The 120,371-nt window shown below is 49.1% G+C and overlaps 2 protein-coding genes across 2 annotated transcripts; one reads left to right on the top strand and one right to left on the bottom strand.

Annotated features, from left to right (window-relative positions):
• Positions 1-5,156: 5,156 nt before the first annotated feature.
• Positions 5,157-27,765, top strand: RTRAF (RNA transcription, translation and transport factor). Its single transcript, XM_048852178.2, has 8 exons — positions 5,157-5,319; positions 9,400-9,524; positions 11,642-11,741; positions 12,718-12,804; positions 16,155-16,243; positions 20,273-20,341; positions 26,516-26,564; positions 27,425-27,765. The coding sequence occupies exons 1-8, from the start codon at positions 5,259-5,261 to the stop codon at positions 27,577-27,579; spliced, it is 735 nt and encodes a 244-aa protein (XP_048708135.1). The 5' UTR covers positions 5,157-5,258; the 3' UTR covers positions 27,580-27,765.
• A 188-nt stretch (positions 27,766-27,953) lies between these two features.
• Positions 27,954-82,139, bottom strand: NID2 (nidogen 2). Its single transcript, XM_048852152.2, has 21 exons — positions 81,813-82,139; positions 80,530-80,841; positions 64,395-64,627; positions 60,379-61,094; positions 57,951-58,100; positions 57,615-57,860; positions 56,089-56,289; positions 54,639-54,869; positions 49,143-49,286; positions 45,566-45,694; positions 42,591-42,734; positions 40,543-40,662; positions 38,735-38,977; positions 36,854-37,075; positions 36,042-36,211; positions 34,146-34,275; positions 33,254-33,425; positions 32,116-32,273; positions 29,809-29,932; positions 28,783-28,895; positions 27,954-28,686 (listed from the first exon to the last, which is right to left on the bottom strand). The coding sequence occupies exons 1-21, from the start codon at positions 82,014-82,016 to the stop codon at positions 28,676-28,678; spliced, it is 4,173 nt and encodes a 1,390-aa protein (XP_048708109.2). The 5' UTR covers positions 82,017-82,139; the 3' UTR covers positions 27,954-28,675.
• Positions 82,140-120,371: the final 38,232 nt, after the last annotated feature.

The following is a 120,371-nucleotide window of genomic DNA, read 5'->3' as shown; positions in this document are numbered from 1 at the left end:
AAACTACGCTATTTATTATTTGTATTGTGGTGTTGCCTAGAGACTCCAGTCCCATCATGTTGGGCACTGCAGAATCATGTAACAAAGAGATGGTCCTGTGACACAGGCCCAGTGGTGGTTCACTACGCTATGTAAGTGACTTTTATTCAGGCCAGACATACTCACTCCATCTAACACACTGTTGTCATAATCTATAACCAAAACGTGGCATGTAATGTATCATTGGAAAACTAATAACTCACTGATCATTAATATTCTTGCATGATGCATGCATGGCAAACCCACAACGGACTTTATAGATATATGCCCGAAATAGGTGATTAAATTGTGTTTAAACCAGGTACGTCGGGGGGAAGTTGATAAACCGGTTTTCTCTAAAGGAAAGATGCCAGCACCTGAAACCAGGTGTGACCAAATTCAGTGGGCTATTCCTTTGTATTGGAGGTTGCAGGAAGAGATCATTTGCATTGTGAAAATTACCAGTGGGAAGAAGACAGCGTGGTGTTCGCACCCAGCAGGGAAAAGGAACTCTATCTGGGGATACATTTCAAAAGAATACATTTCAAAGAGCGGGGGAGTGAACCCCTACATTATCCTTCACATAAGGAGACAAGGAAAAGCAGCACCTTGGACACTGTGGGGCGACTAAGAGCTAGTCAGCCACTGCTGGAAAAGGAAAATTGGTGAAGAAACCACCTTGAACAAAGACAGCAGCTTAAGTTAGGTCATAGCCATTAGCAAGAGTAGTTTTACTTTGTTTGTTTGTAACCCTTTCTATCTCTATCCCTTACACGTGAACTCCCTTAAAACCTGTTTTACTTTTATCTGAACCAATCCAATGCTTTGATTGAACTGATTTTTAGCTCCAGTCAAGATAACAAGTTGCTCTTTAAAGGAGCAGGGTATTTCATTACTTCTGTGAGTGTCCAAGGGCTGGATGTCGCAGGGAGACAATTTTGGGGAAATTCAAGACTGGGTGGTATTGGAGTCACTCTGAAAATAGCAACTGGACAGTGGAAGCCAGGGTGTGATCTGCATGCATGTATGCCAGCTGTTGGTGTCTGGGCTGTGAGCACCTTGGGCTGCAGGGCAAATGGTGACACAACCCCTCACTAGTCTGGGATGAACCCCAAAACATCACGGGTCCTACCCCAAATAGTTTACAATCTAAGTACAAAATGATAGCCAACAGGTGATGGGGGAGCACAAGGAAACAGTAAGAACAAAACTCTTACAGTTACTTGGCTTCTGCTCTCTAAAGGCAGTGGGAGAAGTGCCCATCTTTCCTAAATGTGAGCTGGCTAGGGACTGAAGATCTAAAGTGATTATCTTTACATGAATAATTTAATAATGCCAGCCACATACAGTGTGTGCTTACAGAAGGGAGTTTCCCTGGACATTTTAGTTATCCTACAATCATAACTATCGTTTTAGCTTAAATGCAAAGTGTGAGTGTAGATAATGGACTCGGTAACTTTCTTAATATTAAATGAGTGATATTTGACTCCTACACAGTTGCTGCCTTAAATGTTAAATTACTGTAATTTAGACTTCATATTTGAGGAGGAAGTCCATCCGTCTCTGACGGAAGCAGTCCTCCTAAAATGAATATTTAGAATAAGGTCAAATCTTGTCTTAAAGAATGTGTCCAAAATAAGGCTTCAGTATTGTAGTAGCATATGCTGCGACAAACCCTGCACTGTGCCATGTTCCATTAACTTCAGCAGCACAGAGGTGATCCTGGGGAGCCTACAACAGGGCGTAAAATCTGACTTTATAACAATTATAAGTCATCTTAAGGTGGCATTGGGCTTGGTTACTCAGTTGCCATCTATGGGAAAGCTCTGCCATGGCCTTCTAGTTCATGAAATGGATTTTTCTACAACCATGTAAAAAACAGAGGCTTGACTAAAGGTTTCAGAGTCGCAGCCGTGTTAGTCTGCATCTGCAAAAAGAAAAGGAGGACTTGTGGTACCTTCGAGACTAACACATTTATTTGAGCATAAGCTTTCGTGAGCTACAGCTCACTTCATTGGATGCATTCAGAGGCTTGACTGTCTTTGTTTTAAAAGGAATCTTAATTTTGCCTCTAACTTTTCATTCATATTTCATCAACTGCATATGCATGCCTAGCACTCTTCCAGCGTTTCACCACATTAGAAGCAAATGGACTTGGTCCAGTTATGGCAGGAGTAAAAGCAGATGGACTGGCTTGAAGCCTGTATACTCGCTGACAGGTGTAGAGAAGTTGCTGGCAGATGAAATGGAAGAAGAGAGTAATAGGGTGTACACAAGATCTGTAGAGCCATTTGGTGGATGGGAATGACTAGGCCCAGGCAGATGGAGAAGAAGGGACTACCCAGATGGAGACAAACACAGAGCAGAAAGGCAGGGTCCTGTTGACAAATCCTCAGATGACCCTGATTTTTAGTTCACTGTTTTCCTTTTTGTTTTGGACTCGATCACTGCGGAAGAAGTAGGACTCTAGAGTGCCTTCGCCAGAAGGCTAAGGCACTATGGCACTAGATTGGTGGGGGGTAACACCCAACAGTTGGGGACCCACAGCGGTGAAGTCATGCCTGATCATAGAATATCAGGGTTGGAAGGGACCTCTGGAGGTCATCTACTCCAACCCCCTGCTCAAAGCAGGACCAATCCCCAACTAAACCATCCCAGCCAGGGCTTTGTCAAGCCAGGCCTTAAAAACTTCAAAGGAAGGAGATTCCACCACCTCCCTAGGTAACGCATTCCAGTGTTTCACCAGCCTCCTAGTGAAAAAGTTTTTCCTAATATCCAACCTAAAGCTCCCCCACTGCAACTTGAGACCATTACTCCTTGTTCTGTCATCTGCTACCACTGAGAACAGTCTAGATCCATCCTCTTTGGAACCCCCTTTCAGGTAGTTGAAAGCAGCTATCAAATCCCGACTCATTCTTCTCTTCCGCAGACTAAACAAGCCCAGTTCCCTCAGCCTCTCCTCATAATTCATGTGTTCCAGTCCCCTAATCATTTTTTGTTGCCCTCCACTGGACGCTTTCCAAATTTTTCACATCCTTCTTCTAATGTGGGGCCCAAAACTGGACACAGTACTCCAGATGAGGCCTCACCAATGTTGAACAGAGGGGAATGATCACGTCCCTCTATCTGCTGTCAATGCCCCTACTTATACATCCCAAAATGCCATTGGCCTTCTTGGCAACAAGGGCACACTGTTGACTCATATCCAGTTTCTCGTCCACCGTAACCCCTAGGTCCTTTTCTGTAGAACTGCTGCCTAGCTATTCGGTCCCCAGCCTGTAGCGGTGCATGGGATTCTTCCATCCTAAGTGCAGGACTCTGCACTTGTCCTTGTTGAACCGCATCAGATTTCTTTTGGCCCAATCATCCAATTTGTCTAAGTCCTTCTGAATTCTATCCCTACCCTCCAGCGTATCTACCTCTTCTCCCAGTTTAGTGTCATCTGCAAACTTGCTGAGGGTGCAATCCATGCCATCCTCCAGATCATTAATGAAGATATTGAACAAAACCGGCCCCAGGACCGACCCCTGGGGCACTCCACTTGATACCAGCTGCCAACTAAACATGGAGCCATTGATCACTACCCGTTGAGCCCGACAATCCAGCCAGCTTTCTATCCACCTTATAGTCCATTCATCCAGCCCATACTTCTGGAGGGGCCACAAGGGGGCACAACCGTACAAACTTGGTGGAGAATGTGGACATTGATCTAGCCGCTGGAGAAGGGAGCAGGTCAGGACTTTAAACAAAAAACAAAACATAAGAAATGCATCCCCAGCAGCAGGTACATGGATCAACTGCTGTAACAGATGGCAGAGCAGAATGCCCAAAACCAACAACACCTCCAGCAGATGGTTACACCGCAGCAGCAGCTGATCCAGGATTTAGCTGCCCGGCAGCAACCGCAACAACAGCTAGTGCAACAAGTCACGAACAGATTGTGATCTCCCACAGTGGCAGGGCCTTGCCTTTCTGATCCTATCAGACCAACAATGATGTGACCTGAGGATGATTCAGAGGGTCTTTCTCAAAATGTTTGAAAGGGCGGCAGTGGCAGCATGATGGCAACCTGAGCCATGGGTAATCTTTTTGGTCCTGTACTGGACCAGGATGGCGCAAACAGCCTCGTATAAGTTACCTCTAGTAACATCCTGAGTTTATGCGGGACTCATATTTTGGACCCCTTGGGTATCTTGGAGGAAACATTCCACCAGCAATTTCAGGAGTGGTATCCTCCAGGGGCCTGACCCTACATTGTGGCACAGAAATTGTGAGATCTGTGAAGGCGGTGGACAGGGGTCCAAGTACCAGCAATGATTCTGCTGGAACAATTTATGTAGATACCCCTCATCATGTGAGAAGACTGAGTCTTATACCACTGATCCAAGTCAACAGCTGAAGCCTTCCAGCTAATGAAGAATGATATAATGGCTAGGACAGCTATAGTGACATCCCGATAGGGACCCTTAGGGCCAACGGATGGGCTCTGGTGAATGGGAACCTGCCTGGGAGGCTCCTAGGCCCAGTTGATCCTGCCTTACTAAACCTACAGCCAATGTCAGGTGTGGAGAGGGGAGTTAAAAGAAGGTGACCTAGACCAGTTGAGGGCTGACCAGCAAGGACAGCAGAGCTCTGCTACTTCCTCAGTGAGCCAGCCCCCACCCCATACCTCTTCCCCAGCCACCTCCCCCCCCCCTCTATCTGTACCCCTCCCCAGCCACCTCCCCTCCCCCTCTATCTGTACCCCTCCCCAGCCACCTCCCCTCCCCCTCTATCTGTACCCCTCCCGCAGCCACCTCCCTTCCCCCTCCATCTGTAGCCCTCCCGCAGCCACCTCCTCTCCCCCTCCCTCCCCATCTGTGCCTCTCCCTGTGCCCTAATTGCCCTTCTCCCTCCCTAAGCCCCGCCCACAGCCCCCACCCCCTCTCTCGGCCCCGCCCCCCGCCATCTATCCCTCTGCCCCGCCCCTCCGCTGCCTGCCCGTGTCCGCCTGCGGCGCTGTCAATAAAGTTGGTTGAACGCGAGACCCCTCTGCCGGCCTGCCTCCCCGCTGGCGTCGTCCCTCGCGCTCGCTCCGCGGGCAGCCGATTGGTCGCGGCCGCTGCCGCTCTCGGCCTTGGGCCAGTGGGCGGCCTAGGCCGCCCCTTTCTCCCCGCCCCTCTCCTGCTGCCCGGCGCTGCGAGCGAGCGAGCGAGCGGCTGCTGCGCGGAGGCTGAGGCGCTGCGGCCCGCGGAGGGACCATGTTCCGCCGAAAGCTGACGGCGCTGGATTACCACAACCCCGCCGGCTTCAACTGCAGAGGTGCGGGGCCGGGCGCCGCGAGCGAGGGGACGAGGCCGCGGGCCCCTCTCCCCGGGCGGGCTCCGCCTCCCGCAAGCTGCTCCGGGCCCTTCTCACCGTCCGCGGGCCACCCTGAGCCATGCCCCCGCCCCCGCCGCCTCCAAAGAGCTGACCCGCCCCCTCCCCCGCGGCCCTTCCCCCTCCGGCCTGCTATGCCCCCTCCCGCCTGCTATGCCCCGCCCCCCCGCGGCCCTTTCCCCTCAGGCCTGCTCTGCCCCCTCCCCCCCGCCGCCGCCCCGCCCCTTCCCCTATCAGGCCTGGTCTGCCCCCTCCCAAGAGCTGACCTGCCCCCTTCCCTCCCCCGCGGCCCTTCCCCCTCCGGCCTGCTATGCCCCCTCCCGCCTGCTATGCCCCGCCCCCCCGCGGCCCTTTCCCCTCAGGCCTGCTCTGCCCCCTCCCCCCCGCCGCCGCCTATCAGGCCTGGTCTGCCCCCTCCCAAGAGCTGACCTGCCCCCTTCCCTCCCCCGCGGCCCTTCCCCCTCCGGCCTGCTATGCCCCCTTCCCCCCCCGCCGCCCCGCCCCTTCTCCTCTCAGGCCTGGTCTGCCCCCCCCCCCCCCAAAAAAAGAACTGACCTGCCCCTTCCCTCTCAGGCCTACTCTGCCCCCTCCCGCGCCTCGCTCCTTCCCCCTCTGGCCTGTTCTGCCCCCCCCCCCAAAAGCTGACCTGTCCCTTCCCCCTCAGGCCTGCTCTCCCGCCCCCCCTCCGCTCTGGTGGCCCCTAGGGCACCCTGTTCTCCTCTGCTTTGGTAGCCCCCCTATCGTCATCCCTAGCTTTGGCCTTAGAGCGCCCCTCCCCTCCGGCTCCTGCAGAGCTCCAGGGCTGCTCCCAAATGCGCTACGGACCCTTTGGCTTCCTCCCGCCAATAAAAACGCTTGCCGCCTCTGGCCCCATATGCCCAGCTGCTGGTTGGCAGCTGCTCCAGCCTTTATTGCTGGCTTCATGCACACAGGGTTGCGTGGCCCGGCGTCCTGTCCTCCCCTCCCCTCCCCTCGGAAAGAAAAGTGTGTGTTTGGGGTGGGTGGATTCCCCACTGTGGGCTTGCCTGGACTGGGGAAAGGCAGCGTTAGGAATGGTGTTAACTAACAATCCATGCAGACTAACACAGCTGCTACTCTGAAATCCATGCTTTGTCCTTCCTGGCAATCAGGCTATGAAAGAGATGTTCCTGGACAATGTACGATAAGGCTGTTTCTGGTCAAAATCTGTGTTTTTATTTTTTAATTCATTTTAAATTTAATTCATGAAGGTGGTGAAGTGACACTGTAAAAAGTTAGCAAATGCCAGAATTCAAGTTGCCTGTGCAACCTTACTTCAGCTGGGTGTGTGCATTGTTTTATAGTGTGTAATTACCTGATCATATTCAATTTTTTTTCCACAGGCTGCTGTCTCTGTGCATAGGATTTGCTTAGTTAATGAGCAGCTATTCTATATTTTGTTTCATCTTCATTGTTAAGGATGTGGCCCTAGACCTACCTTACCGCACACTATTTAAACGCTTCCCTGATCACAGAATTATTTCCCCATGAGTGTTTCCATGGTGTTTATCACAACAGTACCTGAGTGCTTCCCAAAGAGTAATGAATTTATTTTCACAAGACTTCTGGGGGCTAAGGTGGTGATATTATATACCCATGTTTGCAGTTATCGACCGGAGGAGGCACAGATGTCCAGTTTGAGATGCTTAGTAACTGATTTTTCAGAGTGCTTTCCATTATATATTGCTTTATGTGTTCAGACGCAGCTTGGATTGATTGACTTCGGTTGCAACTGTGAGTGCTCAGCACTTTTGTAGTTCAGATCCCAGGATCTCAAGTTGGGCACCTAAAAAAATGAACACACAGTTTAGTTGCTACCTGTGAAAAGTCTGGTTTTAAGTAACCTACCAAGCCTGCTGTAGGAGCTCTGTGCCAGAGGCAGGGATAAAACCCAGTTCTGCAGTGCACCGTTCGGCTGACTTTTTACCATGAGACCATCCTTTCTCTTCCTGCAATCCCTACCTTGTTCACTACACACCTTCCAACATCAACAACCAAGGAGGTACAGTTGTCCTGCAGACAGGTCTCATTCACACATAGCCCTGATTCATTCCCCAGAGCAGGTCCAACCTTCACTGAATCAGGTGGTGTTCCTATGGAAAAAATAGTACCTGATCATGTAATTATAGACTGTATCATAATGCATGTGCACAGGCATCCCTACTTCTGGCACTTCCTGACTTTTCAGCGCTTGATTTTTGCAGCCTTAATGTTCTTTTACTGTAGTCTTTTGGGAGATAGACATACATAGATCGATAGATGTGTAGTTTGGCTTGTGTGTTCAGTTTTAAGCTTCAGGTGGTTTGTTGTCTTTTTCCATGGTGGCTCCTTCAGAAAGTGGAAAAGAGATGTTCTTGCATACTGACATCTGCCATCGTTGCTTGTCTAAAGTGCTTTGTGGTGCACCTTGATCACTGTTGAGTCTACCTTATCAAATCTATCTTGTCAGGCAGTTCCACTTCATTTAGGTTGGGAGCACATCTCTTTTTTGTTTTTTCCCTTCTGCTTTCAACAGGATTAGGGTACATTATTCTGCCAAAACATTTTTTCAGGCATTGGGAATATCGATTTCCACCCCTTCTGAAAGAATGGCTCACTGCAAGGATTGAAAATTAACCCTCGTCCGAGGTCCAGGAGTAGAATTTGCTACAGGATATTAAGCACTGAACCAATGCAAAATAGCCCTGCTGCTTTGAGGGGCCAATGTGAGATACTATAGCTTAAAAACATCCATCAACTTGTGTGTAGAAATTAACGTGTTATATCACTGAAGAGCAGGTTTTTGTTTTCCGGATCTCATGGCCAAAGAGAGAACCATCTTGCACCCCTCCCTCCATCCCCAGACTTCAATTCATCTAATTTAGTGATTGTTCTGTAGGACCTGTTAGATTTGAAATAAGCATTTTACATTGAATGAGAGCCAGGAAACCCAGGACTACATTCGCCAAGGGGCTTAGGTGCTTAATTGCCATGTTAAGTGCCTAAATCCCAGAATCAAACCCCACTGGGATTCACAAAACCCCTGCTTATCTGCTCTGTACCCTGTAGGTGCCTGAACTCACTCAGTGCTTAAGTTTTTGCAAAAAAAGTTTCCTAGGCATATGTTTTTTGCGTCTGAGCATGCACAGTGCTTCGTCACTCAAGACATCCAGATGCCTAAGCTCTAGTGTGATGGTACGCTAGCTTGGGACACTAGCCTCTGAGAAACTAGACTGTCAGGAAATTTTGAAAAGTGAAATAACACCCATACTCTAAGCACTGAAATTTTGCATTCTGACTAAGAATGCTTTCACAGATCGATACAGATACTGCTGGGGCCATTATGTGTTTCTGATTTAATGTAATTTAGCACAGTATCTTAATTATCTCACCCTAAGAATCTGCATGGACAGTTTTTAATATTTTAAGTTTGTTCATGTCAGTCCTGGATCACTGATCAGGAACAAAATTCTTTCTGCAGTGCCTCATGAGGGGGTAGAGGGGCGTGTACATGTATCATATATATGAATGTTGTCTTTACAAGACAGTGTTGATGCACATTACAAAATGTAGCATCCTTGTTTCAGTGACCTGCTAGCCAATCCGTCTTGTAACCTGTGACTTGATAGAGTATTGAATTGCAATTTTTTCCTATCATTGCTTTGTTCTCCTTTCTCTTCATACTTTGCTTAGTTGTAATTATAACTACATTTTCTGACAAAAATCTGTTCTTGTTGTTGACTGATTAGAAGTTTAAGCCCATTTTTTAACATGATTAAACACTCAAGTAAATTCTCACCAAGAGACCACATGGTGAAAGATTATAAATTAAGGTGTATTATTGGAATCACTGGACAATAGAATTTAAAAAGAAAATTAATTGGCTGGGGACACAGGTATTTAAATTACCTCCATGCAGTGGATCAGAATTTAAGGGCCTGCTTCTTCCCTCATTGACTTCTGTTTCTAAGAAAACATTACTTTATTCTGATTTATTTCTTAGCTTATTTTTATTTCTGGCTTTAGATGAAACAGAATTTAGAAACTTTATTGTCTGGCTCGAAGACCAGAAAATCAGACACTACAAGATTGAAGACCGAGGAAATCTAAGAAACATACACAATGACGAATGGCCTAAAGCCTTTGAAAAGGTAACTTTGTACCTGAAATAGTAGAACACATTATAGCCTATGTGTGGTGGTGGTTTTTGGTGATAAACCATTTCTCTTTTTACTCAATTTATATGTTACAACAAATATATTTGAGAGAAAAGGTGGGTGAGGGAATATTTTTTTTATTGGACCAATTTTTGTTGGTGTGTGACACAAGTTTTTCTGCTTACACAAAGCTGAAGAAGAGACCAACAGAAGTTGGTCCAATCTAAGATATTCCCTCAACCATACTGTCTAATATCCTGGGGCCAAGGTGGCTATAACAGCACTGCATACAACAAATATGTATGAAAGGGGGAAAATGATGAATTCGAAATTTGCTAGAAATCTAAATATTTTACAGAAACCAAAATGCAGGGGTGATTGAACGCTTTAATTTGTTGTACATAATTTCCACTTTAATCTAAACACTATATCAGTTTTTGCAATATTTGGTATCTTTACCTCTTTCCTTACTGGATAAGGTATTTCTGCCTTTGATGCAGAAGGAAAGGGACTAAAAATAGTCAGTTTTTCTCTAAATGAAACTATACATCAAGGTGGAAACTGACTAGGATCAGATAATCCTAGTTTTAGCAGCATATAAAGGTCTACTGTAGCCAACTCCATCTGTTGCTACTTCTGATGGATGATTGTCCACTGTGTGCAGAAAGCATGGTAGACAGCCATCTATTTGTGGCAGACCTGCTGTGCATGAACACTTTGACACTCTCCTCACTGTCTGTGTGTGACATCCACATTCCTTTCTATCTGAAGGCACAATCCTGCAAGGTGCTGAACACTCTCTGGATCTGATGCTGCAAAGCCATTAGTCTTTCAGCACATTTATTTCAGTGGGACTACTTGCATGCTTCAGTGTCTTGAGGGATGAGGCTAAAGTGCTCAGGACTTTGTAGAATTGAGCCCTAAAGCACTGGAGGTGTAGTTCTTCAGTTTTTCTGACCTGTCCTTTGCTTTCCCTGCTTGTGTTGTTGGAAGAAATGTGGGGGCTCAGGGTGATGGCATAAAATCTAAATTTAATTAGAATGTTTTAGAGTGTCTTAAATCTCTTGTGTATAATATTATAAGGAAAACATCAATTATTCACTAGCTCAGAAGCAGATATGATTCCAGTAAAAGCTGTGTTATCCGGCCCTATACCAACTGGAAAGCTCTATAAACCGGCATTTCTAATCTTCATAGAAAGTCCAGTGTATAGTCCAGTTGGCATGGGGCCAGCAAGGCTGGCTCCGTGTGGCTCTCTGGAAGCTGCTCCTAGTGTGGGAGAGGGTGCGGGGCTGGGGGTTGGGGTCCAGAAGGGGGTGTGGGGTGTAGGCTCTGGAGGGAGTTTGGGTGCAGGAGGGGGCTTGGGGTGTGGGAGGGGTTTTGGGATCTGGGGGTAGGGCACTCACCTCAGGCAGCTCCCCGCAAGCCGCGACCTGTCCCAGCTGCTCCTAGGCGGCAGCTGTATGCTGCCTCTACCTGCACGCACCACCCCCTCAGCTGCCATTGGCTGCGGTTCCCAGCCAATGGGAGCTGCGGAGCTAGTGATCAAGGCGGGGTGAGGGCAGCACACAGAGCCACTTCCTGCACCTCTGCCTAGGAACAGCCGGGACAGGTTGCCACTTGCAGGGAGCTTCTTGAGATGAGTGCCCCCCCTCCAATCCAGCACCCCAAAACCCCTCCCACAGCCCAAGCTGCTGCCTCAAGCTCCCTCCCAGAGCCCATACCCCCTCCCGTGACCCAGCCCCCTGCCCCCTCTCACACCCAAAGTCACTCCCTCTTAGTTAACCGGCATTTTTCACTCACTCATCGACATTCCCCCAACAAGCCGGATAAAAAAGCTTTTACTGTACTAAGCTGAGAGACATGGATGAATTGTGGCATGGGAAGCACTGAAATGCCTCAGAGGAACCACAGTGGGAATATAACGAATTTCAGGATGACATCATTCATTAATACTAGCCTTCTGATAATACAGAGCTTGGTAGAAGAGGTGATTGTCCATAATGCTTATTTATCAAAGCAGTTCTGCCCTGTTGACTCGTTCGTGGATATGTTCTCTCCCAACCAGCCATGATGATGGATGCGTTTTCCCTTTTTTTTCTCCTCTACAGTATCTGAAAGATGTTAACTGTCCCTTCAAGATACAAGAACGACAGGAAACAATTGATTGGCTTCTTGGGTTAGCTGTTAGGCTTGAGTATGGAGATAATGGTATGGTTGATTTTTTAAATACCTTTACTTAAAGGTGGTAGGGAAATGGTTTTGAATGATTTTTGTTAATATTTTACAGGATTTTTCAAACTGAGGCAAAGAGAACACACAGAAAGTTTGTTTATTAAAAAGGTGTAATTTACTTTCAGCGTTTTATATGAATTCTTATTTTTATTTTGTAACATTCAAAATAAGAGTTTTTTCTCCTTTCCAGAGCAACTTCTCTGGGTTGATTTTTAACAGCAAACTCAAAATTGGTTTCCTAGTTTGTTGGCAGAGGAAGGATTGAAGTAATACACAGAGTTGACTTCACTATGGGATCAATGTGAGGCACGGAGGTGCAGAAAAGACATCTTTGTCTGTCTTCAGCATATCTTTGATCTTCAGAAATAACAAGTCACATGTTCTTAGCAAGATATACTTAATTTTTTTCCCCAATATGAAAGCAAATGGCAATATTCCTATCATGTTATCTAATAGGAATGGTGTCAGTTGTATAGTAAAGTGTCATACTCATCCATCCAATGTCCAAGGATCAGGGTCAACTGAAATGTGTGACTAATGGTCCCATCTAGAGTGATTACTGAATGTCACCTTCATTAATATTGAAGCAGCTCTAACTTGGAAAGCTAGTTGACAACCTTTTTTTATAGTAGTTCTTAACTCTACAAGAATCAATTGAATTGTTCCTTTGAGCTAGTACGTAGGCAGTAGTAACAACTCCTACTTGAGTAAGGTTTATTAGAATCTTACTCTTCTGGCGTTTCAGTAGTGGGGAAACAACTGAAACTTCTACAAACTGATTTGGCTGCCAGTCTTCCACCGTGTGGTGAAAATGCAGCTGGCCCAATTGCAGCTAACAATGTGCATTAATAATGCTTTTTTCTATGCTTTTGAGCTCTATTAATTTTTAACTAATTATTAGCTCTCACTTGAATTTTACATTCATGAAGCAAAACTGTTTTTATTTTGGCAGCTGATAAGTATAAGGACTCCACGCCTGACAGTGCTAAAAATACTGATAATGCAGCAAAAAATGCAGAGCCACTGATAAACTTGGATGGTAAGTATGCGGTAACTTTATCTTTTTGATCTCTAGAAAAACGTTTTTGTTGTTACATCTTCCTTCAATCTGTTCCACTTAAATCTACAACCTCTATGTATATTTTAAGCGAGAACCTGAAAGTCAATATTTTAGCATTTTGGATACCAGATAAATTGAGAAAATCATCTTCTGAGTTTTTGAAATTTGTGGGTTCTGATATTCTAATCCTGTACTGAAAATACCTATCTCAGGGCATGCTGTGTCTTTTGATGTTCGTTTTGAAAGCTTTATTTCCCAAGATTCTGCATTTATACTGAAGGAGAGACGAGTGCTAGTGTTTTGCTCCAGAATAGCTACTCCATATTAATTTCAGTCTTTTTGAATTGGATTGATGAAGAGCTTGTTTTGGTGGGAGAATCTTTTTCCTGTAGAGCAAAATACCTAGAGTTTTATTCGGGCATGAGGAGGAAGGAACGCAAGCCAGAAGAAGGGGGGTGGGGGGAAAGAGAATATTCTAAATAATAGTCTAGTCTAGATGTAGTGTAGTCGGCAGGGCCTGATGAAATGCACCGTAAGTACTTAAGGAACTAGCTGAAGCAATGTCGGAATGATTAGTGTTCTCTTTGAGAACTCAAGGAGGATGGGTTATGTCCCAGAGGACTGGAGAAGGGCAAACAATAGTACGTATCTGTAAAAAGATGACCTGGGTAATTACACTATAATTTTGATCCCTAGAAAGATATTGGAACAAATTATTAAGTGACCAATTTGTAAGCACCTAGTGGATAATAAGTTGATAAGTAATAGCCAACATGAATGTCAAGAACAAATCATGCCAAACCAATCTAATTTCCTTCTTTGACAGGGTTACTGGACTAGTGGATGGGGGAGAGCAATCAACATGCTATGTCTTGATTTTTATTAATGCTTTTAACGCAGTCCCATGTGACATTCCCAGAAGCAAACTGGTAAACACACTTTACCAAGTAATCCAGATCCCTGTCCTCTTCATTATTTACCATTTCCCCAATCTCTGCGTTGTCTGCAAACTTGATCAGTGATGATTTCATGTTTGCTTTCAGATTATTCATAAAAAGCTTAAATAGCATAGGGCCAAGAACTGATTCTTGTGGGATCCCACTGGAAACATACCCGGTTGATGATGATTTTACAGTTACATTTTGAGACCTATCAGTTAGCCAGTTTTTAATCCATTTTATACGAGCTACGTTAATTTTATTTAGTTCTATTTTTTTTAATCAAAATGTCATGTGGTACCAAGTCAAATGACTTACAGAAGTCTAAGGATGTTATGTCAACACCACATTTATCAACCAAACTTGTAATTTAATGAAAAATATCAGGTTAGTTCGATAGGATCTATTTTCTAAAAACATGTTGACTTGCATTAATTACTTTACCCTCCTTTAAGTATTTGAGTCCCAGGATCGATGTCAAGCTGACAGGCCTAAAATTAAGGCTCTGATTTTGTCATGGATATTTTTAGTAAAAGCCATGGACAGGTCATGGGCAATAAACAAAAAGTCACGTCCCTGACTTTTACTAAAAACATCCCTGACAAAATGGGGAGAGAGGAGGGTCCAGCACCTGGCCCCGCCGCATGCAGCGGCTGAGAGCTGCGGCCTCCCACCACTGGCCAGTGGCTGGGAGTTGTGTGTGGGGGGGGTGTCCCCCACTGCTCTTGGTAACTAGGAGCTGTGGGGCGGGGTGCTGCCTGTGGGGGCTGGGAGCTGCAGGGGTCCACACCGCCGGTAGCACCTGGGGAGCTCTGGGGTCCCTCTGCTGCCCATGGGGCTGGGAGGGATCCCTCACTGCCCTACAGGGCTGGGCAGCTTCTGGCTCCCCCTTCACCCCTGCCTGTGGCAGCTGCTGGGAAGCTGCCTGGTCCTCCCAACAGCAGCTGGGCAGCTGTGGTGCCCCAGTGTCTCGGAGGTCTCTGGAAGTCATGGATTCCGTGACTTCTGCGACCTCCGTGACGTAATCTTAGCCTTACCTATAATTACCTGGATCATGCCATTGAGCCTTTTTAAAAATTGGCAAAAGATTAGCTTTCCTCCAGTTTTCTGTAACTGGTCCAGTGTACTCCTCAGCCAGCTCTTTGAAAATTCTTGGATGCAACTTACCTGGACCTTCTGATTTTAAAATGTTTTACTTTAGTTGCTTCTGTTTATCTTGCTCTGGAGATACTAGCAGAATGGAAAAAGTGGTTATCACCATAGGATGAGATTTTATCATCTGTCTCCCCCTCACCCATAGAAAAGACAATTTGATTGAACACTTCTGCCTTTTCTGCATTATTATGATGATTCTACCATTTCCATCTAGTAATGTACCAGTACCATTGTTAGGGTTCTTTTTGTTCCTTGTATATTTAAAAAACTCCCTCTTATTCTCTCTAACTCTGCTGCCCATAGATTTCTCCTTGTGTCCCTTTGCTTCGTTTGTCCTAAAATTCTTAAATTCTGATTTATATTCATTATTGGGATGTAAATATTTTTAAAATTACCCATTGAATCTGTTAAAATTATATCTGTTTACTAATATTTTACATCCCTAGTTGCTACCCCGTCAACACCCCCTCCTGCATACTGTCATGGCAATGGGGGGTGCATCACATGATCTGGGAGTGTTGTGGTGGTGGGGAGAACCTGTCATGTGACCGGGAGGTGTCATGGCGACATCAGCCTCCCCATCACATGACCCAGTCTCCCTCGGTACCTTGTGGGACTTTGGCAGTTGCCCGTACAATAGGAGTATGGATGATGTCCAGGGGCCCGGTGGAGTCCCCGGAGGGGGGGGGGGGCAAGGGGTATTCCGGGGGCCGGGGCAGTGGCTGCTCCCCAGGCAAGGGGCCCGTGTCTGTGGGGGAGGGGATGTGCCTGGCCACGGTCCCTGTGCTGGCTCCTGGAGGGGAGCAAGACACCCAGCCCTGGGAGCTGGTGCTGATCGCCCAAGAGCACAATGCATTCTGACTGCCTCTGGTCCCTGCTGTTCCGGACTGGCCTTCTGCTTCTTAAGACATTTCCATGTATTTAACATGCATACTGGGTTGAAAATAATGCTAATTACACTTTATTGCCATTTTTATATAATCAGTTTTCAGAATACAGCTTCACTTTAATTGCTCAGCAGTTCTCAGGGTTTGCTTGCTTTATAAAATGAAATGTAGATTAAACAAACATATTGCCAGATTGTGAATCCCTTACTCACCTATGTAGTCTTGTGGGATTACTCATGCAAGTTACTGTGAACCCCTTATTCAAATTTGTGATCAGTCTGATACATGCAGAGCTAGAAATCTGACCTGCATTTTAGAACCAAATATAATGACAGTATTTATCTTGCAGTGAATAATCCTGACTTTAAGGCTGGAGTGATGGCTTTGGCTAACCTTCTTCAAATCCAGCGACATGACGACTATTTGGTAATGCTTAAGGTGAGGTTCACATCTTTAGTTTTTCATCTTTTGGGAATCTGGTCTGAGCAACTATTATCTACCAGGAAACAAACTCACCCATAACATGGTGTGTGAAGACAGTAACTTTTGATTTTATAGGTGCAAATAAAAGTTTGTCTGCTAATACATTTTGTACTTAATTTCTGGTTGGAGTAAAAGAAAAATGATCTTCCAAATTGAAGATATGGGCATTCAAAGATTTTCAACAAATGGTGGTAGAATTCCTGAAGTCGTTATCTGAGAATTCGTGTTCAGTACTTGGAATGCTTCTGAGCCATCTAAAGCTACTGCTTTGCACTTATTTCATGCCTTTTATTCCAGCATCTCTGAATGCTTTAAAAATGTTAATGAATGTAAACCTCACAACACACCTGTGAGATAAATAATGGTATTCTATTCTAGAGATGGGAGAAACTTAAAGACAGAGGCTAGGTGATATGTCCAGAGTCTCTTAAAAAATCTGTGGCAGAGCCAGAATTAGAACCTGTTTCTCCTGATTTCCAGTCCTGTACTTTTTCCACATGACTGTCATTCCACTTTGCCTTAACTAAAGCAGATTTTATTTTATCCTGTAAATTAATCAGACTTTCTAGTGGCCAGATAAAGCAAATTGGCTGATTAATTTTGTAATTTATGCTCCGATCCCAAGTACTAATTGAAAGGCACAGAAGATCTGTGGTTCAGTGATGGAACTCTGGAAGTCTTCTATGAATCTCAGTTCAAAACTGTTTTCTTACATAATTGTACTGGATTGGAGCAAACTAATAAAATCATTTCCACATTTTATTATAAGCTTTGTTTTGTTCAGCAACCAAAAACCTGCTAGGTATTTCAGACAAATAAAAGGATAAGGTCCCTGCCCTGCAGAGTCTACAATCTAGTGTAAATTTGTTTTGGAGATAGTGTGGATTTAGAAGTTTGTAATGCCTTCTTATGAAGTATATGGAAACCTGTAATAGCTATGTTAAAAATGTAGCTTTTACATTTTCACTATATCCAGTGCTAGACAGCAATAATTGCTATATTTTAGGGCTGTCAGGCAATTTAAAAAATTAATCGCAATGTTAAACAAGAATAGAATAACATGTTTTTGGATGTAGTCTACACTTTCAAATGTAATTGAAATCAGTATAACACAAAATACAAAGTGTACAGTGTTCCCTTTATATTTATTTTTGATTACAAATATTTCCACTGTAAAAAACAAAATAGTACTTTTCAATTGCACTACAGTACTTGTATTAGGTTAATCTCATTATCATGAAAGTTCAATTTAAAAATGTAGAATTATGTACAAAAAGTAACTCCATTGCAAAAATAAAACCATGTAAAACTTTAGAGCCTATAAGTCCACTCAGTCCTACTTCTTGTTCAGCCAATGACCAAGACAAACAAGTTTGTTTACATTTGCAGGAGATAAGCCTGCCCGCTTCTTGTTTACAGTGTCACCTGAAAGTGAGAACAGGTGTTCAACATGGCACGGTTGTAGCTGGTGTCGCAAGATATTTATGTGCTAGATGCTCTAAAGATTCTTGTGTCCCTTCATGCTTAACCACCATTCCAGAAGACTTGCGTCCATGCTGATGGGTTCTGCTCGATAATGAGCCAAAACAGTGCAGACCAGTGCATGTTCATTTTCATCATCTGAGTCGGATGCCACCAGCAGAAAGTTGATTTTCTTTTTTGGTGGTTTGGGTTCTGTAGTTTCCGCATCGGAGTGTTCTTTTAAGACTTCTGAAAGCATGCTCCACACCCCATCCCGATCAGATTTTGGAAGGCGTTTCAGATGCTTAAACCTCGCGTTGAATGCTGTAGCTATCTTTAGAAATTTCACATTGGTACCTTCTTTGCTTTTTTTCAAATCTGCAGTGAAAGTGTTCTTAAAACCAACAACATGTGTTAGGTCATCATCTGAGACTGCCATAACATGAAATATATGCAGGAGACCTACAATTCTTCCCCAAGGAGTTCAGTCACATTTAATTAATACATTATTTTTTTAACGAGTGTCATCAGCATGGAAGCATGTCCTCTGGAATGGAGGCCAATGCATGAAGGGGCGTCCTAATGTTTAGCATATCTGGCACATAAATACCTTGCAATGCTGGCTACAAAAGTGCTGTGCGAACACCTGTTCTCACTGTCAGGGGACATTGTAAATAAGAAGCAGGCAGCATTATCTCCCGTAAGTGTAAACAAACTTGTTTGTCTTAGTGATTGGCTGGACAAGAAATAGGACTGAGTGGACTTGTAGGCTCTAAAGTTTTACATTGTTTTGTTTTTGAGTGCAGTTATGTAACACACGAAAAAGTGTATTTGTAAGTTGTACTTTCATGATAAAGACATTGCACTACAGTACTTGTATGAGGTGAATTGTAAAATACTATTTCTTTATCATTTTTACTGTGCAAATATTTGTAATGAATAATATAAAGTGAGCATTGTACACTTTGTATTCAGTGTTGTAATTGAAATCAATATATTTGAAAATGTAGAAAACATCCAAAATATTTAACAAATTTCAATTGGTATTCTATTGTTTAACAGTGAGATTAAAACTGCGATTAACTCAAATTAATCTTGATTTAAAATATTAATCACAATTCATCGTGAGTTAACTGCGATTAATTGACAGCCCTACTATATTTGTACTATGTTCTTCTATGTAAATGTGTTTGGGGAAAAAAAAAATTGAGAGAAAAGCAGTGAATAGGACCAGAAATGTGGAGAGGATGACAAAACAAATCAGGCAAGAGGAGAGTATGGCAAAGAACATCCTGAGAGAGCTCTTTTGCTCTTAACTGGGTTAAGACTAAAATTCCATGTTGGCAGTTCTGGCTACATAAACCACCCTAATTTTGTTCTCGTGGCTTGATATTGCTAGAATGTGTCGGTGGAATTGCGGTTTGTGCACAATTTTGTGATACATAATATCTGTATGTGAACAATGTGATAATCTAAATTAATACTTGGATGTTATACAATGGCTGCTTTAGAAAAACCTAAGAGAGAACGAGTTCCAGCTAAAATTTACTAAACCTTAGTAGCTAGTAAAGCAAAAATTCCTTTATGTTCTCTTTGCCCAACTAACATTTTGAGAAGTTGGCCGGGGAGAACATCTTCCTCACAGGTACCAACTGTGCTAAAATAATTTTCTTTTTGCTACGTCTCATTATTTTGATGATCATCCGAGATGTAATGATTTCATGAGATATACTAAACAAATTCATATTCTTAGTCAAATTAATCTCTCTCAATGCTAGCTCCCCTGGTTTGAAAGAAAATTCTGTATTGCCGTAGATCAATTTGTAATGTCACATGTCAACTTTAATCATATGCCAAGCAACAGGAGAAATAGAAAGTGAAGTGATGCATGAAGTAATTTTGAGTGCTTTTGTCAAACTTAGATAACTCAGCAAGGAAATGGTGAGAGAAACCGCTGTAATGAGCAGGCTTTTTGCTTTGTTATGGTCGAATTCTGGCTCGCTCATATCCCTTGTTATTTTTAGAGGCCTTTATACAGACGTGTATCAATATGAATAGTCCTGGAGTGGTGCAAGTTGCCAAGTGCAGGAGCCAGTAAATTAATCAGATGGGCAGAAGGATTCTAAGATATCCAAGATCAAGGCTGGACTTTTTTCCTCCATTTTTAAATATTACAGGTCCTTTTGATTTCACATTTTATAAACAATTCAATAGCCAGGTTTACTTCAGATTCTGTGCGCGTGGATGAGGGCTTAGATCATCGCAAAGGACTCCCAGCTACAGAAAGCACATTCAATGGAAAGGTTCCAGTAGTGCAAAATTTTGGGGGCCTTGCAGCTGACAGCATAGCCTCAAAAGTAGGTACTGCTGACTTGGGAGGGGACCATGGCTAGTTCATCCTGGGGATGAGCTAGCCTCTGGTAGAGGTTAAAGCTGCTTCAAGCTGTTTGACTTCCTTGGAGTACTGGAGAGACATGCATCAACATGGAATTCTTATGTTGGTCTTCAAATTTTGTTTCCTAGGCAATTCGCATTTTGGTTCAAGAGCGCTTGACTCAGGACGCCATAGGAAAGGCAAATCAATCAAAGGAGGTATGTGCATGTAACACAAGTCCACCTGATGTAATGAGTCTTTACAGTGTTCAGTCAAGTACATTTAAATATAGAAATGTTATTTGTGTGTGGTAGCATTCAGGTTGGAGAAGTAGAAGATGATTTATCCACTTCATACAGCAAACCTGAATCTGAAAGAGCAAAGGAAGTCACAAAGCATAATCAAATGCATGTGATTTTTCATATTACAAATATAGCTATATTTGTAAATGATAGTTATTTAAACAAAAGTTTACTGCTTAATGGAGTGTAATCACAATCCTCTAACATTACAGTAATGTACACTACGACAGGTTTCAGTATCATTTCAGTGAAATTGGCAGAGAGGTCCTGGGCTGACTCTTGTTTCCAAGTAGTAGTGGTGGCTAAATAAACAAGTGGAAGTATTTTATTTTCTTCTCTGTAGTGTAGAATATGCTGTTTCTAGCTTCTCATGTGACTTTTGTGGGAGTTTGGGAGGGAATCTAGGCTTCTTTCCCCCCCATCCAAGAGAAATGACGGAGATGTATAATTCCGTAATTAAAGAATTGCATGAATAATATATCTGTGCAAATACGGCTACAGAGCCATTTTGAATACTAATAGGTTTGTAAGGCATTCAGAATGCTTTTGGACAAACATCGCAGAAGGAATGTTCACAGGGAATAATTCTGGTTTATCAGTCGTTTCTTAAACATTCTGGCCATTCATTCCATTACTTGCAGTACGAGCTGCTGGTGTGGTGTACTGAGTTCAGGTCGTAAAGGCAACTTGTACACGTTTAGGGCAAAGCATCGTCCAGAACTGTTCCTAAAAAGCATCTATATGTGCTCAAGAGTAGCAGGTCCCTTCATTCCTCATAATACCTACATCACAGCAACACATACTGTATGATAAATAGATGGCACTTCTTGTACTTGTTAACTGGTGACTACAAATGAGTCTTGAGTTATAACCCACATTGACTTAGTAAGCAGTGGTGCAATAAACAAAGGCCGTAAATGTACATGTGATGGGTTCCCCAGTTCCAGGTGGCACCTTGGGTGGTTCCACTGAGCCCTCTGACCCACCAGCCTGGGCTCCCTCTCACACTGTGCTGCTGGGACAAGCTGTAGACTGCTCCCAGTTCTACACTCCCACCAGCATTCACGCGGGCAGGGACACACTGAGCTACCGTTACGTGCCAGCTGTCCAGCCACTGCATGAACCAACAATAGAGAGGCTACAGCCAAGATACCCCCAGCTTCCCAGCCTAGGACCCCAGAGCTGTACCGCTCTGCCCTGGTCGAAACTCCAACCGGTATGAATTTATTTTCCGGTTCACCTCGCCCTCAACATGGAGAGAAATATGCAACAAACTCATGTTAACCAAGTTGAGATTTTTTTTTCCCCAGATACTTCACTTAAAGGCAAACAGGTTTAGGGCAAAACATAAAACAAGTTTATAAACTAAAAAAAGATAGATTTTAAGTGATAGCAAACAGATCAAAGCAGATTACCTAGTAAATACACAACACCACAAACTAAACCTAAGATATTAGAAAGATTGGGTGTGAATTAGCTATTTCTCACCCTGACTGATGATACAAGAAGGCTTGCAGATTCTCAAGGCACAAGCTGCACTTGCTTTGCAGTTGGGCTCCCTGCTGCCATTCCAAGTCCTTTTCTTTTAGAGCTTCTTTCAGGTGTTCAGTTGTGGAGGAGTGAAGAACAGATGATGTCACTCCCTGCCTCTTATAGCTTTTCCATATAGTGGGAACCCTTTGTTTCAAACTTGGTTCCCAGACCAGTTTGTGGAAAAAATACAGGTACCCGAAATGGAGTGTAGAGTCATGTGGTCTGGTCAGATGCCCTTGAGTCATAGCAGCCATTACTGACAGGCTGTCTGGAGTTCTCAGGAAGGCTCACCAGGTGGGGGATAAGCTTCTCCTAAGGCTTATTGTTTTTCCTAATGGCCCATTATCCTGAATAGGCCCTTCACCACCAGCTGTCTAGGCTGGAAGCATTTTGCCTAGTGGGTGTTACCCAGGTGTAACCACATTTGAAATACAGATACATATATATATATATATATATATATATAGTCAATATTCATAACTTCAGATACAAAAATGATACATGCATACAAATAGGATAATCATATTTAGCAAATCATAACTTTTCCAATGACTTCTTACATGACCCATCCTGTATGAAATGCATCATTATTATGCCATAATCCTATCATCATAATATTACTATGACCAATATGAGGTGCACTGTCACAGTACCTTAGTGGTTGAATTAGATTTTAAAACTATTACCAGAAGAGAAATGTGAACAGCTGAGATTACGATATCAATTTCAGTTATAGGATGTTAAGCTTGTAAAATTGAAAGCTAACCCTCTGCTGCTGTGACTTGCGTCACTACGGTGTTGGAGTAGGAAAAGAGAAGTTTGATTTCTCCCCGCCCTGCCCCCCCACTAGTAACTGCTATGAGAAAACATAACCCTATTCTTTGTTTGGGAGAGGGTAGAATTCCATTTTGTTCTCTACTTTCGGCAATCAGGGTTATCTGTTAATATTTTGTAGTTCCCAGAGGTGTGTTTGGCTCTTCACAGAAGGCATAGAACGAGCCAGTAACTAGCCCAGAGTTCTTATGGACTAAATTTTTAGAGTGATGCAGTAAGTGACCAAGACAAATAGTAAGGAGGAAATCGGTTTGTGAGAGGATGAGTGTTTTGGTAACATAACCACTCACATACTTAGTTAATGAATGTACACAACTTGGTGGTGCTGCATAGAGTTGGGAAATCAGATTAGCAGAATAAATAGATTATATAATGAACTACTGGATCTTCCACAACACACCTTCTAGGAGGAAGAAAGACCAAAGGTGCCAAATTGATCAAAATGTCTTTTAATAAGTTAAATCATTAGGAATTTAATGGGATAGAGAGGGTAACAAACTTTTCAGACTTTGCCCAACTTTGGACACTACCAACCTGAGCTGTGTGATGGCTATTAAATAACTGCTTTCAGTGAAGCTATGGTCTCTTTCCTGTGCCCCTTGGACAAGACTCTGCATAAAAATTGTCGTACTGACATTCTTGGCAGCCTCAACACAATGGCTAAGGATTAAATGGATGTAGAAATGGAACTCCTAGAGATGATTTCTCCAACTGAAGGATGAGGCATGCTGCCAGGACTCTGTGGGGAGACTTGCACAACCCCACCTGTTTTTTACCAGCTCTGTGAATAAACTGAAAACTTAAGTTGGTTAGGACTCTCAAAAACTACATCTTTTAAGGTCAGTAGATTTACTTACTTAAATAGGGACTAGGATTTTTTTTAACTGACACTTTATAGCTCTAGGTCAATATTTAATCAGAGTCTAGACTAAGATTCTGATTATACTTTTAGCTGAAGAGAAACTTTTATCACTGACTTGAATATGAACACTTTCCAATTCCTGTAATGTACCTTAGGTATATTTGAAATATGAAAACAAATTCCGTCTATAAACATAAGAAACTTTCAGTACAAGATCATTTTATCTGTATTACAGTATTTAAAGGTTTGCAATCGGTGTCCATACTGTAAAGTCTTTACAGTAGACACAAGGGAGAGGAAGTAGTTACATTAATTATTTTGGTGTCTTGCCACAAGACCACATTCTCATCCCTTCATAAAGCCTCTTTATGGCACAAAGGGGATATAAAGCTGCCTTAAGACAGCATCTGATTCCTGGGGTTTTTCTGACATAGGGAGTGTCAGAGGTAGGAAGGGGTAGGTCAAGTCCAATGTGCTCCAGTGAACCTGGCCAACAGAGTGGCCCTTTGAGAGGGCCATTAACGGTCAGCACGAGTTAACGAATACCCCAGGGGCTGGTTCAGGAGCTCAAGCGTAAAACGGACAAGGGCATTTTTACCACCATATTGTCTAGACCTTGCTGTACAGTGCACATGATTCAATGCTTACTTCATCTGGTATAAATGTATACTAGAGTCACTGGAAAACAATAACTGTCTTGTGTAACAAATTGTATAATGGCATCCCTCAGTGCTTCTAAAGAAAAGATAGCCCTCTATTTTAAGGGACTAGTATTTAAAATTTTAGTGACACTTCCATGCTGGATAAAACGTGCATGGAATGGCTAGTCTTGAAGCAAAGGTTTTGCACAGCCTGAAATCAGGCAGGCTTTCATTTTATTTGCACTGGATTGCAAAAACGATAGGTGACTTCAATTATTTTTGGTCACACAAAATTGAAATTGGTTGCTTATTAAATTTGATTCTTCCTGGACATGAGTCTGTAAAGTGAATTAGTGTAGTAGATGGAGGGGATTTTAAATGACCACTTGTTTCCTTTTCTTTATGTATTGTAGTCAGGGCCTAATGTCAGGTTGCCAGCTCACCATTAGAGAACTAAAAATCACTTTGGGCAAAAAGCCTGGAGCCACCGGGGGAATAAGAGCACACCCACTATTGCTCCCACAGCTCCTTGCCTGCCCCAATAACAGATACCACATATCCAGGAAGAGAATGACTTCCCTGCTGCTTTGCCAGGATGAACAGCTGCTATGAGAGCCATAGATCACTGTGTATCACCAAAAGGACTCTCTGTTCCAGGGACAGAGAGCTGACACCATGTCCATGTGGGAAGGAGGCATTACCAAATAGTATTTCTCATCAGAAAAGTAACATTAGTGGCCTCAGTCCTCCAACACACTTTAAAACTAACAAGTCACCAATTTACAACTGGTTGTTGTCATGTTTACGTTGTAGAAATATTTTTTTTCGCTTTCTTCTGAAACAAAGAATTTCACATGGATTATCTGGCCCCTGGAAGCTAGGGGCTTTCATATGTGGGTAACAGCTTTCTGAGTAGTAGCTTCAAAGCCTGCTGTAGATCTTGCATGAGTAGTTCCTAAACACCGAATTTGCATTGAAACATTGGGCCATGACTGTTTTGAAAGTGTGTCCATGCTCATTCAAGACTGAAGATGCTAGTTGTAGCTTTGTGGGGTTTCTTTGTATGTGGGAACCAGTCCACAAGGAACTGACTGAGTTCACTTACGTCCACAGGCCTCTAAGGCCCCATAAGGGGTCAACTTAGGTCCCAATGAGGGTCAACTTAGGTCCCAAGTTTGGGTTTTTTTTAAATGCATGTTTATAGAAAACATCTATAGTGGTTCACAAATTTTAAAAATTGTTTCCATTGAAATTTAACGTTCTTCTGGAGCGTTTGCAATACAAACATAGCATCCTGTGAATGTACAGTATGATACTGATTAGAGAAAATTGTTTTCATCGTATCAGATGAATGTAGTAGAAGAGGTAAACAGAATAAATTGTGGGAAATAACACTTTAGATGATTACAAGTAAAGACTTAAAAAATCTAAGAGGTAGGAAATTTGAACTGCCTTAGTAATTGGATTGTTCCCTCTTGTGTTTAAGTAGTCTTGTATTATCCTTGTCCATGGACTTCTGTCTCCCAGCCAGTAAAATCTCAGCTGAAACTATTAGGCCTGGTCTGCACCTAAAACTAAATTTTAATCTAGCCACATCACTCAGGGCATGCAAATTTTTCATAGCCCTGAATACCATAGTTAGGTAGACCTAATCCCTGGTGTAGATGCGTGTAGGCCTTCAGAAACCTTCTTCCATTGATGTACCTACCACTTCTCAGCAATGTAGATTATCTACGTTGAGGGGAAAAAACCCTTTTTGTCAATGTAGGAAGTGTCTAAACTGGGGCTCTACAGTGGCGTGGCTGCGTCCCTGCAGTGTAGACGTAACCTTACAGTGGTGCCACTGTGAGATTGTCTTGGCATTTCTATTAGCAACGCTGTAGAAATAGGACTTAGAAACTTGGCTACTGCAATCTGCTCGAAAGCTGGAAGGTGATCCAAAGTGTGCACTCTGTGCTCTACGAGCAGGCAAGAGAATGAATGAATGTAGGGAATGGTGTTAAGGATGAAACTTTCCCTTTGATGTACAGCTAGATTACACATTGCACTAAACTGGGTCAAATGCTGTCCTTGTGAGGAACATGGTACTCAGGTGGGTTCAACCGGAATGATCACATTTGTGTTTTAGTTGGGCAAAATTATGGTCCATTTTATTCCAAAGTTTAGTCTAATTTTTTCCCAAGCATTTCTAATGGCATTTTAATTTTTTTTTCCTTTAAGGGTTTGCCTGTTGCTTTAGAAAAGCACATTCTTGGTTTTGACACAGGAGGTAAGAGATTTTATTCTTTATATGCTGTTTTAAACATGATGCTGCATTGGACTAAGTACATAGTTAATCTCTAGAAGTACATGACATGTACAGTAAAAAGGCATAATTTTTCCAGAAGCTGATAGAAGCCAAAAAGGGATGGTTTTTCTTACTTGCAGGAATTTGTTTACAAAAGTTCTTCCATCTTCTGCTGGAGCATAAAAGTAGAAGACTACTGGTATATTGATAGAGTAGAATATGTCTCAGGATAATGTTTACATGTTGCTGCCATATAAAGACTGACATAGTTTATTGCAGGAGGGATTTATCCTTTTGAAAGTGTCTTGTTTATAAAACCTTGTTTCTCCTGGCAGAGGACTTCTGTTGATTTAATGGTTGCCAAAGGAACCAGTGTTGATCTGCTGTGTTTTGATTATTGGTTTGCAGGTAGCATACTTGAGCCAGACATAATAGTACAAACTGATGTGCTCTGTTTGAGTGAATAATGGTTAACTGTCTACAGTCTAGTATACTCTGACTGCCACAGATATCGTTTTTACCCTTAAACTACTACTCAAAACTAATTCATTTTCAGGTCTGCTGCAGCTCACTTAATCCTGGGCAGCTTCAGATTTGGAGTACCACAGAGGTTGTGTAAAGCCAACTTAGGTCTTGCACAGAACACGCTGGCCAGGCTTGAGAATCAGGCCCATTATTACAAAAGGGTTCATGGCAAATTTGGAATACTTTAGTTTTTGCTCTGAGCTTTTCATACAACTGTGAATTGTTCTAGAAATTATTCTTGTCTGAGTGTCTCCATGTTTTAAAAGGGAAAGTGCTTATTAGCTATTAATCCATTTCTCCTTTTGCCAATGAACTAGATGCTGTTCTTAATGAAGCTGCCCAGATTCTTCGATTGCTGCATATAGAGGAACTCCGAGAGCTGCAAACAAAAATTAATGAAGCCATCGTAGCAGTTCAGGCAATTATTGCTGATCCAAAGACAGACCACAGACTGGGGAAAGTTGGAAGATGAGCAAGTGAAGACTATAGGCTCCTGTGTACTTAGTACAGTTAGGAGCTATGTACAACTCTGGCATGCATTTTGAAGTGGATATTCCACTCTTTTGAAAGAAAGCAGAGGAAATGGAATCCTGACTGGTCTAGTGAACTACCATCATTTTTCTTTTAAATAAAGTTGGGGAAATGCTAAACAGAACAATGTGTATCTATAAGTTGCCAAGTATAGTAGTCATTCTTATTCCTTGCTTTGTTTTTGTGTTTGCAAATCTTTATATAACATGCCCTTTTAGAGTTCTGTGTTGCTATATTCTGCATTATGAAATCCTAGTTTTGGTACAGTTACTACTACTCTGAACTCTGCTACGCAACAAAAACCTAGATCATATGGAAAATTCAAAACATACTTTATTTAATTACTGAAATAACCTAGAAAAAGTGAGAAGTTACATTTCAACAGATATTTACGAACATGGATTGGTCAATAATGGGTAGGTCTCTGGAGGCACTTAAGGACCATAAAGTTAGCATATTCTTCTAATATAAATACTAAAAGACATGCATTGAGGCAGAGGGAAAGATATCTAGAACTGTGTGTTGGAAAATCTTTAATGCATTTGCCATTTCCCAGCACAGTTTCTAAAATACACACGATCAGGGCTGTAGATTAATTGACCCAGGTAAGACACTGCATTAAAATCTTTCCATTCACATTTAAGTTTTTGGTTAAAAAGAACCTATGGGTCAGATTGTCGATTTGTTTTAATTTCCTCCCATAAAATACTGGATTAAGAAAGTTACACTAAATTTTTTTTAAATTGCTTACATAAGCAAAAATTAGAGTAATGGCATAGTATTCCCAGAGCCATTATATTTTCTTGTAATATATCAAAATGTCATCTTAAAAAAATACAGTAGTAAAGATTGAGGTATAACTTAAAAAATACTTGATAATCTTTTGCATTAAACTAGATCACTTCATTGCCTTCAGTAAATATCAATGGCCTTTTTTGTAGTTTCTTCCCCTCAGTGGTGTGCAGTGATAATTTTCTGGGTCTGGAATTCTTCCTCCCGGTGTAAAGATTGAACTTTTTTTCACTTGAAGTAGCAGATTATTTTCTTGCTGCAGAGGGAGAGGAAATAGATGGAAGTTCATGTTAAGATAGTGAAATTTACATATTGGCAGTAGCTGGTCTACACTAAACAAGATGGACTTTACCTCCTGGGCAGTATGGGTAAACTGCAGTTATTCCATAGAGATGTGATCTCTGCTCTGGAAGATACTCATCGGTAAGGAAGCCATTGTCTTTATTCACAGCTATAACACCATCCCTATGAACAAAAGTGAGAAATCCTTTAGTCTCCCAATCTTCAGAATAAATTATAATGGTTCCTTGTGTCTTAAATTCTATGACCACCTGCATAACACAGGCCAGAGAACCTCACCCAGTAACTCTGCATCAAGCTGCTTTGTTGTGCTAATGTTATTTTCATCAGCACAGGGCAGAATCACTAAGGGAACTTTCAAAGGCAGTGGTATTACCTCCCAAATGTCTGTCATTAAAAATTTGGAAAGGACACACAGGTTTAAATTGAAAATAATGGAATGAAGTTGGGAGTGGTTCTTTGTTGCCACTACTGTCACTATAAGGGTTTTTTGGAGTGGGTGGAAGAAACAGGAAGAGGACCTTAGTTATGGGGCATGTTTCCCATTTGGAAATGGGAGTCTCAAGATTTTTCCTAACACCAAGAATGTTTTATAAAAATGTAGCTGTGCCCCTATTCATACTTTTTTTGCATTGATAATGTGAAAGCTGGGGTAGGTTCTTTTAAAATCATCATATACCTATGTACACTGCTTTTAAATACAAAGCACATATTCCATTTGGGCCTCCATTGAAAGGACTACTAAGCCAAACTGGCTTGAAGAATATGGGGTTGATTTTGCAGTCTGTCTGACACAAATGGTTAATATACTAACTTGTATATTAGTTAAAATTCAGTTGAAAACCCCTGCCTATAGTACCAAGGCAACTTGGAAAACAAGAACCTGATATTCTAGTGAGTTAACATCATTCAGTGTAGGCTGAACAATTGCGATGGAACAGAAACTTCCCAAACCATGCCATAACTGTTACTAATACAACTCTCAGAATAGGCTGGCTTGCTGCTTAATATGACATGCTGGCATTTTGCCTTTTAAATAGTTAGGTGACCATCCAGGGTGTAATAGTTACTAGCCTACCTTCTCCAGTCAGTGTGATAAAAGTGATTGGCATAACTAGCAATGCTGAAGGGGTAGTTGAGGTTATTCTGAATGACACGCCTTCGTGTTCCATCTGGTAACGTGCACTCCAGCTTTTTAGTACCTTTTACAAATAAAACATTTAATCAGGCAAGAAATAGTGTATTTTCCATGGAATTTTACTCAAGCTAGAAGTTGATAATAATCAGAACAGTCCTGATCAGTAAACTTGTATCCTAGGTCCCTTCCTTCTAAATAATGTGAAAATCCACATAATTCAGAAGGACTAGAATTTTGGTTTTTAGGGTGTTTTCTTTACCCTAGAGGAATTAGAATCATAGAATATCAGGGTTGGAAGGGACCTCAGGAGGTCATCTAGTCCAACCCCCTGCTCAAAAGCAGGACCGATCCCCAAAATTAAATCATCCCAGCCAGGCCTTTGTCAAGCCTGACCTTCTCTAAGGAAGGAGATTCCACCACCTCCCTAGGTTACGCATTCCAGTGTTTCACCACCCTCCTAGTGAAAAAGTTTGTCCTGATATCCAACTTAAATCTCCCCCACTGCAACTTGAGACCATTAATCCTTGTCCTGTCATCCACTACCACTGAGAATAGTTTAGATCCATCCTCTTTAGAACCCCCTTTCAGGTAGTTGAAAGCAGCTATCAAACCCCCCCTCATTCTTCTCTTCCACAGACTAAACAATCCCAGTTCCCTCAGCCTCTCCTCATAAGTCATGTGTTCCAGTCCCCTAATCATTTTTGTTGCCCTCCGCTGGACTCTCTCCAATTTTTCCACATCCTTCTTGTAGTGTGGGGCCCAAAACTGGGCACAGTACTCCAGACGAGGCCTCACCAATGTCGAATTGATTCTATACTGGGAGTATAGTGACAAATGGCATTCCCACTTTGACTGGGTACATACGCATGCACCTCTACTCAATCCACTATAGGGATGTAAAGGAAAGCATTTACCATATATACTTGTTCATAAGCTGAATTTTTTTGGTTAAAAAGTGAAGCATTAAAGAGAAGGGGTTGGCTTATTGATGGGTCTACACCAAAATTTGACGATTTTAAGCTCTATTGAATATCTAATACATTGTTGTTTTGCTTACCTGGAGCGTTCACAGGCACAGAGCCCCTCAGCTCCCAGTGGCCGCGGTTCGTTGTTCCCAGCCCATAGGAGTTGTGGGATATGGTGGCCAGCATGTTCCTCGGCCCGCGCCACTTCCCGCAGCTCCCATTGGCTGGGAATGGCAAACCGGGGCCACTGGGAGCTGAGGGGCTCCGTGCCTGCGAATGTTCGAGGTAAACAAGATGTCCTGACCCAGTAGCAGCTTACCCTGATGGGCCGGGAGCGAAAGTTTGCCAACCCCTGAAATGAAAGGTTCATATAGTTTTTGCCATTTTTACCTATCCATCTTGGGGGGGGTCGGCTTATAAACAAACGGGCTAATGAACAAGTATATAGGGTACTTTATTTTTATCTGTGCGCCTGTGTACAGAGGCTCAGTTCTTCAATCTGTGCCATATATACAGTATTCACTGAAAGACCCATGTAGACTCTAAACTCGGTCCTGAAACATATCTCAGTTCAAAATGCATCTACACATGCATTCTCCTTAGATGCTGTATAGGTACAGAAAATGTCCATCTGTGTATAGCAGCCAATACACCCTTGTGATGAAGTACGAGCTGTTGTGTGTTAAATGTTACAATTCCACATTAATATTCATGACAGTCAAAACAGCATGCAAAAGAACAGTGGAGAAATCCAAACAAGGAACGCTTTTGTAGAAACTATAAAGGGGCATCCCAATTTTAGAAGTTAAATTATTTCACCTTTCCTTTAAAAATAAAAATCTCCTATCTACGTTGAGTTTCTACATTCTACTGCTTGAAGTTGGAAGCCTTTGTTCTGTATACAGCCCTCTGCCGGTGGCTCTAAAGCTGGTCTGCCCTACGCTCACTTAAAGTGTGGATGTCTTCACAGGTTATTCACATACATAATCCTAATTCGCGGTAGAGGAATATCGTCCACAATCCTTTAGCTGACAGAGGCCAGCTAACACACTTACACAGCCTCAGCAAGACCATATTATTCAGTAGGACATTTTCAGAAGTCAGTAAAGTATTTTTTGCCTTTTCAATCTAAAATTTGTCATGTTTAGACAGGCAACGTGTGAAAAAAGTCTACTGTGTTTGTTTGTTATGGGGGGATGATGGGAGGTGAGGAAGCGTAAGGAGAATTTTTATAGCTGTGCTTTGTTTCCAGTATGTTTCAATCTGTATTAGCTTAAGTTACCTGCGTCTGCCCAGCAAATCAGTTTGGAGAACGGGTCAAAAGTCAAGCCATTTGGTAAGCCGATGTCCTTATTCACCAGAATCCTCCTGTTAGCTCCATCTACGGTTGAGGTTTCAATTTTAGGTGCTTCACGATTCCAGTCAGTCCAGTAAAGGTTGCTGTGAGGGAACCAATTAAAAAACCTCAGTAAGGATGCACAGTGGGTGAACCAATTTAAAAAAAACACAAAAACAGAATTTGCAATAACTATCAGAAAAGTCCCAGACCTCTCAGTCTGCTTTCTGGAACAGATCATTAGCCGATTTGAAAGTCCATAAAAGGAAAGCTGAACAAGCTCCAGAATGTTTTTTTACAACCAATCATTTGCAATGATTAGATTAAAGATATTCTTCCGTGATTAGGGCCAGTCCCATTAACTTTCTAGATAGCAACTGTACATACATGGGGGGTTATAACAATCGTCATAAAACCTGTGTTCCAAATTTGCACAAGATTCAAACCTTTCAATAATATTTTAAATCTGAACACAGAATATAATTGGCAAATTTAGCCAAATACTAGATTAGTAAATAAAAGGGGACAATGCATAGGGCAAAAGTGTTTCACGCTCTGACTGTTGCGATTTTGAGAGCTTCCTTCCTACACACCCTTAAGGAAATAACTAGCTGGAGCGTGTGCACATGAGAGAAATGTCTATCATGCCAGACAGTACCACTATTACTTGATTTGCAGCTAGGTAGCATTTACTCATTATTTAGAGCACAGAGAGTTTTGTCTCAGGCCAATGACTGATTAATAAATTACTGTAGGGGGCAGCATGTACATGAGGAAAATTCAGATTACTTAGCTACTGGTGCTTTTCCAGCAGGGTAGCCAGGAGGCCAATGTATTTACTAGCAGGTTTCTCTAACCCTGTTCTGAGACTTGTCTACACTACAGCTTCCACTATTGCAGCGGTGCTAGAGGTGAATTGTGGGTCTGACTTTTAACACTGAAAATGCGGCTCCTAGGTCCAGCATTGTAGTCAGTGGCCCTGTAGGTGAATCTCATTTCATTCCAACCCACCCTACGAACATACTGACACAAAGGTCTGAGAAGACAGCCTTTTCCAAAGCATGGGTGCTGTGCTGCCATTTACCCTCTGATTGCATCCACAGCGATTGCACGAGGATTCACAAGGTCTGCATCAAACAGAACTCGGCGCTCAGAACCATCCAATCTTGCACGCTCAATTTTGTCCAGGCCGCTATCTGTCCAAAACATGGTTCTGCGGAAGTGGTCGATGGCGAGTCCTTCGGGACTCATCAGGCCTGGAAGGATATGCAAAGAGGAGCATGGTCAGTATATGTGCAAGGGAGTATTTCATGCTCATACTTGGTATTTATGTACAGAAGAACATCAGGGTTACAAACACCTCAAGAATGGAGGTTGTTCGTAACTCTGAACAAAACGTTCTGGTTCTTTCAAAAATTTACAGCGGAACATGGACTTAATACAGCTTTGAAACGTTACTTTGCGGAAGAAAAATGCTGCTTTCCCTTGATTTTTTTTAGTAGTTTACATTTAACACAGCACTGTACTGTATTTGCTTTTCTTTTTTCTTCCCCCCCGTCTCTGCTGCTGTCTGATTGCATACTTCTCCTTCCAAACGAGGTGTGTGGTTGACTGGTCACTTTGTAACTCTGGTGTTGGTAACCCAGGTTCTACTGTAATACATTATATTACAAAATTTAAAGTAATTAATCCTCCCTGTACCCCTGTCTGGCGGTTTACTATTATCCCTGTTGTTCCATCTTGCTTGGTAATCATAGTTCTCCTCCCCAGAATCTATCATAATTTGTGATGCCTAATTGGGAAAGCCAGGCAGATAATGGCTTGCCAAAGGTTATAGAGAGTGACCGCGTCAAAGCTGGGATTAGAGCTCAAAAATTCCTCATTCCCAGCCCCACTGTGATTCTGCTATGTGGACAACAGCTTCAGTGTCTGTGTTCAAACCCGCCATATTCAATCCCAAGGAAATGGTGATTTACCCGAGTTAATAATGGTTTCAGGTTCAGCCCCTGGTTCTAAACTTGCTCGGTTAACTGTCCGACCAGCAACGTCTGTCCAATAGACCATTTTTTCTCGACAATCATAATCTAGTCCAACCACTATGGAACCCTGTAGGGATAAATATATCTATAAATTATTTTTACTTATTCTTCTCCACTGCAAAGGTCTTTACGTGGCTGCAGCTGATGGGAGGCAGAGCTGACGCAGGCAATCCTGCATGCCTGGCTCGGCGTTCTTGCCGTAGCTTGAGGTTTGTCACTTTAGTTCTGCTGGGTACAATTTGGTTAAAATGAGCAACCTTTCTGTGTGCGGGAATAAGATTGTAAGACATCAAAGTTCAAAATGGGTGGTTATATTTTAATTCAACCAGCGGGGCCAAATTCTGTGCTGCTGTAAGTGGCTGCAGCTCTACCAACTTGAGTTGCGTTTCAGCCAGCAGAGAATTTGAACCGCTCTATTTGTCTGACTTTTGTTTGGTTTGAGAGACTCGGGCTGGAAGAATGTAGAAGTGCTTCCTTCTACGCTGAAGCACTGGTGTGTTACTGTCCAGGTTTTGTTAGTTGCACGGCCTAAGGGTTTGTACTGAAATCTTTGGGAATTCTTATTTAAGACAGATGTCCAAGCCACATGTCTGTCTCCAGCTGGGCTTTAAAAAAACCTCCGGGATCAAGCAGAGACTTGTACAAGATTGTAGCCAACACATGTAATGCCCTTCAAGCTTTCAGGAGGGAATATTTCACAAGTATATTTTCCACCAAGATACAGATTTGATGGTCATGCCCCAATTCTTAGTGTCTGTCTGCCTGTTTAACCCCTTTTGAGATATGTGTGACTAAGTGGCTTGTCTCTAATGGGGGGAAGGGGAGGAGGAGGAGGAGGAGGGAGAAAATATATAAAAAGAGAAGGGGCTGGGGAAAGGTTCAAATACTTTCTCAACGGAGTATCTGAAGCAAAAGCTCAAATGGACGTTACACCTTGGAATCATTTGTATAGTTGAGAGCAATCTCTTATTTGGCCTGAAAAGAGATATTTACAGAGTGACGACGTGGATAGTGTCTTAAAAACAGACTGGGGCAGAGGAGAGCAAAAAGGTCGCTCAGGAACGTTGAGAGGAGGGAGACGAATGCTGCCCATGTTGCTGGGGCAGTGGAGGCAAGTGACTGGGAAAGAGGAGGGGCTGTCTTTCATACAGTAGGGATGACTGACCGGTTTTGCCTCCTGTTTTCTGGTCGTTGGAACCTCACCACCTCAGAGTCCGGTTTTATTTTATTGGATGGAGAAAGAGGAGAGAGACGACAAAACTGAAAATATTATCTTGATACACAAGCCAGGCCCACTGGGTGAGGGGCTTTGTGTCCTCTAGTGGTGGCCATGGCACAGCAAGGTCGATGAGTCTACTACAGCCTTGTCTCCAAGACCTGGGTCTTGCAGTTCAGGAAGCAGAAGCACATACATTCAGAGCCGGAGGTTCAGTCCCCGGCTCTGACAACACACGCGGGGCATGGCAATACAAGTGGTGGCCTGTACAGAGAACTCAACTGGGAAACCTCAAGTTCAAGCTGGCCAGGTGGAATGCGTAAGCCATGTCCGCTTGGCGTAGTGATCGGTCTCCTTCTGGTGGGGGCTAGGCCGCATTGCGATTGATTAGCCTGCTCCAGTTTGGGCAAGAGAGTTGGGTTTGTTTTTAACTTAGTCAGACAATTCCCATCACCCGGCCCCTCTCCCCGGGGTACTGGTGTTACATACATATACATTACTTATACAGACAGCTCATCTCCCGAGGCAAAGATTCTGTATCGACTTGTCACGACAGAATACGCATCCTTTAAAGCCTGAGCTGCTGGACTCAACGCATTCTGAAGAAGATACTTTACATGCAATGAGAGCAGGGTCTTTGCCATCTCTTTCTGAAGCCTTGTGCCGTTCAGCGGTAAATAGCCTATTTGCTGTCCCTGAGCATACAGCAGGAAGGTGCCTGCAGCGGGCAGAGTCACATCAGGACGAGGAGAGGGCTGGACCGTGGGAGGAGCAAGGCTGGGGAGACCTGTCAGTCAAACACAAAGATTACATTCCTGCTTGACCTCACACAGAGAGACTTTAAGGATGCAGTGACCTCTGGAAGGGGAAGATCAGCTGTTCTGAGCAGAGTTCAAGTTGGAGACGTGTGCGTGTGTGTGTGGGGGAGAGGGGGGGAACACTCTCGTTTGCTCCTCGCTCCACCACCATTTTCTTTGTCAAAACTTTGTTTTGATGGGAATTTTCCACCCAGCTCTAAGACTGTGTGTGGGCAAGTGCACGCACACACAGAGACAATGTGGGTGAGGTCATATCTTTTATCGGACCCCCTTCTCTTGGTGGGAGAGAGACCAGCTTTCAAGCTACACCGAGTTCCACACTTCTGAAATCTACCACACTGGAATCATTGCTAGATGGATGACAGTTCAGCTTCCTGATGATTGATTTAGGGCCTGATCCTGCACTTGGAGCGGCACAGACATCTGGATCCCATTGCAGCATCAGGACCTTAATCAGTTATATCCTCTGATCTGCAATGTCTATAGACCCTTGGCTGTGACCCAAGTGAATCTACGAGCATTAGACTAGCAGCAGTGTGACTGTTTTCCTTGCCCCAACAAGCCTTTTGTTTCATATACCATTCCCCCCCAGCAAATCATTGCGTACTCACACGGAGGGGGAATGCCAGGTTGCGATCTCGTTCCTTGAACCTCTCTGCCGCTTTCATCCACGCACCAACAATACCCACTGTTGCCATGACACTGCAGCGGGTTAAAGTTGCCCAGAGTATCACACTGGGGTACGTACTGGTCTTCACGTGGCCTGCCACCATAGTGCTCAAGAAGGCTTTGCCTCCAGCGTTCACACATCGTCTGCGGTCTCTGGGTGGGCTCTACAGCGAAGGGTAAGAGGTTCGGATGGGAGCAGGGCCAGACTCTCCTTACAACACACACAAGCCCTACGCACAGGCTCCACCTTGCCAGGCTCACCGGCGTTCCTGCACCAGGCCCATCAATGACGCTAAAAAAAGTTTAGCGCCCAAAATAATTAAAAGTGACTCGAGCTTAATGGAAAATGTGCAGTCATCTGAAGTATTTTCAGGCTGGTTTATAATAGCTTTCAATGGGACGGCGTCCCTTTAAGGACTTACTCATCGCTCCCAACCCAGGTCATTCTAACCCGTACAATGCCAGCCTTGGCAATCGGTATCCATGAAAAGAGACAGTGGCATTTACTACAGTAAAGAGAAGATACATTTTGAGGACCGAAGCAGGGTCAAGTACAGGAATTGACACTTTGACTCTGGGCTCTGGAAACCGTCTGAGCCAATGATAAGCCCTGGAGAGCAGCCGACTGGTTTATACAGAACACAGCGGGAACTCTTGCTTAACCTCTAAATACTTTCCTAAGCAAAGGCTATAGCCTTACGGCTAAAGAAGGGGGGTGGTTTCTGTTTGAATTATTTTCTGAACAGCTTTTAGCACCGGTTACACAACCCACTGAGCTGAGTGCAATTTGGAAATGGGGGGTGCTGATCGTAAGCTGGGCCATCCCCGATCGCGTGCCCAGAAGGGCAAAATATAACCAGCCAGCGAGGACAGTGATGGGATGGGAATGGAAGGGAGAATGGAGAAATCCCTTTTGTACCAATGCAGCTCTGACCCCAGGTGTGAGCACTGGGCATCTCACAACCTCCCTAGGAAGGGCCTTTGCCTTTAGCTCAGGAACGGTACGAGAAAAGGCTCCGATTTGTGGGGCTGGGATCTCAAAGGGGAGCTGAAAACAGAAAAGGTCACATTGATTTGGGAAGCTCCCCAGTGACCTTCTTCCTCCCCCAAAGCAGCAGGGGGCTGAGGCTCAGCACCTCAAAGGGATTTAGGTGCTTAACTTCCAGAGATTTCAATGGGAGTCAGGTGCCACAATATCCTTAAGCATCTGGGCCCGAGTGGCTTCAGCCTGCTTGGACTTCACCGGGGGCAGGGGGGGCTTGTTCCATCATGGGACAAGCCCTGCTCCACGTACTTTGCCTTACTCAGCAGACAGATTAGTAACCCTCTCTGTTCACTCTCATCAGAGGGACCTTAATACACCTGCTGCTCAGAGGTGTGGTGCACCCACAGCTCCAGTATATTATGACAATAGCTAGTGTGCTAGGTGCTGTACAAATACCTAGGGAGGGACCGTCCCTGCCCCAGAGAGCTTCCAATCGAAAGCGGTAAAGTGAGTTACGCAAGCTCAGTGGCAGAGCTGGAAATAGACCCTCTGGCACCTGGAGCCCAATCCAGTGCCCGGGCCCCACTGCCAGCCAATATGTGTGGAGGAGCAGGAGGGAACAGGGCTCAAAGCCTCAACATCAGCCCCTAAGCCAGGGCTCATAGATCTACAGCGCCACCTCCCCCATTGCCACCCCGTGCCCAGGGCTGGGGCTGTGTAGTACTCAGGAACGCAGGTGCATTTTGGCTGTGCACGCTGAAAAGCAGGCGTCCTTGGTACCGGTGTTACGGCCCCTGGCAGTTCCCACGGTGGCCTCAGGAGGGCGGGGCTCACTCACCCCATGTCCTGCAGCGCGGCGGGGCGGTGCCCGGTGGGCGTCTGCTCCCAGCGATCTCCTGCCCAGCGCCGTCCACACACCAGCAAGAGCCAGTGCTACCGTGGCACTGTAGCGGCCTGTAGCGCCCCTCGGCGTCGCACTGGGGTCTGTGGAGCCCCGGGCCGGCGGAAATCCCCCCAAGCCCACCGGCGGGCTTTGGATAGAGGCGCTCCTGCTCACACGGCGTCAGGCGCTGGGCGGCTTCTGCCCGCAGGCATGCAACAGCGAGCAACCGACACAGCAACGAAAGAGGGGTGAGGCCGAGGTAAAAATCAAACACTCGTGGACAGCCCCGGATAGCCGGGGCCAGGGGAGGCTAAGTCTCCCCAAACAGTCCGGGTGACCCCGCCCATGCTCCACCGCAAGACCCCCCTCCTGCCTCCCGCTCTTCCCCTGTGGGCCCAGACCAGGCTGCTCCTCTGCCCACCCTTGCTCAGTCTCTCCCCCGAAGCGGGCAGAGGCTAGGGTGGGCCGGCAGCCTGGACTCAGGGTGGCTGGGGCCAGTGCTTGGGCTGGCCGGTTGGGGCCAGGGCTGGCCAGCACTCCGGACTGGCTGGTGGGCTGGGACTCAGGGCTCCTCTGGTCGTGGTGGGGGGCTTGGGGCTCTGGCGGGGGAGGGGGAGAAGGGTGGGGCTTCAGTCTGAAGGGACGGGGCTGGGGACTAGTCCCACCGCCCATGGGGACAGTCGTTCCCCCCGGCCTCTCTGAGCTTGTTCCGGGCAGTGCTCCAGCCTTAGGAACCTTTGCATGGGAAGCAAATAGTACAATCCCCTTTCTATTGGTAAACTGAGACACAGAGAGGTCGGGTGATCAGCCAAGGCCACACAGCACGTCACTGGCAGAGTCAGGACTAGACCCCATGAGTCGCAACTGCTTCTCCCTTGCTCTAACCACTTGACACCCCCCCCCTCCCCACCTTGCAATCCAGCTTCCTTTACTTGCCCAGATTTTGGGTATTTGTTTTCATATTGCCCCCCATGGCGAACATTGGCCAAACCAGACAGATAAGCTTTGGCCACGTACATACTCACGCTGTACATACACCAGTGAATGGTGCTATAAATTACAATCCGCCCGTTAAAGTACTCATTACTTGTTCTGCCCAGCATCAGCAGGGTTTGACCCTGGGCCCTTCAGCAGGGCCTCTACCATTTGAGCGAATGGCACACCTCTGGTAGCAGTAGTAGGCAATTATCCTCTAGCAGTGCAGTCAATAGAAAGGGGAGCATGGTATACACGTTGCCAGTGTGCTCAGCTAAAGAGAACTAGGCTCATGTGTTCAGTGACTTTTGTCCAGCCTTGGGCAAGAACACACGAAACAGGCCGCACGAGGGAAGCCAATACAAGGCTAGCAGTCAGAGTCGGTGGGTATAAGAGGCCAGGGGAGGCTAAGCCTCCCCAAACAGCCGGCCCCACGGCCTTTGGTATGCGCCACCACCAAAATAGTGGGTGCTTTGGCTGCGGCCCCGCCATCACACCCCGCTCCAGCTCGTCCTCCTCCCCTGAGGGGCGAGCGGCGGACGGGGTGGTCAAGGGTGGGGGCCTTGAGGAGGGGGCCGAGCAGGGCCGGTGATGGAGTGTGGGTGGGGCTTTGAGGGGAGGAGGCTGAATGGGGGTGGGGCCACAGTCTGAGCACGCACCGCCTCCCCCCCCCCCAACGGAGCAGTCACACGCCTTCCACGCGAGCAGTGTTTATATGATGCTCAGCAGACGCATGGGCCAGTCCTGACGTTCGTACTGCATCAGGCCTTCAGCCCGTGAGCCCTTACCAGGTGTGCAGTGGAAGCCGTCCCCTTGGTAGCCTGGTTTACAGCGGCACGAAAAGGAGCCGGGCGTGTTGTAGCACGCGGCGGCTTGGTGACATCTGCCTTCGGCGCATTCATCCACATCTGCAGTAGAGTCAGAATCTCAGGGTTGGAAGGGACCTCAGGAGGGCATCTAGTCCAACCCCCTGCTCAAAGCAGGCCCGATCCCCAATTTTTGCCCCCGATCCCTAAATGGCCCCCTCAAGGATTGAACTCACGACCCTGGGTTTAGCAGGCCAGTGCTCCAACCCCTGAGCTATCCCAGGTAGTAGTTTACAGCTGGTCTATACCACCGTGTTTAACCCTCCCCTGTCCCACCCCAGGTGCAGGCTCAGCGGTGCCATGGTAGAGCCCGGGTTGTCGGTTTCGCACTCACCCACCCGGGGGATGCAGCAAGCGAGGGCGTAGTCCTGCTTATTCCCAGACCCAGGCTCCAGGTTGCCGGCGCAGGAGCGTGAGTGGGGGACTGACTCCCTTGCACGTCACCCTTGACCCCACAGAGCGCAACCCGCATTGAAGACCCGATTGAAACTGACCAACCCTGTTGCTATCGATTGTCCCCAGCCCAGAGCTCTGTGTCGGGAAGCAGGCCAGCGTCCCATCCCATCGGTTTCCACGGCGGCTAGGAATATAGCTACAGCCTACGGCCTGCTTCATTGATACGTTTCCCTAGTCGTGTTAGGGCAGTACACCGGGATCAGGAAAGTGCAAGGCACGTGTGAGTGTTTGGGTTCCTGCACGCGGTCATTCTGCCCATCCCTTCCGGCGAGCCCAGGGCGCGCCCGTCGGCACTGCTCTCGCGGCCCGGCTGCCGCAGCGACACCTCCAGCTGCAGAAAGGCAGCGAATGTATTGGGCACGGTAAATACAGATGTGGAGCAGGACAGAGCCTAAGGGGAGGGAAGGAAAAGCCCCCCGGCAGAAGAATGTTCAGGGCCTCCGCCAAGACGCTGGCTTTCCCCCTTCTGCAGGGAGCGGGTTGGCTGTCCACGGCCCCGGCTGCGGGCATCCCCCGAGCCTCGAGGGGTGGACTCGATCAACGGGTTGCAAACCCTCCATGCTGCAGAAACTGATGCCCTCGACAGCTGGCTGTGGTGATGCGTACCACGGCAGCCCTTGCTGAGCCCAGTTGTACCGGACTCTCGGGCCATGGTCTGCAGGGGCTTGTGGAGAGGAATGCAGCGAGTTCAGACCCTGGACTATGCATCTGTGTAAGAGAATAAAATCCCTCCTTACGCTGGATCTCCAGTCCTTGGGCAAGGGACTAAACCGGACTAAGAATCCTTTTGCTCCATCCCTGAAGCACGGGGATGGGGCGTGGGCAGGGCCTTGGCTCGTCCCACCCACTCACCAACCAGCACAGCTGAGTTGGCACGGGGGTTGGGATTGCCATAATTTACTCCTGGTCCAAGCCAGCAACAAGTCACTACCCCATTCCCACGCCTCTCCCCAGAGGGCAATGAGGAGGCAGAAGAGGATTCTGGGTCTAAAGTCACAACCCAGTCCTGAGGCTAAAGGAGGATCCAGTCCTGCTGAAGACACTGGCCCAATGCCCACTGGCATCAATGAACATAGGACCTGGATCCTGGGCGAGGTGCCCGCTTGCGAGGAAAATCCAACAGGCATAAGGCTCGCAGTAACCCTGCCTCCTCCTGCCCAGGCTGTACGTTCTGTTGCCCAACAAGGGCCAGGACACGCCTGGGGATAAGTTAATGTACAGATGGGCCCAGAACAGCCCCTCAGCTCCAAAGGACCCCGTCCTTTAGGAGTGTTCACAGTCTGAACCCAGAAACGTGGCTGAATTTTGCAAATGGCCTCTCTCTTTGGAATGGGGCCATGCCAACATCCCCTGAATGTTGAGTCCAGATCCGGATTTTGCAGCGTGTTATCACCAACCCAAACTGGCATCTCCCCCTGACGGTCCAAGTAGAGAACAGTGGTCCTGACAGGGGAGCACTCCAGAGGGAAAGAGGTAGGTGGGGAACCCAGCAAGGCCAGTCTGAGTGAACATACCAGAGCAATTATGCCCGTTGCCCGTATAACCCGAGAGACACACGCAGCTGAATGAGCCGCCTCCGTGGTGAACACAGCGGGCCCGGTCTGCCGAAGCACAGGTGTGGCTGCCGTCTTCGCAGGGGTTGGACGGCGGGGGGATTGCTGGAAAGGGAACAACATGATATGAGGATTGTGAGTGGCCTGGGGCTGCCTGCTCTCTCGGACTCCTAGACTTTAAGGCCAAAAGGGACCATCGTGATCATCTAGTCTGACCATGGAACCTCACCCACTCCTGGAATAGACCCCTAACCTCTGACTGAGTTACTGACGTCCTTGAATCATGGTTTAAAGACTTTGAGTTACAGAGAATCCACCATTTACACTAGTTTAAACCTGCAAGTGACCCAGGTCCCACGCTGCAAGAGAAGGTGAAAAAGCCCCAGGGTCTCTGCCAATCTGACCTGGGGGAAATTCCTTCCTGACCCAAAATCTGGCAATCAGTTAGACCAGGGGTGGATAAACTTTTTGGCCCAAGGGCCACATCTGGGAGGGGAAATTGCATGCAGAGCTGGGGCAGGGGGTTGGGGTGCGGGAAGGAGTGCAGTGTGTGGGAGGTGATGTAGTGTGCAGGAAGGGGCTCAGGGCAAGGGGTAGGGGTGCAGGAGGGGTGCAGCAGGGGGCTCAAAGCAGGGGGCTAGGGGTCTCAGGGCAGGGGGTTGGGGTGCAGGAGGGGCATGGGGTGTGGGAGGGGGCTCAGGTCTCAGGGTTGGGGTGCAGGGTGCACGAGGGGTTCAACATTCACACTCCGGCCTGACGCCACTTACCTTGAGTGACTCCGGGATGGCAGCAGCATGCAGTGGGGCTAAGGCAGGCTCCCTGCCTCCCCTGGCCCCGCGTTGCTCCCGGAAGTGCCCAGCGTGTCCAGCAGTGGCTCCTGAGGGTTGGGTGGGGCAAGCGCTTCTGCCCCACGCTGCCCTTGCCTGCGGGTCCCAGCCCCAAGCTCCCATTGGCCACAGTTCCCCGTTCCCGGCCAATGGGAGCTGAGGGGGCAGTGCCTGGAGGTGAGGGCAGCACACGGAGCCCTCCGCCCCCCCCACTCCAAGGGCCACAGGGACATTGTGCCGGCCACTTCTGGGAGCGGCACGGGGCCAGGGCAGGCAGGGCGCCTGCCTTAGCCCTGCAGCGCCATGGGGTTGGCAATCCCGTGGGCCAGATTGTAAGCCCTGACGGGCCGGATCCGGCTCGAGCCCTAGTTTGCCCTCCCCTGAGTTAGGCCCTGAGCCTGTGGGTGAGATCCCCCAGCCAGGCACCTGGGAAAGAATTCTCTGTAGTCGCTCAGAGCCCTCCCCATCTAGTGTCCCATCATCGGCCGTTGCAGATATTTGCTGCTGGCAGTGGCAGATCGGCTACGCGCCATTGTAGGCAGGCTCACCAGAGCGCTGGGTACAGCAGCGAGAGGGCCCAGCCCTGGCCCGTCTGCCATTCAAAGGAATAGGCCCAACAAGAGCCCCTACAAGGAAAGCATCTTCCCCTGTGGGAGTGGGTTTTACATTGTCACATAAATGACCAGCAGCCAGCCAGCCCTCTCCATCCCACCGCACTGTCACAGGGCAAATGGGTCAGGCCCTGGCACAGCATCGCCATCTCTATGCTTCCACTCCCATAGCACAGAAGGGCCTGGCAGGGCTGCGGGGGGAGTGGAAGGGCCTGGCAGGGCTGCGGGGGGCCAGAGTGTGCTGAGCTCTGGTGATGCCCACTGGCTTTACAGCCCTCGAGGGGGCATTACAAGCCATTACAGCCCTCAGGCTGCTTTAACTTGTGCTGTTGGCCTGCGCCAGGCTGAAAGATGGTGGAAGGCCACCTTTGCCCCATCCCACCTCCCTGGGCCTGGGTTATTGCAGGGTTAGCCTGGGGAGTTGCACCCGGGTCCGAGCTCCAAGTAAGCCTCGCCCAGGTGCGAGCAGCCACCCTACAAAGCCCTGCCTGCGTGACTGGGTCCTCACTGGTGCTGTGGTCCCCCGTGCGTGTCGGCAGGGTTTCTGGGGAGGGGCGCACCCCGTGGCGCGCAGGGTGCTGAGCCGCAGTGAGTGGCGGGAGAATGTGTCTGTCCTTCTGGGTGCACAGGGGGCATTGTGGGAAGGCGATGGAGGACGAGCAGCACTCGGGTGAGCTATCTGCATGAAAGCAGCCCCCGAGCTCAGGGGAGAGGGCTCTGTGTGCGGGCCAACACCTTGGCAAGCGCCAGCCCTAACTCCACCACCCCTGAGCACGGTAATTAACAAATGCTCACCAGGGTGGTCCCCTGGCAATCAACGGGGGCAGCTCACGGGAGTGCAGCGCTGATCAGGGTGAATACGGGTGGCCCAGCTAGGCCCCAACTCAGGGGTGGCCAACCTGAGCCTGAGAAGGAGCCAGAATCTACCGATGTACATTGCCAAAGAGCCACAGTAATATATCAGCAGCCCCCAACCCCATCAGCTCCCCCGCCCCCCACGCCTCCCGCCCACCAGCAGCCCCGCCAATCAGCGCCTCCCCGCACCTCCTAATCAGGTGTTTCGTGGCGTGCAGGAGGCTCTGGGGGGAAGAGGGGAGGAGCAAGGACATGGCAGGCTCAGGGGAGGCGGCGGGAAGGGGTGGAGTGGGGGCAGAGCCAGGGGTTGAGCGGTGAGCGCCCCCCGGCACATTGGAAAGTTGGCGCCTGTAGGTCCAGCCCCGGAGTCGGTGACTAGACAAGGAGCCGCATGTTAACTTCCGAAGAGCCGAGCGTGGCTCTGGAGACGGTGGTTGGCCACCCCGCCCCAACTGAACGGGCCCCGGCGAGTGCTTGGGGCCAACTCTCGATTAACTGCCAGGCGATGGCAAAGCTCCCTCTGACTCCAGTGGGAGCAGGATCCTGGGAAAGACGCCTTTGACCCGTGCTATAGCATGCAGGGAATGTACAGCTGGGGTCGCGGGGAGGGGGAGGAAGACTCGCAAATGGGCTTGACACTTACGCACGCAGGTGTGTCTGTCAACAGCCAGCTGGTACCCGCCGGGGCACTCGCACCGGTAGCTGCCTGGAGAGTTGATGCACATGGAGCGGTGGCCGCATCTGCTGAGGCTCTCCGCACACTCGTCGACGTCTGAGCAGGAAGAGAAGAATCCGGTTACACAGACGGATGGGGAAAACATATGCTTTTAACACTTCCCGGGGGCCTCAGCGCAGGGGTCTCCGTTTAAACCGGCTGATCAGGAGCGTAAACGTTTCCTTCCTAAGCACTGGTTTGGCTCTCTTTCAGCGGGAACATTTCGCCCCCCTCCACTAGAGCCAACACAGAGGGAGAGAAATGTCTGCAGATGTTTTTAAGGGGAAGCAGATCTATGAGCTCCTTCCTGTACTAACAAACATCAGCTCAGTCTGAGAAAAACACCAACTCGGCTCAAACGCACAGAGCCCGAGCCGGACCTCGCTTACACCAGTGTAACCCCACCGACGTCAGTGAAGCTGCTCCCAAATTCCATGACAGTCACTGAGGGCAGAATCAGGCTCCGAATATCCCACTTCCCCCCAAACATGTGTCTATAATTTCCTCCCTTCCAGCAAAGTTCTTGGAAGACTTTTTTCCCTCCCCCACTAAAAATGTTCAACATAATTAGAGCATAATTAGATGACGGGGCTACACCCTGGAGCTGGGCCAAAACCCGCAACCAAGCTCCCGGAAACTTTGGATTCCAGTTCAGCAGGTAGGCCCAGCACTACTAGACTTCAGGGAATCTATTCCCGCCTCTGTCACAGGCCCACAAAGGAGGCAGCATGGTCCAGGGGATAGAGCGCAGGCCTGAGCGTCAGGAGACCTACGGTCTATTGGCCTGAAGAGTCACCATGGGCAAGTCATTGTGCCTCCCTGCCTCAGTTTCCCCGTTTGTACAATGTGGGTACTGCTGCTGCTGACCTTCTTTCGTAAAGCGCTTGGGGCTGCATGGACGAAGGATGCTACCTACTAGGTAAGTATTATTCTATTACGACGTGGCTTTTGGCAAGTCGCCGGCCCAGATCCTCCAAGGCACATAGGCGTCGCTCGGCAGCATTGCAACACCTCCCCCCTCGGCGGCCTGAGGCATTCTCTTCCCCAAGCGAGGCACCCGTGCTCTCTGTACAACGCATGGGGCGAGTGAGGCTCCTCCGACAAGGATCCTCAGAAGCCAGCACGCTGCAGGGGGTGCTGCCAAAGCTAGCCAGGAGGGAAATGCCAAGGAGCGGGGCAGGGAAGGAGCAGGACTCAAGACGCCTAGGCCGTGGCTTGGTGTTCCAGGCTGATGCGCCAGAGATGGGCACCTTCCTCTGCCACAAACCTGCTCCTGGAGACAGGCCCCTGAGCCAGGTCAGTCGTTGAGGCAGTTGATACCAGTCAGCTCTGTGTTCTTGGGGAACCAGGGTGCAGTATCCAGCCTGTCGGACTCATGAAAGACACCCCCTCCCCTCGTTTAAACCAAAATCCATCAGAGGAAAAAACTTGCAGAGAGCAGGGAAGGGTGTTGGGAGACACACTTAGACCCCTCCTGACAAGGGTGACGAGATTAACACATCTCCATTAGCATACAGAATGAAGAACAGAAACAACTCCCCTAGCCTCATCTGCATGAGAGATGGGACAGGGAGACATCTCAATTTGCATACAGAATGGAGACTGGAGAACCACACTGAACTCTGGGACCAGAAAAGCAGGGACGCACTGCATCATGGGAATCTCTGCTCCAGATGTTAATGAACCTACACCGGCCCACACCCAGCTCAGCAGTTATCAGACCAATTCTAGTAATAAATCCTTGACTGATAGTCCAAAATACTGACAGGTTTCAGAGGAACAGCCGTGTTAGTCTGTATTCGCAAAAAGAAAAGGAGTACTTGTGGCACCTTAGAGACTAACCACTTTATCTGAGCATTTCCGAAATACTGAAGCAGCCTAGTTGCACTGTGAGCTCCCTGGAAGAAAACACCGCCAAGAGTGATCGGCTTCTATTGTCTAGCCTAAAGAAAACCCTTGAGTCATCAGTTTATCTATAAACAAATCTAGTGTTCGCCCTTGAACCATTGTATTTTCTCTGTAAATACCCCTACCTATGCCCAAGTAAGTGTTCTGATGCTTAGATCCAAACTTTGCATCAGTTCCACTGGGAATCCATCTTCTCCTGACTGATCGTGCTGGGGGCTCTGCCTGTCTCCAGCCCTCAGCACCCTGAGCTACCCCCATCATCTGGGAACCCCGACCAGTTCAAGCCTCCTGGAGTGGGTGAGATCCCCCTCTTTCTCTCAGTTTTCCTTTCTACCTCAGGTATTAACCTTTAACCATGTACGTTATGTTGGTTTAGCCCTCCTTGTGTAGTGATCACTATTATTCAGTAAATAACTGTTATGGTTAAGCAGGTTGCTTCTCTCTCTGAACTTTACTCTTTTGTGTTTTTAGCTTCCCCCATGCTAGATCCCTGTAGTGCCCCAGAATACTGTGGGGTTTGCTCATCAAGTGCTACCATCAGTACAATTGTGAGGTGAAAGTGGGAGAGGGACGTGTTAAACCGGTGGCCTTGACAGTGCTGCTCAATCCAGCCCATTAGTACGGGGACAGATAAGGGGATCAGCTGGAGAGTGCTGATTGACCCGGTCAGACTTGCTCTGTTAGTGCGCGTGCCCATCTAGTTCTAGGGCTGGAGGAACCCAGCCCCGGGGAACCTGGGGCCTGCAGGAGAGCTCCATTGGGAGGGGACTTGCAGAAGGAAGGAGTAGAGCTCCATACGAAGACACAAGTGACATAAGCAGTACATTAATAGAATTACAGAATCCCCCCCGCCCAGAAGAGTAACCCTAATAAATGAGCATACCCCAAAGTAACGGGCACACCTGGTAACACAGCCCAGGCCCTAGCAGTCTGCTGCTCACAGTCTCCCGCCCACCCTACATTTCCATGGGCACTGGCGGTCTTTGTGTGGGTGCTGTGAGCACCCCCTAGTATCAGCAGCCTGCTTCCAGCCCTCCTCCTGACAGGTGTCAGGCCTGAGGCAGACTCAGAACATGCCTCTGGGGTCAGGCCCTGCTGGTGAGACAGGATCCCTGCCTGGTTTGAGAATCCTCCGGGCCCACAAGGCTTCAGCTTGAGCGGGGCTCAGAGCAGCTTGTTAGCTGGGAGGTGGCATCGGCGGGGAGGCTGCTTTGCAGAAACTTAGGAGCCTGGGGGATTTAGGCACCTCCTGGGTTAGGCGGCAGCTGAACAGTGGCTTTGGAAATGCCAGTAGCACCTAAATGGCGGATTTGGGCACCTAAAGAGGCGGATAGGTACCTAAATACCTGTGCGGATCGGGGCCATACCTGCTGGGTGCCTCAGTTTCCCCATGACCATGATACTGACCCTACTTTGAACTCATCCGGTGAAAAGTGCTGGGTACACTCCCACTAAGCAAGTATTATAAATCTCCCTTCGGCCGTTCAGTAAGGACATACGGAGACAGGCAAGATGGTGGACTGTAGATCACGACGCCTGACCCGCAGAATTGAGCCTGCGATCGGGCGAGCAGCCGCTAGCGGGGTTCTCCACTTACCCACACAGTCTCTGCCATCTCCCCGATAGCCGGCCGTGCACTCACAGGTGTAATCCAGACCGGTGCCCGGCTGGCACCGTGCTGTCGTGTCACACGCATGGGTGCCGTCATAACAGGGGTTCACTGTGCTCAGGTCGGCGCCACCTAGATTGGCCAGAAAGCAAAAGGCAAAGCTGGATGAGGAGCCTCGGGACGGGTATTTATATTACAGGAGAAGCCAGAAGCCCCCACTGAGCTCAGAACCCCGTTGTACTAGGCACAGACACCTAGCAAGAGTCTCCCTGCCCCAAAGTGAAGGAAGGAAAACAGAAATGAGGTGACTTGCCCAAGGTCACCCAGCAGGGCAGTGGCAGAGCTCAGAACAGAACCCAGCTCTCCCGACTCCCAGTCCAGGGCCTTACCCACTGGACCACACTGCCTCCCCAGGGCACACAGCTGTACGGCATGGGCTAGGCAATGAAGATGCCGTGGTGCCACAACAGCTTGCCCCTTGGCCACCGTATCACTCGCACACAGAGCAGAAGGGCGAAGTTCTCTAACCCACCAGGCAAACCTGGCCTGTGGCATTCTGCTCCCCTTACATGCGTCGGATGCAGAGAGGGGGAAGAACATCCCAGTGCCGTGCAGATCGGGAGGATAATGGTGTCCTAGAGGTGCAGAAAGACCCAGGCACGCAGTGGTGAGTGAATGCACCTTGCCTGCTGGCACTTTCTAAAGCTAAACCAAGCACAGCTGGTCACCCAAAATAAAGGAAGAACCACAGTACATGCTGCTGGGGATGCAGCTATTGGCTAATTTGGGGCTGGACGCTGCTCTGTCCTGCATCCCATATAGACCATAAGGAGGTGGAAGGCACCCCCTTAATCCGCTAGACGGGCTCCCCATAGATAGGCTCCTCCTGCACGTGCAAGGATGGGAAACGGTGCAGCTTTGGCTCGAGCCTGCCAACACAACAGCCAACGCACCTGTGCCAGGGTGCGTCCCCCACGGAGCAGGGGGAAACCAGGACGCAGAGTGCAACTCCGAAACAATCTGCCCCCAGTCTGTTCCTATGTGCTGCCCCCTGCACGGTGCCCGGGCAAAGCCAGAACTGGCTCTTGAAGTTCCTTGTTTAGGGAAGTCAGGGAGAGATTGAATTCGGCTTTGGACTTTGTCTCTAGGTTACCTCTTAATTCACTGGCAAGATCAGTTCATAATGGAGAGGAGCCTGACCCAACACCCAGTGGAGTCCAAGGGGGTCTTTCCCATGGAGTCTGCATGGCTTCAATGGGTGCTGGATTGGGCCCTTGAGTAGAAATTTCAAAAGCCCCTGAGTGATTCAGGATTCTAATTCCCATTTTCAATAGCACCTAGGTGGCTTAGGAGCCTAAGTCTCAGGGAAGTCATTGATTTCAATGGGAGTTAGATGCCTGAATGCCTTTGAGGATCTGGGCCTAGGTGACATAGGTGCTTTTGAAAATGTTTCCCCTGACCAGTTGCAAGTTTGCGAGGAAATCGAGAACTGCTGGTTAAGGTCTCCTAGAAACAACCCTGAAAAACTCAACGAAAGGACTTTCCAGGATGGTAAAGTTCCACCAGCTTTAAATAAATACAGACCAGTGAGGACCAAACCCTGAAGTCTATATTCAGTTCTTACACAAGCAAAACTCCTGTTGACCTCACCTTACGAAGTGAGTAAAGACTCGCCAGCTTTCAACCAAGCTCGTAATTCACATGATTTAGCCTCTGCTTCTGCGTTTTCCTGATGGAAACTGGCATGATCTACATTGGCCCATCTAAAAACCAGCTGGAAGAACACCCTGATTTATAGTGTTATCATCTCGACTCTAGAGGGAGCAGGTGTGATCTACTGTACATTTGGACAGGTCCCAGAATACCCCTCTGGGTAACGAATGCAAACCACAAAATCATTCCAATGGCTGGAAGTTGAGACCAGATAAATTCAGACTGGAAATAAGGTGTACATTTTTAAGGGTGAGTGTAATTAACCAGGGGAACAATTTGCCAAGAGTCGTGGTGGATTCTCCATCGGTGACTTTTAAATCAAGGTTGGCTGTTTTTCCAAAAGCCCTGTGGCAGGAATTATCCAGGGGCAGTTCTCTGGCCTGGGCTATGCAGGCAGTCAGATTGGACGATCACAATGGTCCCGTCTGGCCTTGGACTCCATGAATCGGATTCCATAGGGCTGGACTGTGTTTTCACCAGAAGCCCTGAGTAAGGGACTGGGTGTAGCTGTGCTGGCCAATGCACGGGGGCTGGGACTTCCCCCACTCCCCATCAACCTGCACAGGGACCAGGGGCTTGCAAGGGCTGCTCTCCTACCAGGCTGTGATGTGTGATCCAGGAAGCCCAGCCGGGGGAGCACTCAGGCATTTTACAGCTCCTTACTCACCAGGGCACATGCTCTGGGCCAGAGACAAGCTGCCCGGCCCAGCGTAGATTCAGCCCAGCACGCAGGAGCGGCTTTAGCAGCAGAACTCCCACTAGCGTGGGACTAACGTGACTCCGGCAGCTCCAGCCAGAAGCGTACTGCTGAGAATGCATCGGACCGGCACTGGGAACGTTCCAGCCCAAGGCCCCCGGGCACACACTGCCTGGCTTTCGGGAGGCTGCCGGGGCTTCTGCTGGCTGTGGCCGGAGCACAGCCCCACCTACAAATCGCAGCTGCTAACTCCAGCCCCAGCCCCAGCCTTCCCGCGGACCCGGTTTTGCTTTGCCCCTTTACACCGAGAAGGGCTGGCTGCGGAGCAGCCTGCGGATCTGAATCTCCCCCAAGTTCTGGGGGTGCTGGGACCTGGGTTCTCATGCCCATCTCTGCGATCAGCCCAGGTGGGCGCTACGCAGCCTTGGCCGTGATCCTGGTGTAATTCGTTTGCTACAAGCCCCCGACACGGAGACGTCCCTGAGTTGCAGACTCTGAATCCCTCTCACATTCGGTCCTGGTTGTGCTCTCAAAAGCTTCCTCCTCTATCTCATTATTGCACTTGGCTAGCCAACAGGAGCATCCCCCTTTGGATCCTTTACGGCCTCTATTAAATGGCTTGACTTCCTGACCCCAAGAGCTGGAGCTAATTTACTTGCTTGGAGTAGGAGGCTGGGGAGGCTTTTGTCCAAGGAGTGGCTCCTTAAGCAGAGCACATCCACCCTGCACGCTCCCTATCTCTTCACCCTGTAGGGGGAAGAGCTCTCCACTCCCAGGTGATTGCCCCCGCGAGAGTCAACTGTGCCCTTTAAATTCCACACAGTCAGGAAGGGAAGAGGAGGGTCAATAGCTCTGGCTCCCAATTACTGATTCAGGAAGGACACGGCCCTTTGACTCCATCCTCCTGGAAACAATGAGGCTCCCAGAAAGCGCAGACAGCTGTGTTGTCCTACACGCATTCCAATTAGATAACAGCTCCCTGGGGACCAACAGGGAGATTGGGTTTCAGGCTCCACTCAGAGGAAGACCCCTCTTCGGAGGGATTACCAGCTTTCTACTCTGAGGGCAGCAGCGGGAGACAGAGAAGAGCCAGCGTCCCCCACCTAACCAACCAGACGGTGGCTAGCACCCACCCACCTGGCCTTAATCAGCTCTCTCCCATGGTATATCCACACTTCAGGCCTTCCGGCTTCTCTGTCTTTTCGCCACCGATGGTGATATGCAACTCAACAGGTAACGATGCAGACACAGCCAGGGCCTGATCCAGCGCCCATGGAGTCTTTACACTGCTGCCAGACGCACCCAGAACAATGCCCACTGCACACATGGTACTACGAAATACACTCGGCACCACCTCTGATCACCCCACTCCCACTCCGGGAAATAAAAGGAATACAGCATCTGGCTCCAAATCTGGTCCTGTACAGACATAGAGAGAGCTTTTCTTTTATCTTTTCTTGAGCAACTCCTGGGCCAGTAGATTAGACAGAGATTACTTACACACACACACACACACCCCTGTACACAGAACTCCCAGTAAGGTTTAATGTAGAATCTGCTTTGGCTGGAGAGCAAAAATAATGAAGCAGCAATGTGGAATTTCCACCCCACTCTGCAAACGGGCTGTCCTGATGCTGTGCAAGAAGGGATGGAAATGGCTAGATGGGTAACACGTGGATGTCCCGGTGCATTTTTGAATGAGGAGACACCAAGTCCGTTTATAGCTGTGTTACCAACCTAGCTATTTCGTTCTCCTCTAACACAGGACACCACCACAGTAGAGTTGGGTGGAAAAAATCCCCATTTTTGCTACTTTACTTTTGTCTTAGAGCCAAAGCGGAATCGCGTGAAAGTTCACAAAGCCGGGGTAAATGGTACCACTTTCTTGACTAAAGTTTTGAAGTTGTAGGAAGCAGCAGTGGCTGCTGGGAAAAGGGGTTCATTGTATTTCAAACTATGGGCCACCATATCATCACTGGCTATGCCAGCCTGGAGACAGACCTCTGCCAAGAGAAGGCAGGAGGAGATGGGGGTGGGAAGGGTACTTGCTTTCCACCTGGCCTGTCACTACGTTTTTTCATGGCTGGGGAGGGTTTGCAAGTCCAACAAACCAACCAGACCCCAGAGTTCTGCCTTTCAACACTGAGAATAAAACTCAGCACAAAGCAACACTGCGGGGCGATTCCGGACCAGCTCTGTCCGCAGCATGGATAGCTTTGTACCCAGCCGTGCAGCAGAGTTTACAGCAGGGAAAAAGCTGCCTACAAACAACGTGTCTCAAAGCACAGCATAGGCCTGCCAGCAAAACCCTCGCTGGTACCCCAGGCACTCAAACTAACAGCTTTTGTTGTGGGGCGAATCCTGAGCAGATGAAGTCCTGCAGGGATCTATCATCATGGCAGGTGCTTAGCAGGACAAAAAATCCAATCCCTTCATAGTCATCTAACAGCTGTGGGGAAACTCCACCTGGGTGAAAACAGGGCAAAGCCAGAGAGGTCAGCGGCATTTGGCCCCTGTGCACACGGCCTACAGGAGCTCCACAGATATTTTCTACAGGGAAAATTGGAGCGTGTACAAGCCTGGGTGTGCTCACAGGAACTGTATCATTCCACCAGCAGTTACACTCAGGGCCAGACTGCCACATGGACCATGTGTCTGTGCAGAGGAGGAAAAATTCACCTTGCCCTCGCGCATGGGCTCCCGAGACTTTTGGTCTGGGGCCACTGGAGTCAGCCGGTCACTCCTCCTAGAGCAGATGAACAGAGAGCTCTGACTCTATCCTGTCCACCCCCTGCCCAGCCCCACTGAGCACTGCAGGGGGTGGTGCAATTTACTGCTAGGAAATCACAACCCCCAGGGACCAAGGGGAAGCAGGGGAGGGTTGTGACTCAGTGGCACAAGAACCCCCAGGTCTAGTCCCGGTGATGTAGTCACGGTAGACTGACACCGATCTTCCTTCTCCATGCCGCCTGCTGTTTTAGGCCACGCTGAAAGTGGGGGCGTTGCACCGGCAGGGAATTCGGCCCTTGCTTTCAACAGGCCGACGGAGTCGGGGATGACTCGGCAGAGCTCACCTTCGCTGGAGCCAATCTGGTTGGTGACGGCGTAGCGCAGGACCCGTTCCTCGTCGTTGTACAAAGCGAAGATCCGATCCACGCTCAGCTGCTGAACGGCAGGAACGACCCTGTGGTGGCGGGCGGGCAGGCAGTCCTGGAAGGTAATGTTCTGGTGCAGTTGGTAGGCAAAGGTCTGGTTGATACTCCCAAAGGTGAGGAAATACTGCCGGTAAGCTGTGGAAGTCACGGCTGCAAAACAGCGTAAAGGACCCTGGTCACACAAGCACGCGGTAGCAGTGCCTAGAGGCTCCCATCAGGGATGCAGGCCCTGCTGGGCTGGGCACTTGCCAAACATGGAGTCCCTGCTCCAAGGAGTAATGCAACAACTGGTGGATAAGCCCAAGCAATGGAGAAGGGGTGGGGGAGAAGACGAAGAAAGGAATAAATACAACCGTGTTTTCACAGACTAATTCTGTGCACTGATGACTATGATACTTTCGCTCTCTGGAGATGTGAGCACTGGGCTTGGGCCAATGGCCTTTGGTTAGCCCTGAGCATTGCCATGCAGGAAATAGGGTGGCCAGATTGAAAAGCAGACCTGATAGCGTCCAGTCAGATCTACTGACTGGACAACCAAAGTCCGGTTACTGCGGGTGGGGGAGGCTCTGGGTCATCACCCACGCCGGCCCCTACTCAGCCAGAGCTGCTTCCTACCTGCATCGGGCGGCTGCAGCTCCCACCCCAGCTCCGCAGGAGAGTCCCTCCTGAACCAGGCTGCGGGGGGGAAGCCATGAAGAGCAGCGAGCGACAGGGGGAGGGGGAATGAGGAGCAAATGGGGGCAGGGCAGGAGAGATTCCATTTTTAAATATTACGAAGTTGGCAACCCTAGCAGGAAACGTAGTGATTTCACGATGAGCAAGCATGCACAGCACAGGGTGGGGGAGGAAGATGATGGGAGGGAGGCGGTCCATCGCTCAAACATGACTCCTGCAGCCACGTTACAATGGCAGCCATGCCAATCTGAGATTACAAAATCCGAGTCAGGGCTCAGCTCTGGATTCCAAACACCCCAATATTCCGGACTGTTCAGTTCCTGGCTTTCGGCTGATCCCTTCAGCGAGGCAGAGCCCATCTGCCAAATTCAGGGGAGGATTTTGATCTGGGATTAGGACTCCATCTCTGCAGTCCAGCCCTTTTCGGCTGGGAGAATGTTATAGGAGACCCGGAAATGCACTGAGTCCTTCTGCCTAGAAAAGGGAGAGCGTGAGTGCTGCAAGGAAGCAGTTTCTCAGCAGATAATGGTGGAAAAAAATTAAAAATGACCATTGGTTACTTGAAAAAACCCTGCAGAACACTGTGGAATTCCAGTGTGTATAACAAGCTGTGGGCAGCCTGGCTAAGAGCAGGCTAACAACATTTGCTCTGCAAAACAAAAACACACAATGAATGAGAGTCCTTCAGTCATACCTGAGTGAGAGTAGTGGTAAAGCTCCTTGTACGGTGCAATGTGGACAGTAAAGTTCTCCGGAATAAAAGGCACCTGGCCCTGAATATTTGTCTTAAGGCTTAGGTAATTTTCTGGACCCAGGCCATCAGCTGTTTGAGTGATATGGACCTTCTCCTCTCCTGGGTAGAAAGTGACTTCCAAACTGTGGGTGAATTTAGCACCTACAATGAACAGGGAAGAAAACCAAGCTCTGCTACAGCCGTTTTAATGGATAAACGAACAATCTTTTTACCCAATTCTTAGAGTATATTTGAGACAGATAACACAAACCGATCATTAGCACAGAGCGGCACCAGAAAATACCAGTCAATAATACCGACCTTTTCTGAAGCCTTTTGATTCAAGAGGCTGTTTTAAAGATCTGCATGTGCTAATATCACACACTGCCTGCATCTACAAAGGGGAGACTAATCGGTTACACATCCAAGTCGTTACCCAGCCCGGAATAGGTCAACGCTGCTAGTCACTTGGAGTCCAAACCCGAGTTCGCACTACGCGTTCAGAAGTTTTTTGGCAATAACGTTTTCGGTGTAAAGGCTGGGCCAACACTGGTGTAATGGGATCACAGGGAGATGGAGATTCTGCTTGGTGCTTTAGCTTCCAAGTCTGTGGGGTCTGGGAGCACCCAGAGACAGCACACTTAAGCCCCAGTCCTCGGAGGTATTGCGGCACCTACCTCCCACTGGCTATGGGCCTTAGTCCCGGGGGGAGGGAAATGCCTCTTGCCCCTGTAGTGAACCCTCTGGCCACTCCAGGAGAGCTCCAGAGAAGACCAGCCAGAGGACAGGGAGTGTCACATAAGGGGAATAAAAAGGAGGAATGGGGGTTAGGGCGCTCAAGGTTGAAAGACATCAGGTGTGAGGAGAGGAGGAGAAATTTAAGGAAGTATATAACCATTACACAAGACAACTTAATACCCCTGTCCCAGAGGCCCGAGGTCTAGCCAGGCCTGATTACAAAGGAGCCACACCTGGGTTGGATCAGGTGGTCCCACCAGAAGGCTCCCACCGAGACGGCGGTCTGGAGAGTTGCTGAGGGGCAGGGTCAGAGCCTCAGCCCAGCAGGGGAATAGTTACGGTGTCAAACGTAGCTCTGGTTTGCCGTATGGGGAAAAGGAAATAAAGGCCTGGCCAGGAGGGCCTGGGAGAGCCCTGAAGAGGGGAGAAATTGTTAGCAGGGCACCATGGAAGCATGCCTGGCTGGGGGGGAGGGTGTGCATGGCAGGCAGCTAACCCTGCCACAATTCCCCAGAATAACTAGTTTCCTCCATCAGTAGAACCAGCCCCAAACTTTGGAGATTCAGAAGGAGAAAACAAGCAGCAGCTCAGAAGACACTGGGCGTTCCTGACGATTAGCTGTTCCATGCCACCCCTCTCACTCCTTGAGAGCCCCCCAAAGTCAACGGGAGATGCTCCCCTGGGGAGCAATGGGCCCCAGCCCATGCCCTGTTTGCACTGCGTAGTCAAACGTGACGCACTCCACTTACCAGTGACACTAAAGCCGTTCTCGTAGCCTGGTTTTTCCAGAGCAAAAAGCCACCCGAAGAGACCTCCGATTGGAGTCAGCGGCATGAGCGCACGAGCTGCCGGCTGAGGTATATGGCTAATGGCGGTGTAGGCTCTCCCATCGTTTCCAACTATGTAGGCATGCAAGTCAACGGCACTAAACCGCACGGGCGTTTGTCCCACCAGGAGATTCCCACTTACTTTACCGTTGAGACGGTGAGCGGCCCCTGGGAAGAAGACACGATGCCTTGGATCAGTCTCAAAGAACAAGTCAGTGCCAGAAGCTTTGAAGCCTGCAAACACCCGTTACAATTTACCTTCTGGCAAGCAGTGTCTGCCGTTCCCATAGAACTTGGGCTGGCAGTGGCAGCAGAAGCCGGTGGCATAGTCCGTGCAGAAGGCATGCTGGGAACACAGGCTGTGGTTCCACTGACAGGTTTCCTTGCTGGCGGTATTGTACGTGAACCCTACACGCAAAGCACAGGTTAGCACGTAGTAAGGAACCATGCCTTAGCACATCGCCAGTTGCACAGCAGTCTACTAGCAAAGCTGTACAAAGAAGGACAAAACCTTCAGATCTTAAAGGAAACCTGACAACATCTGCCATCTCGCGGTCGTTGTTTGGAGTTGGACAGTCAGCTGTCCCTTCAAGGTGGGTGGGATTCTGCACAGACAAAGCTCTCGCTGACCCCAAAGGGAGTTTAGCCTGCAGCAGGACTGAAGGATCGGGGCCTGCAAACACCCGCTACAACTGAAAACACGATAGGTGTTCCACTGGTGAACAAGACAATAGGTGCCTTATAAATGCCCTAGAGACAGCCAGTGGTTTCCACCATTCCCCAGTTCCACCCAGGTGCCAGGCATGTAGTAATGGAAAAATCCTTCCCAAGGAGAATTGCAGAGGTACAGGAAACCTGCAAACTCTATTCCATCATGGGGTCTGCAGCCAGCCAGTGTCCCCATCCGCAGGGGTGAATTCCCCCCTGCCACAGACTGGGGTGGGATGGGTGACTATGTGAATGATGAAACCCAACACCTCCACTGGCCATTCTCAAGGGTGTACATGGGGAGATGTTCTTAATTACCGCCCTGTACTGTAGGAAAGGACAGTTGTAAAATTCATGTAGGCTGGGAGGTTCGAAGGGGCTTAGGGAGTTAGGCACCCAACCGCAACTGAAGATCAATGGGATTTTAGCACCTAACTCCTTAGCCCCAAGTGAAAACTCCAGCCTGCATCCCTCCTAGATACTGAGAGACACGATCACCATTGCACGGGCCCAGGGCAGACCGTGACCCCATTTCGTATGCCACGATTCACTAGAGCGAAGTGGCTTACAAAGCTGCAGCCTTCGTGGGCATCACCGTAAAAGAGCCGAGGTCCTTGAGTTCAGTGCAATCACACCTGGGACGAGTTTGGCCCAGCGTACGTCAAACTTCACACACAACTACAGCCGGCCTTGGTGCTCTCGAGCATTTGCCTTGGTAAGGGCCAGTTCTCAACTGCCCGTCGTTGCAATGGCTGAAAGGTTCAATTTCTGGAATTTCTTGCTTTTCACCTTCCTGGCCAACTTTTTCTCATGCAGCTTGTAATTCTCACCCAACAGCCAGGCTACGTCCTTTATCTGGCAGCTGTTAATCATCATGCCTCATCCTTCAGAAGGGCTGGAATCCCCAAACCCGCTCTCTCTGCACATCAATAACAACAACTCCTTACTCTCCTTCCCTGTCAGCTCACTCAGGAGGACATCTGGCAGAGCTCCCTCCGGCTTGTGCCAGCTGTCATAGGGACAGACAAGCACAATGAGCCAGCCAATGCAAGCTTCTCACACAAAGACGCTACCTCCCACCGAGACGGTTCCGCTGTTGGGGACTCATTACCTTCTCCCACATTCCTGCCCCCCCCATCCCCGGTGTAGGGCCAAGGGATCTGGCCCCATTACCATGTCCTTAAAAAGTCTCCAAAAAACTCTCAGACAATCTCGTCACCTCCACCTGGTCCTTGTGGAGTATGAAGCTTGGAGTAAGCTTGGAGTTCGCTCTGTTCTGGATCATCCAATCCCCCTAAGAGTTCACGTAGCTCCCCTGCCTTTTGGGAGCCGGGGCAGCCCCTCATACCCTTGTTACAGGAAGTTAAAAAATAAGATTTCTAAATATTAGAAGCATTTGTCAAATGTGTTATCTCGGCAGTTAGTTCCCTGCGGTGGAGAAATCTCTCTCACCCAAAGCCAGTGTAGGGTTATACAGTGACCCCCTCCCAACAATGCCCAAAATAACAATGCTCCTGCCACTGTATTATCTGTACTTCCACACTCCGAACCTTAAGCTAAATCTCCCTTCCCTTTGATGTAGCTGAATTCCCGCTCTAGGTAAGGGTATCAGAATCTGGCCTTGTATAACTCTGCTTTCAGTTCACACTGCTGGGGTGAAGGTCATTTACTGCTCAGTGGATATGATATTCAAAGTTCTGCGGGACATCGCCAAGTTAAATCGCTCACGATGGGCCACATCCTGAGCTGGTGTGAATCGGCGTCGCGCCCCGGACTTCAGTGGAAGTCAACTCCTAAGTCCAGCTGGCTTCAATGCAGTCGATGCCAGTTTACGCTAGGGAAGGTTCTGGCTCGGTGGATCTTAATTTCACTCATTTCCTGATCAACAAACAGGTCTTTTTGGTGAAAACGTTGTTAGCTACAAAGAAACCCAACAGCTGGAAATCAGTTACAGACACTTTGGATTCACATCACTTACCCTCCCGGTTAAAGCTGCCGTCTTCGTCCACACCAACTACCTGCCTCCCACGATTAAAGGGAGGGGAGTTCTCTGGGTAGCCCTGAAGCATGACCTCCCCCTGTGGGTAGACTGAAAAGATGTCCGTCTCGGACGGTACAGTTCCAATGTCTGGGTAGGGCTGGGAATTGTCCTGTTCAGGGTTTGCTGGCAGCCCCTGGGTCGTTAGCTCCAGCAGGCTGTCCTCGGTCTCTAGTGAGGATGGGTTTTTGATTCCGGTTTCTTGGGAGGACTCCACTTCATCTTCCAACGCAGGAGGCAGCTGGGATGGGCCTTCCTTCATCCCGGGCACTTCAGGATAGGCCGGGCGACGGCTGGACACCGGATACGGCAATGTGGATTCCAGCTCCGAATCCAGCCTGGCACCGGAGTGTCTTGGCTCGCTGTACAAAACATCAAGTCTCGTGTAAACATCAGGCACCAGCTCGGTCGGGTACTCAATGTCGTCTTCTTCGTTCTCATCGTAAAAGGGCTCGGCATAGTCTATGTTCTCATCGGGGTAGTCAGCGTCCAGGATGTTCTGCTCCAAGGTGGCACCGCTGAGCGTGCTCTCCGGAGTTTGCTGGGAATGCCCCTCAGAAGGCTTTTCACCAACTCGAGCTGGCATGACATTGTCCAGCGGGGAGGTGCTGCCAATGTGGAAGGCCCATACGCCAGGAATCCCTGAGTTGCTTGTTCTAGAGACAAATTACAAACAGTTACATGCCACTGCTATTTACAGCTGCTTACAAATCACAGAGCGTCCCATCCAGCAACTCCTGCTCAGACAAAATCTCCCACTGTGCTCCATGGGAGATCTGCCTGAGAAAAGACTGTACAACTGGAGCTATGGGTCAAAACGGTCAGAAATGGCGAGTAATTTGGGGGGGCAAACACCTGAAACACCTTAAAGGGGCCTGATTTTCAGAAAGTGCTAACTACTCACCCTCTCAATAAACAGACCCCTTTAATAATACCTAGCCCCTGTCATCGGTAGATCTCCAAGTGCTTTACAAAGGAGGACCAGCATCATTATCTCCATTTTACAGATGGGGAAACTGAGGCACAAAGCAGGGCAGTGACTTGCCCAAGGTCACCCAACAAGCCAATGGCCAAGCCAGGTCTCCTGAGTGCAGTATTCTCTCCACTACACTGCCTCCCTTAAGGGGCCTCAAATTGGCCCCCCTTAATTTGGAATCACTCGTCCCATTTGAAAATTTCGGCAATGATCTTTCTGGCACAGGAGAGGGTCACTATTTTATTAGGTCAGGAGGAAAAATCAAAAGTTTATTTCTTATAAAATCCCATTCCATATGTTTTCACAGCTGTTTTTTAATTCAATTTGATCAGCTCTAACCAGCCTGCGATTTGAGCTGCACCCGGCCTTAAAAGGCACTAGTGCCTTGTGGGAAAAAACGTTTCTTTAGAAACAGTTGTGCTTTTATGTCACATTTTCTGTATTTTTTTTCCCTTTTTCTTCCCTTGTTCTTTACGGCTGAGGTCAGCTGTGTGCAGAACAGCTGGTCCTTGAGAACAGTGTTAATGTACAGAACGGCTGCCATTTCACAAACTCAACGGCTCCCATTGTTTGGATGAAATCCCCCCTCTGTGCAGAAGGCCAATACAAGGCCTATAGGACACTTCAGGATCATATAAGCCCAGCTTTGACGGCTTCACCGGTGTTCTGCCTCTCTGTACGTGGGCGAGTTTCAGCCCTACTGAAGTCTGTAACGGGTTGGTGACATCACAATCGCTTCCACAGCAACCGATTCTGATGTCTCCGGCTCTAACTTTCTCAGAATTCATACACTCCTAGACACCTAGGGCTAAAAGGGAGCTCCAGAGGTCATCTAGTCCATCCTGTGTGCTGATGCAGAAGTAAGTACACCTCAACAAGCCCTGACAGGTACTTGTCTAACCTGTTCTTCAAAACCTCCAATGACGGGGTTTCCACAACCGGCCTTGGTAACCTATTCTAGTGCTTAACTATCCTTAGAGTTAGAAAGTTTTTTCCTAATATCTAACTTCAGTCTCCCTGGCTGCAACATAAACTGATCACTTCTTGTCCTACCCTTGGTGGACATGGAGAACAACTGATCACCTAAGTTCCCTGTAAGCCGTGTGGCCATGCAGCCACCTATTTAGTGCCGCTCAGGCACTCAGGGAACCCGGCCAGATCTGCTGCTACGGGGCACCCCTCTTCCAACCCCAACTTAGCCTGCGGCCCGGACCTGCTGCGGCTGGGGCGGCATGGCCAGATCGGGCCCAGACGCAGCCAGGGAGGTGTGGCGCGGCCCAGCCCGAGCCCGGAGTGGCCTGGCCCAGACCCAGGCATGGCAGGGGCGGCCCTCCCCCAGCCTGGAGCTGCTGGGGTGGGCTGCCCCTACCATGCCTGGAGGGACCCCTATCCTTTAGCCCCAGCTCCAGAGCTGCTGTGGCAGGGAGAGTGCGGGGGGGTGGGAGGGGGAGAAGAAGAGCCCTCTCTCCCCACCGTAGCCTGATCACCCTCCTGCACCCCAAACCCCTCATTCCTGGTCCCACTCCAGAGCCCGCAACCCCCCCAGCGCCCAATCCTCTGCCCCAGCCCTGAGCCCCTCATCCCTGGGCCCATGCCAGAGCCTGCACCCCCAGCCAGAGCCTTCACACCCCTGCACTCCAACCCTCTTCCCCAGCCCTGAGCCCCAGCCCCATCCCAGCCACATGGATGTTGTTATGTGCACCACTATGGAGGTGATGTGTCAGAAATATTGATGCACATAACAAAATTCATTCTGCATATGGGTGGGAAAAATTAGAGGGACCACTGCTGATCACCCTCCTCTTTATAACCACCTTTGACACACCTGAAAACAGCGAGCATGTTGCTATAACAATAGCCTGTTCCACAAAACTTGGACTATGTTCTACCTCATCAAAAGCACCGAGGAGCATTGGCAAGAACAGGTGAAATTCTGGAGCTGCTGAAGTCAACGGCAAACCTCTCATTGACTTCCGTGGAGCCGGGGCTTCACCCAACATATGGGCTTGACCAATGTCAATACACAACCCATCCAGCCTGCTTGTTTCCATATTTTCTATGTCTTAATAGCACCTATTATGACCTCCAAGCCAGCCAGCTCATCAAGTGATCCATCCCCTGTTGCCCAGTTCCAGCTTCTGGCAAACAGAGACTAGGGACACCATCCCTGCCCAATCGCCATTGATGGACCTATCCTCCAGGAACTTGTCTAGGTCTTTTTTGAACCCCTGTTATAGTCTTGGCCTTCTCTAGCAAGGAGTTCCACAGGTTGACTGTGCGTTTTACGAAGAAATACGTCCTTTTGTTTTAAACCTGCTGCCTATTAATTTCATTTGGTGACCCCCTAGTTCTTGTGTTATGAGAAGGAGTAAATAACACTGATTCAGCTAGTCCAGTGGTCCCCAAACTTTTTAGCTCACGACCCCCAAAGCCCTGTCCGCACCCTCCCCCACAGGGCCAGGAGCGGGGTCACGGCTCCGGGAGGAGGGGTAAGGGTGTCAAGGCTGGGGCCGCAGCTGGGGCGGGGGCAGCGCTTCGGCCAGGGCCAAGGCCGACAGTTGGGACCCCAATTGTGGGGCAGGCAGCCAGGACCAGCAGCCGGAGTCGGGGCCAGGAGCAGAACTGGGTGGCGCTTGCTCCCTCCCTGCCCCGCAAGGGGGCTGGCCTGGGCCCCAGACATGCCCCCCGAATGTTCTTCTAGACCCCCATAGGGGGACCTCTGAGCTAGTCATTACCTAAGTGCAATAACAGGGGTAAGTAAACAGTAGGAAACCAGCAATCAAGGCAACATGATCAGTATGCATTTCTGCGTAACAGGATCCCAAAGCAGAAGACTGTTTCCAAAGGGGATGTTTTCCCTGAGGCAGCCTCTGCTTTTAGTTCTGACAGATCCAGCATTTCAGCAGCCTGGGGTTTTAACTGATGAAAGAGCCGCGTTATACAGACACGCCGTTCAACGTGCTCCCATCGCGCTACTTACTGGTAGAGATTTTTCACAGATTGCTCGCTGCTGGTGACAGTGTAATACGGCCCTTCTCTCTTTACGTAATCCGTTTCGCCTCTGCTGAAACCCACTCTGGCTGGCAGCTCCAGTTGGACGTTGTAAGACTCCTTAGGCCGAGTCCCAAAGAACTGAAGGCCGTCATCGGGATAAAGGAAAAGGGCGTAGGTGTCGGAGTCATCATAGGCTAAGACTGCCTGGAAGGTATTCAGCTGCAGAAGAAAGCATCATCACAAACGTATGGGAGACTTGTTAAAGGCCTGGATGCGTGAGAGAAAGCCCTGGAATGAGGGACACAAACTGACCTCAGCTACATGGGACTTTGGTTTTGATGCAATTAGTTTACAGCAGTGGTTCCCAAATTTTAACAACCTGTGTACCCCTTTCACTAAAATGCCAAGTCTCGCAAACCCCCTCCTAAAAATGAATATTTCCAGGGATTTTCTCCTTTACCTGAGTATAAATGATAAAAGCAGTGATCTTGGAAATATAAAATTTGTTTTTATGACATGCTTATTACACACTATTATTAATTCTTATTTATCATTACAGTATTTTTATCACATTATGAAAATGGCAACACTCTTCCAAGATCTCACTTTCGTAGCCTACATCACTTTGAATAAGCCTGTTATAAGACAAGGCTCCTATGGTTCGTCAAGGAGTATCCGATGTGAGAAAGCATGACAGTATTTAAGAAGCCAACTCAAAGAGTTCCTCCTACACACGCAGTCAGGTCTTGAGCAGTCCAGGCAAACGATGCACGTTACAACAAAGCTTAAACTTGTTCTTCATAATAATTTTAGAAAACAAGACTAGCTGCCTGTTTAATTTTAAAAACAGCAAAAAATATCTACCTCCCTTTCCATTTCTTATAAGGAGTCTTGAAGTTTAAATCTCCTCAATGTGACAGATACGCTTGCTTTGATCTGCTTAGTTCTTGGAAGTCCAGGGGCTCCGTGCTGCTGGCCCCGTGCTGCCCGGGGTCCCAAGCGACAGCTCTGTGCACCATTAGGGAATTTTTTCCCCTGAGAACCCCCTGTAACATTTCACGAACCACCAGGGGTTCACAAACCCCAGTTTGGGAACCACTGGTTTACAGCAATTAAAAATAAGGGTGCTTCAAAGGGGCTTGGGACTTTGGGACCAGACTGGATAACATCTCCTGTGATGAAAACTTGAGAGGTAGGGACAACGGCTATGTTAGGGTTGCCTCCCCACTCTGAACTCTAGGGTACAGATGTGGAGACCTGCATGAAAGACCCCCTAAGCTTATTTTAACCAGCTTAGGTTAAAAACTTCCCCAAGGCACAAATTCTTCCTTGTCCTTGGAACGGTATCGCTGCCACCACCAAGTGAGTTAGACAAAGCTTTAGGAAAAGGACCACTTGGAGTTCCTGTTTCCTCAAAAAAAATATCCCCCAAAGCCCTTCAACCCCTTTCCTGGGGAGGCTTGAGAGTAAACAAGGTGAGCACAGACCAGACCCTTGGGTTTATAGGACACTACAAACCCCAATCAGGTTCTTAAAAGCAGAACTTTATTATAAAGAAAAAGTAAAAGAAGCACCTCTGTAAAATCAGGATGGAAGGTAATTTTACAGGGTAATCAGATTCAAAACACAGAGGATGCCCCTCTAGGCAAAACTTTAAAGTTACCAAAAAAAAAACAGGAATAAACCTCCCTCTTAGCCTAGGGAAAATTCACAAGTTAAAACAAAAGATAATCTAACACATTTCCTTCCTATTACTTGCCATTTGTAATCTTAGATGTTTAGTTCAGGTATGGCTTTAGGAGCTGTATTTTCCCTGCCCTGATTCCTCGCTGACCCGGAGAGAACACAAAGAAACACAAAACAAAAACCTTCCCCCACAGATTTGAAAGTATCTTCTCCCCTTATTGGTCCTTTTGGTCAGCTGCCAACCAGGTTATCTGAGGTTCTTAACCCTTTACAGGTAAAGGAGGGATTTTATGCTACCCTTAGCTGTATGTTTATGACAGACTAGGATTTCACAGGAGAGTTATGCCTCTCTGAAATTCTCTGGGAACTGGGAATCTCATTCCCTTGGAAAATCCCACTCAACGTGCTTAACCAGAAAAATGTGTCAATAGCAGTGTGTCTCTTTCCCCCTTCCCCATGTATGACCAGCATTAGAATTATTACAAACCCCCATGTCTCTTTCATTGAGGAGCGAATTATTACAATCATCGCCTTTTGAATCTAGGAAAATAATTTAGTGTCACAATCTTACATGTGTTACAAAATGATCCGTAAGTGTGATCTGTTCTGGGTGTTTAAAACAGGAAAGGGGGGAAATTGTCTCCAACACACAGAGACAGAGAGAGAGCGCGCTGGCATTCAAGAGAAGAGAATGAGGGCCCAGAATATTAGCTGGAACTACAAGAAATGTGCAATCTGGGGCTTTAACCCTGAAGAGAGACCTCCTAGCATATCATAGGGAACGCCATGCAAAAAAATTGAGTCTGGAATGTGCTAATAGAACTGCTGTTACCAACCCCAGCACTGTACAGAGGAACAAATGCAGTGTGTGCCTGCCACTTTTCATGTGATTTGTGTTTGACTGAATGCTAACATTGAATTCTTGCCTCAGCTCACACAGGAAAGCAGCCAGAGATCAATAGCGGCTCAGGAAGAACCAAAACCATACCACATTCAGCATTCGTTATTTTGTATGAGAGAGAGATGGCTCATTGGCTCAACAGGATGTGGTTTAAATTTGGCTTAATGAGATTTTTTGTGGAATTGGTGCAAATGGTCCACTTCAAACAAGGAGAGAATGATCAGTTCACACCACAATGATCCCATCATAAGGAGTTTCCACTGTTTGGAAATCCAGGCATAAACTTCTACAGTACTGCCCACCAGCCAGTCAGACCACGAGACTCACCATCTGTCCATAGATTAGTCCTCAGTCTCCAGACATGTTACATGTGAAACAAATTTTGCTGGCCCCAGTCACAGTCCCTAGGGAGCAAGACAACCCAGATGGCAACCTCTGGTCAGGACAGCAGAGGACCAAACAAGGGCAGGAGAACAGGGCTGCGGTCAGGAACAGAGATCATTCACCAGACTGTGTGGGGACTATGGTTTCCAAAGCTCTTCCTCCCATTACTCACCTGCCTTTCACGCTGATCTGATGTTCAGACATAAACAACCCTCCCAAGACTGTCAGCGTCCCTTGTTACATAAACAGGGGGCTGTGTAGGAATTAGCGATGACGAACACAGCACCCTAGCTCACCCCCACCAAGTGGTGATGCCTCAAGCTTCTGTCCAACTGAGACAGGGGCAAGAGAGACACCTGAATTTGCCACTGTGAGCCAGGAAATGCCCCTGTGAAGTGTTTTTGAGCATCCTCCGGCTACAGGAAGACACATTATTAACAACGTGAGGCTAGATTCTGTTCTCACTTATACCTGGAGTCCCTATCTCTAGTTTCTATCTCTCTAGTCATAGAATCATAGAAATGTAGGGCTGGAAGGGATCTCAAAAGGGGGCCAGCACCACATGATGAGGCAGAGTTAAATATACCTAGTCCAGGGGTTCTCAAGACAAAATTTTTGGTGGCTTCAGATTGCGGCCATCAATTCTTGCTGGTGGCCACTCTCACACTTTTTCCTACAATACTTCATTAGCTTTAGGAAAAACAAACAAATATGCACATAGACACGTCCAAATCATTGTAGTTTGTTTATTGCTAGCTAGTAAGACTGCTGTGAAAAGTGATATTAACAAACATACAAGTATCACTTTTCACAGCAGACTTACTCAGCCCAGGCAAGCCTGGGGACAAATTCAACCCTGGGTAAGGGTCAGGGGAGGCAGTGAGGGTGGGTGGGTGGCCAGGGGAGGTTGGAGCACGAAGCCCTGTGGTCAGATCCCAAAGCCCCACGGCTGGGGAATGGGGCCCGGGGACAGAGCCCGAAGCTCTGTGGCCGGAGCCCAGGGCTGGAACCTGGACCCCCGTGGCCAGAGCCTGCCGCCTCCCCAGGGCTAATGCCCAAAGCCTGAGCTTCACCACCTCTGGGATGGTGGGGAATTCACTGGCTGCCTGCTCCTCCAGTTTTGTGTCCCAGATGTCCCCAGACCCAACCCCTGCTGACAGCCCCAGCAACAGCCACCAACACCAAGGCAGTACATCCAGCAGCAACAAGGAGTGGCCTCTACTTTCCCTCTTCCCCACCCATCACAGCCCAGGAGATTGTGGCGTCAAGAAAAGCCCCTTGGTGGCTGCATGCGGCCACATTTGAGAAACGCTGACCTAGACCAGCCCTGACAGGACTTTGTCCAACCTGACCTTAAAATCCTCTATGGATGGAGATTCCACAACCTCCCTAGGTAGCCTCTTCCTGTGCTTAGCTACCCTTAGCGTCAGTAAGCCTTTCCAAACATCTAACCTCAATCTTCCTGGCTGCAGATTAAGCCACTTCTTGTCCTTGTCATGGAGAACAACCGATCACCGTCCTCTTTATAACAACCTTGGACATATTTGAGGGCTGAGATCGTTTCCCCCCTCAGCCTTCTCTTCTCTAGATAAACATGCCCAGTTCTTTCAACCTTTCCGCAGAGGTCAGGTTCTGTTAACCTCCTCTCCTTTCTGCTGCTCTCCGCTGGACTCTCTCCAATTTGTTTGCAGTCTTTCTTCAAGCGTGTTGTCCAAAACTGGATGCGGAACTCCAGCGGTGGCCTCACCAGGGGTGAGTAGAGGGCAACCATTAACTCCCGCGTTGTCCATGCAACGCTATTGACTTCAGTGGAGCTACTCCAAATACACAACTGGATCAGAGGAGATCAGAATCTGTTCCAAAATCCTGAGACTGTCAGTTTACGACTACTTAGGCTATGTCTGTGTAACCCACACACCTCCTGGGTGTGGTGTTCTGCCCCACCTAGTGGTACTGAGACCACGTGGAGGTTAATGAGTCTGCTCTACAGCCTTAGAGAAGTGCCACAAGGCTTTTGGCTCATGCACTAAGCTCCAGAGGTCCCAGGTTCAATCCCACCCGCTGATGACCAGGGCCTGTCGGCGTTACATCTACACTAGAAGTGCTTGACCAGCATACTATACTCCCAGTGTGGACGCAGCTATGCTAGCAAAGCCGCAGTTCGTATGAGTGTCGTAAAACAACTACACTGGTAAAAGGGCAGGTTTGCGGCTATATCTACATTGTGCTGGCACGGCTCAGTCGGTCAGGGATCACACCTCTTTGCACCCCGACTGACACAGCTACACCTGCAGAAGGTTGTAGTGTAGACGTGGCTGTAGCCCTTGTCTACACACAGGTTTTGTACTGTTATCAATGTGAATTTTTTCCCCAACATAGTTTTACTGGTACAACCCTACATGTGGACATAATTATATCAGTATAAAGGTGCCTTCTACCAGTGTAGCTTATTCCTCTTCCCAGTCACTGTATGATATCCCAGTATAAACACATTTATACCGGCATAACTGTCCCAACACTAGTGGCTTGGTGCAACTTGTGTGTGGAGACAAGGCCCAATGCACTGGAAGGAAGCTGCTAATTCCTCAGAAGGTGACTCAGTATATCACAGGTCTCCTTGGAGGAGATGTACCTTGTAACCAACACTGGGCCATGTAAATGGCATCGCCCCAGTGAAGCTAGTAGACCTGTGCTGATTTACACTGGCCTTGTCTAAAAACTAGTTATAAGCAGGAATTTTTAGACTGATCAAGGAGCGGCTCCAGTTAGCGAAGCTCATAGGACGTCCCAAAATTAAAATAGGTCCCTGGTCCATTGTCCTTGGGTGAAATTCACCCTGGGCAGCCACCCAGCACATCTATCTGAGAACTTCACCAACACAATTTGATTTCATCCCCAGTCCCCACCTGAGCTATGGCAGTGCTATTAGCCCCATGGGAAACTGACGCTCGGGGAAGATTAAATGACTTGCCCAAGGTCACACAGGAATTCTGTGACTCAGCCAGGAACTGAGTCCAAGTCCAGTGCCCTATCCCCATCCTTCCTCCTGAAAAGAAGTGCTGAGCAGGTCTCGTACTGGTCCTCTGTCCAGGGCTGAATTCCATCACCTGAGGGGAGATCAGCCACATAACAAGCACTGCATTGTGACACTTGCATGGCTCCAGGGTGAGACATTCATATGCTTCAACGCCATCCTAAACAAATTCCACTTCCCTCCCTTCCTCCCCACAGGCTCCCAGTGAGTTATTACCAGGACGTTCTATTCCCCTGCAATGGGGCTCTTCCATCATTTTCTCTACTTTATCTTCCGGGCTCTTAACCCCAGCTCTTCTTTTCCTGAGCACACAAGAAACTCCTCCACAACATCTGATTTTTCCTTCACAACCAGGAGACTTTTATCCTTCTGCCGTCACCTAATCTCCTAAACTCTCTCTCCAAACTGAGCCCCAAGGCCTGGCTTCACATCAACACCCTTCGTCAGAACATTGGGAGAATGCAGAGAAAACACATCGCTGGCCACGTTCTGGACTCCGGTACATTGCTAGCTCAGAAGTTGACCCCCTAGTACAAGATCATCAGGACCTGCATAAAACTGCTGTCTCTGTTACCACAGTGCGCTGCTACCAGGTGGGCATTTCGAGGTCCTGAAAATTTGGGGTGAAATCCTGGCACCAGCGCAATCAATGGGAGTTCTGTCACTGACTTCGGCAAAGCCAGGAGGTTATCCTCAATCAGGTGCATGTTTCCCCTGAATGTTCCGCGGAGTGTTCATGAGCAGCGGGCACCCACAGCTAGCCCCTTGCAGAGTAACTAGTCCTAACTCATCCTGAGCGAGCTACCTTGCAGGACAACCCACACCTCTGATATGCTGAACTCCTTTGGACTTGCCTTTGAACCTTGCCTCTAGGTTTAAAGGAACCTTTGTACTGCATTCTGAGTGATCCTGAAACACGATTCTCCTGTATCTCACATCAGCCCTCTCATGGCTGTAACCCCATTGGCTGCTTTGGAGTTACTCCTTCTTTGCACCAGCGGGAGAAGAATCCGTCCCCCAGTCTCTACGAAAACATTTTTTCCCCCCTGAGTTTTGGGCTCCCTGATTTAATGAGGCTGAATCTCTGTGTCCATCAATTCCCCAGCTGGAAATTGCATGATAATACTTCCTTTCTCACCGTCTTTGTCTTGTCCTTTTATACCAGCAGGGACTGTCTCCTACTATGTGTATGTACCACGTGCCTAGTGTAACACCAACAGACCCCAGCTGTTGGTGGGTGGGATCGAACCTAGGATCTCTGGAGCTAAACACATGAGCCTCTACTGCATGGGCTAAAAGCCACCTGGCTCTTAGCCAACGCTGTAGCAGACTCGTTAATCTCTTGGTGGTCTAGGTACCACTAGAGGGGACAGCGCGTCACACCAAGCAGGCATGGGTTATGTACTTCCCCTAGCCGAGGAAGCAGACCCCAAGCTTCTGAGACTTCCCAGTTGATAGCCCAGACGAGGCCCCACTTGTAACACTGTCGGCAGGTGGGATCAAACCTGCGACCTCTGAAACTTACTGCATAAGCCTCTACTGCATGAGCTAAAAGCCACATGGCTCTTTGGTGGCTGTAGCAATCTCATTCACTCTAAGTGGTCTAGGTGCCACTAGAGAGGGACAGGGCCCCACACCCAGCAGGCATGGGTTACATTAGCACAAAGGGGCCCTGCTCTCAAATCGGGTCCTTTAAGGGCTACTGAAACATAAGTACAGAATGAGAGTGAGCTGCTAGTGTTTTATCTGGGGGGAAGGAAGGAATTGAAATGATGTTTTAAAGCCTTTTCAGAGAAATGATGGAAAATAAAATCCTACTAATGATCCAATTCTAAGTGTGACGATGCGGGTAAAGTCACGGAAAGATGCCCTCCCACGTCAGTTAGCCTTTGGCTTGACAGACACTCAGCAGCATGGACTTTTCTCATTACAGTAATTTCAGCAGCCAAAAAGGGGCCCCAGCTCTATTTGTAGAGTTTCTTAGCATTTCCACAAGGCAGTCATCATCCCTCCTATATAAAGGGAGTTTGTTGTGAAGGACGCACACCCACACTCACAACCCCAGGCATTTAGGACTATGCCCCAGTGACAGCAGTTCAGCAACACAAACAAAGCTACACTAAAAAAGATCTGGGGTGGGACGGGGGACACAAACACATTACAAAGCTGGGCAATCAGAGACTGCACCAAATCCATCCCTGGTGCAACCTCACTGCAGTCAACAGAGTTTACTCTGGAGCTTGATTCTGCCCACTAAGTCCTCACTGAACAAACTGAGGATAATCAGATGGGAATCGCTGCTAAAGTTTGCCAGAAGGGTTAGAGAGAAATCGGACAGATAAGAGGGATGGATGGAGTGTAAAGGACAGAGGTCAAAGAGCAAACGGTTAGCTCAGAGCTTGTTACTAGGCTGATCTCAATGGAGTTTGGCCGTTTAACACTTGTTAAAAGAGCCATAGAAGGCAAATTCCACCTCAGTGCAGCTTCCCAGAGCTCCAGCTAAGGGTAAGCCAGATTTCAACTCGCTTCACTGTGCAGGCTGCCAGAGACCATACTGCTCACAAACACTGTTGCTGTTTTCAGTTACTCGATCAAGAGAGTGTGCCATTGTATAAAAAACACCATGGAGAAATGTCTGCAAAATGCCGTCCCTAAACAAACTCAGTAGCAGCATTGTCAGCAACAGTATATTGATCCAGCATTGCTACATCTTGCGGTTTTATCGCAAGTCTCATTCGGTGTCTATTTTAAAGCTCCTGCTCTTGGAGTCATGTGATTATGTGAGAATCTCAAATTTTTTTTTTAAATGCAAGTAAGGTACTAACTCATGCATGCAGAGAAAAGCTTGAAAATGTGACCCCAAAGGTTCAAAACCTAGAAGGCAAACAGAACCCCCCTTTTTTTTAAAAAAAAGCCTCATGATTTTTAAGTCACTCATGATTTTTTTTGAGTTGGAGGGACAGATTTTTGAACACTTGAGTTCAACAAAATTGTTGCTCCTTGAGTGATCGATGCTTGGCATGTCACAAGTAGCAGATATTTTAATTAGTGATTGTACGATTCTTTTCCCTGATGCATATAGCAACTTCCTCCTTCAAAAAGAACATTTTTCTTCACTCCCATTTGGTACCAGGTTAGGAAGTCCTGAAATGCTGTCACTCCATTTCTCTCTTGCTCTTTCCCAAACCGGCCATAAAAACCCTCAGCACAAACCCCACCGGTGACCCTCACTTCCTATGTCAGACCAACATCCTGCAACGGAGATGCACTGGCATGGCCCCAAAACCCACAACTGGGCCAGGCGGCTCCAGCGACAGCAACCCTGCTAAGCAGTGGACTTTTTAAGAAGATGTGTTGAGGGGAGGACTGCACTCCTGTTCGCTGCTTGGCACGGCATGGGATTTTTCTTCCAGTCAATCAGCCAACCTCCAGGAGACCCACTGGGTCCACAGAGGAAGGCGGTGGACGATACTGCTCCACTTGGGAATGGGAGATGCATTGCCAAAGGAAAAGAGGCACTTTGACAGCTTGAAAGGCAACTTGACATTCAGCCAGACTGTTCATCACAAGCATGGAGAGGCAGCAGAAAGGGCTGATAAACAACCTAATAAGAGCCCATGGGAAGAGAGAAAGAGAGTCTATTTGTAAGGTTCTTGAAGCAAAGAGGCCAGGGGCCAGTGCTTTGGAGATTTCTCGGTCCTAAAACAGGCTGTTCCACATCCCATGCTTGACCTGAAGGAGGAGCTGCAGAAAGACATTCATGGGGAAGCAACACTAGCCTATATGCTGGATGGATGAGGAGAGTAAAGGTCAAAGGAGACCTCGTTTTCTGAAGACACCCTTGACCGTTGCAACCTCTTAATACTATAGTACAAGTAAGTGCAGAATAGTGAAATTCTCTCACCACATGGCAATGCTGGGCCACATTATCTCCACCACAGGATCAGGCTCTTCTATTTGCCTTCTCATCATCATACAAAAACAAGAGGATGGCAGCAAATTTAAAACTTGATTAAAGGAAATATTTTGCATATACAACATGTGGCTGGTTAGCCGGCGGAACTCATTGCCACAAGGTACCAGCGAGGTCCAGGGTTTAGCAGGATGCAAAAAAGGATAGGGCACTTGTATAGACAACTGGATAATGAGAACAGTCAGCGTTACATTACAGTAGAACCTCAAAGATATGAACACCAGAGTTCCGGACTTATTGGTCAACCAGACACCCTCTGGAACAAGAAGTAATCAGGCAGCCGCGGAGACAGACAGACAGACAGACACACAAAGCAAATACTTTATTGCCTCTGGGCTTTAGCTTGCTCCGGGCAGGGTCAGAGCTTCTGACCCTCGGGAGCACTGGGCTCAGGATTTTAGACCTGGGGGAGTGCTGGGGCTTGTGGCTTCAGCCCCATGGCTCCGTTCCCAGTTTCAGTCCTGTGGGGGGCACTGGGGCTTGGGGCTTTAGCTATGAGGGGAGCGCTGGTTTCAGCCCCAGCACTCCCCCTATAGCTAAAGGCCAGGCACCCCTCCCCTCACTCAAACCAAGAGCAGAGCCGTGGAGAGTCCCGAGCCCCGGTGTCCCCCAGGGCAAAAGCCAGGAATGGAGCTGCAGGGCTGAAGCCCTGAGCCCTGGTGCCCCCCGCAAGGCTGAAACTGGGAGAAGAGCTGTGGGGCTGAAGCCCCGAGCTCCTCCCAGATCTAAAGCCCAGAGCTCTGGTGCTCCCGAGGGTCAGAGGCCCTGACCCCGGCCACAGCCCTAACACATACCCCCACCCGTGGCTGCAGCCCCAACCCTCCATCTCCCTCCCCATGGATGACGGCTGTAATGTCTTGTTCGGAGTTAAGGACATTTCAGAGTTATGGATAACCTCCATTTCCGAGGTGTTCGTAACTCTGCGATTCTACTGTAATATTTTTTTGAAAAGTCGGGTGGGGGGGGGAGAGAAATATATGCAGCCTAGATGTAGCCATGATATAAATATCATGTGTATATATAAATAATCATATAAATATTCATGCTTCAGGGTACAAACCAGCTCCTAACTGATAGGGTTGGGAAGAAAATTCCCTACTGCAATTTATTCAATAATTGCCCATCTCTGAAGCATCTGGTACTAGTCACCGTCAGAGACAGGGATGCTGGATTAGATGGAGCACTAGGCTGACCTGGGATGACAACTGCTATGTTCCTATCATGTTGCAACATGATGTTAGCATGTCATCAGCAAGCTGCACGCAGGTAGCTCAGAACAGCAAATCAACGGTATTTTTCAAGAAGTTTTTTCTCTGCAACCCAAAAGAATTCCAGATTTAAAAAACAAAAACAAAACAAAAACTACAGCCAGGCTTTCAGGGCACATGAGAGATGTGCAAACAGCACTATAAAAGTCAAGGAGCGGGGCAATGACAACACTAGGAGCTCCCTACCCCCTCAGTAAGGAATCAGACCAGTGAACAGCGTTCATCATGACAGCAATTTCCGCCTTCATGGGCCAGAGCCATGAAATGACTTGGGAATCCAAGTGCTGTGAATCTGAAAGCGTTTCAGTCTATTCATGAGTGTTATCAGTTCGTGTCCCTGAAAAGCATGCATCACTGCAGGAAGTTCTTGAGACCCGATCTAAGTGGTGCCTACTTTCCACATCAACCCACAGTGGAAATTCTGAAAGCTATTCCCCACAGACATTTGTTAACGAGTAGCTTGGAAAACAAACCCCCAGAAAAGGAGAATAGGAGCCCAAATCTTTAACAAAATGTTTGGAGTGCTTAAAAAATATTTTTTTAAAAATCAAATCACAAATCCTGGGCCAAACCCTACCTGATATACTCACAAGTATCAGTCCCTCTGAGCCAGATTCGGATCTCAGTTACACCATTGTAAATCCAGAGCAACTGTATTGAAGGTACATTTGCAGCTGAACCTTTCAGCAAAGGCCAGTGGGGGATTTCTGCACCACCTCTAGCTAATACCATCACCCGGAGCATTCTAAGCGCCTGCTTGGCTCTCTCTTTGTCTATACTTAAGCCCCTTCATTTTTGGTTTAAACCAATTTTTACAAAAAAACCCAACAACCCCAGGTTTTACAAAAAGAATTGTTTCTTTTCTGATTTTCAACCTACTTTTGTATCATTCCAATATATTTTAAAAAAATCAATCGTTTTATTAGGGAAATACATCTCTCTCATGCAATGGATTGTTGTACAATAATACATTTTAGTCTGTGTGTATATGCAAAGCTGTCTGTTGAAATAAGGCTATGTATTAGGCTAGACGATACACACAACAAACAGGCATGCACACAACTCTGAAGTGCGTGCGCATCTGAATGTACTGATGAATATTACGCCCGCCCCGCACACATTTCAAGCTGTTAGCAGATAACGGTTTAAAGATCTGATACACTAACATGGGAAGAAAATGAAAATCTGTCTCAGAATACGTTTCAGAACACAAGGAAGTATTTAAAATTAAAAAAAAAACAGGCGAAAAGGATGAAGTCGAGTGTATGCGCTGCAAATGATGTGGCCCAATTATTAAATGTAAATATTTATAGGCTAATAGTTCTAAGTCTACAACAGTAAACTGTTTATTCAAATGAAAAGATTCATCAGGGGGATGAGAGATGTACTGTTTTCTTAAACTCAGAGGTGACACTTTGTTTTCAGTTCTGTTTTAGTTCTGCAGCAAACCACATTGAATTCCACTCATCAAAGCTACTGGAGACTTTTTCCCCCAAGCTGCCATCCACCAAAATAAACCCCGATATTTACCCAGAAAAATTATTAATTGTTTTTTCCACCTGTTTTCGTTGTTGTAGTAATAAACACCGATAAATTCCCAGGAAAATTAAATATAATAAAAACTGAAAACAAAAGGCCCTATCTGTACTGTACTGCAAGGTCTTTGCAGCAGAGACCACCAGAGTCTTTGTATATGTTGAGTGGATGCTGTTAGTAGTCAAATTATAATAGCTCATGACCGTTGATTTCCACCACTGGTGTTTGCAAGAGAGATCGTGAATCCCTTGTGAGAAGTGAGTGACAAGAGTAGCCCAGCTGACTTCAGCACGACTCCTTGGAGTCAGGGTCTCACAATCGGTCCTTAAGGGGTTTGTGAATGGTATTCTAGCCTCACCAAGAGAGATCCAAGCTGCGCTGCCCTCAGCTGTTCAATTGTAGTCCCTCTAGACCACGGAGTTTGGGCTGTGACTCCACGTCTGAGCTCTGGCTCAGCTGATGCTCCATGAGATGTTCGAGAGCACGTGAGTGAACAGGTCTTAGGGTATGTCTACCATGGGCGCCAATTTCTCCTGGTGCCAGTGGGTGCTCGTGCCCCCTCACCTCTGGCCCCGCCCCAACTCCATCCCCCTTCCCCAAAGTCCCCACCCCGGCCCCGCCTCTTCCCCACCTCCCCCCCTGAGTGGGCTATATCCTCGCTACTCCCCCCTCCCTCCCATAGCTGTTTCACAGCAGCAAGCACTGGGAGGAGAAGTGGGGAGGGCGCGCTCAGGGGAGGAGACGGAGGCGAGGCGGGGAGCTGCCGGTAGGTGCAGAGCACCCACCAATTTTTCCCTGTGGGTGCTCCAGCCCCGGAGCACCCAGGGAGTCGGACCCTAGGATGTCTACACTGCACAGTTAAGCCAGAGGCACTTTAAGCCCAGGCTAGCCAACCCAGCCGGGGGTATGGGTTAGAGCCTGAACTCCACTTTAACTCAGGTTGAAAGCCAACCATTTTGCAGTCAAGATAAGGGCTAAATCACTCAAGTGCTGATTGTCCTCTGGGGGGAGTTGTGGGAAGGGCATTGGAGGACTGACAAGTTCTTCAGTAACTGACATAACTTACAGGGAAGGAATCCTAGAGTGTCTCATCACAGACAGCCCTCCTGCAATCTGCCCCCCCCCCCCCCCCCCACACACACACACGGGTGAGGGTAGAAACACTGGGGACACAGTAATGCAGGTAGTACTTTGTGTAACCCACACACCTCCTGGGTGTGGTGTTCCGTCCCATCTAGTGGCACGGAGACCACTTAGCGAGAGATTAATGAGTCTGCTCTACAGACTTAGCTAAGGGCTATATGGCTTTTAGCTCATGCGGTAGAGGCTCATGCACTAAGCTTCAGAGGTACCAGGTTCAATCTTGCCCACCAACAACCAGGGACTGTCGGTGTTACAAGCAGGGGCTCATCCGGGATTTCAACTGGGAAGTGTCTGAACATGGACTTCCACGTAGGGGAAGTATGTAACCCACACACCTCCTGGGTGTGGTGTTTTGACCACTTTAGTGGTACCGAGACCACTTAGAGAGAGAGAGAGAATAATAAGTTTACAGCCTTAGCTAAGAGCCATGTGGCTTTTGGCTCATGCACTAAGCTTCAGCGGTCCCAGGTTCGATCCCACCCGACAACGACCGGGGTCTGTCATTCTTACATTTGCAGTGGGCATGCTCACACCTGAGTAAGGCTAACCAGGGTGCTCAGACCCTGGTGCCAGTCACCTGGGATAACTGTGCAGTGTAGATATAACCTTAGTCTGGAAAACTGGTACAGATGCTCAAAAACAGGGGCCATTGACGTGGGTAATATTTGCACCATGCATTTCTGGTTAGAAACCTTTTCCCAGCCACATCTCTCTCTGGAATTACACTGTTTCTTCAGATCCCAATGGGATCACAGCAGCTAACATTAACATTGGCAGGTTTCAGAGTAGCAGCCATGTTAGTCTGTATCACCAAAAGTATAGTACACCAGTATACCAAAAGTATATACACCAAAAGGAGTACTTGTGGCACCATAGAGACTAACAAATTTATTTGAGCATAAGCTTTCATGGGCTACCGCCCACTTCATTGGATGCATAGAATGGAACATATAGTAAGAAGATATTTATACAGGTGATTTATAGCAGGTGAACACGCCCCGGATGGTGTGGCTGATGTGATTAGGTCCTAGAGTGGTGTTCCCTGAATATGGGGACAGAGTTGGCATCGGGCTTGGTTGCCAGAATAGTTTCCTGGGTTAGTGTTTTTGCACTCTCACAGATCTTGGGAGACAGGCCAGTCCTCGCTTACAGACAGCCCCCCAACCTGAAGCAAATACTCACCAGCAACCACACACCACACAACAAAACCACTAACCCAGGAATCTATCCTGGCAACAAAGCCCAATGCCAACTCTGTTCACATATCTATTCAGGGAACACCATCATAGGTGTGTGTGTATATAAAGTCTGCTGCAGTTTCCACGATATACATCTGATGAAGTGAGCTGTAGCTCACGAAAGCTCATGCTCAAATAAATTGGTTAGTCTCTAAGGTGCCACAAGTACTCCTTTTCTTTTTGCGAATACAGACTAACACGGCTGTTCCTCTGAAACCTGTCATCATAGGACCTAATCACATCAGCCACACCATCCAGGGTTTGTTCACCTGTACATCTACCGATGTGATATATGCTGGCACATGATGGCAATGCCCCTCTGCCATGTACATTGGCCAAACTGGACAGTCTCTATGGAAAAGAATAAACAGACACAAATCTGACATCAGGAATCGTAACATTCAAAAACCAGTAGGAGAACATTTCAACCTCTCTAATCACTAGTGACAGACTTAAAGGTGGCAATTTTGCAACAGAAAAGCTTCAAAAGCTTCGGCTGCTGCAGGACGGGGACGACGAGACCTCATGTCAGACTCCAATGAGAAGCTGCTGAACTTGAGTTAATATGAAAACTAGATACCATTAACTTAGGTTTGAACAGAGACTGGGAATGTCTCGGTCATTATACTAACTGAATCTACTTCCCCATGTTAAGTATCCTCACACCTTCATGTCAACTGTCCGAAACGGGCCATCTTGATTATCACTTCAAAAGTTTCTGCCCCCCCTTCCCCCCCCGCTGATAATAGCTCCTCTTAATTAATTCACCTCTTACAGTTGGTATGGGTACTTCCACCTTTTCATGTTCTCTGTATGTATAAACATCTTCTTACTATATGTTCCATTCTATGCATCCGATGAAGTGGACTGTAGCCCACGAAAGCTTACGCTCAGATAAATTGGTTAGTCTCTAAGGTGCCACAGGTACTCCTGTTCTTTTTATTAACACTGGCCTTACCTTCTTGGAGGGCTCCGAGTTTCGAGACACTTCCTCATAGGCACCCACGTTCTCCCAGGTGGCGACGAAGGCATGGGTGGGAGCGAAGGCAGCTGCAGCTGCACTAGGAAATCCAGCATGGATAAGGCGAGCGGCCTGGCCCAGCACCTCGGTGGACTCATCCTCCCGGTAATAGATCTTCCCCCTCCCGCCGCTGGTGTCAATATCGGACATGAAGGGGGCGATCGCTGGGAAGTCAGTGGGGAAGTCATCGTCCACATACTGGGTTTCTCTGGGGAAATCCTGGGTGGAGATGATCCCATTGGTTCCTACCTACAAGAGACAGCAAACAACTCTGCTCAAAGCCCTCTCCACCATCTCGTCCACCCACACAGGACTCCTGTCAACAGGCAGCAACAGCTGCAGCGCAGAAAGATCCCATTCAGTGCAACACTCCCACCCTTCCTCTGCATCACCAGTTCCTCCCTCCGAGCCAAGTCCTTCCACCCACCCCATCCAGGGGCTTTCAGTCCAGCCGGGGCCCAGACACAAGGGACCTCACTTACCCAACATTACAGGGGGGGCAGGGGGGAAGGAGGGGGGACGACGACAAAGACTCAGCTTCCTCTCTTTCCTCTCCACCCATGTAAGCTCCATCCCCAGCTGGAGGCTCACTCCAGGCAACCCCCCACGCCAGGGGAAGCAGCTGGGCACAATGTTTTCCAGCACCATTAGCTAGACAGAGGGGTAGGAATAGCTAGGTGAAAGGGGAGCATGTAGGACAATCTACGGATGCACCAAGTTCTTAGCAACTTCTGAGACCAGGGCTGGACAAACTACGGCCAACGTCCAGCCCATCAGACCCTTTAATCTGGCCCTCAAGCTCCTGCTGGGGAGCGGGGTCGGGGGCTTGCCCTGCTCCATGCGTGCCGTGGCTCCGTGCAGCTACCGGGAAGCAGCAGCATCTCCCCCCTGTCTGGCTCCTATGTGTAGGGGAAGCCAGGGGGCTCCACACACTGCCCCTGCCCCAAGCGCCGGCTCTGCCGTTCCCATTGGCCAGGATCCACGGCCAATGGGAGGGACGGGGCGGCCCGCCATGCCATTTCCATACCCAGATGTGGCCCTCGGGCCAAAAAGTTTGCCCAGTCCCGGACCAATAACCCCGCTGCGGGCTGTTATTGGCCCTTCAGCTTTAGTTCTAGCCGCCGGGGGGGCTGTAGCCTGGGCGTGCCCGGGAGCCCCGGGGCGAGCGGCCGCGGGTTCGAGCCCGGGCCCGGGCGCTCAGCCCCGCGGCGGGCACTCACGTAGAGGTGGCTGAAGCGCGTCTCGTAGAAGAGCAGCGGCTTCCCGAGCGTCACCACGGCCGAGGTCTCGTCGTCCCCGTCCTGCAGCAGCCGATCGCCCCGGGGCGCCCCGAAGGGGAGCAGCTCCCGCCGGGGAAGCGCGACCGCCCAGCCCAGCAGCAGGCAGGGAACGAGCAGCGGCGGCAGCAGCGCGGGGAGCCCCATGCTGGGCCCTGGCGGGGCGGCGGCAGCGGCGGCCCGGGGCTGGCTCCCCTCCCGGGCGGCGGCAGGGGCAGGAATCTCCAGCCCAGGAGCCGCTTCCACCACGTCCGACCTGCGCTCCCGGCGCTGGCCGGGGCGGGGTCTCGGCTCTGCCCCAGCGCCGCCATTGGGCGCCCCGAGCCCGGCCAGCGGCCAATCGCGCCCGGCCCCAGAAACCGGAGCGGCGCCGCGGCTGGTTCTTGTGAAGCCCGGCGGTGCCCTGGGGTCCCCCCGCCCCGGCAGGAGCCTAGCGCCCCCCAGCCCCGCGTGTGGGGGACGCGGGGCCCCCGTTTGCCGGGGCTGGAGAAGCAGAACCCGGCCCCGCTGGTGCGCTGCACACTCCGGATTATGGGGGGGGAAAGGTCGGGGTTACGATCAACCCCTCTGTGTATGAGACCCCCCCCAGCTGTGGGGTGGTGGAGGGACTGAATCAGCCCCCTGGGGTGCTAAGGGCTGGACTGCTCACACCCCCGCCAGGGAGGGTGACCAGATGTCCCGATGTTATAGCGACAGTCCCGATATTTGGGGCTTTTTCTTATATAGGCTCCTATTACAACCCCCCACCCTCTGTCCCGATTTTTCACACTTGCTCTCTGGTCACCCTACTGCCACGGCCAGCCATGCACTGAGGGGCTGGTGTGCCAACGTGGCTCTGGTGTGGGGAGCCCTCTGGGCTGCTTTGGCCCCCCTGCGTTGACTGCCGGTGAGGTTCACTTTACTCCATCTCCCCCCAGGGGCAAGGCAATCCGAAGCTGCAAGGCTTGGAGGAAGGCTGGGCTGGTCTCTTGGCCAGCTGACGACAAGGAAACACACACACACGACTGTGAGTCCGTGGAGATTTTACGCTGGCGTTTTGCAAACCTACAGCATGCAGCTGGTTGCCCTTCCTTAGACCCCGCTCCGGCCCATCCCAACGGGGGTGCAGAAAGCCAGGGAAGCCACATCACTCAATCAAATGTTAGACAGCCAAGAGTTTCACCAGGGATGAGTCCTTCTGGGGGGGCCTCCATTTTTGGGTACCCAAGTTGATCCCCCATAAAGGAGATTTGCCAAAGGAGGAGTGCTCGGCACTCTCCAAGACACAGGCCCCTCTAAGGTGTCTCAACTTGGGCCCCCCAAAATGGAGGCAGCCAGTAGCGCCAGCCGCTTTTGAAAATCTTGGCCTGATTCTTTACCGGGCATGTTGTAAACCTTGATCTTCTCCAGCTAATAATCTGACTATACCTTTCACATTCCCTACTCATGCCCCTTTGGCCTGAAACATTGTATTATCTATGCACAAGCACCTACTGACATCCCTTTGGACCGAGCGGAGCTGGCATCCGGGGGGAGCAAGCGGAGTGGCTGGTGGGGCACAGAGCCAGCAGCTGGCACAGCAGCAAGAGGCTGAAGGAGTGACCAAGATGCCTTCTCCACCCCCTTGCCACCCCCCAAGGTGAACTCACACTAATGCCCTTCTGAAATCTGGGTCTTCACTGACCGAGGACAACAGCTGTGAGTGGGGTGCGGTAGAGGGAGAAGGGAGGGGCACATTAAAGAAACTTTTGGTTGTTGGACTTAAGAACCCGTGGCAAAAGACACTGCCCAGTGGATGGACTCTGGGTTGTGGGTTTTGTATTTCCAATAGCTAACACCGCAATCTTTGTCTGCTGGGCTTTAATTGTTTTAATAGTTCCGTCTTAACAAAGAGACATGCTTATTATCAACCACGTGTGTTCCTTTTGTTTGGTCCTGAAAAGTAGAAACAGATCGGGCTGTCTTTTTTTTCAAAGGTAATAATATGGAATACATTTGTGTACAAAGAAGATTTTTAACAGCCATGAAAGCATACAGGAGGGCAGTTATCAAGTCTAACATCCTCCGCCTTCTAAAGCTGTACGCTGGGTAGAAACAGGCCGAACACCGTGCTGATTCATCACTGCTGTGTCTGGCCATCACTTGGACTGTCCCCATTCAGCTCGTAATTTGCCGCTTTGAGTGGCCACATAATTGACACTTTCCCACCTGCTGATTTGCAGTGGGTAAAACCCACAAATGATCAGCCCCTTTTTCATGCCATTCTACAAGCATCATTAAATACAGTTTGAGAGGGAGGGGTTGGTTTATTTCATCAATGGGTTATTCCGGATAGTTCGTACCTAATCCCATAGTCCGTTATATTATCCGCCACTTGTAAAGCCACACACCTTGGTGGCCACTGGTGTCTTACAAATGCTTAGCTAGCTACTTCCTTAGCAGCCTTCCCCCCACTCTGTCTGTTATCTCAGGCTGCACTGTGACTCCATATCTGCATAGCTCCCAGCAGGGCCCCATTGCCATACCATGCAAGGGCCTAAATTAACACCTCCTCACACCTTTCCCCTAGAGAGATTAAGCGACTTGCCCAAGATAAAACAGGAAGAGGATTGAACCCAGCTCTCCTGAGTCCCACTCCAGTGCTGTAACCTCAAGCCCCATGGTTCTTAACGCCGCAGCCTGCAGTAAGGGGCAGTGTGCCCCACTGGGAACTTCTGGAATAGGAATGGAGCCGGAGTTAGGGGCAGGCAACCTAGGCGACCACCTGGGGTGCCGGGTTTGGGGGGCGCCACGCTCGGGGTGCTGTATTAAGGTAATAAGGTATTCAAAAGCTTAACAAATGGAAGGGGGAGGTGCCAAAGATGCTCCTCGCCTGGGGCACTATTTGGTCTAGGGCGGGCCCTGCATAGGAACATGGCTGGTGTGCCATTTTCAAGCAGGGTGCAGCGTACACTCCCCCCCCAAAGCAGAGATGGGCATGGCCCTCGCCCCCTTTGGAGAGCTAGCAGCACTGGGCTGGAGCACACTCAGAGGAACACAAGGACGGAGACTATGCCTGGAATGAAAAGGGAGGTCGGGTGCAAAAATGCCTTCCCCCTTCTTCCCCACCCCAAACACACACGCTATACACCCAGACATGACCAGACACAATCAAGTCTTTATACTGCATGCTACTCTGGACAGGGACCTCAGTTTGTACCCGTCTGCAAAGTGCCATCTGCACCGATGAGGCCTGATAGTCAACAATATTTACCCACACACCCTGGACCCACGGAGGAAAAACTACAGCTAGACTCGACACTGGAGAGCATGTGAGAGTTTGTGGGGCTGCAGCATGGACAGGAAATCCCCACAGCCCTTGGAGAGTTGATTAGAAATTGCACCAGGGGAAGCTAAGAAACTAAACAGGAAATGCTAATTTCTCCTGGGACGTTTTGAAGACAAAAACGGATTCCAAGTGATGTTGTCATTGTGCTTCTATTTGAGGTCGTCATGTTACGGCGTAAGGACCATGCGGAGAACAGGCTGGTTTGGGTTATGTTTTGATTCTACAAGGATCAGAACAGGAGCAAAGGATTTTTTGTAATAGTGTGGGGGGGCACCAGGCCCCGCCCCTGCCCCTCTTCCCCCGAGGCCCTGCCCCCCCGGGCAAGCGGGAAGCTGGAGCTGGGTCCCCACAGCTGCCTGGGCTTCCTTGCCCACCCTTACTTGAGCCAGGCTCCTGCTTCCAGCCTGGTCGGGATGAGGGGGCAGGGCCTCAGGGAAGAGGAGGGGCAGAGGGCCAGGACCATGGCGAAAAGGCCTGTCCACTTTCAGAAGCGGAAGGGTCATGGCCCCTTCCCCCCGTTCCAGCACCCTTGAATCAGAACAGAAACAACGTTGAGTTCTTAAACCTAACCTCAAAGCCTAATCATCTTCATCTGTCTGCCTTAGGGTATGCACTGGGTGCCCATTAATTGTTGTTATTAATTTGTATTACTACAGGAGCCCTACTCATGGACCAGGAGCCCATTGTGCTAGGCGCTGTACAAATGCTGAACAAAAGACAGTCCCTGCCCCCAAGAGCTTCCAATCTAGGTAGAAGACGAGAGCTACAAATGGATTCAGACAAAAGGGAGAGCACAAAGAAACAGCGAGATGAAATCGGTCAGCCTGATCGGCTGCGGTCTCAGCACACTGGCAGTCTAACCGCTGTTGCAGCACAGCAAAGGAGCGTTTGGAGCAGGGATTTGAAGGGAAATATGGAGGTATTTCATACCTCCGTTTACGGGGAGCTCCTCCCAAGCAGGAGGGCCAGCATAGGAGAAAGCAGGAAGGTGTCTGTTTGAAAACATAGCAAGTTTTTCAGTGCCTCCTAAATTAACAGATCGGCAGCACGAGGTTGCTAGTGTATTTCATGTAGTCTCCTCCCCTCATCTGCTTCCCTGGTTAGAGGAAGCTCTGCCTGGGGTTGATTTCTTTGAAGGGGAGGGCTGTGGTTACTGCTTTAAATGTTCTTCTGGTCTTGGTGGAAAAGCTTTGCTCAAAGAGGAAGGGCTTGCTGTTAAGTGTTTGGACTCTGGCATGGGGTTAGTTTCACTGGTACTATTTGTGTCCACATTTGGTCTCGGTTTTGTATGGGTGTGGATTTAAATGCCACCACATGGTGCTCACTTTTGAGGTCAAGACATAGAGACAGTGAACACAGCCATCCTGCTTCACGTTCACAGGGATTTTTTAAAAACGTTTGCAGGGATATAAACCCTCTGGCCTCAAGTCATAACCCAAGCGCTGGGAGTAGGAAGAAACAGGAGATCTCAAAGCACTCTACAAAGGAGAGATGGGGAAACTGAGGCAGAGGGAGGTTAAAGTGACCTGCCAAAGGGCACCTAGTGGGCCAGGGACAGAGAAAAGAACAGAACCCAGATCTTATGAGTCCCAGTCCAGTGTGTTACCCACTAAGGGAACACTATGCTCCTAAAACAGCTGGACTGAATTTATGGATGGGAAAGCAAAAATTAGTTCAATACTTCTGTGCTCAGTAAAGCTGAGCTTGATCCAGTATTAAACCCAGAGGGTGAACTCCTAGTCCCACTGAGATGAGTGGGAGTTTTGCCTTTAGTGGGACCAGGATTCCCCCCCTAACACAGGCATTCAGCCTGACCCGATACCTGCAGTAGCTCTTATCAACGCTTTGACAGAGTGCAGGCAACTGTTGCTTCTGTTAACCCGGCAAATATTGTACACACACAACATGCAGCCCCGGGTCGGTTCGCAATCTGTGCTGATGTCATCCGGGAAGGAAAGGGAATGTTTGTCTGAAGCATGTCAATTCCAAGAGGGCTTAGCAGACGTCCCTGGGGTGACATACCGTGAGAGCTTCACACTCCCATGCACGGCTCTAACTTCGCTGGTAAGGAGCAAGGCCGGGAGCATTTTTTAAAGGGGGAAAAGCATTAAGATGCTTAAACAGCAGGAGACCGCACCACATGGCAGAGGCGCTCAGGAGGGGAGAGAGGAAATGTACGAGACGGATGGGGGGTATTTCCTCCCTTTCCCCTCTTCATATTACTAATCTTTTGGCTTTTGAGCGAATCTCTTACAGCTGCTCGATCTTGCGTCTTGGCCAAGGACCCTTTGTTCGTCCGATCTGCACCCACATATGTCTTTGCACACAAAGTCCGCAGCTTTGGGAGTAATAGATGCTGTCACCTCCAGGCCTGAGCAGCACAGAACCGCTGCAGGATTCCTTTGCCAGCAAGTGAAGCACACATGGGCCCGTTTCCTCACCCTTAGAGCTAAGGGTGAAATCCTGGCTCCACTGAACTCTGTGCGAGTTTGGCCACTGAAGCCAGGATTTCACTCTAGATTTTCAAAATGGTGCCCAGCCCCCAGATACGTATAGATGGCACTTGTGTGCACACGGACACGGATGATGTAGCTGAACGACTTCTCCAATGTGTCTTTCTCTCTATTTCACCTCGTCAGATACATAGGCCCTGATTCAGAAAAGCATGCCAATCCGGGAGAGCATTACGCACACGCTTACGTTCCACTGGCTAAAATAACACCCAGTGGTTTAGCACATTCTTAAGTGCTTTCCCCTGAAGCCTTAGTTGTATGCTCTGGGGCACGGTCTGTTTTTTGTTGTGTGTACAGGGCCTGGCACAATAGACCCTGACCCCTAAGTCAGGACCCCTGGGTGGTACCACAGTATAAATAGTAAATAATGTGCAACCAAGACCAGATGACAACTAGCTGAGTCAGACTCACTCTTGTTAAGGCAGAGGTCATGGCTGGAGCTGTGGGGAGCAACTGGAATCAAAAGCAGAGATGCTTTATTCTACCACATTTCTAGGGAAGACGTCCACTATTTGTTTGCCAGGATCATGCCCCGGGTGGGGGGAGGTTGGGTGGATTTCTAGAGTGATGGTGTTTTTGTGATGTGCACAACAGACCCATTCCTTGGATAAATGCTTTGGGCCAGAGCAATAATTTTCTCTGTGTTGTACAGTCCCAACTGGCTGAGACGTTTGGCAGTCATAAAATAACAGAATACGACCAACAACTCCTTTCATGTTGGGTAGATCACTAAATAGCTATCAAATGACAACAACTTGGAGTCATGATTGATATCAGAGAGCCTACATTTAGTCCATTTGGCCTACTTCATAGCACTGAACTTTTCTTGTGGCGAATTTGGCTACCACTCCAAATCCAGAACTCCACAATATCTTCTACAAAATAGGGCAGCAGCTGCTGATTTATCTTTAGTAATGATTGCAGCTGATTGCGTCCCTTTTTCTTTTTTAAGTGAATGTTTTTGCCTTCTTTTTGTTGTTGTTCTTTTCAGTGAGAAGTCGATGATTGTCTACTACAAAGATACATGCTAAGCAAAGCCACGGGTCTGCAGGATTTATAGCTTGTCTGAGTCAACATTCACAGGAGAAATTTTCTTCACTCTTGTCCAACTAGTCCTTCCTCAGCATTCCCAAAAGCTGGCAGTACCCACTGGGTTCTGCAGTCATTATTATATCATGGTACCTAGGAGCCCCAGTCATGGACCAAGATCCCATTATGCTAGGCGCTGTACAAACACAGACCAAAAAGAGAAGTCCCTGCCCCAAAGAGCTTATGATCTAAGTATTGGGAAAGAGACAACAGACGGATACAGACAGGTTCTCACTGCTCTATATGGTAGCGCACACTAAACACTACAGTGTAACTAAGTCACGCTATAGGCCACCCACTGATCTCAGTGACACCCAGTGAGTGGGGGTTACATGGTGATATCTACAATCAGGATTTGGCTCAGTGTTTCTGCACAAGGAGATAATTTACTGAGGCCTTCACAAATGGTCACTATTTTCTGGGTGCCTCACTGTCCAACTTGTGACCCCTGAGCTTTGATTTTAAGAGTTGCCGAGCACTTGCAGCTTCAGTACCCCCATTGACTGCAATTCTAGCTATACTGGGGACTTATCTGTAGCATCTGAGCACCTCACCGTCTTTAATGGATTTATTCTCACAACCCCCCAGGAGATGGGGAAGTGCTATCACTTGTGGAATGGAGGCTCAGAGAGAGACTTAAGTGACTTGCTCAAGGTCACACGAGAAGTCTGTGGCCAAACAAGGACCCACACAGGAACCTGGGTCTCCTAAGTCCAAGACTAGTGCCCTAATCACTGGCCCATCCTCCCACCTCTGGATTTATGGGTGCAAAACATTTCTGAAAACCCAGCTCCCAAGTGTCAAAAACGGAGGTGTTGAAAATGTCCTTAGCTTTGTTTGTTGGCCAACTGAACGGCTGCTGTGATTTAACCACAGAGATCCCCGAAAGAAAGGTACAGTACGTGTTCTATAGCCAACTGGTAGTTTAGGTCTTTCACCAGGGCAAATGAAGTGCAGCAATGGGAAACGCTTCTCTTAAACCGGTTCACTCTGCTCCTTGCTCATCACCCATTGCAATTAGGGTCTGATTTTGCAAACTTGAGTCAACAGGAGTTGTGCCAAGACGCAGTCGCAGGTCATGTGCTGACAATTTTCTCAATGGGATTTCCTGTTTCCCGGATATTGAAAACTCCACGGAAGTTACTAGGAAATTCTTTGATCAGGGCGCTTTGCTAATCAAGCTGAGCGTGATGCTCAGCACATTCTCACCACGTATCCCTGAGTCACGCTAAAGGCTAATGCTGGCCTCTCAACCAAAGTGCTGTTATCTAGCGGCAAATAAACACTGCTCATAGTCTTCGGAAGGGAAAATTAGTTTCTTCTCCATCCCACTCGTTTTCCATGTGATCGTGGCAGCTGCAGTAAGAATGGCTGATGTTCCTCCAAAAATGAACGATTCTCCTTGCTGCTGCAACTCCCACAGGTCAGAGTGAGTGGAAGTGCGGGAGCCTATCTGGAGAAATGATAGATGCAATCTAAAGCTATTAGCCATTTTGTGTCTGAAACAGATGGATCTAATTATAGTCAAACGGGCCCATTGGCTGGATGCTCAGATTTCTTTACTTAATTGATCCAAGCTGCCGAACCATGAATATTAAAAGCTTGATCACAAATCAACAACATTCTCTCACACAAATCGCTACAGGCAAGAAGGAGATTGGTTCACTTTGGCCCAGATCCTCAACGGTATTTAGGCTCCTAACTTCCACTGAAATCAATAGACATAGGAGCCTGTGAGGATCTGGGCCTTTGTGCCTACTTCTGCCCTGACCTAGGAACAGCCAAACTGAGCCAGACCAGTGGTCTTTCTAGCATCTACTCTGTGACAATGGCCAGTACCAGCTGCTTCTGGGGCAGACAACTCTGGATTAAACTGCCGATGGGTGATGTTTCCTCCTGACCCCCACTGGGTAGTAGTTATTGCTATTGCACAAAATGTAAAGAAGAGCAGGATTTGGTCCTTTGTATTTTTCTGTATCCCAACACATTAGGAATGGCTCTGCTTGAGCTTTGGTAATGTGGATCTTAGAATCATAGGACTGGAAGGGACCTCGAGAGGTCATCTAGTCCAGTCCCCTGCACTCAAGGCAGGGCTAAGTATTATCTAGACCATCACTGAGACGTGTTTGTCCAACTTGCTCTGAAAAATCTCCAATGATGGAGATTCCACAACCTCCCTAGGCAAGTTATGCCAGTGCTTAACCACCCTGACAGGAAGTTTTTCCTAATGTCCAACCTAAACCTCCCTTGCTGCAATTTAAGCCCATTGCTTCTTGTCCTATCCTCAGAGGTTAAGAACAACAATTTTTCTCCCTCCTCCTTGTAACAACCTTTTACGTACTTGAAAACTGTTATGTCCCCACTCAGTCTTCTCTTCTCCAGACTAAACAAACCCAATTTTTTCAATCTTCCCTCATAGGTCATGTTTTCTAGACCTTTGTGCCCTGGCCTTTTGGACTTTAACTCATTTCCATCTGAAATGTTGCACAGAACCATCTGGGTCTGCATTTACCTCCATAGTGAGTCCAGGGGAAGCCCTTTTTGGGTTCCTCCAGCAGCTTGGAAGTCAATGGGGCTATGCTGATTTTCATCAGCTGAGCAACTGGCCCTGTGTCTCCAGAGCCTCATTAGTATTTCCCTTTTTGGGACAAGATTTCATTTAATTTGTATATCTCTTCTTTAGAGCAGAAAGTGACTTCTGCTGACTCATCTCCTTCTTGGACTCTCCCACTGCTCAGATGGGGAAGGGAAGGGGGCATCTATCCATGCCGGTGTCCACTCTGGGTCTGAGCAACGTGGGGCCCAGCTGTCGTTCCCCCAATAATCCCTGAGATTAGCACAGTGAAAGGTTTGATTGATGATGTCGATAAGAGAGGCCTCCACACAGAGAGATGGAGCCAAATTTATCCCAGCGGTAACTCCAGCCGAGCTCGGCTGTGGAAAGGTGCCTTTACGTGTGGAGGAGAAAAAATGTGGACCTGTTACTTTGAAAGGCCAGCTACTGAAGCTGATTTATTCCTGGTTCTCCCAGCCAGAGATGTAGCAAGGCTGAGAATTTCTAAGTCAACCAAGGGATCTGAGTTCCTTGTCCTTGTTCGAGGAGAACAGGATTGGGGTTTCAAATCCTATAGGCAGGTTTGGAAAATCTCAGCTCAACTGGCTAATGCAAATCCTTAAAAATGTATTTAAGAGGCAAAGTTTGAAAAGAAAAAGGAATTGTATCTGTTGTACCCCTTTCTTCCTTATCAATAGCTTGACCTTTCTTTGCCACCGCATGTCAGGAGATGACCATTAAATGATGAGAATGAAACACGGCCCCAGCTCCTTGGCTGTTGTAAGTCAGCATAGCTCCATTGACTTCAGTCGTGGTGTCTGTCCGGCCCTTCCCCCACTGGAAAGTGAGATGGCATCTGTAACTACCTCTGGCAGGTTTCAGAGTAGCAGCCGTGTTAGTCTGTATTCGCAAAAAGAAAAGGAGGACTTGTGGCAGTCACTAAGGTGCCACAAGTACTCCTTTTCTTTTTACATCTGGCAGTGATTGATTTTCTTAGTGACAGTCTCACTTTGGGACAAAGCCAGAAGTCCTTACTTGGTTCTTATTCATGCAAAACTCTTCCTGATGTAAAGGGTTTCATTCAATTCAATTATGGAGAAACACAAGACGCTCTTGTTTAATATCAGCTCATATTGCATAAGTGTTTTGCATTTCCAATACAGAGCCATCATTTTCCCATGTGCTGAAACTGTGCTTTCTTCTTACTGCCATATAGAAATATTTTCAGGCGTCTTAAAGTGCTGATCTTTACAGAAGGAACCTTTTGTTGTATATTTCCCCAAACAACTCTCAGGTTTCCGCAATGCTCATTGAGACACACGTATCCTGATGCCTGTCCCTGCTTCCTGGCTTTTCACTGTGTAGAAGTTCCTTCTGCTACAGTTCGTTGCTCAAAGGCAAAAATCAAATGTTTTAGGTAATTCGGCACCAGCAAAGAGGGGATTAAATGCAGAGCAACCATCTTTCGCTGTGGAAGCCGGTGGCAAGTGTGGGACAGTGGTAGCGATAAGTATTACATTGTTCATTGTGAGACACAGAGGTATCTCCTGGCCAGGCAAGGATCGATGAATGAGGGGAGTGGCATTTTGTATCTTTTGACAGGACAATCAGAAATTCCAAACCCTGCTCAAACACATAACAGAGGTCAGAGCGAGACCCACCCACGGGCATCCTAAAAGAGGGGAATTTTAAAAAGAGGATATGTTTAGGGTGACGTGACCATATTTCCCAAAGGGAAAATGGGACACCATGCAAGGCAGCCCCTCCCCCTTCCCATCGTGGGGCTGGCCCAAGCCACTTGCCAAGCCCCCATCCCCATGCAGGGGGCAGGCAGGATTCAGGCAGGATTCAGGCGAGCAGCGACACACATATTAAATAGGGTGACCATATTTCCAAAAGACTGGGGCTGGCATCGCTGCTCACCCGAGCCTTGCTTGCCACCCGCATGAGACTGCTGGCTTGAGCCCTGCCTGCCCCCCCCCCCCCCACTGGAGCTCTGCCTCTCCCTTCTCCCCCTGCGCGGGGCTGGCATCACCACTCCCCCCTCACATGTTCCACTGCACCCCATTTCCCCCCCCCAAAGTGGGCATTTGTCCCGTTTGCTTTGTTTCACATTGGACAAATGCCCACTTTTGCCATAAAAAAGCCAGGACAGCTAGGACAGGCTTAAAAAAGGGACTGGCCCAGCCAAAATTGGATGTACGGCCTCCCTAGGTATGTTTGAAATGCAGCACGGTACCTCGTCTGCGCCATAAGTCACACTGCCGATACGCAGTGCGTAGGTCCCCTCTTCTCCAAAGCAGGCAACAGTTAGTGCTCTGAGAACATGCGGCTTGAAAGCCCTCTGTGTCGTTGGCCCTGGGGCCTCATATTTGACACAGCCCTTTTGGCCCGGCAGTGAACGAGCAGCAGCATTCTTTGAATTTTTATGCAGACGATGTTGCACAGGACAGGCGCTGCAGCAGGAGCATATGAGGAAATCCCTAACGACTGCTCAGATGGAAAGTTCTTCAACCGATGCTGCAGGAAGCTGACACCACCGGGAGATTTTTTGATGCTCTGGACTGTAGGAAGCCCAGATCCCGTTACTATATTAACGCAAGACAGACATTTGCTGACTCCATCCTAGTTAGGCTTTGTATACAGGTGTGGGAGCCTATAAATAAGCTGGAAAAGGAACTCTTTGGCTGGAAAAGGCCGGCCTTTTCCAACAGGGAATAGATTTCCATTGTTAGCTCTTCCGCATCCTTTCCACAATAAGGGCTTCATCCAAAGCCCATTGAAAACAATGGAAAGACTCCCACTGATTTCAATGGGCTTTGCATCAGGCCTTGGTGCTAGAGGGTCAATGGGCAGATGTAGCTCCACTGAAGTCAATGATCTGCACCATTTGAGGATCTGGCCCAGGTGATCATTTCTATTCCTGTTTCTCCTCTCACAATTGTGCTTTAATATATTGGAGATGGACCCCGATAGCCTTCCTCCTGCTAACTAGTGTCTTGTTCCATGAGTAGTCTCGTTGAAATCTAAGAGTAAGGTGCTACTCAGCATAATCTGGCCCTCTACAGCCTGTGGAATAGGCTGTTAATGCCACTCTGAGAAACTTCCCAAGGTCATCCGCAGACTCCTGAGCATTTAAATCAATAACCCAGAGAGACAGTAACATGAAGTTACCCTTAGTCGCAGACAGAGCCGAGGAAGGACAGAGTCCATGCTGAAGAGTAAGGTACTTTGACTGCTGGAAGGTTGTTGTCTTTGATCTATTCTTAAGGATTCGCATAGGAATCTCCATTTGCGTGGCAGCACTTCTCCACCTCAGAACTCAATAGCAGTGCCTCTAATAGAAATGTTCAGACCCTTCCCTGAGTCTGGTGCTTGCTCTGCTCATCTCACCCCAAGCGGGATTCCACCATTGATTTTCCAGATCCTAAATATGTCACTGGAGCTGATTTTTAGTGGCACGCTGCTGCCAGCCGGGGTCCCGGCTGCTGTCCCCGCTCAGCCTGCTGCCAGCCTGGATGGATGGAACCCCGGGCCAGCAGCCGGAACCCCAGACCGGCAGCGGGCTGAGCCGCTCAGCCTGCTGCCGGTCTGGGGTTCTGTCTGCCAGCCCCTGCCAGCCGGGGTCCCGGCCGCCGGCACTGCTCAGCCCACTGCCAGTCTGGGGTTCCGTCGGGGGGCCCCTCTAAATGTAAAATTTATTACTGGGATGCAAAACCTTAAATTAATGAAGACTTGGCACACCACTTCTCAAAGGTTGCCGACCCCTGAGCTAGATCTCTAAATTTAGGATTTTGGGGGGATAAACAATGCAAACTTATGGGTGTTTCACAGGAAGGGTCTTTTAGGCAGGAGTGATCCTCTTAGAATGTAGAGCAGGTTGGGAAAAAATTGAAAATCTAAATTTCTATGAGAAATCACAAAACATATTGGCAGCAATTACACCAAAATTTCCTCCATCTTTCAGCCAACGCCAATTAGTCAAAATAGTCTAGAGGGGAAAATCCCTAAGACTTTGGAAGGGATCTAACCCCTCATACTTGACCGCTTAAGCCAGTTTCTAATTAAACCCTTGTTTACCCAAGAAAATTGCACTGGTTTAATTTAAATCACTTTTCAAATTGGTGCAAATGGTGGGCAGTTATTCTGATTTAAGAGTCATTTATTCCAATTTAGCTTAAACAATTCCTATTCGATTTAAACTAACCAAAAGAAACCAGTGTTAGACCTAAATAAGGGCATCCATGGGGGAGTGGGGATTGAACCCATTTAACTAAATTGCTAGAAATTCACATCTGATGTTAAACTGATTGAACTTCCTTGTGTAGACATGGCCTAATGGGGGTTGGAAAGAAACTCTCCCTGGGGTCAGGTTACCCCATAACTACCTTCTGCAGAGTTTCTTTTGCTGAAGCAGCTAGTGCTGGCCATACTAGAGAAAGGATACTGGACAAGATGGACCCCCGGGCAACTCCTATTCAAATGAAAGGTCTGGCTCGAACATCATGCCGCAATAAGGATTAGATGAGCATGAAGATTTGTCAAACAACATTAAACTCCACTGTGGAGCCATATGAAAGCAAATGCAATTGTAGCCTAATGATAGTCAGATACTTACAAATCATTTCCGAGAGCACAGACCGAATGAATACATCCCTGGGGAGAGGATGAGAGGGAGAAACAAACCAGACAGGACAGATGCTAGTCACGACTCTCGATGCACAATGAGAAGCGGTGCAACTACTCCGGTAAGGAGGGGAGAATCAGAACCTGACTCAGATAGAATCATGTTTGAGGTGGCAGGGACTCTTCCCCCTCACGCTGTGCCCCAGCTAACTGCTGTGTTCCCCACCTCTGCAGGACGACGGTTGATACATCCTCATAGATGCAGACCCACCTCTTCACCAGTCTGCCGCTAAACCCACCAGCAGACCTTGCACGGCTGGTGCGCTCTGAATTCTGTTCCCTTTCTGAGTAGTGGAACCACAACTCTGCTCTGCCCAGTGCCTTCCCAGTGCGGGTCAGGACTTGCTTCTTTCGTGTTTAATAAATGAGGGGTTACTGAGGTTTTTTTTTTTACCATGCAATGGCAGTAATGCATTGCAGAGGGGAAGATCTTCTCCGCTTCTGGCTGCTTTGCTCCCTGGTATTTTCCACATTATGTACTAGGCAGATTTTAAAAGAAAAAAAAGAAAAAAACAAGAAGTGGGTACAAAACTTGATGAAGCTTTCAGGGCCTTTTCCATGCAGGGCAGCGAAGGTGAGAATTTGTAATGACAATTGCACCCTCTGTTGTGTAAAGTGGAAAAGACACCCTCCTAGTAGTCTGTATCAGCAAAAAGAACAAGGAGTCATTGTGGCACCTTAGAGACTAACAAATTTATTTGAGCATAAGCTTTTATGGGCTACAGCCCACTTCATCGGATGCATAGAATGGAACATATAGTAAGAAGATATTTATACATATAGAGAACATGCAAAGGTGGAAGTACCCATACCAACTGTAAGAGGCTAATTAATTAAGAGGCGCTATTATCAGCAGTGGAAAATACAATAGGAAGATAGATAGATAGATATACACACACATTCAGAGAACATGAAAAAATGGGTGTTGCCATACACACTATAACGAGAGTGATCAATTAAGGTGAGCTATTATCAGCAGGAGAAAAAAACCTTTTGTAGTGATCATCAGGATGGCCCATTCCAACAGTTGACAAGAAGGCGTGAGTAACAGTGGGGAGGGAAATAAGCATTGGGAAATAATTTTGCTTTGTGTAATGACCCATCTACTCCCAGTCTTTAATCAAGCCTAATTTAATGGTGTCCAGTTTGCAAATTAATTCCAATTCAGCAGTCTCTTGTTGGAGTCTGTTTTTGAAGTTTTTTTGTTGTAATATTGTGACTTTTAGGTCTGTAATTCAGTGACCGGGGAGATTGAAGTGTTCTCCGACTGGTTTTTGAATGTTATAATTCTTGACGTCTGATTTGTGTCCATTTATTCTTTTACGTAGAGACTGTCCAGTTTGGGCAATGTATATGGCAGAGGGGCATTGCTGGCACATGATGGCATATATCACATTGGTAGATGTGCAGGTGAACAAGCCTCTGATAGTGTAGCTGATGTGATCAGGTCCTATGATGATATCCTCTGAATAGATATGTGGACACAGTTGGCAAAGGGCTTTGTTGCAAGGATAGGTTCCTGGGTTAGTGTTTTTGTTGTGTGGTGTGTGGTTGCTAGTGAGTATTTGCTTCAGATTGGGGGGGCTTTCTGTAAGCAAGGACTGGCCTGTCTCCCAAGATCTGTGAGAGCGAGGGGCTGTCCTTCAGGATAGGTTGTAGATCCTTGATGATGCGCTGGAGAGGTTTTAGCTGGAGGCTGAAGGTGATGGCTAGTGGCGTTCTGTTATTTTCTTTGTTGGGCCAGTCCTGTAGTAGGTGACTTCTGGGTACTCTTCTGGCTCTGTCAATTTGTTTCTTCACTTCAGCAGGTGGGTACTGTAGTTGTAAGAATGCTTGATAGAGATCTTGTAGGTGTTTGTCTCTGTCTGAGGGGTTGGAGCAAATGCAGTTGTATCGTAGAGCTTGGCTGTAGACAATGGATTGTGTGGTGTGGTCTGGATGAAAGCTGGAGGCATGTAAAAGTACAGCGGTCAGTAGGCTTCTGATATAGGGTGGTGTTTATGTGACCATCGCTTATTAGCACTGTAGTGTCCAGGAAGTGGATCTCTTGTGTGGACTGGTCCAGGCTGAGGTTGATGGTGGGATGGAAATTGTTGAAATCATGGTGGAATTCCTCAAGGGCTTCTGTTCCATGGGTCCAGATGATGAAGATGTCATCAATGTAGTGCAAGTAGAGTAGGGGCTTTAGGGGACGAGAGCTGAGGAAGCGTTGTTCTAAGTCAGCCATAAAAATGTTGGCATACTGTGGGGCCATGCGGGTACCCATAGCAGTGCCGCTGATTTGAAGGTATACATAGTCCCCAAATGTGAAATAGTTATGGGTGAGGACAAAGTCAAAGTTCAGTCACCAGGTTAGCCGTGACATTATCAGGGATACTGTTCCTGACGGCTTGTAGTCCATCTTTGTGTGGAATGTTGGTGTAGAGGACTTCTACATCCATAGTGGCCAGGATGGTGTTTTCAGGAAGATCATCGATGGATTGTAGTTTCCTCAGGAAGTTAGTGGTGTCTCGAAGATAGCTGGGAGTGCTGGTAGCGTAGGGCCTGAGGAGGGAGTCTACATAGCCAGACACTCCTGCTGTCAGGGTGCCAATGCCTGAGATGATGGGGCATCCAGGATTTCCAGGTTTATGGATCTTGGGTAGCAGATAGAATACCCCAGGTCAGGGTTCTAAGCATGTGTCTGCACAGATCTGTTCCTGTGCTTTGTCAGGGAGTTTCTTGAGCAGATGGTGCAGTTTCTTTTGGTAACCCTCAGTGGGATCAGAGGGTAATGGCTTGTAGAAAGTGGTGTTGGAGAGCTGCCTAGCAGCCTCTTGTTTCTATTCCGACCTATTCATGATGACGACATGACGACTTTTTTCTCCTGTTGATAATAGCTCACCTGAATTAATCACTCTCGTTATAGTGGGCATGGCAACACCCATTGTTTCATGTTCTCTATGTATATATATATCTTCCGTTGTCTTGCTCACTCTTGCTCTCTCTGGGACTCAGCTTGCTCCCGCTGACTTGCTCTTCATGGCTTGGCCCTCCAGCTAGGTCCTTCCCTTCTGGGGTTATCACAGCCCCATTGGACAGCTGTCTCAGCCAATCTTCTGGTCCACTGTCCACGCTGTGCCACTTCCCCAGTGGCTGGTAGGGGAACATGGTCCTGTTCACTATTCCGGGTTCCAATCCAGGGACTACAACCAGCAGCCAACATCTCACTGCCCCAAACCTTGCTGCTGTTTCCCTGGATTGTTTCCTACACCCCCTCTATCAGGCTCCTTCTCTGACACCTCTCTGGGTACGCCCTTCCCTCAGGGCCCGGATCCTCGGGGTTTTATTCTCCCCCTGGCTTCCTCCTTTCCCTCGCTAAGCCCAGAGCATGACTGCAGGTCTTCCATACTGCAGCCCCTTTCTCATTGCCACTTTCCTGGCTTTGTACCAGCCCCGCCTGTTCCTTCTTATCTGGGCTCCATCATCAGTCAGGAGTTGCTTAGGCCACCTAATTCCCCTCAGCTGCAGCATTATCTGATTCTCAGCCTCATTAACCCCTTCCAGGCTAGTGTGGGGGTGAACACTCCATCACCTGTGGACTTGGGCAAGTCACTTAGCTTCTCTGTTCCCCACAGGGGGGCTCTGAGGATGAATACATTAAAGATCATGAGGATCTCAGGTGCCATGGTGATGGGGACCATCGAAGTACCATAGATAGATAAAACCAAATTAGATTAGATGCCCATTAGTCTGAATGAGTTAATCAGTGGATCCAGTACTGTCCTCCTCGAGTTCCTTTGACTTCAAGAGAGTTTGGCCAGAGCACAGACTTCAGGCTATGTCCCATTACGTATAACATAGTGGAAATGAATATATGTCTCTGGACTGTGGCCATAAGATAAGCAAGTTGCGACGTTGACTTCACATCTAGCCCCAGAAGAGGATGCAGTCTGCTAACAATCTTGTTTCCCCATCTCATCACTTTGCCGATGGCACAGTAAAATCCACTTACAATCATTGGAGCCTGATAAATGACGCAGCTGGGACATTGACTAGGGATGGCATCAGCAATGAATTAATGTACAGCTCACCTAAAGGCAACAAGCCCATTAAAACAGCCTACCTGTGTAACACCGACAGACCCCAGTCGTTGGCGTGTGGGATCGAACCAGGGACCTCTGGAGCTTAGTGCATGAACCTCTGCTGCATGAGCTAAAAGCCACATGGCCCTTAGCCGAGGCTGTAAAACAGACTTGGTCTCTCTCTAAGTGGTCTCAGTACCACTAGATGGGACAGAGCACCACGCCCAGGAGGTGTGTGGGTTACACCTGGCTTTACCGTGTCTGCAGCCTACTTGCAGACCCTAGCAGGATTCGAGTTTGCTGCTATGCATTTCCAGCTTTGTAGCTCCTGGACTGATTCCTTCTTGTGCTAGGGCTGCTGGATGATGTGAGCCGCATGCCACGACAGTGTCTGAATCATTACTGCTTTGAACAAGGCTTATTTTTACAGCAATTGACGAACAACGTCACCCCAGATCACCGCGACAGTCCGTGTGCTCCCCTTGACTCTCCAGTGATTCTCCAAACACCCCCCCTTCACCTACAGCTGGCCACCAGACTGCACCACCCTCCTGTCAGACTGGGCCACTATGATCCACGCATGTGGGATTTGGTCACTGCAATCCTCTGAACCTAGGAAGAAAACCACTGACCTCTCTAAAGTACTCCAGAACATGGTGGGGTCCTCCGTCTTTTCTGGCTCCCTGTTAAAGATCAGGGCTCATTCGAGATTTCAGCCCTGAGCTTCACCCAGCCCTCCATGGGGCTAGCCCACGTTACCCTACGTTGTTAGGGACCATGGCAGCAGAAAGAATTGCCTGAGGACATAATCAATATAGCTTTCTGGGGACAGTGAAATAGTTAATTACCTTCCACTAAATGCTTTATTTCATTTCCTTCTCCTCCTCCCTGAAACAGGAGGCGTGTGCGCTGCCTGTGAGCATCATCTAGGTAATTTCAGACTGAAAAGGACAAACTTCACCTGCTCACCCCAGGTACTGAGTTTCAGGATTGCATCTGTTTAACCTGTTATGGTGGGTGTCACCCGTGGGTGCAGTTACATTTATTCGTTCTTTGTGTCAGAGCAGAGTACAATCTTGGAAGAAGCGCTGCATTGGTGTTAGTTTTGTGATGCTGGATCTTTAAGGGGGAGGTGTTGCAAGCAGCAGGGGAGTTTGCGCTCTGCCGTCATCTCTCTATCTAGAGCCACTTTTGTGGAGGCGGAGATGCTCCCTGGGAACCCAGGCATTGGTGTCTGGGCTGGGATCCTGTGCGCTGTTTGTGACCACCTCTGTTCCAGGACTGGTAAATAAAACAAGTTACCTTAAGAATATAGCCAGACTCCTCATCACTGATTTCACCTCCAATGAGAAGCCGACCACTGGGGCCCCAACCACACAGCAAAGGGGTGACAATACGAATCAGTTATTTACATTGTCCTGTTCTTCCACAGCCACGCAGGAGAAAAAGGTCCACCTCACTCCAGCTGCCACACGGCTACATAGGAAATACCCAGATCTTGGGCCAGGTCATAGGGCTTGCGTACCTCATACTCCTGCCAAGCAAGGAAGTGGGTAGGAAGGGGGATGCGAGGGGCAGGGAGCGGCGGGGAGCAGGCAGAGCTATATCTTCACCCCACCGGCACCGGAGGGTAAAGGGCTTGTAAGGGCCGTTGCAGGACGGTCTTCCCCCGCTATGAAGGGGAGCTCTGACAGACCGTGCCTCAGAGAGGTGTCTGTGCTCCTCCCCAGAAAGCAGAACTACGGGCTGTCCCGTGCTCGGGGCTGAGCCTAACGCCCCCATCTGGCCCTTTAGAAAACAAATCCCACAAGCACAGGCTTGGGATCGGCTTTCCCAGGCAAATTTTCAGGGCGCGGCCCCCCACAGGACCGGCAGGGAACAACTGGCCACTGCTCCCTTCCCCACTGCAGCGGACAGGGGGCCGGATCACGCCCACCTCCTTCCCTCCCCAGCCCACGAGAAGGCTGCTGCTGGGCACAGAACGTTTCTCCACACCGTTCCTGTGCGACCGGCACTAGCCGAACACAGGCAGCCTCCACCTCGCCGGGCCTGCAGGCACGACAGCGCGAGGCCCCTCCGCCCCACCCCACTGCGGGACACAGAGCCGGCCTGTAAAGCCTCCAAAGCAGGTGACGCCAGGACAGGAGGTAGCCGGGCCAGGCCAATGCCGCTCTTATAGCCACTGCTCCTGTAACGACTCGCCCTCGACAGAGCCTGTTGCCGCTCAGTGATCGCGCTGTGCCTGGGAGCTGAACATCCCCATGGGGGCTGGGGGGGGTGGCACAGAGACACCATGTTTTATACTCAGCCACTTGCCTTGTCCGGATGCCGCGCGTGCAGGGCAGCCGTGCCCCAGCCTGGATGGGCACAGGCTAGTGTCCACCGCCCTATGGGGGGCCGGCCCTTTCACCACCACGTGCTTGATTGTGCTCAATGAGAAAACAGGACCTTTACTTCCCCTCCATCCCTTGCTCCCCCACCCCCTTTTGCTTTAGTCCTGCAGCATAGCCTGCAGCATGGCCCCCAAACTGTTTTTACGGGGCGAGACTGGCGCAAAGGTCAAGCTGAATGACGAGGCGCCGAGTCTCTGTTATGATTAAAGGGTAAACGTTGTCTCTGGAGCGTATCCCGACGCCTCTGCCTGCAAAGAGGGGGGTCTCCGGGAACTTCCAACAGCCTGGTACCGGCAGGCTGTAAAGCACGCCCCAGCACATCAGCACTGATCTGGCAAGAGAGCTGCAGGGAATTTAATCCACCCAGGGCGCTGAGCCGGCTCGGGGAATGAATGTTTAGTTTCACAAGGACGCTGATAAAAAAAACAACTTGAAAATGGGCTGATCCGGCAGCATACCTGGAGCCTTATAAACTCCTGTGAGAAAATCCCATTAAACAGAGAAAGTCCATGAGCCACATGCTAAAGGAACGCAGGCAGGGCTGGCTGGCTGTGATTAATGTATTGAACTGGCAGCCTTTGCAATCCTATGAGACGTGCTGGGGCTAGGGTTGCCAACCCTCCAGGATTGTCCTGGAGTCTCCAGGAATGAAAGATTGGGCTGTATTCGTAGGAGCATTGCCAGCAAATCGAGGGAAGTGATTATTCCCCTCTATTCAGCACTGGTGAGGCCACACCTGGAGTACTGCGTCCAGTTTTGGGGCCCCAACTACAAAAGGGATGTGGACAAATTGGAGAGAGTCCAGCGGAGGGCAATGAAAATGATTAGGGGGCTGGGGCACATGACTTATGAGGAGAGGCTGCAGGAACTGGGCTTGTTTAGTTTGCAGAAGAGAAGCGTGAGGGGGGATTTGATAGCAGCCTTCAACTACCTGAAAGGGGGTTCCAAAGAGGATGGATCTAGACTGATCTCAGTGGGAGCTGATGACAGAACGAGGAGTAATGGTCTCAAGTTGCAGTGCGGGAGGTTTAGGTTGGATATTAGGAAAAACTTTTTCACTAGGAGGGTGGTGAAGCCCTGGAATGCGTTACCTAGGGAGGTGGTGGAATCTCCTTCCTTAGAGGTTTTTAAGGCCTGGCTTGACAAAGCCCTGGCTGGGATGATTTAGTTGGGGTTGGTCCTGCTTTGAGCAGGGGGTTGGACTAGATGACCTCCTGAAGTCTCTTCAGCCCCTAATTTTCTATGATTCTATGAATTTGTCCTGTGACGAGACCTCCAGGAATACGTCCAGCCAGCGCTGGCCACTCTAGCTGTGGCAGCATCTCTTCTGCTCCGCCGCACGGAAGGCTGGGAGACATTGTGTCTGAGGGCCGTGCAGTGCATCACGGGGGAATCACATTCTGACCCCGGCACCTGTTCTAACCTGCTCCCAGGGGCTAAGGAAGAGGGAGGGGAGGAGCCAGAAGTCCCCCGAAGGGGAAGTAGGGCCAGATTCTGTCCCCTTGGGGCTGTCATAGGAACACAGGAACTGCCAGACCCCATCAGACCTGAGGTCTGTCTAGCCCAGCATCCTGCCTCTGAAAGTGGCCGGCACCAGGGCCATTATTTGCTATGGGGTGGGAGTTGGGGGGCAGTTGCTCCCCCAACCTTGGTGTTTGTGTGTCGTCCCCCCCCCCCCGACTTTTCATACTGCTCGCCAGCCGGCGCTGTGGTGTCTCCCCAAGGCCTGTGTGTGCTGCTGTGGGGTGGGCTGGGTCAGGGCTGCTAATCGCCACATTGTCAGCAGCACCTCTCTGCCCCCCAGCCAGCCAGGTCGCAGCACTGGCAGCTTGGGCTGGAGCTGAGGATGGAGTGAATGAGCCAGTCCCACTCCCTGTCCTAGGGCCAGTCACTGGTGAGACAGCCCCCTTCCGCCCCCAACACACACACACTCCTCGGGATAGGACCAGCCCGCCAGCTCCCCGCCCCCTGTCTAGGATGGGACTGGCCCACTAACCCCCCACGAGTAGCCGTGGCCTCGAGGGGGAGGTGGGAGGGGCGATGATGACACAACTTTGCCCACCCCAAAATTTTTAAGGAATGATGCCCTGGCTGACACCAGATGCTTTACATGAGTGGTTTTCAAACTTCCTTTTGGGGGACCCAGTTGAAGAAAATTGTTGATGCCCACGACCCAGTGGAGCTGGGGATGAGGGGTTTGGGGTGTGGGAGGGGCTCAGGGCTGGGGCAGAGGGTTGGAGTGCGGGAGTGAGGGCTGCAGGGTGGGGCCAGGAATGAGGGGTTCAGGTTGTGGGAGGGGGCTTTGGGTTGGGGCAGGGGGTTGGGGTGCAGGAGGGGGTCAGGGCTCTGGAGTGGGGATGAGAGGTTTGGGGAGCAGGAGGGGCTATGGGTTTGGGAGGGTTCAGGGCTGGGTCAGGGAGTTGGGGTGCAGGAGGGGGGTCAGGGCTCTGAGCAGGGGTTCCAGGCTTTTTTAATGTCCCGGTCGGCGGTGCTGACCAGAGAAAGGTGACCCAGCGCCTTGCATGCCGCGACCCAGCAGTGGGTCACGACCCACGGTTTGAAAAACACTGCGTTAGAGGAAGTGTGAGAACTCAACTGATGGGAGAAAAAGCCCATTCATCAAAACCAAACCAGTTCATGGGAAAGGGTTTGGTCTCCATGAATTTCCCATGTGGGGATAGTCTGTGTGTGTGTGTGTGGGGGGGGGGTGATTGGGGGCAGAAGCGTGGATGTCTAAACATCCCATTCTGACATTCGCTGAATGAAAAGTTCTAGTTTTGGGATTGACACAACTCTTCATTTTAAAATGTAAGTGAATTTAGAATTATAAAAACTATAAAACATAGATACACACTAAAAAGGATGAAATCAAAAAGAAACGTTTAGAAATGATCAGAACGAAAGGGGACCCGATCTGAATTTTTTTTTTTTTCATATTTTCAGTTTGTGACTATTTTAAAGATTTCAATTTTTCCTCCTGATTCAGGACGGGAAAGATTTTTGGACAGCTTGACAATTCTCATGGAGCGTGTAAAACTGTTCCCAGCCCGTGTCTAGTAAGAACGGATAATCTGCCCCCTAGTCTGGTCTCCTGTAGTCAGAGATAGAGATCGGCATGAACCCTGAAACACAAGGTTTAATAGCCCTTACAAAATTTTGTTCTTGTTAATTATGGTAACTGGCTATTCTTGTTATTCTTGTAAATCTTTTTTAGAACCCTGTTAATGGCAAAAGGATATCACAACATCTATGTCCCTTTAATTCAATTCAACCAAAGGAACAGAACCTACTCAGTACGACAATTCGTCTGCTCTTCAGCAACGGGAAATATATGGGACTGTAATGGGGTGCACTGACCTCTCGTGAGCACCCCCTGGTCCAGTGTGTGCGTGCCTGCAGGTTTTCCCTCCATTTCCTCTGTGGGCTGCTGCGCTTGCCAAGCCGGTCTTCAGTGACTCAGCCCTCCAACCGAGTCACACTCGGTCCGGGTGCGAAACAAACAACCCCCTTCCTGGGTACACAATCCAAACTGTCCTTCAGCCCTCCCTGGGCTCAGTCTTTAATCAGTCCGACAAGACCCATTACGGTACCCTCGCTTGGTCTGGCTAGGTTGCAAGGCTCCTACTCTGCAATTGAGCAACATCCCAAAGGCTTCTTCCCGGGGGCTCCTTGCCTATACTTGAGTCCTCAGTTACTCCAGCCTTCCTGCTGAGCCAGGTTCACTGACCGCAGCTCCCCGCTGAGTCAGTCCCAGGGCAGCCCCCTTCCCTGGGGGGCCACAGTTCTAATTCCCTTCCTTAGGGTGCAGCCACTTCCCGCAGTGGCTGGTGGGGGGTGGGGGAGGGACTTGCTCCCACCCACTGGTCCGGGTCCCAACCCAGGGACCCTTTAAGCATAGCAGCCTCGTGATGTGTCCCTTTACTAATTGCTGCTCTACGTTTCCCTGGGTCACTTCCCCGTAGCCCGTCTTTGAGTCTGGCAACCAGTCAGAAGCTATTCGCTCACTCACCCAGTCCCTGCCAGCAACTGATCTGCCCAGCCCTTTCAGCCCCTGGAGCCAGTCCCCCAGCCCCTGCCAGCAGACTAGGGTGACCAGATGTCCCAATTTCATAGGGACAGTCCTGATATTTGGGGCTTTTTTTTTTATATATGGGCTCCTATTATCCCCCCACCCCCGTCCCAACTTTTCACACTTACTATCGGGTCACCCTACAACTCTCATGCTGGGCCTGCAGATCTCACACTGGCCCTGCAGCTCCTATTATATGGCCTGCTGAGCCCTGATTGGCTGCTCCCTGCAGAGTCTCTCATTGGCTGCTTCCCCTGCAGCCACTCTAGCCCACTGGAAGGACCTCTACTGCTCCTTTCCTGGGATGGGCGTGGCAGGACCCGGAGACCTCCAGCCCACCCCCTCACTGGGACACCAGGCTGGCTGGTGAGGACTCTGTTAAGAACTGGCAAAGTTAATCTCTGCTTCCTTAGCTCAGGGCATCAGCCCTCCTTCATCAAAGACCTTCACCATCTTAGGGACTTTGGACTCCTCCCTTCTTTCAGCTCTGGCTGGCCTGAGGATCGCAAGATGCAGATTCCATCTCGATAACCCAGGCTTGTGTCTCCTCATTGCAGCTCTTTTGCAACATACTGTAGCAGCTGGGGCTAACCTGACAGCTGCTCTGGGCCTCCCACTGGTGCAGTATGGGGCTGCTCTCCTTTTACATAGGACAGAATGAGAGAGCGTAACATCCCTGTGCACCACACTCTGCCTTGGCTGCCGGTTCCCTTCCAAGTGAAATTCAGGGTATGGGTCGTCATCTGCTATCTCTGAGGTCAGCCCCTCGTTAGCCCTAGTGCAATCTGGAGACAAGCTTCTCTAAACAACAGGCCCTGACCCTGGAATTTGACCTGCCAGAAATACATTGTCCAAACTGTAAGATAACTCTTCATTTCGTCTTTCTGGTAGCATCCGACACTGGATTCCCCAGCTATTTAGAGCCGGAGCGTCACATAAGCAATTGTGCATGCAAAGATATGGGCACATATGCATGCCTATTTGTGTAGGTAATTGTGATTGCCTGCACACATTTGGTATTTGCATGTGCAAATGGCCAGTTATACAAATAAGAACAGTGTTGCTGCTGACCAAGGAGCAGAAAGCTCTTTGTTCTACTTAGCGTTTTAATAAAATCGCAGTCAGTCTCCAACCATAGCTGTAACTGTCCTAGCATTTTCTGCTGTGAGATCCACGAGGGTTTGCAGCAAAATTGTTACCCAGTAGATGGCGGAGCATCTCCGTGAATGTTCAACAGCTCTGGGTTCTTGTAAGAACATTTCACTGACTTTCACTTGCTGGAAGCATATTTGTTAGCACTCAGGGGTCATGTAGGAGCCAGGATAGTTTTCAAAAGGATAATGTATACAGCAAACCAAAATATTTGAGAATTTGATTCTTTCACCGACCAGTTCTCAAGCCGTTCCCCAAGGTCCAGCCCTTTTTAAGACACTCAGCTGCCTCTGCCCCAACCTCCCAGTCCTGACTTTGCACCGCGCCTTGCCCACCCTGGGCTAGGCTGAGAGTTTCCCCTCCACTCTGTGTAGGCCCAGGAGGGACTCCAGAGAGGAACTGTGACTCACAGAGATGCCTGAGTCATGGTTCCTGCCAAGCCCCTGTGCTGTACGGGGCTGCGGGGAACAGCGCGCTGAGTCAGCTCAATACCAGTGCAGGCCCAGCAGCTCCCTGTATCCCTACCCCACGCCCCAAACCCGCTTGGGTGTGGAGTTTGTGGGGTAGGGGGAAGCACTGGACAGGCAGGCCCTGTTGTCTCCCTGTGTCTGGAGCCAAGATCCGGGCAGGTCTCTGCAGCTTCTGTAACCTCTGTGCAGCGCCCAGTCTCGCCCCTGACAAAGTCCTAGTAGGGGACGCGTCAGAAGCCAGGACGCAGTAAAGCTGCCTGCGATGGCCTGGGTGTGGCAGCTTGGTTCTATCCCTGCTATTTTTAAATCTGGGCCCTGTATTTCCTGCGCAGGCTGGTGACAGCACGAATAGGCACGACTGCCGGGTGCGGTTCCGCACAGAGCCGCCTTCCATCAGCCCGGCTAAAGAACATTCTGGGCTGGGCTGAGGACCCACCGCTTCTGGTCTCCCTTCCTCCAATTTCCTCAGCCCTCACTTTCCAGGGCCCCGAGCGGTTTGGGTCTGTCCTTCCCTTTGTCTGGCCAGGCTAGCGCCGCCCACCAGCGCCACCCACCCCCATCCCCCCCCCGCGCCCCCCAGAACAGCGACAGTTATACCCAGAAAGAAAAGGAGGACTTGTGGCACCTTAGAGACTAACCAATTTATTTGAGCATGAGCTTTCGTGAGCTACAGCTCACTTCATCGGATGCATACCGTGGAAACTGCAGCAGACTTTATATATACACAGAGAATATGAAACAATACCTCCTGCCACCCCACTGTCCTGCTGGTAATAGCTTATCTAAAGTGATCAACAGGTGGGCCATTTCCAGCACAAATCCAGGTTTTCTCACCCTCCACCCCCCCACACAAATTCACTCTCCTGCTGGTGCTAGCCCATCCAAAGTGACAACTCTTTACATAATCAAGTCGGGCTATTTCCTGCATAAATCCAGGTTTTCTCACATCCCCCCCACCCCCATAAACCTGGATTTATGCAGGAAATAGCCCGACTTGATTATGTAAAGAGTTGTCACTTTGGATGGGCTAGCACCAGCAGGAGAGTGAATTTGTGTGGGGGGGTGGAGGGTGAGAAAACCTGGATTTGTGCTGGAAATGGCCCACCTGTTGATCACTTTAGATAAGCTATTACCAGCAGGACAGTGAGGTGGGAGGAGGTATTGTTTCATATTCTCTGTGTATATATAAAGTGTGCTGCAGTTTCCACGGTATGCATCTGATGAAGTGAGCTGTAGCTCACGAAAGCTCATGCTCAAATAAATTGGTTAGTCTCTAAGGTGCCACAAGTACTCCTTTTCTTTTTGCGAATACAGACTAACACGGCTGTTCCTCTGAAACCTGTCAGTTATACCCAGAGCGGCACAGGGCCACATCTACACTGCATTGTCTGGGCTTGTGGACTCAGTGTTTCCAAGCCCATGCTGCATGGTGAGCCTGGGCTTACAATTGCTTGACCCGGGTCTTCCAGCCACGCCAACGTGTCCATACTGCACTACGTAGATCTTCCGATTCAGGTCTGTGGCGTGAACTGCATCCACACGGCAAAGCAACAGGCTCCGATCCACCCCCACTGCAGGGCCCTAGGACCCGGGTCCTGAATTTTTGCGGACCCGAGTCAGCCTGCTTTGTATAGGTTGGCTTGGGCTCAAACCCGAGTCTCTTCCTGGCCTTAATACGCAGTGTAGACACCCAAGGAAACATTCGCCACTGAAAGGCCCACGTGGGAGTGCGGCTGGAAGATTCATGTACCCACCGCAGTACCACCGCTCTATCCAGCTAACTTCGGTGCTTACATGGCCCCCGCACCCCGGGTCGGAGCGCCTCACAGTCTGGGAATGTATCTCTCTTCACATCACCTCTGTGAGGCAGGGAAGTGCCAGTATCCCAGTTGAAATCAGTGGAAGTTAGGAGCCTAAATACCTTTGAGGATCTTGGCCTAACTGCCTTAGGAGCCTCCCATTTTCAAAAGTGATGCAGGCCCTTCGAGCCTTTCCGGGAGACGTGGGCCCTTAAGCACCAAAGTCACTTTGGAAAATGGGACTTAGGCACCTAAGTCATGTACATCTACATGGTGGGAAATAAACTCAGGCAGCGAGTAAAGAGCTGGGTAAATATTCCAGTTTGGACTGGAGCTTGGGCTCTGAAACCCACTCCCCACCCTGGCTTCAGAGCCAGACCTCCAGCATCCACACAGCTGTTTTTAGCGCCATGGCACAAGCCCACCTCTGCAGACTCAAGCTGCTGCAGGGGCAGTGTAACGGTGCGAGACTCACCCAGCGGCGCCTCCTGCTGGCTGTCTGGGAATTAGCTCTTTTTACCAGCTTCAGAGCATCCTCTGCCAGTGTCTCGCTGTCCCTGGCCCCCGTGTCCCTCCTGGACCCTGGTGCCCTTTTACCTGGGGTGCTGCCCCTCCAGGCAATACCCTGCAGATCTGGGTCTCCCCTCCCTGGGCAACCGCCACCCTCTATCCCCACCTTGCCTCAGCCTATGGGCTACTGCCAGTCACCATCTAGCCCCCTTTCACTGAGGCTGACTAAAGTCTGTATAAGCCAGTCATCATAGGCAAGGGGGCCTTCCTCGGCACTCTGGATCCTGGTCCTGGGCGGGGACTTCAACACCACCCTCAAGGACCGGGACCGCTCAGGAGTCGAGACATCCCAGGCAGCCGCGGGCGTCTTCAGGGAGATCGTGGATCATCACTCCCAGTGGAAGTCTGGCACGACCACCACTGGACGACGATGTTACCTTTACTTATGTCCGGGTGGAGGGGGTTCGGTCTTGCCACTCCCAGTTGGACCGCATTTATATCTCGCGTTTCCATCTGGCACGAGCCTACGCCTTCGGCATCCGGCTGGCCCCGTTCTCGGATCACCACTTGGTGACCGTGAAGCCTCTCTCAGTTCAGGGCCGGCCTATTGCCATTTTAATAACAGCTTGCTGGAGGATTTGGGCTTCGTTGCGTCCTTCCAGGAGTTCTGTCTGGCCTGGCGGGGGCAGCGGCGTGCCTTTCCCTCGGCAAGGTGGTTGTGGGATGTGGGGAAGGTGTGCGCATGGCTCTTCTGCCGCTACTACTCCTGGAGCGCCACCCAACGGAGGGATGCGGTGACAGGGCAGTTGGAGCGGGAGGTTTTAGAGCTAGAGAGGCGTCTCACCTCCGGCCCCGAGGATCCACCCCTCCGTGCAGCATACCGGGAGAAGAGGGAGGAGCTCCGGGCCCTGGAGGACCATCGAGCTCGGGGGGCTTTTGTTCGATCCCGCATCTGCCTCCTTCGGGAGATGGATCGCGGCTCCTACTTCTTCTACACCCTGGAGAAAAGGAGAGGGGCCAAAAAGCACTTCACCTGCCTCCTGGCGGAGGCCAGGACCCCCCTCACGGATCCGGAGGAGATGCATGGAAGGGCCAGGGCCTTCTACGCTAACCTTTTCTCCCCAGATCCAACCGACACCGATGTTCGCAGGGTGCTCTAGACCGAACTCCCGATGGTCAGCGTGGGCGACCGAGAACAGCTGGAGTCACCTCTCTCTCTGGCCGAGCTCTTGGAAGCCCTCCGTCACATGCCCACTAATAAATCTCTGGGCATGGACGGGCTGACCATGGAGTTCTACCATGTGTTCTGGGACGTCCTCGGCCTGGACCTTGTCATCGTCTGGGCCGAGTCCTTGCAAAGCGGGGTCCTCCCTCTCTCTTGCAGGTGAGCTGTGCTCGCCTTATTGCCGAAGAAGGGGGACCTCTGCGACTTACGGAATTGGAGTTCCGTCTCGTTCCTCAGCATGGACTACAAGGTCATAGCGAAGGCCATCTCGCTGCGGCTGGGGTCCGTGCTGGCGGACGTGGTCCATCCTGACCAGACCTACACCGTCCCGGGCCAGACCATCTTTGACCACTTGTATTTGGTCCAGGACCTCTTGGAGCTGGGGCGTAGGGATGGTCTGTCATTTGCCCTCCTGTCGCTGGACCAGGAGAAGGCGTCCGACAGGGTGGACCACGGGTATCTCCTGGGCACCCTGCGGGCATTCGGCTTCGGGCCCCAGTTTGTAGGCTTTCTCCAGGTGCTGTACGCCGATGCAGAGTGTCTGGTCAGGCTCAACTGGACCCTGACCAAGCCGGTCAGCTTAGGGCGGGGAGTACGGCAAGGGTGCCCCCTCTCGGGCCAGCTGTATGCTCTGGCGATCGAGCCATTCCTCTGCCTCCTCCGCCAGAGGTTGACGGGGTTGGCGCTTCAGGAGCCGGAATTGCGGCTGGTCCTGTCGGCATACACCGACAACGTGCTCCTCATAGTCCAGGACCCAGACGACCTGGTGGAGGCCTGCCAGGCCATTTACTCGGCGGCCTCCTCTGCCTGGGTCAACTGGGTCAAGAGCTCTGGCCTGGTGGTCAGGGACGGGTGGCAGGTGAGTTCCCTCCCACCCGTGCTTCAAGCCATCCGCTTGCTCTATCTTGGCGTTCATCTATCCGCCACACATCCTTCTCCGCCAGAGAACTGGCAGGATTTGGAGGCCAGGGTGGGTGAGCGGCTGCGGAGATGGACAGGACTTTTCCGGTGTCTCTCCCTGCGAAGAAGGGCGCTGGTGCTGAACCAACTGGTCCTGTCCATGCTCTGGCACCAACTCAACACCCTGAGCCCGGTCCCGAGGATCCTGGCCAGGCTCCAGAGGATGGCACTGGAGTTCTTCTGGCCGGGGCTGCACTGGGTCTCTGCAGGGGCTCTGAGTCTTCCCCTGGAGGAGGGAGGACAGGGCCTGGTTTGCTTGTGCAGCCAGGTCCATGTTCTTCTGCCTCCAGGCCCTGCAGAGACTCCTTTACGGTGCAGGTAGTCCGGCGTGGAGCACGTTGGCGCACGCCTTCCTCCGCCGCCTCTGAGGGCTCCGATATGACGGGCAGCTCTTTTTTCCCCATCCGAGAGGCCTTCCATGAGACCTCTCCAAGCTGCCGGTCTTCTTCCAGGACCTCCTCTGGACCTGGAAGCTTTTTTCAGCGACCAGGTTATTTGTGGCCACTGAGGGAGCAGACCTCCTCGCGGAGCCCCTGCTACACAACCTCAATCTCTGTGTGCAGGTGGCGGAGTCTCCCTCGGTGTGTCGGAGGTTGGTCCTGGCAGAAACCACCAGAGTCGGAGACCTCCTGGACTACGACAGGGGGACTGGGAGGTGCCTCGCGCGCTTGGTCGACGCATGGGGCTCTCCACCCTTACAACCCCTAGGTGCATACTCCAGGAGGTGAAGGCTGCCTTGTCACCCGATTCTTTCGTTTTCCTGCGGCGAGCCCTGCGAGAGGATGCTCCCCACCCACCCCTCACCTCTGGCCCTCTGGACATTATTCTTGGGCCCGTTCCGTGAGCCCCCCCGGCCTCCCCGCTCCCACGCTCTGAGCCGGCTGCATACTCTGCAACCGGTCCGGTTTCGAACCATGCCCAGAAACCATCTGTACACGCTCGTCCTCCATACATTGCATTTTCTCACCCTTGTGTCCCGCCCCGACACCAAATGGCGGGACTATCTTCAACCTAGAGAGGGTGAGGAGCCCTGGTGGGCCAGCCTTTATTCCACCTTGGTCCCACAGCCCGCCGGGGACATCCACTGGTGGCTCCTTCATGGAGCCATGAGCACGGGCATGCACCTGGCACGGTTCACCCCTATACCTGAGGCCTGCCCCTTTTGCGGCGTGAGGGAGAACCTGGCGCACACCTATCTCGAATGCGCCAGGTTGCAGCCCCTATTCCGGCTCCTCCAGAACCTCTTGTTGAGGTTCTGGCTGCACTTTTCCTCGCACTTATTCCTTTTCGCACACCCTATCCATAGCCTCACGAAGTCGCGAGACCGCCTCATCAACCTCCTCCTGGCTCTGGCCAAAGTCTCCATCTATAATACCAGGAGGAGGATGTTGGACGAGGTGGTGCTCTGCGACTGCGGGGCCTATTTCCATTCCTCCCTAGTTTCATGCATCCGGGCAGAGTTCCACTGGGCAGAGTCCGCTGGCTCCCTCGACAGCTTTGAGGAGCAGTGGGCGCTGTTCGGGGTTCTCTGCTCAGTGTCCCCATCCAGTATCCTCGTTTTGAACCTATGACCTTCACTCCGATCCCTGTTTTTCATTAATTGTGCCCCGTAATCAGTTGGTCCCTGGGTCCAGTGGGGGAGGAGCCTTTAAAACTTCCCGGGTTTTCCAATACGACCCTGCTACAGGCAGTCATCAGTGTAGACCTGTCCCCTGGCCCTTCTGAAAACGTTCCCCAGAGAGTCTATTTGTTCTCTGGGGATGGCGCTGGAGTCTTTTGAAAAATTGGCCTTAAACTTTTATTTGGATTCTTAAATGCAAAAGAGAGACAAGAAAAGGAGCCACTGCCTAAAGTCTGCTGAACAGAATGGCGTCTTATTCAGGAGGGAATCCTAGTGACCTGCTCCCCCAGGAAGGGTGTGTTGTAGACATCCTTACTGACTTATGGGTTGATAGATAATTGTCTCTTGGGCTGTTTTTCATCTAGCATAGTCCACATTGCGTTTTATGTCATGTCCTAAAAGAAGCACAATAGTCTACACAGCACAGAAAGGGGAAAGAGGCCACGTTTGCAGCAGTATTCTTTGCGTGCAGATGTGGTCGCCCCATCTCAAAAAAGATAGATTGGCATTGGAAAAGGTTCAGAAAAGGGCAACAAAAATGTTTAGAGGTATGGAACAGCTGCTGAATGAGGAGAGATGAATAAGACTGGGCCTTTTCACCTTGGAAAAGGGACGACTAAGGGGGCATATGATTGAGGTCTATAAAATCATGGAGAAAGTAAATAAGGAGGTGTTATTTACTCCTTCTCATAACTCAAGAACTAGTGGTCACCCAATGAAATTAATAGTTGGCAGGTTTAAAACAAACAAAAGGAAGTATTTTTTTCACACAATGCACAACCTGTGGAACTCCTTGCCAGAGGATGTTGTGAAGGCCAAGATTATAACAGGGTTCAGAAAAGAACTAGATAAATTCATGGAGGGTAGGTCCATCTATGGCTATTAGCCAGGATGGGCAGGGATGGTGTCCCTAGCCTCTGTTTGCCAGAAGCTGGGAATGGGTGACTTGGTGATCACCTGTTCTGTTCATTCCCTCAGAAGACAGGATACTGGGCTAGATGGACCTTTGGTCTGACCCAGTATGGCCGTTCTTTTGTAGCACTGACTGTCATTGACATATCCAGGCACTAGATTTGGGTCTGCAGTCGGACACCTCTGTGACAGCAATTGCACTGGAAATCACTCCATACGCAGAACTGTTCTGGGAGTCATTTGCACCCCAGAAAAGTACAGGTGCAAAAAGAAGTGAGGCAGAAAAGTCAGCTCCTTAATCACTTCATAGAACCGGACTTTCATAAAAGCTCAGCCACTACAGTCGGCCCTGATTTTCAAATGCACCCAGCACGCTGGTTGCATGATAGATGCTGAGGGCTTTTCGAAATCTGGCTACTTATTTAGGTGTGTACGGGAGAGCTGAGCTGTTTGGAAAAATCTGGCCCACACTGTGCCTGAGAGTTACTAGAAATCTGAGCCATTTGCTGTTGGCCCAGCTTTCTTTGCCACTACCCCGGCTTATCTGTAAACAGTCCCCCGAGACAAAAGCGCAATCAGCAAATCAGTTCATACATCCTCTGCCTCTCCTGCATCGAGGTATCTGATGTAAAAACCCAGCTGGCATCTTATCAGAACGTCTGACAACCACTACAGCAGCTGTCTTATATCCCGTGTAATTAACACGGAGATGGACCCTTTAAACAGATGGCCCCTTAACTCCTGCACTGAGTCCCTATGCTGAAATCCACAGCACTCTGTCAGAGGAAAGGGCCACATGTGCATGGTTGTGGGATTGATCCATGGGGATTTCCAGAAAATAACTTTTCTTCTTTCAAATAACTCTGCTTGTTCCACTAACTCCCACAATTACATCATACCAGCATCCTCACAATTTCCACAGCAATCAACTACAGTGCCCCCAACGCCCATAGGACTAGCCAACCTGTGCTCATTGCAGAACCTCAGTGGGGAGGGAGAAGGCAAAAGGTCATTTGCCCCCCTTTTGCGGCTGCCTGATTTTGGGGCCTGCCAGGGGCTGGCTTGGTCCCCAACATAAGTTAGAGCAGCCCCAGTGCTGGGGGAACTTCCAGCTGACCAGATGGGGAGGGTTACCATATGTCCGTATTTTCCCGGACATGTCTGGCTTTTTGGTTCTTAAATTGCCATCCGGGAGGAATTTTTAAATATCTAAAAACGTCCGGGATTCTGCCATTATTATTTTTCCCCAAAGAAGAGTTGATCATTCAAGAAAGAGAGTGAATGTTGATCATTCGAGAAAGAAAGTGAATGTTGATCACTCAAGAGTGTGCCCACTTTTTCCCCCTAGCTCCCAGCGCTTGCGCCGCGAAACAGCTGTTTCACGTGGCTGGGAGGGAGTGGGGAGGAGGGGGAACGCGGCGCATTCAGGGGAGGAGGCAGGGCCGGGGTGGGGATTTGGGGAAGGGGTCCAATGGGGAAGGGAGGGGGCGGAGTTGGGGCGGGGACTTTGGGGAAGGGGTTGGAATGGGGGCAGGGAAGGGGTGGTGTTGGGGCAGGGCCAGGGGGTAGGGGGCGCGAGCAAATACCCGCCCGTGGAGTGTCCTCTTTTTTGAATGTTCAAATATGGTAACCCTAAGATGGGCCTGGGCTTTATGGGCATTTCATGCAAAGATGCTATTGCAGAACAGAGAATCAGACCTGATGGTTTTAAGCAGGCAATAAGAAGCAGGAATGGGCAAATTCCTACTGGGCTAGTCTCCACTCAGCATACACATGCAGCAATAAGAGGAGCTATGCAGGTGCCTAACTCTCATTGGGGTCAAGAGGAGTTAGGTGCCTGAATGCATTTGCAGATCTGGAGCTACATCAACTAGCCGCGGATCTAGGTTTTTACAACGGTGGGTGCACGACTGGCCGCACTTGGCTTGGTAAGTAAATTAAATGTGTGCGGCTATCTCAGGGGATGGGCTCCCCTTGAAGGAACGCACTGACACTCAGTTCTGAGGTGCATACTTACCACCTTTACAGACCATGTCTGCACTGCCCAAGGATTCACACAGCACAAGCTGACCTCTCAAATCCCCAGCATGCACTGGCCCCTGGAAAACCTGATGGCTCCTTTGCGGGCAGCTCCTCTGCAGTTGCTCCAAAGACCTGGTCAGGAACACGGAAACAATCTTCCCAGGGCACTGCAGGGGGAAATTCATTTTCTTTAAGGGCCCAATCCAAGAAGAAGGTGCCTGGCTGGAATGATATCTTTCCTTCATTCCTTTGGATAGTTGCTGAGTTATTTAGCACCAATTTGTTTCTCCTTTAAAACAATTAACATGCACCCGCCCCGCGGTACAGTTGAGCACAGATCAGCAAGGCAGAGCACAGGTTGGCCAGACCGAGGACGTGCGCGCATTGGCAGTGGTAATTGAGGAAGGTTACTGAGGTCTCTGCTTGCACAATGCTATTTTAGATTTCTGGAAGAAGCTTGTTGTCTTCAGATGTTTACTACAGATCTCCACCCTGCCGTGTCTTGCCTTTCCTGCCGCTCAGCTGCCTTGCTTCCTTTTCTGTACTCTGAACATGATCATGCCAGAAAGCACATGGCACAGACCTCAGTCATTATTGCTTCAGAGGCTGCAGGGCAATGGGGCCAGATCCTACTTCCACTGAACTCCGTGTGGGGATTTATAGGAAGCTTCCAGAGAAGCAAAAAGGCAGCGTCTCCCCAGCTTGCTAAGGGCTCACTGCCTCCCCAAGGGCTCTTTTAGGCGGTTTTAGTGTCCAAACTTCAGTCCAATCAACACAAACGGTTCCTCAGCTCACCCTGGGCTACAGCTCCCAGGGGCCTTTCCCCCTGTAGTGCTCAGGTTCCTTCTGCCTCCCCTCCCCAGGGACTCTGGCCCCTCACGTCCTAGCTCTCCAGGGCTCCCGAATCCCAGGGAGCAGGCAGTGAGAGCCCCAGCTCCCTTCTCTCTGCCCCTTGCCTGCCTGGCTCTCAGCCTGACTCACCAAGGTTCCCTCCCCCTCACCAGCTCGCTCCTTCTCCAAGCCCAAGTGCCCTCTTTCAGAGCTCAGCTGGGGTCAGCTGGCCAGTCACAGGTGCACTGACCCAGCTCCCCCTTGAAAGGCCAGTGTCACGCCAGGGACAAGGCCTACAACTAAGTACACATGCAAGCATGTGCCTGACAGCTGGTTTGTGCAGAAACATTCACAGCAGTGGAGGGAGAGCTTCCCATCTCCATAACTCTGCAGCAGATGGTTAACAATAACATTCTCATTCTTTCATGTATCCAGCATCCCCAGTCACCATGGTACAACCATTCCAAAGAAGGCAATGCACTAGTAGTACTTTGGGAAATATCCCTGAGTCCTTCCATTCCTGGGAAGAGGCTTTTCTGTGCCATCATACATCTTGAATCTAGTGGGAATTGCCTCCACTTCTAAATAAAAGACAAATGATTTAAAGATTCTGAACACAAAAGATTTCTTGTGATGAGGCTTACGCACATATATTACTCAGCTGTTACAGAGTTTGCCTAATCGGATCAGACCATTAGCAGTTTGCAGTCTTTATCCACTTACATTAAAGTTTCATTCTCAAGCAGTTCTCATGATCAACTTTTCTTGGGACTTAGAACTCTCCAGAGAGCAATTTTATCTGGTCAGCAAAAAAAAAACGTGGAGTCCTTGTGGCACCTTAGAGACTAACAAATGTATTTGGGCATAAGCTTTCATGGACTAGAACCCACTTCATCAGATGTATGAAGTAAAAGATACAGGAGCAGGTATAAATACATGAAAGGATGTGGGTTGCCTTACCAAGTGTTAGGTCAGTCTAATGAGATAAATCAATTAACAGCAGGATACCAAGGGAGGAGAAATAACTTTTGAAGTGGTAAGAGAGTGGCCCATTACAGACAGTTGACAAGAAGGTGTGAGTAACAGTTGGGAGAAATTGGTGTTGGGGAAATTAAGTTTAGGTTTTGTAATGACCCAACCACTCCCAGTCTTTATTCAGACCAAATCTGATGGTATCTAATTTGCAAATTAATTCCAGTTCTGCAGCCTTACGTTGGAGTCTGTTTTTTAAGTTTTTTTGTTGAAGAATTGCCACTTTGAGATCTGTTCTTGAGTGACCAGAGAGATTGAAACGTTCTCCTACTGGTTTTTGAATGTTATGATTCCTGATGTCAGATTTGTGTCCATTTATTCTTTTGAGTTGAGACTGTCCGGTTTGGGCAATGTACATGGCAGAGAGGCATTGCTGGCACATGATGGCATATATCACATTGGTAGATGTGCTGGTGAACAAGCCCTAGATGGTGTGGCTGATGTGGTTAGGTCCTATGATGGTGTCCCTTGAATAGATATGTGGACAGAGTTGGCACCGGGGTTTTTAGCAGGGTTTGGTCCCTGGGTTGGTGTTTTCGTTGTGTGGTGTGTATTTGTTGGTGAGTGTTTGCTTCAGGTTGGGGGACTTTCTGTAGGCAAGGACTGGCCTGTTTTCCAAGGTCTGTGAGAGTGAGGGGTCGTCCTTCAGGATAGGTTGTAGATCCTTGATGATGCGCCTGGGAGGTTTTAGTTGGGCGCTGAAGGTGATGGCTAGTGGCGTTCTGTTACTTTCTTTGTTGGGCCGGTCCTGTAGTAGGTGACTTAGAAGAATAAAATTTATGGCAGTGGTTTCTAAACGATGGTCCGCTGAGGACTTACGTTGAGCTGGTTGGTCACATGGTGCTGGCGTCTCGTCTTTCCGGGTGCTACCCTGCACTGAGAGACAACTCAAACGACATTCTGAATAGCCATTTGCCACGTCACAAACTGCTGTCGTGCCACAAGGATACTATCTGATCCCCTATGGGAGGGAATGGATGGTTGCCTCCACAAGACAATCTCTCTATGGAAACGTGGTCCATGCTATGAAAAAGTTTGGGAGCCCCTGGTTTATGGAATTTGATGTATGTTTCCGTCCTGATGCAAGCAAAACCAGAAGCAGCTGTGTTCATGGATTCAGCGTCCTATCGGAATATCAAATAGGCACTGTCTTGCCAGTGCAGAGTTCAGCAAGGATTTCCCCACCCGGATCAGTGTCCTAAAGAGGAATATACAGCAGATGCCCTCTTTACTACATTTCCCTTCCCAATTTTTTAGGTCTTTTAGTGCATTAGAAACAATTCTGCCCAATTC

Source organism: Caretta caretta, chromosome 6, assembly GCF_965140235.1.
Source record: "Caretta caretta isolate rCarCar2 chromosome 6, rCarCar1.hap1, whole genome shotgun sequence".
In the NCBI taxonomy this organism is placed as follows: Eukaryota; Metazoa; Chordata; order Testudines; family Cheloniidae; genus Caretta; species Caretta caretta.
Note: the sequence above shows the minus strand (reverse complement) of the source record. Positions and strands in the feature narration are given on the sequence as shown.

Coding starts and splice junctions, on each gene's coding strand:
- RTRAF (XM_048852178.2), top strand. CDS start 5,259: ATGTTCCGCCGAAAGCTGACGGCGCTGGATTACCACAACCCCGCCGGC. Junction 11,742..12,717: donor GCTTGAGTATGGAGATAATG/GTATGGTTGATT, acceptor TTATTTTGGCAG/CTGATAAGTATAAGGACTCC. Junction 26,565..27,424: donor TCTTGGTTTTGACACAGGAG/GTAAGAGATTTT, acceptor CCAATGAACTAG/ATGCTGTTCTTAATGAAGCT.
- NID2 (XM_048852152.2), bottom strand. CDS start 82,016: ATGGGGCTCCCCGCGCTGCTGCCGCCGCTGCTCGTTCCCTGCCTGCTG. Junction 56,290..57,614: donor GAACGGCTTTAGTGTCACTG/GTAAGTGGAGTG, acceptor TGTTCATTGTAG/GTGCTAAATTCACCCACAGT. Junction 45,695..49,142: donor AGATGGCAGAGACTGTGTGG/GTAAGTGGAGAA, acceptor CTTCCTGCTCAG/ACGTCGACGAGTGTGCGGAG.